Source organism: Besnoitia besnoiti, chromosome III, assembly GCF_002563875.1.
Source record: "Besnoitia besnoiti strain Bb-Ger1 chromosome III, whole genome shotgun sequence".
Taxonomy (NCBI): domain Eukaryota; phylum Apicomplexa; class Conoidasida; order Eucoccidiorida; family Sarcocystidae; genus Besnoitia; species Besnoitia besnoiti.
The window spans coordinates 3,015,977-3,137,872 of NC_042358.1; the positions used below are offsets into that span (position 1 = coordinate 3,015,977).

Consider the following 121,896-nt stretch of genomic DNA (forward strand, 5'->3'; position numbering starts at 1 on the left):
GGCCTCGCAGTGAGCAGCTCCGCCTCGTTTAGAAAAGGATGCGCAGGTGCCAACCCAAGAATCAGTCTGCATTCACTCGTATGTATAAACATTTGCCATACATAGTACATATACATACATACACGCATCCACACATATTTGCATGCATACAAACATACATACATATACTAGTAGATAGGTAGGTATGGAGCAATTCAGGCACGCTTGCGCTGGGTGACGCGATTCATATTCTGAGACTGTATGAGTGGCTCATGTATCGCTGGATTTTTTGCCGCATAAGGAGTTATAAAGGGCGGCGCAACGCCCCGTGCGCGTCTGGCTGCAGGCGTGTCTCTCTTCAAGTTTCTTTCGGGTCTGGCTCTCGTATCGCATTTCTTTTTCTTTTCTCTCTTTCCACTCAGGTACCGCATTCGCTTTCGTCGCCGCTCGCGCGCGCGCCGCGCCGCCAGTCTGCTTTGGTGAGTACGGAGATTACAAAAGAGGGGGGAATATATACATTTTCTTGCTTTTTCTGTTTTTTCTGCATGCGGTCGTTGGCAATTTCGCTCACGTTTGAAGGAAACAACGCTATGTGCTGCGCCGCGCCGCGGGCCACTGACAGATAGGTGAATCATTGGGCTTCTACGAATTAGGTGTTCGGCCCGAGCTGCCTGCGTGAGGAGACACTATATATATATATATATATATATTGCGAACACATCCACACAGAAGTCTAAGTGGTGACGGGGGTTGATTCTTCGTCGAGTGCCGCGGCGTCGTGTTGCGGAAACTAAGGAGACGCCTCTGCATGCGGGGTTTCCTTCCGGTTGTTGCGCGATCCGCCCGCCAGGTGCTCTCGGAGCTCCTCGGCGCCTCTGCAGGGGCTGCCCGTTTGGCGCTTCGTCGCTTCTTGATTGAGGCGTCTTCGCTGCCGCCTCTAGTCAGCGTCTCCGCGCGGCTTTCCGCGCGCGTCCGCAGACCGGGAGAGGGTCGCGAGGAGGGGGAGGAGGATGAACGAGCGGAGCAGGAAGCCCGCGCGCTGGGGGCCTTCTCACCGCTCGTGGTCGCGGTGCTTAGTGCCTCGCACCCCGAGAAGGCGCTTCTGGTCGCGCGTCTCTTAGATCTTCCGCTGTCACGTCCAGCCGACAGCCGCGAGCTGGGAAGCCGGTCCGCCGTGGAGGCTGCGCGCCGCAGAGGAGAAAAAGCAAACGAAGACGACGTGGCGCACGCACAGAACGCTGAAGATGACGCAGACGCAGCTGTCGCCCAGACCACGGGCGAGGAAAAACGCCCCTCGCAGGAGGGTGAGGCGAAAGAGATGCAGTGGTTTTTTCTCCGAATCGATTTTCCATAAAACTATGCCCAATTTATCCAAACACCTTTGCGGAACAGTCGGGACGTTTACGACCGTTTGCAGTATGAGGCCCTGTCGCGAGGCAGTGCTCTGGCCTCTATTTCTGTATCTACCGTCATGCAGACGCAGCTGCATGCGCTGTCAGGCGAGGCACAGATCCTCTGTGGCCCAGCCATATATCTATACACACACTGGTATACATATCCATACATATATATATGCATATATATATATATATATATATATATGCATATATATACATATTCATGCATAGGCAAGGCTGGGAGTTTTCTTCGCGGAGTCGCTGATGTCCCTGTGTGTGGTTACGTGACAATCTGCGCGTGTGCAGATACGTCTTTCTGTCCTGTGAGGGTTCTGATGCTCCTTTGCGGCCGCGTACCTGTGTGTGTAAAAAATATACAAATATATATATATATATATATATATATATATATATATATATGAAGAGATATGGATGTGCTTTTGGGCAGATAATTCTGGATCTAAGGGTGGCCGTGTGTACGTACGGTGGGCCTTTGAGCGTTTGGATGCCTTTCCGTGCCTTGCCTCGCAGGCGTCTTCGCGTCGCTGCAGCACCTGCCGGGCGCGACTCCTTCAGTTCTGTTTCACCTCGACTACGCCGCAACGCCTTTCTCGCTTCTTTCTGCGCAGTCGCTGCGAGACGCGCAGGAGGACGGCGGCGCCGTCGCAGAGGAGGAAAGCGACCGACCTGCAGCGGCGCTCGCGGAAGCCGCCCGCCGCGACCGGACGCCCGCGGAGGCCGCGAAGTGGGCGCGTATTCTCGGCGGCGTGAGTTCGCTCGTGCTGATTCCGCTGCAGGCGCGGCAGCTCCGCGTCGCCACGCCGCAGGGCCTCGCGGCGAGGGGGCGAGAGCCCGCGGCGGAGGACAAGAGAGACAGGAGAGACAGTTCGGGCGCGGAGACGCCGGAGCTGCAGGTCCGCCTGCCGGAGGAGGTAGCGGTCATGCTTCGCGGCTTCGCCCGGGGCGTGAGGGACCGCCAAAGGCAGCGCGGAGAGGGAGACGAAGGACAAAAGGCGCGAGAGGGCGATAAAAAAGAAGTCAAGCACGCGTCAAGAGAGGAGGAGGACATCCCTCCGGTTGTCGTACTTCTGATGGTAAGTAACGCAGAAAAAGGACAGAGAAACGGCGAGGAAAACGCCGACAGCGTCTCTGTTCTCTGCTTGATCTTCTTCCCCCCCTGTGTCGGGTTACAGGTCGTCTTCCTCCTTCAGCCCGAGGCCAGTGCGTGCGTCGTCTCTTCTCTAGGTGTGTCTGGCGTTCGTTCTTTCCCGTTTCCTCGCATACGTTTAGGGTTTAGGGCGCCTGTCTCGAATGCTTTTTCTGTGTTTGCCAGGCTGTCTGTTTTGCGCGTCTAGCCTCGGGTACGTTTCACTCGAGAGCATGCGCGCTCTTGATTTTTTTTACTTTTTCTCAGGACACGCCGGAGGACTGGGAGCCTGCGCTAACTCAGGCCGTTGCTGCTGCGGTCGATGACCTTCTCGCGACGGCGGGCGGAGACTCCCGTCCGGAACGCCAGACTGAAGGAATCGGAGCCGGCCGCGGTAAACTTCAATCTAAAGTCTAAGTTTCTCTTGTGTAGCGTCTGGGCTCGCGAGGACTTGGGGGGCGCTTTCAATACGCGTCCTCGTTCTCGTAGTCTCGCGTTATGTCCGGTTTTTCCCTTAAAACGGCTTCTCCCTCTCTGCTGTGATATACCTGAGCGAGACGATCTCTGGGTAGTTCAGCGCGGTGTTTCCGCGTCCTTCGCTGTCTTAGAAGTGCAGGTTCTGAGATATTTAAGGTTCTGCAGAGTTGGTTGAGTCGAAAAACGTCTCGGTTCGCTTGTTGCTCCCTTACCTCGCGATTTCACCCGCCGCTTGCCCGTCTCCACGGGACGCCCACACGCCGCCTCTCTCCATGTGTGCCGGTTTGCTGCAGAGTCCGCGTCTTCGGGTTCTTCTGTTTCGCGGCGCTCCGTCATTATCGCGCTGCCTGAGTCTGCGTGGGTGGGAGGCAAGGCGTCGCCCAGCTTCTCGACGGAGAAGAAGAAATTTCTCACTATGCTCGAAGAGGCGCGCTTCCGCCACGAGACCGCTCGCAGGCAACGCGAGGAGCTCCGCCGGGAGCGCGAGGCACAGAAGCAAGAAAGCAAAGGTGGCCTGGAGGGAGGAGGCGCGAAGCAAGCGGAGGCTCAAGAGAGGCAGGCGGAGCGGAGAGATGGAGACCGCGTGGGAGACAGACAAGCCGAGAAGACACGCAGCGCGAGCCCCCAAGACGACACACTGCCAGGTGCTGCTCAGCGCTAAAGAAACTGCGCAGACACGTCCGCGGAGGACGACTGTGGCATAACGTGTTTCTCTTTTTTTCGCCTTTTTCTCGAGTGAGACACTTTGCACGCTGCCGTCGCTCTGGGGCTTGACCCGCGCGCCTGTGGCTTTCTCTTGGCGGGTTTCTCGTGTATGTACGCTCCGGGCGGCTAAAGGACAGTTTTTTCGATTGTTGCTGATACTTTTCGTGGCGCGTGTCTTCTTAGACCTTCTCGTGAGCAAGCTCTTCGCGACATCCGCGCCTGGAGACGCGCGCGAGCGCCCACAGCCCCTGCTGCCGCATGAGGCTCAGTTCGCTGACCTCGTTGCACCCGACGTTCTCTCCTGGGCAGTGCAGCGAGACATCCTCGCCGCGGCGGCGGTAAGAAGACCGGAAGGCAGAGCGCGAGCAGAGGCTCCGCGGGGCACGAAGGCCATGGACGAAACGCGAGACGGGCGAGGCCGAGCCGCGACGCTGAGCGCAGAGGCCTTCGTCGCACGAAAAAAGCAGAGAAAGGCGAGCGTGGAAAGCGAGGACCGCTGAAGCGCCGGGAGGCTTTGAAGGGACTTTCTTGTCGGGAGAGAGAAAATACCAACGGAACAGGAAAAGAGCGGGAAACGCGCGGAAGCAACTCGAGCGAAGCGATTCGTAGAATGAGCTGAAACGAGTTTTTAGCGATGGGAGAGGCGCACATACGCAGGGAGTATCTAGTGTTGAGCATAGTTGAGAAGGCCTCCACAGCGTCGCGGCGTGCGCGTCAAAGGGTCGTCTCACAGATAACAGAGAGGAGGGAGAGCATACGAAGAAGGAAAAGCTTGATTGACGCAGGTAGCAAGCGGAACGCTTCACCTCTCCGCGTAGTTCTCGTATCTCTTTCCCTCTCAGCCGGTCCTTCAGGAGTGGAAAAGACACGTGGAGCTGGACGGACTCGTCATTCCTCGATTCGGACACCAAGCGTCTGAGCTTCTTCGCGCGCTCCTTCCGCTTTACGATGCAGCGACGCTCTCCGCCGCTGTGAGAGCTAATGGCAGTCTACAGGCTTGGGATGTGCAGGGGAGGAAGGAGGGGGGCGTGAAAACGAGGCACCACGAGGAGAAGACAGAGACAGAAGGCGCCTTCTCCATGAAAGTGACAGACACACACACTGAGCTCCTGTCTTCCCTTTCCATGCTTTCACGGTCCTGTCACCGTTCATACTCTGCATTACGGGTCGGTGCATCTCCATAATATCACTTTGTCTCATTTTTTCTCATTTTCGCCTTTTTTTTTCGATTTTTCTCAGCACACCCCTGCGCGCCAGCTGGCGCGTCACGAGCTTCAGACTTTCCTCGAGGACGAGCTGCGTCACCTTTACCTCCAGTAGGTTTGATGTTTGGCCATGAACTGACTCTGTCAGCTTCCCGCCGGGGGTTGAAATGCCCTCTCCGCTCCACGCCTACGAGGCAAAGAAGAGGTTTTGTCACTGCGGCCTTTGTACGCGTCGTTGGTTTCTTCTAGTCCTCATCTTTTTTTCGCCCTACGTGGGGCCGTCATCCCTTCGAGCGTCCGCGTCCTCCTCTTCTGCGTCGTGCGCCTCTGCCTTGCTTGCCGGCCCCCGGCGTTTTTGACTTTTCTGTGTCTCTCTGTCTCTCTTTGGCGCATCTCCCAGTTCTTTCTCTCGTGCGAGGCGCTTCTTCTGCGTTTCTGCTACAGTGGGGCCGTCTCCGTGTTCCCAGGTTTTTTTTCTGTTTCCACCACGAGATCGGCTCTCCTGCGAACGATTTCCGGCGCTCTCGCCTCCGCCCACGCTCCGCCTCGGCCTTCCTACCTCTCGTAAAACTGCTTTCTTGATTTTCTCCGCGCAGGCAGCTGATGCTTCTTGAGCGCCGGGCGCGGGTGCGGCTGCGCGCGGCGCTTCTCGCGGCGCTCAAGCGCCCGAGTCTACCCGGTCGGCTCTTCAGCTCTCTCGCGCGAGGCATCTCCAACAAAGAAGGCGCCCCAGTGGCAAGCGAAAAGATGCGAGACGCGGCAGAGAAGGTAAGCGAAGGGACGAAACCTGTTTCGAGCGTCATGGCGCCTGTCGCGCGCCGGGGAGACAACGAGAAAAAGGAGATGTGCGGTCAAAACTGACGTCTCCGAAGAGGGACGCATTGCGGAGATTGGATGAGCATTGAAACTGTTTTGGAAAGGCCCCGAGCGATTCTGCCTCTCTCATCAAGCGGACGTCACTGCCGTGGGGTGTCAAACCGCACGAGGGGTAGGGGGGGACTAATAGCGGGGGACTAAAACGGGCACTGCTCAGCGCACAAGAGAGTTGAGAGGATGGCGTAATATACTCTTCAAATGCAGTGTTTCTCATGATTTTTCCACTCAGAGAAGAGCGGGTTCTTTTCCTCTCGCCTTCGCTGTTGTGATCACAGCTATCGTGTTTCTTTTGCGTGGATTCTTCTCGCTTCATACGCTGCATTTCGCTGTCTCTGTCCATGCTGGCTTCGCAGGTCATCGCCGATCTGCAGCGCGAAGCCGCGGAGCTCGTGCTCAGTTCCGAGGCTTCGCCGGTGCCGGAGTCGCTCGCTGCCTCGCGGTTTTCTTCGGCTCTGCACGCGGAAGAGTTTCCCCTGCAGCAGGCGCTGCGGCATAGTGTGGAGCTGGCCGTGGAGATGCGCGAGAGAGCCGCGGTCGCCTCAAGCGAAGCCATTTCCTTCCTCCGCTCGCGAGTGCACGCAGGCGCTGCGAAGCTCGCTGACGTCGCGTGGTTTCCGCCGCGCCTGCGGGCAGCGCTGACGCGCGTGTCTGCTGAACTTCTCGACCCGGAAAAGCACGCCCCCCGCGCGGCGTCTGCTTCGCCTTCTTGCTCCTCTCTGGCGGCACCTTCGTTGTCTCTTCAGCCAGCGGCGGCTACGGCTCCTTCGCCTCCGCCGGGTGCAGCGCCAGAGAGGCGCCGGGCGCGTGACGCAGGGAGAGAAGACGCGGAGCAGGAGGGGGAGAATGCGTCCGCGAGAGAAGATTCTGTATCGCGTCGATGGGGCGGCTTCGCGGACGACGTGCAGAGAGCTGTAAAGAAGCGCGCGAGCGACATCTACGAAGAAAACATCCGGAAGCTCCATGGTGGGCTCGTTGGGAAACTGACTGGCGCCCTCCGCCAGCTCGCGAGCGACTTCATCGCCGGGCCTCTTGCCGCGAGACTCGAAGCGCAGCAGGTGAGATAAGCGAGGGAGAGATTCGAGGTCACCGTAGAGTTCTGAGAAATTCCAGGTCGAGGGCAGGCGAAGGCCGCGGCCAGACACAGGCGGGGAGACGGAAGTGCGGCGGAGGGAGGTCGCGCGCCGTAGATACACTTTGAAACGGCGTGGGAGCGGCCTCCATGTCACAACCCGAAAGCCCCCGGCCGGTCAAGAGAGTTCAGCACCGCATATATCTCATCACTGCCGAGAAAAGAGCTTCACACACGCTGGACGCTCTTCTTCGCCTCCTTTCGCTTCATCGGCACCAGGGCGGCAAGCCGTTCAGGCGCATTATCTGTGCTTTCACGTTGACTTTTCAACGCTGGAGAGCTCTGCAATAACGATCAAGCAGAAAAACGATATGCGCGTGCTTCCGATTCTTGAATCTGAAACGAGGACGAACTCTGGCTGTTCCCTTTCGCTGCGCTGGCTTTCGCTGACCAGCTCTTGCATCCCTCACTCCCCTCCCCCCCTGCAGTCCACTGCATGTGACACGTCCGCTCCTTCTTTTTCTCATGTTTTTTCTACGGTCTTGCCTAAGGTTTCGAACTCTCGTCTAGCTTCTGTCTCTGCGGCCTTCTCCTCTCGCCCCGTCTTTCGCTTTTTTTTGTCTCTCCCTTCAATTCTTGTCTCACTCCCGAGGCTTTTTCGGGTGTCTGCGATGTGCGCATCAGAGAGGCTTCTTAAGCGGCGTGTCGCTCCGCGATTTTCTGCGTTTTTCGGTTCGACCTAGTGTCTCTTTTACTGCGATGCTACGCCGCCGCGGCGAAGGAAATCTCCAGGGCTTCGCCTCCTACAACGCCGGGCCTCTCAACGTCATCGTGGGGTGAGAACGCGAGACTCTCGAGCTGCCGTCGCGTGCTGCAAAGCCTCTCGCTTCTCAGTGCAGCTCTAGAAGTAGTCATAAGATGTCATGTTTCTATTTTTAATCTTGCGCATCGGCTGCGTTCTCAATAATACGCCCCTCGCTGGGGTATGCGAGCGCTAACGTATCTTTCATGCGTCTATATATATATATATATATATATATATATATATATATATATATATATGTTTACTTATATTTATATGTATACCTGCGTAGTAGTAGGCAGGCACGGACGAGATCTACAGAGCTCAGAGCGACTCAGGACAGCCCAGGCTTTGCTTCCAAAGGCATCAAGCAACCGGGTCCACGGCGGGTGCTTCGGCTTGTAATCGGAGAGTGCCGCACGTGAGAGTGTTCCAACCGTCGACGCAGAGACAGATGATGTATGTGCTTCAGTGCTGCCTCTGCACAAGTATATATATATATATGTATATATATGTGGATCGTCGCACAATTTGCGGTCGGACCTTCATGCACTGTCGATTGTTCTACGGAAGTGTCTTGTGCCGTGAATGTCTTTTCTTTGTATTTTCAGCTTTGCTAACGACGCCCCCGTCGTGCAGCCCGATGGGAAGATGGCGCCCGCGTTCCGGGTGCAGCCGAAGCTTCACTTTGATGTGCAGCGCATCCGCGAGCCGCCGCAACGGAGCTGAAAATGGAAGAAAAACTCAAAAAATAGAAGAAAGCAGCTAAACTCGCGTCCGCTTCTAGACCCGCCTGAGGTTTAGTGCAGCAGCGCCGAAAAATATAAAACGAAGCAAAAAAGCATCTACTAGAAAACGCATGCGATAGGCGTATCTCGATCTGTCAAATATGGAAGTCTGAGGCATGAAAATTAGGAGACGACCGAAAAAAATAAGAAGGAATTCGCCTTTTTCTCATGACCGCACGCCTTCGCCATGCTGGATGTTTATGTCCTGGAAAGCAGTGGAATACGAGGAGAAAAAGGGGAAGCAGAATCGCAAGAGAGACAAAAGGCGGTTTCTAAATCTGTCGCGCAACTGTCTTTCCAATTTTTCTTGTCTACATCTGCTCTGCTTGCCGTCGCTGTCGCCGCAGCGTTACAGTCTAGAGAAACAACCGTTGCCATAGATTTCGAGGCGTCTCCTGTCTCTGCCTCGCTCTCTTTAGGGGACAGGTGTAGTTTCGTTTTTTATGAGTTCTGCACGGGTGTCTTGTCTGGTCGATGGCCTGTGTCAGCTTGCGAGGTGTGGGCTGATGCCGTGCAGCGTCCAGGCTAGTTTCTCCGATTCTTTCATATAATCCGGCGTGAGGACAGCCACGTGGCGGCAGTCTCGTTTCTGTTCTGCTTGCGCCAAACAGACTGCCTACGCCCTCCGGCGGAAGGTATTCATCCCGTCGCGGCGTAAACCGATCTTTTCTTTTTTCTCGTACCTTGTTTTAAGGACTCTGGTGACCGAGCTCTGAAAAAAACTCAACTCCCTTTTTCTGGATGCCTGAGGCAGGCTTAGAAGTTGCGTTTCTTCTGCTCTTCGTGACGCAAGCTCCTCTCTATCTGCCTGGAAGGCAGCCTCCTCGCCTCACTAGCTGTCTCCGTACAAAGTCTGACGACTTGAGCAAAGTCTATGATTGTTCGATGTATACGCGGAATTCCCGGCGTGTGAAACAACGAACTGGCGCTGCATACCGTCCACAGATGCTAACAAAGCACGTGTCTGGCGTATGCTGCGCATGCAAATGCGCTAGAACATTTGTCTAGCGAAGTATACCATTATTAAGCAAAAACCAACCATTTATTTTATTGTTGGAATTTCAATCGTGGTCACTCATTGTGTAGTAGTTATATGAATATGGTTCAGGAATATTATATTGATTCCCACCAATTGCGACTCGACTCTGGAGCAAGAGGACTTCCACGTGGTGAGAAGCATTTCTCGCTGCCTCGGTTGAGCCTCGCTGCAAGTCGAGTTGTTCGGTGTGTTTCGACTTTTTGTCAAAGTCTCCAGGTCGGGTTAGCAGAAAAAACAAAATCTAGTCTCGCTGCTGCAGGACATGTAGGCCATTTCGTGAGCGACTCGCTCTTAAAAAAAGAGAAATCGACAGAAACACATAGAAAAGAAAACAATAGTGCTGTGCCTCGCGCGCCCCGTTTCCTCCTCCATAGCGGACACAGACACAAGCGATGTACCTATAAACCTCAGAAAAACGAATAAATACAGAAACTGCAGCCGTCAGATTGGCTGTCGTATTGCGTCGCGCGTGCATATGCGAGAAAAAGAGACGTCCCAGCACTGCTTTCTCAGCTGGCGTGTAATACTAGACGTCGCGCGCGTATATCGATATGCACTTACTGGCGACTCCGTACGCATGCAGTCTGCGCATGCGGTCACATATATACATATACATTTGCAGATATACATATATATATGCATGTATGTGCATGCATAATTACAGCAAAAAAGGCAGGAAAACCTGTGAAAGACGAACCTCTTCTCCGCTCTACTGCGAAGCGACCGGGGGCGTGGCTGCCGCTGCCGCTTGAAGACCCGCGCGAGCTTCGAAGAAGGACGCGACGACGGCATGCATCTGAAGGCAGCGCCAACGAGTTAAGACACCCGCGGCGCAGCTGCATCACTTTTTCTCTTCATTTTGTGAGCCTACAGAGATTACGCATGCCTTGAATCTACTCACATCCTACAGAATCCACCTCATCGAAAGATTTAGGAACCTTTCACGTCGCGTTATACGGGAGCACCTTCGCGGCCTCGCAGAGACAGAATGGACAAAAGCAACTCTGAACGCACCTCGCGAACTGAAACGCGATTCGAGAGAAGAAAACCACGTTTCAACGCATCGCGTGTATCGAATTTCCGCGCCGCGTGCAGCCTCGAAAACACTCATCCGTGGACTGGCTCGTCACTCGGCGCTGCTCTGGTCGTGTGTCACACCGACGAAACACGCGCACACGAGCCGAACCCGAAAAAAAAAAGAACAGCGAGGCGGTCGCACGCAAGCCTGCAGAGAAAATAGAGGAACGACCTACCTGAACAGTCTCCGATGCTCCTGCTGCCAAGCGCTCTCTGCGAAGAAAGCGAAAGAAAAATTAATAAAATCGTGAAAAAAAGCCGGAGGGGGACGCGGTCTTAGCAACAGAGCAGGGATGTAGAAGAACAGAAAAGGCGCGACTTTTGAGCATCTTCCCTGCTGCAATGATATATCCAGGCGTAGACGCGGCTGCTCATTCAACGTGGCACTTAGCCGCGCAAAGTCGGTGGAACGCATGGAACAAGGGTGCGAGAGCCGACGCCAGAAAACCAAAAGGGAAAAAAAACGAAAAAGAGAAGAAAACGTACATCCTAGAGACAGGAGGGAGAAGAACAAGGAAAAGGGAGGAGCAGAAAGTCGACAAAAACGAAAAGAAGGAGGAGAAAAGGAAGAACTTACTCAAGGTCCGCCAGTCGCCCGATGAAGGTGATCAGAATGTTCACAGGCCAATCGATGCGGAGCACTTTTTCGTGGAAGGCTGAAAAAAGAAAAACAGCCGTCAGACTGACGCTGAAAAAGAAACAGCGCACGTGCATGCGCTAGGTCATGTTAAGTGTACATGCACCGCCTACATGAAATACACATTTATATATGCGAGCCCCGGAGTTCCCCTAAAAAAGTGCTGTCGTTCGGCGAACCAACGCACTCTGCAACTATCATTCTTGCAAGACCTCACCCAGAATCCAGTCGCGCATCGCGTAGCCTTTCGTGCCAACCAACTCGTCGAGGTCTGGAGAGAGACAGGCGAAAAAACAAGGCAGAAAAAGAAACTATATGTCTTTCGCATCGAGTGAAGAGCGAGAAAATACATGGAGTCGCAAACAGGAGCTACCGCTCAAACCTCAAAAATCACCACTTGAATGCAGACAAGAACTTCCAGAAACATACATACATACATACATATATATAATTATATCTACCCTAAACATTGCATTCTTTTGGGAAATACCGCGCCATATATGCATGAGTATCTCTCGCGAACTGGATTTCTTTGTGACTACAGAGGCGCGCGCGTTGTTTTCCTCCTTGCGCGCCCGCTCTTCGGCGTCTCGCCTCTCAAATCATCCACAAAATCTCACCTTTGCAGCAAGTGAAGAAGTCAGCGACGAGAAGCCGCTCAAACATCGCATCCACTTCCAAGGGCAGCGGCAGACCGAGTGTGCGATGCACAATGTCCGCCGAAATCGTCTCGCCGGGGTGCGCCAGGTGAGAAGCCTGAAGCAAACACGAGGAGGACCAAAACGCAAGTCGCGGCGAGAGCAAAACGCGCGGCCACCAGCCGCAGCAGAGCACCACGCAAATGGGAGAGAAACTCCAGACGAGATTCGCGAGAAAAAAAAAAGAGGACGACTCAAACGCGGCACCCAAGCGATCCCTACGCACCATTATCTGTCCATCGCGTCTAAGCTTCGCATTTCCAGCGCAGTGAGGAGAAAGCCTTAGCATTTAGAGTGAGAGATGACCACGAGAGGAACGAAGGCGAGTCTGTGCTGCGCAGCAAGCTGAGCGGCCCGTACCTGCATGCAGTTGAGGAGTCTGCGCATGTCTCCTTGGGCTGAGAAGAAAAACAGAAAACAGTCCAGTCACGCGTTTCGAAGCGACGACACACTTCACCGGCTTCTGTGCGATGCCGCGGCAGTCGCCGCAGGAGCGTCTCCACCTGCTGTGCTCTCTCTTCATGTGGACTCCGAGGAACATAGATAGGTATCTACATATATACGTTCCACAAACTACACCTATGTATATAGAGAGACCGACGAGTATGTCCGCCTGCACGCGGGAATCAAAGAGTGCACACACACGCATGAAGCGAAATGCTGCTACCGATCAGGTGTCTAGGAAAACAGCCGTACGACGGAGATCTCATGTACGGAAATACATTGACATAGATCTGGTGTTTTAAGCGGTTTTCTAAATGTCGCATGCCCTCAGAAGAAAGTCTCTCTTTCGGTGCTGAGCTCGATCCATTACCGATTCGCATGAGGGCGGAAAGGCCGTCGTCGCTGAGTTTCATCCTGCAGAGCCCGGCAGCGCATGCAGGAACCGAAAACAAATGCAGACACTGAGACGAGGGAAGAGGACAGCGAGGCAACGCGCGCAGCAACAGGGACGCGTGCGGATGGGGAAGATAAAGAGAACGGTCGGAAGAGAAAAAAGGGATGCGAGAAGAAAAAAAGGAAGACGGAACGCGAGGATAGGAGAGACGCGGCCCGCCCACAGCTCGCGAGAAAACTCAACAAGAATGGAAAGAACAAATCGGGAAAGCACAACAGCACGCAAGCATCTAAGCATACACCCACACACAGAAATATATAAATAGATATATAATTATATCTGTTTATATGAAAATGTATAAATATATAAGCAGAACGCCGCGGAGACAGACCTATGAAAAGCAAATGGTAAACGTGGAAGTCAGTGCGAAGAACCTTCACAGAGAAAGAGAAGAGAAATGAAACGAAAAGGAGGGCTTGAGACAAACGCGGAAAACGACGTGCCGACAGCGTCCAGGCGAGCTGCTTACCCCTCAGCCTCAGCAATATCTGCGGCTTTCTGTCGAAGCTGAAGAACAATCGCATGCAAGCGTCTTTTGAAGATAAGAGCGAGGCCAAAAGGAGGCGTCGAGGCCATACCGCCGTACGGTGCAGTCTCACGAAGAAACTCGATGTGCCAATACAGAAAAAAAGCCAGGAAGTTTTTGATAGGGAAGACAAGCCGCGGTGAGAGAGTGAAGACTCAGAGGCTGGAAGAGACAACGAATTTGAGGTTAAGAGAAAAGGGACGAAATACACAGCAACGAAAAGCCAGGCGCCCGCCGGAAAAGGAAAAAATGAAGCCGGAGACGAAGTGGGTTTCAAAAAAAACGAGCGCACAGAGAGTATCTATTCAAACGCGGAGCATAACGATTAAACAGGTGTCGTAAATGGGGCTGCAAAGTAAGACTAACTAACGCATCGAAAGAGGAAACAAAATATGAGAACAAACAAGGATGAAAACCGCTTCAAAAAGCAACAAAGTTGAAAAAGAAAAGAGAAGGGTGCGACGCACGAGCAACTCACTGCGGGAGAGGCGAGCGGCATGAAGCGGAACCTGAAAAAAACAGAAAAAACGAGTAACACGTCTTTCATGTGAATGAACCTCTCCTGTCCACGCCTCCTTGTGAAACGCAGTTGTCAGCGCCAGCGTTTGAAGAGCCTCGGAAATTGTTTGAGCCCGCAGATTTCACTTGACGCAAGCAGACACGTCTCATTAATTGTAGAAAAAAGTGGTGCCCCCCTGCGCTGCTCTACACCTCCAGATGGAATCTTCGCGCCTTGGTGTATGGGGAAGCATGCATTGTGCACGAGTATACATCTAGCGAAAAATTTAATATATATTGGTGTACCTGGTTGCTTATGCTGGAAACAAAAAGGCTCCTCTATCCTGCTTGTTCGCGTCGGGAAGGTGCTCAGAGGGTTAAGACAGTCACGCCTTTCACTCGATGACAAAACGGCGGATCTCTCCCCACGAAAGGCGCAGTTTTAACTTTTTTCTTGCCACGCATTCGAATCAGATTCGAATCTACATTTTACATACGAAGATGATCTTCCTCTGACTCCAGCACCCCTCAGCAACGCGGAGGCTTGCGAGCTTTCCTTCTCACCCTGTGCATCGGGACTGAATCGCGGGAGTAATTTTATTGATGAAGTTGCAAATCAGGCAGAAGCGAACGTTCCGGGCGTAGGCCTCCATGACTGCGAAGACGCATGCGCAGAGAGGCAAAGACGTTCAGCCCATGCATGCGACTCCTAACTCGCGCACAGAGGTCAAAGTGACTTTTCAAGGCAGCACGGAACGTGAAGTATACACAACGCATATATGGATAGATAGAGATGGAGACATATATAGGCAAATAGAAAGACAGGTACACAGATAAAAATATGTAGAGATACAGATATAGATATATATAGACAGTATAGATATAGACGTAGATAGAGACAACTATATACCAATATGCGTATGCGTATGTATATATGCATGTATATTGTATTCGTATAGAGGAATGAAGAGCGAAACGTATGCAGCGTGGCTAGAGAAAAGGTGTGTTTGTTTCGGCGACGGATTCTCACTTCTTCGCAGAGCGTTCTGCGCAGCGTTTGTCATTTGATCCGCTTCATCGAGGATGATCAACTTGAGCGTGGGGGTCGCGCCTGACCCGCCGGCGTCTTTCTTTTCTCTGTTCGGCGCGCCTCCCGCCGCCTCGTCCTTCTCCGCGGGTTTGCCAAACGCGAGGCGTCCTTGCCTGCAGCGAACCGCGCGGGGCAACGAGAATTTCAAGCGGAAGTGAGATCAAAAGAAGACACATCCTGCCGCAGAGAAGACGCAGTGCACGACTACCGTGAAAAAGCAACCGCAGACATACAGATAGACAGATATTGATAGCTAGAGAATGATAGATCAATATAAATAGATATAGACATATACGTTAGATAGACATAGACACAGATATATAAATCTAGATTCGAAAATATAGACAGGGATGGGTATAGGCTCGCGTCGTCTCGTGGGACGCTGGGATAGCGTAATGCGCGCGCCACAAAGCAAGTGAGGAGTGAAGCGAGAACGAGAGTTACTGTCCTGAAAGCTGACTTGAACGAAGTCGAGGACGTCTCTGCAAAGGTTTTGATCTGCTCGCGCACGGTGTTGATGCCGCGGTCGTCGGAAGCGTTGAGCTGCGAAAAAAAAGAAGTCTTCATCCTCGGGCAGTCGGGAGACAAACGTCAAGCGAGGGACGAGAAAAACAGAAAGCATACTCCACGCAGACGACGAGGCTGGAAGCAAGGAACGGGCCACCCGCCAGAGGCGAACGTAGAGGACACTGAGAGGCGCGAAAACGGAAGCAGACGAGGAAGCAGAAAATCTCTAGCAGACAAGACACGAGCAAATAAAAGCAGGAGAGTTCCGCCGCGTCGCTCGAAAGCGACGATAGAATCAGGAAGAGAAGCGAGGAAAAAGAACTCATGCCGAAGTGAGGAGCGGAAACAAGAGGAGGCGCGGTGTAGGATGCCTGTTCCGCGCACGTCTGCCGTTTTTTTCACTTGCGAAGCAAATTCATGGAGAGGACTGCCAGGCACACACAGGAAAGAAGCTGAGAAAAAGTCGAGCGCAAAACTCACGGAACTGGAGAGCTCTGGGACGTGGGAAAAGTCACGAATCAAAAGAATTCAGAAAAACCTCTGCGAAGCAAACCTCACCTCGAGAACGTGCGTCCGCACGGCGCTGCCGTAGAACTCTTTCGCCACGGCCAAAATCGTTGAAGTCTTGCCGGTTCCTGAGCAGAACAGTTTTAAAATTGGAAAGCAGGAGTTCGCTTCCACAGTACAGCGCAAGCACGAATATTTGCCTCATCATGAGTATGGGGCAAGCGTCTCTTCGTTGTAGCAGATGGCGCAAGTCGCGTTAACACGAAGTCTCGTGCGTTCGTAGAGCCTCATTGGTCTTCCTAACTCCACTCACACAGTATGTTCGCACATATACGCATGCCTATACGTGCGCGTATACTATAATATATATGGAGGATGCCTGTTCAGACACACAGGTGTGATATAGTAGTAGCACGCTCAGGCGAAGAAGCAAGAGATTTCTTCTGATTCTGCAAAGGAGAAGGACTTCTGGTTCGCCTACCGGGAGGACCGTGGAAGAGAAGGTGAGGGAGCTGGCCGCGCTCCACGTAGTGCCGGACTGTAGGTACACCCGTCGCACGCGCACACACCAGGTGGACAGTCAGAAACCGGCGCAGAAAGACATGTTTTTGTTTAAGAAGACTGAAAATAATTGCCAGTGTGTAGCCCCAGCGCAAGCAGTCCAGCGGTCTCAGCGAATCAGAGAAGGGCATCGCCACCAAAACTACAGTCTTATCCCGAGATCACGAACTACTACATCCGAGTATCGACTCAAGTTTCGTTCTACATGTCCGCACGCCGACAAAAATCAGCTCCTGTCACGAACTACATTCTAGAAAGATTTTTCGCGGGAGGAAAAAAGCAGAGACATGCCGGTGAGAGATATGTGGTCTGAAGATCGCCAGTCAGCCGAGAACGAAGAGACAGAGAAGAGAGTGCCGTGAAGAGCAAGAAACCCGCTGACAAGCTGTTGTGGCGAAGAGTCTCGTGAGGGCACTCAGCCTTATATATGTGTGTAAAGAAGCGCATGCTTGCACGCATGGAGAAAGGAAAAGCAATCGAGGCAGCGAAAAAAAGGTCGCAGAGAAAGAGGGCAAAGAGGAAACAAAAAACAGTGCCCCGCGACAAAAGAGTGGAAGGCCGCCGCCAAGGAGACTAACGGGACGAAAGAGAAGGCGGGAGAGATTGGCGAGCAGAAGGGCGAGAGAAAAGAAAAGCAAAGGCGGGACCGCAAGAGCGACGAGGATAAACACGGTGCGAATCAGCCAAAAGAATGGAGTGCAATAAGAGCAGAAAAAGACAGTCGAAGAAGCAAGAGAACAGTGAAGAAGAGGGACGATCAAGAAGGAAGAGAAGGAAGGTGAAGTCTCCTACTTGTCCGGATGATGTCGTCGTGGGAAAGCACCTCGTCCAGACGCTCGGGGCGAAACTTTTCCACCTGTCACAAAAAAAAAAACCGCAACATCGCCGTCGACCGCTACGCAGAACTCCCATTTCCCGCATGTTGTTTCTCGAGGACGACGTCGTGAGCTCCTCGTTCCCACGTTCAACATCATATATACATATATATACTTATGTATAATCACCATATAGATGTATGTACTTGCACATATGTATAGCACGCCGTAATCTAAATACACATACGTTTATATACGCGTATATACAATGAACGCACTGTGTCCGGCTGCGTTTCAGGAGGCTGAGAATGCAGGGTAGAGCGCGGACGCTTGAGCCCCGCAGCTTCGCGCCCGAGCCTCAAAGGAGCTTTCCGGTAACACAGACGAAACGGGAGCAACAGCTGTCGATGTGTCGCATGAATTAAGCGGGGAATGAAGGCCTCAAGATAGTGGCGTGCGCTGCCAATGAACGGATCGACAGCCCCAATTTTCTTGCTCCCTCCTCCCTCTGTCGGCAGGCTACTGCGGAGATGGACGAGACCGGGCGGTTGATACCGGGGAGAGAGAGAGGGAGAAGACGACGAAAGCGCGAGGGAGTGAGTGAAGGAAAAGCACGCAATACACTCGCGAAGCATAGTACCGCAACAGTTGAAGCACAAGAATAGAGAAGAGGAGATGTTGTGGGAGCTGCAGTAGAAACCCTAGAGAAGCGACTCGAGAAAAAAACGAAGAGGCAGACGCGGTCGCACGCAGCAGCGAGAGCGAGAAAGGAAGGAGAGAAAAGCGAGAAAACGGCGCGACAATCGGCTGCTTGGCTTACCCACGGCAGAGCACGGTCAGCAGGTTCCGCAGAGCGTGCGGCGGCGCTGCTGGCAGCTTCATCCGACGGTGTCTCCGCCACACACGGAGCAAGACCTCCCTCCTTCATTACGACACAAAAATACGTAAAAACGGGCGAAGACAAACAATGGAACAAAAGAAGCACGTGTAGCAACTGGAAGGAGGAGGCAGACAAAGAAATTGACAAAAGGGAAAACAACGAGTGAGACAGGAGGAGCCAACGCGCAGGACTGCGTAAGCGGCCGAGAAGTGTTACGGACGGCGAAAGCGACACGGTTACGGTGTGAACAGAGAGAGGAAACGTGAAGCACAAAGAAGCCGACGGGCACGAGAGCACATGAGGAACACACGAGAGGAGAGAATAACAAAGGAAAAAATCGGCCACAGCACACCGCCGGTGTGCTCGATTTTGCCAAGCCCCGAAAAGAAGACGCAAGAAAAGTGGAGGGCGCTAATGTGCTAGATCCCACGATGCTGCCAGGTGTACATACATCTCCGTCGCGAAGGTTTTACCTCGCGAGTACGCCAGAGGGAGAAACCGAAACAAAAACAGAATTCGTGGTCAGAAGCGCGCTCACCAGCTGAGGAATTGCTGCTGCTTTTCAGGTTGTGCCCCCCAGAGGCCTCAGCCGCGAAAGCAATTCCTTAGATTCGCTGCTCTTCTAGGCAAAGAAGGCCTGATTCTGCGATGCGGACAAGTGACCTGAGGTGCCACAGAAGCATCACTTTACTGTCGTTGCCGATCTCGAAATAGCGATGCAAAGCGGCGACTATCTGGTTCGTTGAACAGCTGCTTTGAAGAGGTAGTCTTTGCCGGAGCCCCGGTTTTCTCTTCGTGTCTTAGATTGTGACTGCGCTCATGCTGTCTCTTGCGCGTGTCATCGGTCAACTGAAAGATCGGGTGTGCGTCGACTAGCTCCTTTCGATAAGTGTAGCTCGTGGATTGGCGGCGGATAGTAAGGTTTCGTGGAATGAACTTGCGAGCTTCTATACCAGTCCAGCTTCCCAAAGGATCGCTTTCATCTGTCAGGGTCGGCGCCTGCCGGCACAGCGTGTTGGCGACGACTCCAGGCACTAGGTTTTCGGGTTCATATCAGTCGCTATCTAGGCCGTTGCTTGGTATTTATCCTGGCTTTGTCACATAAATAATCTGTAATCGCCTAGTAGTCTGCACAACTTCGAGGCATTTTCATTTTGTGCGGGTAGTCCCGAGAAGAGTTCTTAAAGCATCCAGCTGCGGGCGGAACACGTAATTGATCACCGCGGCGACCGTCGCCGCCGACCGGCTCGAAACCTCTGCACTATCACGGCCTGTGCATGCACTCATGGACTTTATATATAGTTACCGGAGCACTCTGGGGATGAAGAACTTTTACCCTCGCTAAACCAGTGAGGTCCAGATTGTGGCGCCGCCGTCACGGCGACCGCGGCCTGCCGGGAGAACGGAGTCCGTGAAGGTGACCTTCACGGATTCCGTTGGTTTGTTTTTTCACCACCTGTCATATCACGTATTTCAAAGTGAAGGCTTAACCACGGAGGATGTTCCTCTGCTGGTCCACACGCTGCATTATCACGCGGTCACGGCGTCGCGCTTCCGCACGTTGCCGTGTTCAAGGAGTGACACGTTTCTCTCCGCAGCTAGTGAACACGGAATAAATGTTGAAACTCACATGCGATGCGCAAGCAAACTCCCCACACTACCAGCTCCCACAAGGCAGACACTGGCCATACCGATCGGTCTCGTCGGTGGTGAAGCACTCGTCCAGTCAGCACTTACGATCGTAACTTCCACGGTACAAACGCTCGGTTCCTGCGGGCTGGCCGTGGACTTCACCAGCACCGGGCCTTTGCTGTTCTTTAGCCGACAGCCAACCAAAATCCTTGCTTCCTTCTCCGGGAAGTCGCCATCTGGGACCTCAAGTGACACGCTGTTGCCATCTCCTGTCTTCCACCACCCCTCTTCGTAGGAAGGGAGAATAGAAGGGTATTTGCCGTCACATTTCTCTTGTGCTTCATTTGTTGTGTTGACAACGGGGCAGTATGTCTTGGCATACTCTAGAGGGAGGGCTTCTCCGTCAGCCCCGCAAACGAGAGTGAAGAGGCGCTGCTCGGGAGTCAACATTATGTTTTGGGTTGTTTTGTTGCTGTCGAACCCGTACGCGCACGTCACCGTCTGCCCTTTTGTTTCGGTCGCCTTCGCCTTCAGCGTCACTGTCATTTTGCACTGACTGTCGGTAGTTTCGGCGCAGCCTACCATGAACTTTTTCTTGGCGTGGGGGAAAACGTCTTTCGGAATGTGCAGGACCATCTTTTGTGTTTCCGGTTCCTGTTCCCACGCTACCTTGCTAACGTCCCCAGAAAGCAGTGCAGCCAGTTCGAAGCAGGCCTTTCCATCACTGTCTCGAGTCGTTGCGACTTTGCTAAGGTCCGGTGTGTCAGCCGGACACACCAATGCCGTCTTCGACGGCTCTGGCTTAAACTTAACACGGCCCTTGCAAGTTACCTGTAGCTCTGGCACCTCTCCGGAGAGAGTCGCTTCCAGCTCTTTTTCAATTTTCTCCGAGTCACAAACGCACGACATGACAGTACCATTTTCCTCACAGAAGGATTTCTTCTCCTCAACAGCCAACGTCCCCAAGAATGAAGGCGGCTGCGAGTAAGCGAACGCAGACGTGGCTGCGAGCAACATGCCTACCACCAGCCCAAGTGAGCCCGCCGCCAAGCACGAAATGCGTCGCGCTCGCCTCCCGCCAATCAAGCCGAAGTCGGGGGCGATCAGGCAGGGTGAATTGGAGAGTGGCGTCATAGTGCGATAATGCGATTCCCGGCGCGCCCGAGTTTCAGAGCACGTTTCAAGCTTCCCCAGACGTAAGCCGAAGCTACAGCGGCATTGTCGCGGGGTTCAATGTCGAAATCACAAATGTTGACGCGGTGCAACCCGTACGTCCTGCGGAATGGGAAAAACGTGACAGTCGTGCCGGCGTCGGTTAAGTCGAGACCGGCGACACACACCTGAACAGCTGAACCGATGACAGGTTACCCGCGGCGTCGCCAGCGTGTGACCGCGTCGATGGGCACTGAGTCCATTTCTAAGCTATGGCAAATGTTTAGTCTTGCGTTGTCAAAATCCACACAGTGAAGTGACTGCGCAGCGCCAGTCCCCGGGACAAGTCATGGATCTGAAACGGCGATGCCCGTTTGTCGTGACTGAGGGCGGGTTCGGTTGTTAACGCGCCGTCTGTCCGGCTGTTCGTCTCATCGCGGAAGGCGATTGAGCATCTACAGCCGCGCCGCCGACATGACTTCGCGGCAACCCCCTCCGAGTGTCCACGACGGCGGCGTCCCAGCGATGAACCGCCAGCCGCAGGAACCCCCGGCGATTGTTGCCATTCGACTTGCAGCAAAGCCTAGAGAGAGCAAGCCCCAGAATCTGTCGAGACGTCGCGCCGCTGGCTGCCTTGCACACAGCGCCAGTGAAATCCGGGTTGAGTATCGAGAGGTGTTTCGGCGCGCGGCGCTCTCATTCAATCGCCTGCAGACGAAATCCGAGCTGACAGCCGCGACCAAGGCGGTTCGTGAAACGCATCCGTTCCTCAGGCGGGCGAAAAGAGGAATAGTCGATTAGCCTAAGCGAGTTAGTCGCTTTTCTGCGACGCGTGGCGTAGATATCGCTGCGTACTAACTCGTGAAGAAAACTAGGTGCTTCGTGGCTCGCGTCAACCGGTCACGCTGCTCTCCTAGAGTGAGACGTGTCCGATTGGCCTGCACCCCTCTTCGTCCTGTGGATGTTGTGCGGCAGGACAGCACAGAAATCCACATGCGGCTGTGTTTCGCAGCAAAGTTAGTCCTGACGGGTCACGAATGACATCCCGCTGAGTTTTGAGACGGGCCAGCGGGGGGTTACTTAGTGAGGTCCGCTGCCCCATTCTACAAGTCAGCCTTCGATCGTGGTCAGCCATTGTTGCTCTCGCAGGGGTATTTCGAACGATACACGTCGGGTTTGTTAGCGTGGGCGCAAGCGTATGCGAAAGTCGTAAGACACAGAGACATGAGCGTGGCGAGCAGCCGCGGACAGAGTGCGTTTCTCTAGAGGGTGGAGGGGTCACGCCTCACTCGTGTGTTCGTTTTATAACAAGTGTTCGCGACCAATAGTTGCGCGTGGCTTCTCAGATACGCTGCTCCACTGACGTATGCAAATCGAGATATGTGGCTGAGACCCTAGTCCGTACCCGCGAAGGCGCTTATATTCCCGGACACAGGACGCGCGGAACTCGGTAGTAGTATAGATTTAATATCCAACATCGACGGGGGACGGCTGCGCACCGTATGGAATCTTACGTTCCGCGAAACCTTTCTGCACCATCCGCCGGAAAAAGAGCGACCTCGAGTGTGAGTGTGTGAGCGCCCTTCGCCTTGCACCCGCTCATAGAAGCGGTTTATTGGTTGACTCCCGGTGCTACAGAAGGCTAAAGGTGAGAACTGTCGGTGCCGCCACTTTGTGGACAATGGCCATCTTTGGCTTGGAATACCGTATTCTGGGTCTCGTCCTGCGCGTTCCGGTTTTCTAGTGCTTGTGAACTGACGTGCTAGGCGACACCTGCGTTCGATTAACTAATCTAGCTGTATGTGAGCGGCGGACAGCGATATCCTTTTGCATGCGTCTCTCGCCCCCTTACGCCAGTTCCCGAGTCACGCTTCGGTACTCGATTCCAGCTTTGAATGATATACACCGAGGCACTGCTAACGGTAGAATAAAAACCCGGAAGTGGAGCTCCCTCAGTCCTCGCCCAGCTTCCAATAGACAAAAACGACCCATTCGCAGCAAACAAGCGTTCCAGTTCCATTTATCGCGGTGCGTGTACGGATGAGACCGGTGAGGTTCGCGCGTACCGCCACCTCCACCACACGGTAACTCGACACTGCCAGAAAGAGAAGAGAATCTAGGTGGACAACGCTATATAACCCTTGGATGTGGGCAGGCGTTGAACGGAGACAAAACATGGAAACAAAGAACCAAGTTTCGCAAAAAAGCCGTGATGAAGGAAACCCCCCCGCGACTGGCTCCTCTGCCACCGAAAAGCAAGAATCCCTTCGGCACCGGCCTACAAAACTGTTCCAGACGTGCCAGCTCTTCTCTTTTTTGAATGAAACCACCACCGATATTTGCCACTCAAAAAAGGCGGCGCATGTCGATGTGTATGTGCAAACACTTGAGTGAACACCTGCATACGGACGTAACGGTATGTGCGGCAAATCCCCGATTCGTGTGAATGTGGAGTAAACGCCTTCTATCCCTCAACGCGAGCAACTACCCATGAGCAAACGCAATCATGAAGTCTAACCCAACCCCAAGGCGCTTGGTATGGCAAAAATGAAAGAAAGACAAGCCACCCTAACACACAACCCTGCTTTATACATATACGTATTGTAGAGAAGGACGACTACTCGAAGACGTAAGACAACTATACAAAAGTGCGTAAGTTTATGGATTGAAGGCTTTTTCCCGTTGCAATGGCATGGCAGCTGTTCGGTCACCGGCTCTCCCTCGCGATCTGCTTCCCTCTTGGCAAATTGTGTAACGCAAGGCAACTGTGTAGGAACAACACTATTCGAGCATTCAAGAGACTGTTGTAGCATTTCAGATCGGCAGACCGCCTCCGCCACGTCCGCGAGGAATCCCGATGCCACGGAAATTTGAAAAACTCAACGGCGATACCGTTGATGAGAAGGTCGGTTACGCAGCATGTGGCGACCCAGCGTGCGAAGCGGAGCTGGAGCGTGCTCCGCAGTGAATTTCCCGTCTTGTAGAGACATCTCGCGGTCCGCCAAGAATGCCTGGAAACAAGGCATGCGAAATGGAGCCACAAAAGCCTTGAAAAACACGAAAACTGTTGTGATACAAAGGGACAAACAGATGGATGTCGCGGGCGGCCAGAGAACCACCGAAGCGTGTGGAGTGCATGTGAAACAGCACCGAAATGAACACGATGAAGTAGCTTTCTCCTAGGAGGAGCAGATTCACAACAGAGGACGAATAGACAGGTCACGCAAAGACGGAGTTCTGAGTTCTGTGGTGCATCCAGCCTCACAGGGAGAGGAAGATGGGGTTACCGTACAACAGACAACGAAAAAACAAATGGGTTTCAACGGGCATCCGTTCTGCTTCACCGTGGCGAGATTACCTGAAGCAAGGTGTCAACCGCCAGACCGAAGATCTGCATGCTCACGCTGGCCACGTAGAGCGAGAGGACAAATGCGCACAGAACCGGCGGCGCGAGAGAGGAAAGTTGACTGAAGATGCTCGGAATCATCTGACAAGGAAAACAGACGCGCGGACGAGAGAGGAGGCAATACGACCGAAGACAGCCCGCTCAACCGAATGTGGTAGTGAACGATGAATATTGGATTAAAAAGAGGGAAGAGCGAGCAAACCGAGGTGCCGTTCATGCGAGAATGACCGATGGCGCCTCCTGAAGCACCCCCGAAGAACGGTTGTGCGACGGCAGTGCAAACTGGAGACGAGTACAGAGGACGAGACACGTGCTCAACCGCAGAACAAGCGCTCGTGCAAGAAAAGAGAGAAAAAGAAGGGGCACTCACTGCAAAGAGTACTGTGGAGAGATCTTTCTTACCGGTAGCAAGGTGTACGTACACCAGGCGACAATAATGGAAATCGACAGCTGACAAATCATTTGCAGCAGCCATCCGACTTGCCACACGAACGCGGTCGTTACGGGATTCCTGTCAGAAATGAACACGCCCGGAACTCATACCCCTTTTGAATCGTATGAGGAATATCTAATTCGCTGCGGGAGTGCCGAAGACCTCTCCTCGGCCTGCGTCATCTGTCTGAGACCCAAACTACCTCCCCGTCTCCCCTCTATCGTCCATGTTCCGCCCTCGCGTGATCTGTCGCTACTCGATTCTCCGTAAAAACATTCTGCCTCGGCGGAGCTGCTCATGAAGTCTGGAAGGTGGCCCTGGGCAATCTGCGGACCTTTCTCTCTGTGCGCTCTGTTCGGCGTACTCTCTACTCACTACGCTTTCTCTTGCTGCGCGTTCGCTGTGTCTCCTCCCGCGCCCAGCTCTTTCTTTCTCGCGCGAGCTCGCTTCACCTGACTAGCAGCGCTGGGCTGCTACCACCGCCGGATTGGGGTTCGACTTTCATTCTTGCCTCTTGTCTGCTTTCTCTCTTCTCTCTGTTTCCTTTCGCAGTCAAAACTCACATACCGCGTTAGTGTCGCCACGGCAGTCCACGACGCTTGCAGCAGCGGCTGCCCCAGCAAGGCAACGAAGACAAACGCCGTGGGCGTCACGCACTTCACGGGGGCGTACAGAGAGGCGAAGCAGTTGGATAGACGGTAGAAGCACCTGTCCGCACGACAAAAACTAGACATATAGCCATGATTTATGTGCTGTGAATGTCTGCGCGTTGTACGGGCATGCGACCGTCCCTGCGAAGGGCCCCTCGCCCCCCATGCCTTCCCGGCAAAGCTTTGGCTCAGGATGTCTCTAGTTACAATGCGCACGTTACTCTCAAGACAACCTCCTATATCGCCCTGTTGCTATAGGTATAGCCGCCAACATCGGCATGCATTTAGATATTAACATATATCCACACATACGCACATATGTATATATTTGAATATGTTGTTGGCCGTCACGCATGCCTGCGTAGGCATGCACGACGAACTACCTCCAAGTAGATATATATATATATATGTTATGTAGGGATATATGTATCTATCTGGTAGCTACGCACCGATACGCTTCCGCTGCGGCTGCATTTCGTCATTCTGCGTCGCGTCTCCCTCTACACGAAGGCCATATTCTCTACATGCAGGTGGCACAAGAAAAATCTGGTCGCGTGCGCATCCAAACACGTAGAGAGCGGGTGGCGCATCTGACGCCTGACTGCAAACACGCACATATCTACTAGTGTATGTGTAAACGTACATCGAACATTGCCTGCAGCACGTCTTTCACTTCCCATGCGTATAGACACACACGCAGCTAAGCTCTTCAAATTGTTTAAATGCATTGACGTGTGGCACGTCATTTCCACTGCGGTAACACCGGCTGTTGACTTTGCGGGTTTCTCACCTCCTCCAAGCGGACTGGCTGCGCCGCACGGGGCGGTGGCGCGCCCAACTGAGTGTGAGCTTCATGATCTGAACCGCTGCGCGTCACCAGACACAAGAGACGACGCAAACGCCTCCTCTAGACGACGGCGCGCCAAAACTGAAGAGGCGCAAGAGGGATAGAGAGCAGCTTAGACTCAGGCGTTGCCGGGGAGACGGAACACCTGTTTTTTTCAAGAGTGAGACCTACTCGAGAGGACCAGTCCGCCGAGAGCCGCAGAGCCGAGGTGATACCAGCAAATCACTTTTGCTGCCTCCGCCGCCTTGACCTTCAGAAGCTCTCGTCTATCTGCGGAAAAGTGGGAAAAACCAATGCACACACATGCGCTCGAAAATGAACTTCTAGAGCCACGTAAAGATCCTCTTCGCCTCGTCGTCCTTCCGGCCTGGCGAGGCGCTGCGCGCCAGGCCCCAGCGCCCCGGGGAGCGCCGCGAGCAAGTGGATTGCACATGGAAAATTAAAAAAATAACATGTAAAGAAAGCGCATATACATATCTCTATCACGCCGGAAAGAACCCACATGAGGATCCGTGATAATTCACTTTTTCGCTTGCGGCGTCTTCCCTCACCCGACATTTGGCGGGGCATGAAGTACCAGGCGGAGGCGTAGTAGGCGACAATCATCCGGCAGGTCGCGGTGAGGAAGGCAGCCGTCCACAGCGCCACAAACAGGAGCGCGAGAAGCAGCGCAGTTGAAGACCAAGAAAGCAGCGGCAGCCGCAACCAGGGGCTAAGCGAAGGAATGCACGTGGCGACCGGCAGAGTAGGAACCGGACCTGGAACATCGCAAAAATCAAGCACCTGACACGTCAGGCTTGCGCCTTCAGCTCCGTCGACAGCTCGGCTGGCGATACGCTGTCTCCGTTCTGTGTCTCCCTCGCTGGTAGGCGTCTCGCACCCCTAGTCGTCTGCCACCGCACAACGGACGGCAGCGAAGCACGCGCTCACTACATATCCTCCGCCGCACGCAGCGCCTCGCGCTTCGGCTGGCTGCTGACACGCTGTCAGGTGTCCACGTGAGCGTGCAGGGGTCGCAGTCTCCCCTTCTGGTGTTTTGCAGCTCGCTCTCGTCCGCCTTTCGCCTCGCGAGAGACTCCGCTGAACGAAGCTATTGGCGCCGCAAGCTCAGCGGCGATGCTGCGTTCTCGCTTGCCGCCTTGTGCCACAGAGTTGGGTTCGCGTATCAACATGTAAGGCAAAGCAGGATGACGCTCACGCTCTTCACTGCTCTCTCGGGTTGAGCCCGAATACCCAGCGATCTAACTCGACACCTATATGCATATCCATATACACATATATGTGGGTGAACATATATATATATATATATAGCTGTTTGTGTGTGTACCGCGGTACAAATCACAAGCGTGTAGGGGCGGAAGCTGCGGCCTCTGTCTCCGCCGCGTCCCCTCCTGGCTGTTGCGATTCTCACCTAGAGCAAGCAAGTGCGATACCGCCCCGACCGCGAGGGCGCCGTGCGAGACGAGGGCAGCGCCCGCGACGAGAGGGAGAAGAAGAAGGAACTTGGGCGGCGCCTGCTGGAGCAGCATCGCCGCGGCCGTGAGAACCGAAGTCGAGAGTTGAATTTCGTGCCGAAAGAAGACCGCGCAGAACGCCACGAGGAGCGCCGCAGCCCCGCAGGCGACAGCACCCAAGAGATGCGCGACACCGGAGGCGGAGGAAAGCGAGCAGGCGACCAGCGCAGAGCCAGACGAAAGCGGAGGGGAAGACCACGACGCAGGCTGCGCTGCCAGGAGGGAGCCAGAAAGGCGCGCAGTCTCCAGGAGAACCGACGGATCTGATGGGTGTATGTACACCGGAGGCACAGTCGTCGAAGGAGAGAAAAGGGAGTTGGAAGACGTCGCATACGCGCGGTAAAATGCGTACGAAGAGCCGATGAGCAGAAGCTCTAAAGCCATCACCAGAACGGCTACCACGAGATGTGCTGCATTCTGCAGCAGCCACATGAAGAGGTAGCCGAGCACAAGCGCCGCGGTCGGCGCAGCAATCAGCTGAGCGTAGAAGCAAACGCACACCGCAAACGCACATACAAATATATATACATATATATAGGGAAATACTACGTTAAACGCAGCCTCAGTCGCCAACAAACAATAAAAATCACATATGTGGAAAGTGAGGACACGTGAGCGCGTCGAGACGAGCGGCTTGGGGACGCAGGAGGCACCGGCGCGCGCCTCGGTAGGCGTTCTTCCACACGCGCGTCTACACACACGTATAAATAGCACTGTACTTGGGCAAGCCCTATATATTCTGGGACGCATTAAAGCCCGCGTGAGTGTACGAGCTCAAGAGGGTAGAGCAAAAGGCAGGATGCCTCGCGACGCCACGCACGTAGACGAACGTAGCGATCCGCAGGCGCGTGTAGAATGGACGGGCGCGCGCAGCAACGTGCCAGTGAGGGACCCGAAAACGGATGAAGCAGCTTTCGCACTGCAAAGCGACTGCTTGCGCGGGAAATTCGGGTGAAAGAACATGCCTTGCAGGGTGGCATCGCTCACCACAGGCCAGGCGATATCGAGGTCGGCGACCCATCGAATCCAAGACGACAAGAGGCCGTGGTCCTTCGCCCTTCCGTCGGGCCCTACAAAGAGACAGTAGCGCCGCAGGAGCAGGGCGGCCGGCGCCGCGCCGTACCACGTGCAGAGCCCCGCGGCCTCCGCGTCTGGCGGACAGTCGCCCTTCTCGCGCGCCGGCGCAAAGTACGCAGGGCACTTCTTCGTGCAGACCTGAAACCGCGACAGAGAAAGCGGAAGCGGCAAGGCCATGAACAAAGAGAAGAGGAGGACATAGCACCCACGAGAAAACCGTCTGGCGGGGACACATGTCGAGTTGACGCCTCCCCTCAGAGGGTCTGGCGCAGTCCGAGGCTCCACTGGTACCGGCGACCATACACAGCTCATCGGCATAAGCTGCACTCCTCTTGCTGCCGTGACACACACACGCGCGTTTAAACCGCAGAGAAACCGCCCGTCAGGTCTCCATGCCGTCGCGTATGTTTCACGTAGTCTCAACAGCACCGCGTACACGCATATGTGCGCGCAAACGAGCCCAATGCGAGCCAAATACGCGCCACCTCTGCAGCTGCGCAGGCCTACGAGCGAAATGCAAATAAAAATATATATATGAGTGCAAACGCGCGGAGAGATGGGTAGGCGCTGGTGAAGAGACTGCCTGTCGGTGCACATCGATAGAGAGGGCGTGTCTTCCGGCACGCTCCTATCGGTGCTAATTCCTCGATCACACACAGATGTCAATACACGTAGACCTTATTCGAGAGCTGTAGATTCACAATCGGCATCTACGTCGGCATCTACGAAGATGCTGGCAGGTGGAGGCGGAAGAAAGAAGACGAGGTACATGCACGCAGGCGACGCCCAGCAGACGCGGATCGCCTCCCTCAGCTGTGGTAGCGATTTACCGGGATGACGCTGCAGGCCGAGAGCTCGGCGTCGTCGGGCGCGCTGGGCTGTTTCTTCGCAGGCCAGTAGACGAGCGGGAAGTCCTCCACACCCTCGTCGTAGCCGCAGACGCGGCCGCGCCAGTCGATCCCCGAGGAGAGCCGCGGCAGCGGCGAGGGACTGGGCGCGAGGCGCAGTATGAGCGCGCCTGCGACTGCCAGCCACACCAGCACAAAGAGGCCCAAGAAGAAGACGTCTGTGCACCTGCGCGTCGGCAGCGGCCCGCCGCTGACGTCGAGGGGCGAGCGCTTGAGAAACGGATGCTCCCAACTAACGTACCAGTCGGAGAAGTCCTCCGACGACACGTAGCAAAGAGCCGACTCTGCGGGGGTCGACGGCGGAGACAGCGAGGAGGCCGAAGGATGGCGACCCGACGCCGCGCCGCCGCGAGAGCGTGCGGGAGAGAAGGCTTCTCTCGTGTCTGTGTGCGCCGAGCCGCGCTGCGCGGAAAGCAGAAAAGGAGAAAACGACGAAGCGTCCGCCGCCGCCGAAGAAAACGCCGAAGGCCTCGCCCTGCCGGTGAACGAGGCGTTGTCTGGGTGCGGGGGATCGCGCCCCAAGCCCCCCCAGGGCGCGGAGGACGAAGAGGGGAGTGCGAACGAGGAGAACAGAGAAGACTGCGCCATCTCTGAGGAAGACGGAGAAGGCGAGAACCTGTCATGCGAGGCTGGCCCGTCGGCGCTTCCTCGCATGTCGGCAGAAGAAGTAGAGGGCGGGATATCAGACGCAAGTCGCGGCGGCTGGTAGGTGTCTGAGGCACCGAAACGCGAGAGGAAGCACAAAGGCTCACGGCACACTCAAAGACTTCGAGGCGCACCACGGCTGGCAGCCGCCACTGCAACACTTCATACATCTATACGCCGACACACATAAATACATATATAAATGTACATATACGTAGATATAAAAAGACGTGTGAGCCCCTGAAGGTGCACTGAATGCTATGGCACGCAGAGCTATACGCGTTAGAAGCAACCGTTGGCGTGGAGGCATGGGGAGGAGCCTTACGGGGTTCTGCATCAGAGGGGGATTTTGGCGTTCCGGGAACGTCGTCGCCGGCAGCGAAGTAGACGTCTCCGTCGTCCGCCAGCTGCCCCAGGCCGAGTGCTGTGCTTCGCCCTATAGTTTCGGGCCCGGCTCCGCGGGCGCTCCGACCGCGTCCGCCTCCCCATCGAGACATTCCGGTCCTCCTGGCGTCTGCCGAGGCCCCCCAGAGCGGCGCGTGGCCAGTCGCCCCGTCTCCGCCTCCCTGGCCGCCGGTCTGGAAGGCCGAAATCGTCGAGGTGTGGGTGGGTGGCGCCCCCGAGTAGAGGCCCACATTCGGATAAAACAGCGCACTGCTTGCTCCGTCGTAGCTCGTGCTCGCCAGACTGCGGACGCTGCTCGCTCCGAGGACGTGGACGCCGTGCGGCAGGCGCGGCGCGGGCCCGAGCCCCGCCGCGGGTTCCGCCCAGTCTCCGTCGGAGACAGTCGCGCCCGGCGAGCCGAGGGAGGCCGAGAACGGGTTCGGCGCTCGGTCTAGCTCCGCAGCGGGGCACACCACCGATGAGACAAGCGACGGAGGCGGAAGCAGGCTTCTGCCCCTCGTGCTGGGCGCCGTCGCGCCCGCCGACGGCCCCGTGGGGTGGCTCCGGAGCCAGGGCGCGTCTCCGGCGCCGCGGCGAGCGCGGTCGGCCGGAAAGGAAGGAGACGGCGAGGAGGAAGCGAAAGGAGGAAAGTCTGCGGACGAGGCCTCGGGGTAGGAACTGCCACCCGCCCCCGAGGAGGACGCAGCGGAGATCCGACGGGCGCGGGACGCCGAGGGAGACAGGGAGGCAGAGGGCGCACCTGGGGAATCCTGGAGGCCGGAAGGGTCGTCGCCCCGATCGCGGTCCCGCGCCGAGCTCAAGGTGTAGGGATAGAATGACATTGCGCCTCAGCGAAGAGCACGGGACTGGAGCACCAAGGAGAGGAGCCGAAAAGGAAGGAAGGCAGCGGAGGAGGCGTCGCGCTGGAAACGGCGAGGGCGTCTCTCCTCAACCTCGGGGAAGGAGTTTGGCGGAGGCACCAGCCGGGAGGTACGGGAAAGCCGAAGACGGCAGATGGCGGAGAGCGGAGACTGAAAACCTCAGGAGGCCTCCTTAGGCAACGGAAATCGCGCGCGGAAAGAGAATGGAACTGGCAGGATCGGCGCAGGAGCGAAGGAAACACGCGCGGCGCGTCCTACTCACGTGGAACGCGCGAACGATGTGGTCGCGGAACGAGCGCATAGGAAGTTCAGACGGAAGCAAAGTCAATAAACACGTTTGCTCGACGACAAGAATTGATGTTCCGCCTTTAACTACGGGGCGGATCTCACAAAATGACCGAGGTAGCGGCACACCGAGACGCTCTCCTCGACGACAGGGCCGCCGGAATACTCAAGATTTGGTTGAAGCAGAAGGTTCAATCGGAGTAAAAGATGAGATGAAACTTCAGCTGGGAGAAAACATTTCCAGCGCTACGTTGTCTTTGGCGGGTTCTGGCAACTCCGAAAGACTGCGGACGTTACACAGAGACGAGACCTCGCGCGCGGCGAGACAAACGCTGCGCGTGGTCAGGTCTTCCAGAGGGAACGCAGACCTCCGGAGAAAACGTCTGAGATGAAACTCCGGTCCTCGCCAAAAAAAGGTCACGAGGAAAAGCCAACAAGAAGACGCCGCTATCACCCAACCTTCTCCCTGAGGCACCGTTATGCAAACCGCTGCTTGTCAGAGGTATCTTCTGCGGCGGGCCAAGATACCCGGCAACGCACGCGCCTCCTTTCACAAAGAAACGGCTGGGAGAGGGCAGCCAACCCAAAGATGAAGAAAAATTTGCGAAGACAGAGGAAACAGCGACTCTCTGTGCACGAAAGAAGCGTTAGATTGCGGATAAAAAGGGAGTTCGTCCCGCGTGCGTGCCTCAGTGTCTCAGACACTGGATAGCTACGAAAAGGAGAGCGGCTGGCGCCATGTTTTTCGAAACGCTTTCGGTAGAGACCTCCTCAGATGTAAGCTGACACCGACGGTCTCTCGTTATTCTGCCCGTCCAAAAAGAACGGCAAACACCGCGTGTGCGAGGACTGCAACGCGACGAGGTCATTTCCCGTGGCTTCACCAACTCCGTTCAACCCCCGGCGAACTCGTCACTGCCTCAGACAGAATCGCTAAGCTTACAAACTGTACGAAGGAGGGCTAAACGTTGGTAAAATTAACTAACGACCCAGGTCAAAAGAAGGGTTGGCGGTTCTGGACAGCCTTGTGCGGGCGTGGGAATTACGCACTGTTGAGCGCGACGCTTCAGGACATGATCTACGCGTATCAGTTTCACGTGAGCTAGTGACAAGAAGCCTTGTGATCTAGGAAATGGCAGTCTTTTACGAAGCGTTCAGTAAGACTCTTCTTGGCGACGCCCATGTAGTTTGGGGGTTTGACGGGGTTTCTTTTATATGGTAGCGAAGCGTGAAACTGTTGTGCGCGACAGGTCATACCGTTCAACTTGCCAGTGGGGGGGGGGGGGGGGGGGGCGGGGGGGAGGGAAACTGCCTGTTCACGCGATGCGTCGCGCACGTGTATATGTACTACTTCAGTTCCCTCCACATCTATAGAAAGTCATCTTATCGGATGTGTACCTGAGGAAGCCCCGCAGCAGCTACTTACGCAGGCAAGTAGTAACCCTACGTACAATTATGAGACATGCGGGTTTCAAGCACGCCCTCCTCGTATTAAAAGTGTTGGATTTCCATATCCTACTACATTAAGATTATTCCACATCGGTTATGTTCTAGGCGTAATACATGGATTCCTGTTCTCACTCATCTTAACAGCGAGAGAAAACTACTACTCAGTAATCAGTAGCATCGTATGTGGAGCCAGATATATAGAATATAGTTCTTAGCACCAGCATTGGAACCCATGAAGACGCAAGTACCAAGGAAGTTAATATACTACTAATTCCTAGTACTGCAAGACCTCCGATAATCCAATCAGTTGCCTCTGGATTTAACACCATCAAGCTAGTTGAAATTCATCGAAAGCAGCCCTCCTGATGTCCCGATCCGTCCGCGGAGCTTAGAATGAGCCACGATCGATATATGGTGAACCGCGGCGACTCCTTCAGCATCAAACCTGCTGCGCAGCCAGAAGGCTTTGCACCTCCCTTTGCAGTCAGGCGTTTCGGCCCGCCATCTCGAGATCAGAGCGGGGATTCATCATAACACAGGTTGAATCCTAACTTCCACCTACAAGAAATCTTTTGCACCAGAACGCCCGCCGCGGCGGATAGTCAAGCTTCTGTTGCGGGGCCACGACAATCCGCAAAAGTCTGAGGCAACGAAGCCAAACAAATCTGTAGCGAGCCTCGCAGCCTTGTGAGCGCTAGTTTGTGTTCTGTTGACAGATACGACGTGCATGCTTCACGTAACGAACGGGTATGTACGCCCACGGCCACCTGCTGGAAATTCCATGTGGCGGACGCGGCTCTGTTAAGGTTCCACGAGTGGGCACTGCGTGAAGAGAGCAGTTGCCACTAGGAAGAAGAATCGAAGACATATCTGGGCCTCATGCAGACAGATCCGGTGGTGCTGTCTGCAAGGAAGAGGGATACCCCTGACGGAGACACCGGCATTCGAGCTGTGCCCCATCGTGTAGTTTACCGGGGGTCATTATGGATGAGCTCTGTGTTCTGGATGCTGCGAATACTCGCTACACCGGGCCCCTGCTTGCAATCTATTTGAAAGAAGAGGCTTGACAGTACAACCTAAGTACACTGTATGCTTACCCTAGCCCCGGTCAAGCTAGGGAAGAGTTAAGTATTGTCCATGCGTACCAGGCGTAACCCGTTTTGCTCGTCCGGAAAGCTTTTCTTCAGTATGCCTGCAGTTGAAGAAGGAACAGCCTGACATGGATGATTAGCCTCTCTAACGTGATTGCCGCCTAACCCGGAAATGGAACGGGATGTTCGTTGTCGGCACTACTTACGCGCTCGTCTGCGTATCAGTTCCTTCTGGCTGATCCCACTTGACGCTGCACGCTCTGCCATTTCAACCAGGAAAGGGAGGTAGCTGTAAATACTTTGCACTCGCTGATGCTGCCTCTGCAAGTGACGAATGCCGTCGATAGCACCGTTACAGAGCCACCAAGTACGCGTTGACAACCATGTAGCTCGGGGTGCCTCCCGTCCGTTTCAACGTCTCCCTCTCTGCTGAAAAAATCGACAGCCTCCAGAGACATTGAAGAACCCTCAGAGGGGGGGAGGGGAGAATGGTTGACTTTGCTGCACCTCATACCACCTGAAATCTCAATCAAACGAACGTGGTCTCCCCTTGCGGAGCCACGGAGGCCGCCCGTGCCCGTGCAAGAAGCTGCAGCGTCTACCTGAGAGTGCAGCGTCAGCGCAGCGGGCGTGCCTGACTGTAAAGCACGGCCTGGGCTCGCATCATTTCAAGTGCAGCTGGGGTTTCCGGTATTTTCTATTCGATGTTCCGCCGCCGCGCTTCGTTTGGGGGGAAGCACGCAGACTCAGACACGCTGTAACTGTCTGCACCGGATCTGCTGAGTGCCGAACCTCGCAGAGGCGGCTGCTGTATTTGATTATTGGAGGTTCGTCCTCCCTGAGACCAGAGAAAAAAAAACCTTGCTTCATAAAGTAGGTGGTGGCGGAAGCGGCTGGCCGCGCGACGTAAGAATCGCATCTTGCCTGCTGCAGTCTTTGGTGAAAATAAATTGTGCGGGTTCTGTCTTTTGAACCGAACGCCGCGCAAGTCATGCACTCTTCAGTTAGCCGCGCACGCGTGGCGAGTGATTGCTAGACTCTCTGCCAGACAGCATCGCGGCCTCGTGCTGATGATGTTGCGCGCGCAAGCGTCCCGCGTTGGCTGCGTGCTAGCCCCGGCAGAGTTTGGGGCAGACGTGTAGCTAGACATAGGAGTCTGAATTGTCCTGTCATTATTTTACCTTTGTTGGTTTCTTTTCGATTCCTGCACGTTGCACATGTGGTGATCGCGCGCGCCACCTGTGTCCCCCTAGGAAACCTTGCATTTTATTCCTCCCAGACAGCAACGGTGTGAAGACCTGGAATCTTCTCGGCCCTCGTTTCCTTCCCCCTGAACGTCAGTCTGTCACCGCTTTCCAGAGCAGAAAGACAGCTTCCCGTTTCAGAATCATTACTGACGATTATCAGAGAAGGCAGTTTGGTTAGCCACATCCAAGTGCACCGGACACCAGCCTCGTTCTCCTCAGCAATCGCTCGCCTCAGGTCACGGGCCGCGAACCCGCGTGCTACGGCGTGAACGCTTTCGATGAGCGAACACAACCAGACTTTACGCAGGACGGACGTCTTCCGTGAGTGCTTGAAAGATTGAAGCATTGCACAAGCGACGGATTTCTTAACAGAAATACGGTTTTTTCATCACAGAGGAACACGATTTCTTCTCCGGCTGAAGGACACATCGACGACTCTGCCGCCAATACGCGCCGCCACGCTTGAACCGCTTACCACCCACCTGGCTTGCAGCAGAGAGCGCTTGAAGAGGCCAGTCTGGTCTACGGAACGCCTGGTTCTCCTTCGAGTGCTGGTCACTTTTCCCCGATTTTGAGCAGAGTGTGACTTCTCTATCCAAGTCTCCGGATTTCCTTCCCTCAGTTTCTTCATCTGCCGCCAAAACCACCAACGAAGAATTAGCGGCGCGGACGTCTCTGTCGCGCTGACAGTACGATGTATGTCTAGAAGGCGGTCCGAGGAAGGCCCAAATTTCCAACATCATCCGCAGAAGCGACAACATCTTTCTTCTGGTGTCTAACCGGAACTTTCTGCACAGGAGCAGAAAAAATTTGCGTGAATTACTGCAGCGATCTGCCGTTTGAGTGCAAGTGGGGTGTCGTACGCGGCGAGACCTCTGACGCGCCCTCCGTGAGCTTCACACAGCGCAGTACCTAGACTTGCTAGCACGGCTGGGTCTGTGCTGTTGTAGCTTCTGTGTCTGATCTCTTTCTGAGTAGGAATCGCTTTTGCGTGATTCCCTTGTGGCTGTCGGTCGTAGAAGGCGGGAGCTGGAATCATCGGCGGAGCTTTCCACGGCCACTGCAGGCCAGCTATTTTCGCAAGTGTGTACGACAAAGCCGAAGCGCTGTTTCGAGGGGTGCACAGACACGGCGCTCCAAATCGCGGTTGGCAGGCGAGCTTCGGAATCTTCTTTCCAGCAAATATCGCTCTCTGTTTTTTCTTTCTGACATCGAAATATTTCTTCCCTGTTATCTCCAACGAATCATTTTTTCTACTCGGGGAGGGGTCTTGCTGGGTTATTACGGGGGGCCCTCCATTGTACTACCTACACGCGCTCCCAGGTCTGCGCTAGGGGTCTACCGGCACGTGAACACTAGTCCTTGCTTACTCCCCGATAAAATCGTTGTTCTCTCTCTATAGAGACTTAGACGATTGACAAGGAAGTCAGCACTCACTTCGAATACGTTTTTCCGGCTTGACAGTTGTGCCCTGTTTCTCGGTGGACGAGGTCACAACCCGGTCCACCATCGAGACATGCGAATTGCTTGTTCGCCGGACGCGCGAAGGATTCTGCATCGAACGGAAGAAAATCACATTTCGAACAAGTCACCGAGCTTTCCTTCTCATCGACCCCAGGATGATTTCCGGCAGCAAAATGGAGGAGCCTTCTCGCGTGTGTGCCCCACGGATCCCTTCCAGGGCCGAGGGAAACGTCAATGGCGAGGCCAGAAAAGACAGGATTTTTGCGGACCAAGGCGAACAGTTGCCCGCGGATTTCTTTGGTGGAGACAGTGGACTAGATCAGCAGGCCGTCGCCGGGGCCCGACTTGCGTCGGCGCCGTCGTCAGCACCATGCTACTTGAAAATGCTCATCAGCAACCAACTTGCCGGCATGATCATTGGCAACACCGGACAAGAAATCAAGCACCTGAAGCAGGTCACCGGCGCGAAAATCGTAAGTCTCCAGGGCCTGTAGCTTGCGTGTCTACGAGGATCGGTCGATATCAATGTGCTACGCCCCCTGTATGCCGTATCGATGCGGGTGGGACGGAATCGCGAGTCTGTTTCTCGGAGTCTACGTATTCCAAGGTGATGAGGAGGACGGAGCTTTTCTTGCTGTGGATCTGCACGGACTCATTGCTTGTTTGTCCCATTTCTTTGTGTCGCTTTTCACTGCAGGTTCTGTCCCCGCACGGTATGTACTTCCCCGGTACAACCGAGCGGCTTGTCGCGGCGGAGGGCACGGAACGCGCTGTCTTCCAAGTGGTCGACTGGATTATCGATCGTCTCCACGACATTTCCCTGACCCCAACTTCCCAGTCCTCCACCTGCGCCGAGCTCTTGCGTCCGAACGCGTCCCGCGCGGGGGGGCCGGCAGCGCTGCAACCGCGAACCCTGGCATGCAAGATATGTGTGCCGCGCGCGGTGATTGGAAGCCTCATTGGAAAGAACGGAGGCTACATTCAGTCTGTTCGTTTGGCCACGGAGGCCAACATCAACATTTCCCCCCTCTTCGTGACCGCCGATGAGGCTTGTGCCGAGCGGATCGTCACAGTTGAGTCGCATCGAAAACAGAGTTTGAGGACAGCCGTATTCACGCTCGCTCGGAAAATCAATACACACCCTGAGAAAGCAACGTGCAAGCATGTCTGCTACTATCGCAAACTGAACTTTGAGTCCCCACATCTGCCCGCTGCGAATGAGAGAGAGAACCGCCAGGCGGGATCTCGGGGCAGGAACCAGCAGAACCTCTTCCCCTCGAGGAATGCCTACCTGGATCAGTCCTCCGCGAACTCTGCTGCCAACAGCAACGACGAGACAGACTTCTTTGGGTCGTCCTTCGGCGCCAATCCACATGGGCCGCGCAGCTCCCTCTCGAAGATCGGAGGCATGGCGCCTCGGCACGACGACTTCAGTGCCTTCGAGGCGTTTTCGTTGGCACATGCCCGCCATACCTCGGGTCAGCAGCAGCAGTCTTCCCCGTCGCTTGCCTCCCTCGTCTCGCGAGTGGCAAGTGTGGCGGGTGGCGAATCATTTGCGCATTCCCAATCGCAGCCTTCGGTCGACTCGTCAACGGCTGTCGACAGCGGTAGCGACGGAGTCATGTCGCCCGCACGCAGCGACCACATGGGGCAGATGGCGCCTGGTCTCTTTGATCCGCGAGCAGAGTTTTTTGCTCAACAAGCTGGCGTCATGCAGAACTCCCAGAACACGACCACCACCACAGTCGTCGTGCGCCGAAGCGCGATGAATGCCAGTCTGCGGGGCATGGCGGCGGCAGATGCCGTAACAGGCCAGAGGCTCCTGAAGCAAGTCGCGGGTGAAAAGGGCGGCAGCGGTGGATCTCCAGATGCAGGCGAAGACACAGGTGGACTAGATCTCGCTCACGACGCGCCGTCAACAGTCTGCAGCACAGCGGCCGGCAGTATGGCGCGTCTCGCCAGCATGCTCCAGAGTATCCAGGAGGAGTGTGAGCAACAGGAGTGGAAGAACATGAGTTCGAGTGTGTCGGATGGACAGCGCAAGGTGTCAGGCTATTCGCGGTCAGGCTCCGGCTCCGACGTCGTGAGAGGCTCGACTCTGGACGCGAGCGCTCCAGAGTTCTTCCCGCTGGCGTCACGGACTGAGGAGCTACTCGGCGACGGGAGAAGGTTTATCGCCAACGCCGCAGTGCCCACACTTGCAGCCTGCAGCACGGCACCAGCTTCTGTCGTGGTCTCCGGATCGAGTCAGAAGAGCCATGCGACTGAGGTGGCGACCGCCGATCGTCCGCAGCTCATCGTTGCACATACAACCAGTGCGTCAAAGGAAGAGAAGAGCGCGGCAGTCAGCGGAGTAGTCTCGGCACCGACTGCCGGTGCTTTGGCGGGAGCGGTGGCGCGTACTCGCTTTTCCGGCCTCGCCGAGTGCCTCGATGATAGCTTTATGGCATTTATGAAGATCTGGACTCTTGCGCTTATTTTCGGCGCCCTTATCGCAATCGCGGCGAAATGTTTTTTTGTGGAGTGGTGAGGGAAGTCTGCGGTCGTCTCAGACCTCCCCTGGATGCTTGACACGAGGGAGGATGAGAGGAACCACCTTCCAAGGAGAGGCAAGAGCCTCTTCTTCATTTCCTTGAATGAAGATCACGTACGCCATTCCTCAGATTCCTGTGTGCACACTTGCCTGCGGGGATGCAGTCTCGTGAAACACCTATGCAAGTACCAACGACTTTTGTGTAAATGTTCGTGCTTGAATTTTTTTTCGAGCGTGAAAGCGTTCGGAGGACCAGAAGTGTGTTGTTCTTCTGTGGAAGGTCCTCCGCGGAAAACTTGGTCGGATTTTACACGGCTGAGGAACCGCGTCGGGAGAGGCATTTAAAATGATTGTCTTGCAGCTCGAGGGAGTGCACGTGAAAAGGCGTTTCCGCTACGCGTGCCCCGTGTGTTGTTTTTGCGTGCGCGTTAATTTATTTTATATTGGAAATCTAGTTTACAGCTTCGATGTGCTCGATGCGTGTGTTACGTCGTGTACAGATACCTGGTCCATCCGGAGCAATAGCAGCTGTTCATGTGTGACTACACGCCTCGCGTTTTTTTTTCTGAACCGAAATCTGCAGCCTTGTCCAAAACGCATGGACAGCAAGACACGCCGGAGGACGCTGCTGCGCCACGGTTGCCAAACACGTCCCCCGAGCCGCTGCGGTGCAGCGTGCCGCGACTGCTGTCGGGGTGCAGCTGGCGTTTGAGTGGACGGTATCGTGGGAACGGTAGATAGCACAGTGAGACATCTTTCCGGCCGGAATCCATACGAGACGCAGGGCGACATATTCATAGGATCTAAGGTCTTCAGGCAGAACTGTACCCGAGCTTAATGGGCGTGAATGCTGTAGCGGTGCGAAGCCTCGCGCGAGAGGCCTCAGGACAAATGAACTTGCATGGCGTAGCACGGGCGATAGAGCGTATAATTTGTTTGGGGATCTGCTTGCGAAGGGAACATGATGTAGCCTCTCCGAACACTTTGTTTCGAAAAGTACGCTTGCGTGAAGCTACAGGAGAACCCGGACGAAGAGCGCCTTACTTACACATGACAACAATAGAGACATGTGCATACTATCTTTCTGTTTCATTACGAAAATCTAGCGGGTATTGTGCATCAGCTGGGAGTCGACTCCGGGTCACCTGCTTGGAAAGCAGGTATCATCACCGTTGGACTACTGACGCTGGGGGGGGGCTCCGCCAGATTCTTCCTCCGATCCACGAGTCATTCTGCTGGCTTTTTCCCTCATGTTGGGTAAAAAAAAGGCAATTTTGCGGCCTTCTTGTAGGACTGCTGGTTTTTATTCATGCATGGCATCGGATACGTACGTAGTACCCGCGTCAACGCCGGTGTGTACTGTTGCGCGGCGAGTCTGGCACGCTAACGCTCGGTTCCCATAATGTATGGACATTTGGTTTTGAGAACCTGTCTTTCTTGGATGCATGTATCTATGTGAATACACAGCCAACTCAAGAGTTGTCCCCCGGAAGAAACGCCTAAGGCAGGCATTGCCGTATTGATGCTACACTGGCGAGTATTCTTTCAATGTTCAGTATTATGTCCGTGCGGGTAATCTGACTTGTTCCTCCCACGTAAGAGAGCCCTCCCTTTTAGCAGTGGGCTTAACTGTGCAGTTCCATCCCCCGCCAGCGTTGTTCTGTGATGGGAAATTTGCGTGAGCTACCACCTAACTGTTTTGACTCCTTATCTGAGAGGGTGGTCTACACGCGCCAAACAGCGGGTCCTTCCCTGGTTCCTTGCGTGGCTTTCGTGGATGCGTCTGCGTGGTTTTGTAGGCTTGTTCAGTGATTAGACCCTCGTAGCACTGTTCCTTCATTGCACTCCTCAATCTTCCGCCGGAGCAGCTTGGTCCTCTCTATTCACTGACATATCGGTATGTGAAATAGTTTGTTCTTCCCGTGGTGTCGTCCTCTTGCGATTTTCCATTTTCCCCGTTTCTTACCACTTACATACGAGAAGAGTTATGCATGATGTTTAGCTGCATGATACACGTCAGCGCGCGTTTCTCTGGCAGGATACACAATGCTAAAGCAGCGTGGCCACGCAAGAATTCACTCGGAGAGCAATGCATCTGCAGATTGGCGCAGAAGAGACACTAAATTTTTCAGTTTGTGAGCTCTTGCATGTCTAGAGTATAGAAACCTCCCTCGAACAATAACAGTGGAAACAGACGGAAACTTGTTGTGTTTGTCTTGTCGAAAGTAGTTGGTCCCATCGTCGAACTGCCGCGTCGTTTCTTCCCAAAGACAGGCCGGCTTTCCATTGCTTTCCTGCTCAACCGCACTTTGTCTATTTTCAGTTTGTGTGTTGTTTTTTCTTGCTGCTGCTGCAAGGTTATACCTGCATCTTCTTTACAGTGTTCGTTCGCGGTGAGTGTTTTTCTCTGTCAAGATCGCCAGAAATCGGTTGCTCTATTTTGCCCAGTCACAACTTAGGCACTCGGCAGTCCTTGGTTTCTTTGAGAGCGCACCCCTCCTTGATGCAGCGAGCAAAAACACAGAAGGTACAACTCTTGTAGAACACAATTTGTTTTTCACAAGCTTTTCAAGGATGGATGACCTTTTCGCAAGCTCCAGTCCCGAGGCTCCGTCGGCTCTGGACTGGTTAGTGAGCGTTCGGCGACGAAGGCAGGCGCTGCAGCGGACTTCACTGGCCTTTCCTGAAATGTATTCACCCCGGAAATCTACTGCGATCCGCTCTAAAACAACTTCGCCTTCTCGGCGCAAGCCTCCAGACGACAGGAGTAAGAAACCCGGAGGTGACAGGTTTCTCATAGATAACACACCGCGTGCCAACGCGCGCCCATGTCTCCTACGTCATCCGCGAGGCCCGTGTAGACTAGGCGGGACTAACAGGGAAAGAAGAGCAGACGGCAGCGGAGAAGCGGACAGACGGGAGGACGAAGAGAGAGAGAAGCTTAGGTGGTTGAGCTATGGCGACCTGCAAGCTCACCATGCGCTGTGCGTGCCGCCACGTTCCCGTCAGACAGATCACGAGCGTAACGTCCACAGCAACCGCCACTCTTCTTCCCCATCAGCAGCACGAACAGGTGGCAAGGCGGGTTACCCTTTCAGAGTGAAAGGCATGGAATTCAGCGCCAGAAAGGAGATTCTACCACGACGCAAAGACCGGGGATATAAATGCCAGCGCGATACCTCCCAAGAAGTGAGGAGTCACGGCTTCCAGGGGGTGCCTGATCCTTCAGTCGATCTCAGCACCAGGTGTATGTACACTCTAAGCGAGCAGGAGCGGGGGAGCAGCAGAGATAGTGAAATCAGAGTTGGCCAGGAACCGTCCGTAATAACGTTGTGGCGAATTCCTCATCGAGGCGACAGGCAAGCGGAACCGAAGAATTTCCCGAGCTTGCCAGGCAGAGGGTTGTATCGTCTTATGGCTGGGCGGAAGGTAGTTGAGTGTCGCACCTCACTGCACAGCATTGCATTTTGCTCCCTTTGCGCGAAAGGGGCGCTCACATTGCCGCCGCTGTGGTGTGCGCTTCTCAAAGAATCGTCGAGGAGCCTCACGAGCTCTGACGACGCAAACTCGTTGATACTCTCTCCGAACTGTCCATTCCATAGTCTGCGTCCGCGAACCAGAAAGAGCGCTGATGAAGGAACTTTTCCTTCGCGAGCAGGAGACACGGGCGATCCTTCGAAAATGCAGATACATAGTTGGATCAGAGTGAAGATACCCCATGAAGTGCGAAATTGCCTCGCGCGCAGCGACGTCCTGGCTTCTCACTCTTCTGCGTCTTCGTGTTATGCTCCATCCTCGTCTGTCGAGAGGAATCTCTTGCGTAGAACCGTGAGTTGTCCACCTTCACGGCCGCCGCCCACGCCGCATCTACCCCCGGCATCTGCGCCAACTTGGCATACCACAGAAGCGAGCGCTCGCTCCCTGCTTTCCGCCTCCGCTGCTTTTTTGCGTAGCAATGCAGCCGGAGACGGAGGTCAGGACCAAAATAGTCGAAGGAACCTGGCCCCTTCCCGAGTGCATATGTTGCCATCGGTGCCGCAGAACTGGAAAAACGCAACCAAAGAAGGTGCACACCGGCAGTCAGGACCAGAGAGCCAAAAAGCTGGAGAGTTTTGTCTTTGCGAGGTCGCGCTAAGCACCGCGACAACAGCAGGCACTTCTACGTCCACACAGGCTTCTTCCTCTGTGACGCTGGAGGACCTGCTCCTCCAGCCTTCCCTGGCTTCAATCGTCAAATTCGCGGGCAGAACGACGCGGATTCACGGGAAGCAAAAGCTGTACAAAAGCACATCGACAGTGTTGGGGCAAGGCTTCTCAGGTGCGAATGAGCCCGCCGCAGACGACAGAACAACGAACGAACCGACAGTGTGTGAGCGCGGAGGAGAGAGAAACCCCTAGCTTTGACGTTTGCGCTTCTTCTTTAAACTGGCTCATTCACGTCGCGTTCCGATCCCCGAATCAAAGAAAAAGCCACATGTCTGCGTAGAGTGTGACGGGCAACCGGAGTGCCTGTGCGGCGAGGTTCCGTGCTGGAATCTTTGGACAGGACCTCATACATATATGAGAATATGTGCATGTGTGTGTAGTGCGCTGAGGTAAGCCTGTTCCATGTCGAAGAGATACATATTCACGTGGCACGTGTGTACTTACAAGCGCAGGTTCACAAGATGTAGGCACACCCAGTAGGGGCGACTAGGACGCTAGTAGAGCTGCGAATTCCGGGTTGTCAGCCAAGTGTCTGTTTTCTGTCTCTTGTTCCCGTGCCTCTGCGCGCGCGGACTCTCAGGAGAAGTGAAAGTCTTCAGACACCGCCACACGTGTGAGCTGTTTGCTCTGAAAACTGTTCTGAACGGGCACGAACGCACGAAGCATGCTTGGTGCCTCTGGCGCTGGCGCGGCCACCAAAGAGCCTCCCGCGCTGCGCCCTCGCCGGAAACGCCACGTGGGCGCAGGAAGGAGAACGAGGAGAGAGAGGCCCCTCGTCTACAAGGTTCGTCCAGCAGCGAAGAAAGCAGCTTCTTCTCGCAGGACGCCCCCACCGCGACAGGTGCGTCGCGGAGGCGAACAGAAACCGACGGCAGGATCGCGAGGGAGGAAGCGCGCGGTCGGCCGCGGGGCAGACTCCACGGCACAGCGGATGGCGCAGCCTCTGAAGAGCGGGCGACAAGAGGGAAGACGAGGACGAAAGAGAGCGGAGACAAGGACGGCGACATGAAGAGGGACCTCCACGCGATCATGGGGGAGGGCGTGTTTGCGTTCCTCGCGGCAGACCACCCTGCGATAATCAAGCTCGTAGAAGTCGTGGAGGACGAAGACGGCGTCCACCTGATCATGCCCGTCTGTCTGGGCGGGCCACTGGGGCGTGAGAGCGTCGGGAAACTCCAGCAGCTCGCAATCCCGGATAGCACAGACGTCGCGAGGCTCGCCGTCGCAGAGCGCAGCAGCGAGACGCGCAGAACGGAAGGGAGGCGTGGCGCACACGTTCTGCTGGGAAACACGAACGCACACGAGGCCGGAGCCTCGGTCAACTGCGAACGGGTCACGAAAAAATTCGCGTGGCAGATTCTCAAGGTAGAGTCCCCCGAACCGGCGGGCTTTCCAGAGGTTGGGGGCGGTCGCCCTGCAGACAGAGTCGACCTCTAGAAACCGCGCGCGAGTTTTGTGGAACGACTGGGGTGAAATTCAAAATCCACGGAGTCCATCACTGCCAATAAGACAGCGAACGCCCAACGCGTGGTTCGAAACACTTCCATGTGCACAACTCAGCTTTCGGAGAACAACGCGAGGAGGAGGGCAACCACTTCGCAGATGCAAAGTGACTACCGCCAGGCCCGCACTGGCTAATAATGCACAGATACAAGGATCTTTGAGTTGATCCTTCTCGAACACTGCTTACGCTGGTCTGCGTGAGAGGACGACTTGCTCTGCGGGCAATTTCTCGCCAAAAATTTGCGCACTGAAAATAACAGAAGATACGCTTCCCTGTCTTGTTCCGCCGCAGGCCCTCCGCCACCTCCACACGCAGGGCATCGTTCATCGCGACGTGAAAGCGCAGAACTTCATGCTCGTCGAGCCTTCCGGATCCAAGCTACTCGTGAGAAGATGAGTCCACTTTAGATGTGGCTGCTCAGCGCTTCGTGTCTACAGATTTAGATATCTGCTTACCGGCCCGTGTTTCCACATTCTCACGTGTGAATACAGGCGTATCATTCCTGCGACAACGACATTCCCGAATAGGCTTCAGTACACAGAGGGAGAGAACGACACATGTACACATGCGTTGGCTGTTCGCAGCGGCATCTCCGAATCTTCGCCCATCCAGCGGCGACGCTGTGCCTCGCGATGAGCCGCCTTTTTGTTTAGGTTTTTCCACGCTCCCCGGCGTTTTAGCTCCAGAACGCGGCTGGACTGCGCGTGTTTCTGGTTGCCGGTGCGCTGTTTGCAACTCAGTTGATTGACTTTGGCTTTTCTCTCTTCGCGTCAACCAACGCGGAGCAGACGCCAGATCCTCACCTGAGTTTTTTCGACTTGAAGGCGGAGGACAACGCCCCGAGCAGGGAGGGCGATCAACACGCCATGAAAAGCAATCCCTGCCCCGTCTTACCGTCGCGCAGTCTCCAACCCGAGGAGACACCTGTTCGCGGGCGGCCGCTGCGATGCACGCGGGTCCCAGACAGAAGCAGCTTTCCTCACTCGCCCGACTGGGCACGAGATGCGCCGCCAGAGACCGGGCGACAGGGCGAGCGATGTCGCGCCGCGCCCGAACCGCAGGGCTCCTTCGCGGACGCCCGCCGCGCCGCCGGCCCCGCGAAGGGGCGCGGCTGTCTCGGCAGAGACAGCAAACGTGAAGAAGGCCGATCGCCTGCGGCGCAGGTCGCCGCGCTCGCCGACACTTTCCTGCTCTCCTGCATGCAGCACGACAGCTGGAAGGGCCCCGGCCCGGTGATCGGCAAAAGGGTCGTTGGGACTCCTGGCCTGCATCCGCCGGAAGTCGTGGCAGAGACATCCTACACGACAGGTGTGTCGCGATAAACGAGGGCGCCAGGAGCATCTCGTTCTATTTCACCTTGACTTCCACGTGTGAGACAAAGGAGGGCGTCCGATGCACGCTCGCCCCGTTCGCCGTAGACACCTTTTCCGGCGTCTCGCGGGCGCAGGCACCCGCCATGCAGACGCTGGGGGGCTTTAAAAGGCGTAGAGCTTCCTTTTTTCTCACTGCAATGCAGCAGCAGACATGTGGGGACTCGGCCTCGTCATCCACGCGTTGGTCACCGGCGCCTTCGTGCCCGCACTCGCGAGCTCTGGTCACGTCGTAGATCCAACATCTCGCAGGTCAGGCCTGCGCAGCGCCCGCCATACGGAAACGCCTAGTGTGAAAGGCTTTTCACGCGAAGCAGCTCAGGCGAAGCCGTAACGCACACGCACACGAAAAACAGAGTGTCTGGGCTGAAAAGCAACGCTCGCTTTCCAGGCATATGTATATACATATATCCGTACGAAGGATGGAATATACGCATATGTGCACGTTCCCTGCGCACTGCAGTATCGACTACAGGTGCATTTATTTATATCTGATGCTCATGCATGCCCATGTAAATATATACGTTTACGTGCATGCGGTTGTGGAGTGTGTCAATATATGCAATTCAGTCCCTGTTTCCCTCCCCTTGAAAGTTCCTCTCGAATTGCATGTGGCGCGGCGGACCACACGCAGCCTCGCGACGGCCTTCAAGCATTTCTGTGAACTTAAGCAGAATCACTAACGCCGATGCATCCACATGCGTACATATATATGTTATATATGTGCCTATATATATCTATATCTCGTGTGCTCTAGATACCATGGAAACCAACCCTGTGGTGCGATCCGCATACACATAAGTGTATACATATATAGAGATATTTCGGATGCGCGCGTTGGTGGGCACTCCGCCGTCCCTCGTGTGCAAAGGCGCATTCTGCTCGCTGCTGGCCCGCGCCTGTTTGCAGGGCGTTCAGCCCTTCGTTCTGGGATTTCCTCGAGAGGTGTCTGCGGAGGAAGCAGAAGTCAAGGATGACGGCGGCGGAGGCCCTGAGGCATCCGTGGCTCGAAGAGGAGAGGCTGGAGGAAGAAGCGAAAGTTCGTCAGCTCGCTGAGCGCGTGAAGAACAATGACGCCACAATCACGACAATGATTGATAATCTGCGCAGGTAAAGAAACGCGATCCGCTAAATTTCAATAATCATTCGCCCGCGTACAGCTCCAGCGCCGCCGCCGACTGGCGACACTCTCGGCAGAAGCAGGAACTCTGGAAACCCTAACCTGTCTGCCTCTGTTTCATTCTTTGCTTTCCGCAGCTTTCCTCTTCTCTCCCTCTTCCATCGCCTCTTTTACTTGCTTCTCGCGTACGCCTTCCCAGCCTCAGAGATCCCCGAGGAAATCGAAGTCCTCTTCTACGCCTTTGACCGGTCCAGTAAGCACAGAGAATTCCAGCTCCAGTCTGCACGAAGAATCTCTCGACTCTCTTTTATACACGAAGGCACACACATGCATGCATCTGCGTGTATAGATATGTATATGTATTCAGAGTTCGTGTATGTGGGCGAGGCGCGTGCGCCTACGGCCGTAGGGGAGCCTGCGGAGAACTTTTGCGAAAGGTGGAAAGAGGCATCAACGTTAGCTAGCCTCACCCGTGGAATGGAGGAATAGCTTGAAGCATGACCGGCATCGCTGACATGCATACCCTCGGCCGAAAATGCACTGAACTGCGGCAAAGGCTGCTTCCGCCGCAAACTCACCGACACACACACATCCAAGCGATCCTGTTTGATGCGCGGGCTTCCTGCTTCGCCACGTGCGGCGTGTTCAGAGCGCGGCGTGGTGGTCTATGATGACTTTCTGGCGACGCTGAGGAGCTTTGTTCTCTCGATTCGGGAACCCGAGGCCCTCGAGATCTTCACCTCCATGTACACCTCGACGCGGACCGTCTACAGCTCGACCGGCTGCTTTCTGCATCAATCGGTTCACGCGCTCGAGTTCACGCCCTTCCTCGCTGGCGCTATGGACAAGCAGACGCTGCTGCATGCGGTCAGTAAGACGCGAAAGCCGGCAAACTCCTGCGCACGAAGGTTCACTCCCGCGCGCAGCCGGGGTGGGCTCGCGAGACTCAGGGCACAAACTCGCCGCCGCCATATGCATGTTCCTGCATACGCGTCCAGCGTCCTACATCTGCATGCACCTACATGGAATACACAGGTAGAGACACATATATACGCCTGCCAGCGATGGCTGAGGGAGCAGGGGAGTGGAGAGAGGGAGACAGAGGCTGAATTGAACTCATTCTGGCGAGGAGACAGTCCAGCTGCCACCGTGAGGCTTCCAGAGGGGCATTAGGGATGGATTTGGCTATCCTCTTCTGACTTCCAGAACTCGCTGAGGCGCATCTTCTGTCGACTAGATCCCGGCGGCACGGGCTTGGTCGCGGTTAGCCAGCTTGTCTCGCTCCTCGGCGTCGGTGGCAGAGTAAGCGAAGACTGTGTGAACGCTGCCTGCTCACAGCGCTTGAGGTGATTCAACCTCCCCCTGCAGAGGGCGCCGCGATGTGGGCGGGTGTTCCCAGCGAAGTCCGCGCAATTTCTAGTCATAAAGTCGACTTACCTGTGCGACATGGATTCTCAAACGCAAGGCCTTCGATGGCGGGCAAACCTCTGTACTACGCTTCTCTGCACGTGTACATATATATAGATATATATATGCATGCATATATATGTGTATATGTATATCATGCTGTGCATATATAGGTAAAGTAACGGATACGCAAGCGAATGTAGGCGCGTAAAGACATGTGTATTTGCTTTAGTGCGGTTTCTAGCGCGCGCCGTGGATGTTTGATTTCCCGGGTGGTGCTCGCGAGCTAGGCAGAAGAGAGCTTTCGTGCGTTTTCGTCAAGTCGCCCATGAGCGGCTGCGCGCCAGGAAGCCTAAGCAGGAGAGGAGGAGGACGGCCGGCGCAGACGTTTTGCGCGGTGACTCCGCGGGTGAGCAGCGCGGCGGTTTCGTTTTATCAGAGGAGGGGGGCGTTCAGAGAGTAGGACTTGTCTCACGCCTTCTTTCTCTGGCACCGTGAGTGTAACTTTCTCTGAACCCAGAAAGGAAGACTGCGTCAAACCAGCATCTACCTGTGTGTCTTCTTCACGGTGCTGTTGCCCCTGTATATGTCCACACGTCGCTTCGGCTGGGTGGTTGGGGCGTGGCTGTTTTTTTCCAAGAAACTGCGAGAAGAGATGCAATGCTACTTGACCGAGATGGACGTGGACCTGGCCGGGTCGTTCACGTTCGGTGAATTCGCTGTCGCCATCGCCGTGAGTTTTCAGCTGAGGAACGAAAACTCTTCTTTGCAGACAAGGAAGGCGACAAACGCTCTTTCATTTCACGACGCAGGTCCAACAATTCTCTTCCACTCAGCTTACACATTGCAACGTATCTATCTATAAATATCCGTCTGCCTACTTGTCCATATATATATATATGTATATATATATATATATATATATGCATATTCATTCACGTGTCTGTGCGCCCGCACATTTACATAGGTTTTTTCGCCTCGACCACTTGTCGTCACGAGTTTCTTCTTCTTGATACATGGAAAAACGCCTAAAGTCCGCGCTCCCAAAGCCTCCACGTGTGGGCTATTATGTGCGGGTATATCTCCTCATGCCGCTGCACAAGCGCGCATGAACACGTGAATTCTATTACGGGTAGATCGGTAGGAGCGTCCGGCTGGTTGTGGAGATAGCGGATCTTTTCGTGTGCGACATCGAACTCGTTCTGCTTTTTCCAGAAGAAAGATGGACTAAAGGTCATCGGGAGGCGCGCCAGCGGCTTGGTTCGTCAGCACGCGCTGCTTGCGTCTCCTGGAGCGTCTGCGCATCGCCCACCAGGCGAGAAGGTAAAATTTTGTTTTTCGCGTTGGAATTTGAAAAAGAGAGCCTACCCAGCTCCCCGGTGACGTGGCTTTCTCGTCCAGTGCTGGCTTTGTTTTTACGATTGTCAGCACTTTTTATGCATTTTTTCCATTTTTCACGATTTTTCAGGGCGCCTTCTTCTGCACGAAGTGCGTTAGGCGCGTGCTGTGGAAGCCGCTGGCGCGCCTGACGAAGGCCCTTTTGCCTCGACATGGCCAGACAGAGAAGGCTCGGGGCAAGTCCGGCTGGTCGCTCTGCCCCAAGAAAATTCCAAAAAAAGCGAGTCGGAGCTTTCTTCCCTCGGGACTTTTTTCCTCAAGCGCGCGACATCAAGGCACTCAGAGCGTCGGTCAGCTCTATCTGAATGATGAGTGAAAGCGCCTTCCAGCCGTCTCTGTTTAAGGAGGCCTGCGCGCTCTTCTTCCCGCGAGCGAAAGGCACAATTAGAAGCCAAGGAGACTGCGCTCTCGCATGAGTTCCACAGTCATTTACTTAATCGCCATAATGTGTAAACACACCTTCGCATAATACATATATATATATATATATATGTATATATAGATGAATACGGATATGATATGCGTATATATATATATATATATATGCACGTGGTGCCACTGCGACAGGGCTGAGGCCAACGCGGATGCGAGGCTAGGCAGAGCGAGTGTCGTTTTCTTTCGAGCTCTTAGCCAATCTCGTCGCGCTATTTTCTGGAGTTTCCGCCGGCCGCCGCCCTCGCACATCTAGGGAATTGAGATTCCATTTATGCGCGCAAGCGTATACCTGTGTGCGGCATGCATTTGTAAAGTGACTTCGCATGTATCACCTGCACGTCCGGATGTCCATACACGCGCGCGTCATAGCGCGATACATATTTGTGATCGAATGCGAGTCTGCGCGCCGCACGCAGATTCTCGCGTGCCAGCTGCATCGAACTCTGTGCCGGCGCGAGGGTCTGCTTGTCTGCTGCCATCGAATTGCTTCTTTGCACACTTCGCATTCAAAGCCACATTTTTGTTCGCACAGGTTCCATCAGCTCGCCAACCATTTCGTCTATGGCGTTACACAAGATCATGTGTCTGCCTGTATATATGCATATATATATCTGCATCATATGCATGCACATGTGCATATTTTTATTTATACGCCTCTCATCGCAAGACCTTAACTTTTTTTGGCTTCGCACAATGTCAGTGTCATCGCCTGCTTTTCCGCTGCTCACACGAGGAATTCAGCCAACGAGCGGGTAAAAAATGTGTTTGAGCGCTAATACTGTATGCAATGTCTTCCTTGCGCGCAGCTCGGCAGCGCTTCTCGCGCTGCTGCGCCTGTGGACAGCTCCGTGTGCCTCTGAGTGCCTGGCGCCTTTCTCTACAAAAAGCAAATCCGTCCTTGCGTTCGCTTCTTCTCTGCACGCGAGCCGCGCCTGGGAACCTGCTACAGAGTCCTCGTTCATATATACTTATATGCATATATATATATTATATGCATATATATATATAAGCCAGTAGATGCATATGCCACATGCAGAAGGTAGTTGCCGTGCTTCGAACCGAGCCGCTGAGGCAGCCCTCGAATCGGCAATTGACCCGGCCGTTACGCATGCACTGTCGATTCGCGAAACTTCTAAGAACGTCGGAGTTCCTCGAAAAACACAGGTGTCATTGAGTGAAAAGAAGTCCTCCAGTGGCTGTGGATTGCGAACGAGGAGCAGTCGAACTCCGCGGGGAACAAGCAACCCTGAATCCTCCAAACGTCAAACAGAGACGCCAGGCGATTCCGTGTGCAGACACACACATTCTCGCAAATGTGCGCGAGCGCGACAGACCACAGACGAGAAACGCCGACGTCGGCATTACGCGGACATAAATATATATATATATATATACATGCATGTAAATATATGTATATGGCGTGTACGTACACGCGGAGAAGCGCCGGCCAGGCCGAAAAGAAGACATATGCAAATATATATATATATATATATATATATATATATATGTGCATACACATGTATGCCTGTAGAAACGAACGCGCGTCTATCTGCGTGTGCAGCGCAAGGACATCCACCTATGAGGAGGCAGACGCCCGACGTCACGCCTCGCAGCGCAGCGTTTGCCCCTGAAGACATCTTTCGGCTTCCAAATCCCGCTTCTTCGCCCGCCAAGTTCTTCTTCGATCAGTGCCTCACCCCTCGCGTTGCCCTGCGCCTCCCTGGCGCGTCTGCGTCAATTGCATCTGCGATATCGATTTGATCGGGTCTCAAAATTCGTTTTAATCGTATCTGCGGTCTCGTTCTTCTTTGGAGGAGCCTCTGGCGCCGCGGCGCTCGGATCGCGTGTGGTAGTCCCTGTCTCTGTCTCGTCTGTCCTTTTCTTCTTCGCGTCGCCACTCGCGGTCGTGCGTGTGTCGCCTGGCGGCGGAGTAGTCTTTGTAGCTGCGTTCGCTTCGGCGGCCGGTGCTTTCGGAGTGGCCTGAAGCGCCCGCCAGGTGGCTGTCCTCTGCGCTGCCGCGCCTTCCAGATGAAGAGAAAGAGGAGAACTGGCCCCCCGAAGAAGAAGACCCCGGCGCGTCGCGGCCTTCACGGCCCCCCTCCGTCTTGGCGCCGCTCGCGCTGCTGCCGTCGAATTCGCGCGCGCCGCTGCGCCCGCCTCGCTCCCCCTCGCGGTCTCGCCTTATAGCCGAAGACTCCCGCTCCACGCTCGCGTCATCCTTGCTGTCGCCCCGACTTCCTTCCCCGTGATCGCGCTCGCTGTGGCCGCGGCGCCGGTCGCGGCGCGAGCTGCTTCGCGCTTCGGAGAAGGAGGAACTCGTCGCCCAGGCGGCTTCCCGCGAGCCTCTCCACGCCTCGCGCCGCGGCGCTGTGCGGCCGCTCGCCTCATAGCTGTCGGGGTACCTGAAACGAAAAATGGCGAGATGTTCACTACATATATCTCTAGCATTTATCTATACATATATAAAAATATATATTTAACTCTATATCTATATCTACATCTATATATGCAATACATGTATAGCTGAATAGGTTGATAGATAGATGAGCTGTGAAGTTCTTTCGAGCTGTGCAGGCATCCGTAGAGTCCCTCGCGTCTGCATTCGGGCGCGCGAATTTCGTGCGTAGAAACCGTTGACGCACCTTTCACTGGCGGGAGAGCCGTAATAATTCTGAGGCAGGTTTGCCGCGCTCGCCACCCGCAAGGCCTCAAGCTGCTCGCGCAGCGAAGTGACTTCTTGCTGCAGCTGATTCCGCTCTGCCGTCACTCCCTGAAAAAAAAAATTCAAGAGAAAATGTAGCATCCGGCACGTGGACGTCATGCGAGTCCCGCGCATTTAAGCATGCACACACAATATCCACATTGATTTGCTATACATGTATACATATATACATACGCATATGTATATGTATGCATGTATGTATGTATGTAATGCATATGTTCAAGAATATATATGTATGCGTATATGCTTATGTGGTTCATGCATCGAGCCACATGAATTCCAGTGTGTGAATCTCTCAGGGGCAGCCTTCGCTGATAGAACTCAACTTTTGCTCGCGTGTCTCCGTCTGCAAGTATACAACCATACACCGATACGCAAAATTGCACTTCATCGAGAGCGTGCGCGAGCGACAGGCGCGTGACTATAAATGTTTGTCCGCAATTCGCCAGGAAATCTGAAGCAGACGTTCGTTCCTCACCGCAACGGCGGTTGAGAGCTCCTGCAACTGGAGCGCCATCGTCTCGTTGTCACGATCCATGTCGCTGTTCAATTCTCGCAGCTGCCTGCGCACGCGCACGCCATCACCCAGCGACTCTTTCGCATCAGGGTCAACGCATACGAAAAAGCAGGAAATTTTCGAAAGAAATATATATATATTCGTGTACGCAGCGATACCACGTTGTTCGAGTGGATAGTCGAGATTCCTGCGCGGCCCTTCCTATGCAAACAGCGACGAAAAACGTGGCGAAGGCAGACACAACCGTGCGCAACGATACGCTGCCATATTCACACGTAAGCAGATGTCTCCAGTCAACCTCTCACTGAATGATGATCGCATGCACCACTCATGTGGACAACATATAAGCATGCATACATACATCGATATAAAAAAAAGATTTGAAGCAACATATATCTGGGTAGAGAGGCGCGTGAAGCACCGTCGCGGCATCGCGGAGAGTGGTTTGCGTGTGCTTATCGACGCATCTGAATGCCGAGTTTTCTGGTACTGGTGCCAAAATCATATATACTGCAGTAATACAGAAAGCTTTATTAGCTTGAGCAGAGGCTTCACCTGAGTTCGCCACGCAAGAACGCGACGTGCTTCTTCAGGCCGGCGACTTCGATGGTGAGCGGCTGCAGATGTGTCTCCGCGAGCGAGCGCCCCAACTCGTTATTTTCCTCCTGAAGCGTTTTGCACTTATTGATAAGCCGCTGACCGACCACGCTGAAAGACACAGAAAAAACAAAACAACCGACTACGTTCAGAGACACGCAGAGACCGCCTCCACACGCCACCGCACTCGAAGACACCACGCGCACTCTCCGCATGTATAAAAATACACATGTGTGTAAAGACATATATACGTAGTATCGATAGAAATATATACTGCTAAAGACCAAGGAAGGCATGTCGACACATACAAGGCCGTGTGCAGGACTGTGCGCCTCCTGCTGCGATGGACTCTCGCAGATGAAGCAAAGGGAAGCACAGATATTTTGCATTTGTCTGAATACAGCTTGCGCAAACGAAGACCTGTATGCGCCTGCCTGCATGGATTCATATCTATAGCTCCATGCTGCAACCGCATGCCACGAGCGACAGCGGAATTATCTCCCGGCGAGGGCAAAAATTGCCACACAGACGAGACAGAAGCGAACCTGCCGCCGCAAGGCTCCGCGGATGCGCAGAGACGAAAAGAAAGGCAAGCCCAACCGCACACACACAAGCGTATGCAGCCCCTCGAAACGAATAAAAAATACGTACATACATATGCATGTACGTACAAACATAAATATATAATTACATCTGAACATAATGATATATCTGGGAGGAGCGACTGGCGCGAGAAAAACCACCCAGCTCCCCACCTTTGGCCAGAGAAGTTCTGTGCGGCGAGCTGCTCCTTGGCGCGCCGCAGGAGGGTTTCTGTGTCGAATAGTTTCTGTCTGAGTGTTTTGATTTCGAGGCTGACGGCGGGATCGAGAACTGCAGTGCGGAGGCGATTGTTAACGACCTCGTGGCAGGCGCGATAGTCTGTCACGGCCGTCCGCGTCTCTGCGAGCTCAGCCTCCAGGGAAGCGATAAGCGAGAGCTGAAGGCACTCCCGTTTCTGCACAGACGCAAAAGCAAGCGAGCAGAGAGAAAAGATATCACAGCTAGGCGACGCATCGTTATCATCGCATTAGAACTGGCTACCGCCTCTGAGATACCGGATTCAGGAGCGGCAGCCTCGACAGCTGCTGCCGCACCTCTTCGCGACCCGAGAGTGAAGCAGAAGAGGAAGAAGGGGATGAAAAACCATCCCACAAACATCGGAAGAAGCGAGGGGAGAAGAGCGGCAAAGCAGCAAAAGCAGAAAAAGAGAACAGCCAGAGCACCGCGGGACGACGAAGAAGAGAAATGAGACAGGAGAGGGAGACCGAGGAGACGTGAAGGGGAGGGCAAGAAGCCTCAGATGCAGGCGCCAGGTACAGCGAGAAAGACACTGGCGAGGTGGGATGAGGGCGTGGCGTACAAAGCGCGCCAGGAGACTGAAGTCGAGACACCCTCTGTCGGCAGCGCGTCCACGCCACAGGCGATATAAACTCCCGCACAAACGAACAAAACCTTCCAATCCGATTCGTCAGCTTAGATAGGATGCATGACACGTTGCTACTCACCTTGTGCTCGGCAATCACCTGCAGCAGCTGTCCTACGGAAGGGAGAGCTGCCGGGTCTTCCGACGCCTCCACGACCGCGGAAGGCCCCTTGGAGGCCTCTACGGCTCCAATCGCAGAAGGCGCGGTCTGCACCATGCTTGCTTCTAAAGGAAAAAGAGAGTAAACTTCCCCGTTTCCCGAAGCAGGAGGAACAAAATCAGAGGACAACCAAGCGAAGGCTCTTGTCTTTCCTCGCTCCGTGTGCAGCAAGCCACAACCACGCACAGGCCTGTGCGTGTGGACGCCAGGAGATTGAAAACACTCCGAGGAAGAAAAACGGCTTCCAGAAGCGCCAGAAAAGCTCCCTTTCTGTCAAGCGAGTTGCCAAGACGAAGCAAGGGCTAGAGCCTTGTGACGTGTTGTCGTCCTCAGCGACGCATACTAGACTGAGACTTTCGAAATCTGTGCCACAGAAGCAGACGCGGCGCAGTTACTACGTGTGAAGCAGAGGCAGGCAACGCAGGGCGAGAGGACCCAGTGGGGTGGTGGTGTACTGCACTCATAAAGAAGGGGTGACGGCAGGTAGAAGACGAGGCAGGAGACGGTGGAGAAAAAACAAATCGACTGTCAGGCAGGGGGGGCGAACGCGGTCCTCGCTCACCAGAACGCGGCTGCAGTGACACCGGCCCTTAAGCATGCGTTTACAACGAAGGCTTTGGAATCTTTGAGTGCTCAAAAGTTACAAACAGCTTGGAAGAAGTTGGCGAGGCTAGCGGACTTTGCGAAGAAGGAAACGCGAAACGGAGAGCATCAGAGTTCTCCGGAGACACGGCGGCAGCATGCGACGTGCAAGACAGGCGCGAATGATGTAGACTGAACCCCAATCCCCAGTCGAGTGCATCTAGGGCCTAGGCGCGTCCACAGGAAGCGAGATGCTGAATAAGTCGAGTTCTCCCGCTGTGCAGAGGAAAGAGAAAAACGACGGAGAGAAGGCCGGCGAAGCGCGCGCGAGGTCCGACCGAGGACACAACATGCGGAGTTTCCGAGGAGAGTCCGCAGCAGAAAGCGGCAAATGAAAGAAGATGGCGTTGAGAAACAAGACCACACATTACCATATCCGGAACAGATGAAGAGTCGGACTTGCTTTGCGTTTTCGGGCGAACTCGGAAGGCGAACTGCGCACATGCACTTTCAGTACCCCATAGATTTCCGGCTCTCTCGCACGTGAAATGGGAGAAGCGCGGCCGCGCCTTTGCGCAGAGCCGGGAGTCTGTTTTCCTTTCCTCTTACCTCTTACCATTGCATCTTCCCTTTCTTTCTTCCTTACTCTTTCCTAGAGGCGAGCCGCTCTCACTGGAAACTCCGGAAACTACTTTTATTGTCTTCGCAGAGCGTCAACGCCGTAGCCCAAGGGGCTCCCAGCGCTTGTGCGGGCAGTGCACGAGGTCACAACGCCGTCTGGAGGAAAGAGAAGAAAACTCGAATTGTCACCTTTTTTATGCGAGCCAAATTTCCATTTCGAGGGGACGAAAATCACTTTAGGGAGCAGAGCGTATGGCCATTAAGCGCCCCTCGAGGCAAAACCGCGGAGGCACAGGCGCGGGAGGCAGCCCAAGACACACAAAAGGCGAAATCCCTTTAGAACAGGACGCCATATACGAGGCTAGGGGTCTGGACTGCCCTGGTCAATGCAGCGGACCTCTTTGTGTCGCACTACCGCTTTGAAAACGAAGAGCCTCTTGCAGCAATCTCGTATATGCCCTTCCGTGTGAATGAAAGCAGCGGCTCGCCGGATTCTGGCTGTCAAGCGACGGAAAATGCATCCCGAACCGTCGCGCAGAGACTGCAGCGAGCACCGATGCACATGCATTTCAAGGGTTCCGGGGTCATTAGGTTAAAGTTTGGCATGGAAATTGCTCTCTGCGCGGGATAGCGCGCCCGTGACCACACTCTCAGCCAAGACTTTGCAGTGTAAGTCGCAGTCTCATGCAGATGACATTTGTCTGTCACATGCGGTTGCCCGGAGAGCCTCGTCTTTGCTCCTCGAGGCTCCTTTCTCTTGCCGCCGGTCTGTCGATGAGGGAAACAAATGCGCTCGTCAATTTCCTGCAGCATTCTGAGCTGCAGTAGTCGATCGCATGTATGCAGCTGTAGCGGCATCGAAGACAATCAACAGGCAGCTGAGAAATCACGCTTCTCCGACTGCGCCGGTTTGAAGCCAGCTCCATTTCAGACGTACTCAGGTCCCGACGCGTCCATTGCGAATATGACGACGTCTCGAAACTGCAGTGTAAAGCGACCATCATGCACATCGAAGAAAGGAGTACAATGTGGGCAGTGTATCACGGAAAAGTTCAACACACACCAGAGCAGAGCAACAGCCGAGAGCCAGAAAAATATGCGATAGAGCTCCTGAGAGGAGGGCGAGGTGAAAACGAGAAAGGCGGGCGTGGCGCGCGACGTATGCGCCTGAGGGAGAGCGCACTTCTCTTTGCGGTATAAAGAAGAACGTGTCAGATTCTCGTGGGCAGAGTTCCTCCGCCCGAGGAACTCTTTTTCGCGTAGTAGGCGTCTTAGAATGCGTCTCTCAGCAGGGACGCGGCTCAAAAGGCGCATGAGATGTCGCGGAGACTGACCTGTAGCGTTGACCATCAAGAAACGGGAAAAGCAATACAAAACTCATCGCCACCCTGAGTGGTATACGCAGCACAGCTAAGCAACGGTGTAGCCTGTGCGACACTCTAAAAGGGGAAATCGTTTGAACGCAAGGCGCAAAGGCGCCAAGTGCAACCTCATCAACTAATAAGTACTCTGAGCGCTGTCTTAAAAGGTCGCATCCCCAGAAAGAGTTGTTTCCAAAGGCTGCTGCTCATTCTTCCCTCCAGTTGCGAGCCCATTGAATGGACGTTCTTCTCCAAACATGCTTCACGTTCAATCCAGTGCCTCGTGCCTCTCCATGCGACCACGAATATGCCGCTCTCAATCACTTCTGCCTTCTGTGAGCTCACAGTGCGACGGTCATCTTCCGCACTGTTGGAGAGATATAAGAAGGAAACACACGTTTTCACAAGGCGTGCACAGAAAGGTGTGGATATCTCGTTGTTTCCTTCTTTTTTCTTTTTTTTTAAGCTTCTCTTCACGGGCCGGGGCGCGCGACATCTGGCGCTCGTCTTGGAGCCCGCGGCAGATGGTGCCACGCGGTTGCGCGCGTGGTTTTCTAAAAATCTTAGAATACGTTCTGTTTGTTCTGAAAAAGGATCAACTTCGAACAAACATGCGCGAAGAAATGTCATCGACAAGCCAAGAAAATCCCTCCAGGAGCCCAGAGCCTTCTCTCGCACTACAGGGAAAAATCTTCCAGTGCCGACTTTCCTTCATCGATTCCAAATCGAGGACCTGCGACACCCGCCAGACACAAGGCAAAAATCAGAGATTTCTGGACTCTCTTCGAGCTCCTGAAACGCACGACACGCGCCTCGCCTCCAATGCGGACCCGGGCGCTATCCAAAGAATCCTTTCGTCTTCCGCTCCACTGCACCTTCGCAGCTTCATACTGCGCTGCCAGATGCAAACACACCGGTACATGAATAGCTAAAATAATACAAAGGCGCTCTTGCTCTATGAGGGAGAGTAGTCTGAGACACTACACCGGAAGCGGGTAGACTTACAATGTAGGCCTCTGGATGTACGAAAAACCAGAATAGCTGTTGATGAAGTGTGGAGTACAGGGCGGCGCACGCGCAGAGACGCCAAAAACTCACGGCAGGCTTTTTCAGATATGCGGTGGGGTCTCCCCGCAGTGTCGAGCCCCACACTTCTGCGCAGGAACAAAAGACGAGGAGACCCTCGTGAGACATTCCCGCGCCCTCTCGCTCACCTCGGAGATTTCTGCGGCAGTCATCGCAGAAGGAACGTCCTGCTTGTTCGCGAAAACGAGAAGCGTTGCGCCCGCGAGTCGCTGCAGGCGCCAAAAACACCGAGTTCCAAGCCCGGAGCGAAACTCAAATGCATCGTGCGACTTCGAAGCCCTGCAGCTGCCTTCAGAGATTAGGACTGGGAAACACACTCTCTCCTGCGTATCTGCCGCGCTCTGCTGCGCTTGCTCTCTGTCATCCGGGCGCTGCTGCTGTGTCGGTTAATCCCACGGTCTCTCTTCTTTCTTCTATTTCGCAGACTGGTCATTTGCGGCATCCAGTATCCGCCGCTCTTTACGCTCGCGAGACCCTACCTCCTCCTTCATCAGCTTGTGCAGCTCCTCGCGGCAGACCTCCATGCGCGGGCGATCTGCGGAGTCCACTACCCAGACGACGCCGTCCGTTTCTTCGAAGTAGTTCCTCCAAAAGGAACGAATCGTCCGCTGGCCGCCCACGTCCCAGACGTTCAGTTTGTAGCTGCGAGGCACAAAAGAGACGCGCGGCTCGCGGCCTTTCAGTCACGCAGAGAACGGGCTACAGATCCACCAAACTGGGCACGCGCGCGAAGAGCAGCAGCGCAGAGAGGAGACCTATGCAAAGACGCACGGTGAACGCCACGCGACAACGCCGCCGCGCAAACGAAGTCTCTGCGGCCCTCCAGCAGAGCACGCGGCATACGTGCACGCAGTTCAGACGCCTGCGGAGGAAGGAAGCACGAGATGGCGGAGTTGCCTCGTATTCTACGCGCTTGCTGTGACGACAAATATGCAGAGATAGAGCGAAGCATGCCTGCGTTGGAGCAGACGAAGACTGGCATGCAGCGAAGCCAGACAGCCACACACGTGGCTAAGACATGGGCGTACGCAAAATACCTATAGATATACATATAAATACGCAAGTATATACAGATGTATTTACTTTTATTTATTCAGCAGCAATACGGCAGGGGTCGAACGGGCCTCTCGTTACTCTCTTGTCCCGCAGTGCCAGACAAGCCCGTCCATCAGTGTGCACACGTTATGTGTTTGGAGAGACTGTTTCGCGGGTTTCATGCCAGATTTTCAATTCGCAAAACTTTAGGAAACCTCCAGACTTCCACGTGAAGAGCCGCCCGAGACCCCTACCCGTTGAAGGCGAAGGTGCAGATTGAGAATCCGAGTGTCGGTGAGATCGTATTCCAATCCTCCCCGTTGATTCGCTTCACAATCGTCGTCTTGCCTGCGTTGTCCAAGCCGCTGCACAACAGAGACGAGGAAGCAGTTGCCACCGGCAGAAACGCGCGTTTGCGGAACTCAGATTTAAGTGAATTCGCCAGTCACAGAACAGCAATGCAGAAGAGTAGCAGCTCGAATCAGGGCCGGAAGGAGACAGCACACGGAAAGAGAAAATGAATCAGGAGCGCGAAAAGCGAAGAGAACGAGAGAGAGAGCGGACGAAGCACAGCTGCCGGTTGTGTGGTCCAGTGCGTTTCTCTTGAAGGGGAACGAATCGGATGCTCCTTTGCGAAGGGCTGGTGAATTCGAGTGTGATGTCTCTGAGAAAGAACATTCCGATTTTCCACGCCGAAAAAGCTGCCGGGGTTCTATCTCGCTCAGCCAGTCGTTACGAAATGGACGCGACCCCTGGATCAACGCAGTGACCGCGAACAAGCGCAGCGCGAGAGGTTTCCATATTTGTTCTTTAGAACTCACAGCATCAGGAGACGAAGCTCCTTCTCCTTCTGCTTGGTCTTCCTCAAAACCTTGAGCAGCACCATGGCGACGGATTCCTCATACACCTGCCTTGGCAGACCCCTAAGATGATGCGTTATACATAGACAGACAGGTCTCGCTCTATAGACCTTCCTAGGTATACATATATATATCCAAGGGAATATATAGCGAGTCCACGTTTGAGTTGAAAGAGAAGAGGGCGGCGGCCGAGAGTGAGGGTGATCCGCGCAGAGGGCTCCTGTGGGAAAGAAGACAACCTGATCGTCTCTCCGGACAGTCCCTCGACTAGGTAGGACTCTCCTTTCAGCCCGTTGAGTCGACAAGGTATAAGCAGTGCAGGTGGCGCCTGCAGGCTTCAGCAGCTTCCTGACGGAGGCAGTCACAGGGGAAGACAACTGGTTCACGAATGTCAACAGGTACACCTGATCCTGGCGCAGACAGGCAGCCTGATTTGTCCAGGCATTGGAATCTCCTTTCATATACGGTAAGACCTGAACTGGACTGGAATACGCTCCCACGCTGCTGAAGCGAGGGCGCTGCTGCTCGTGAGGCCTCACAGCGTACAAGGACCGCGTAGGTCAGCTGACACGAAAGCCGACAGTAGAATTCAGGCCGAACGAAGGTCAGCCATCAGGCGACGCCAAGAATGAATCAAGAGACAATACGCTTTGAGCCTGAGACGAGGATCTTCACGGAACGCGTTCAACCACGTGGAGAGGAGAGACTCTCCTCGAGCCGCAAGACAGCGGCCAGCGACGGCGACGCGCCGAGCTGTGAGCAGGTCGACGAGAAGAGTTTTGCCTTTTCTGGCTTTGATATGACGTTTCCAGGAGGAACTCGCCTCCCCGTTGGATTCGTCGATTGGCAGACTGGCCATTCACCGCGTATTCTCTCTGCACGGCTAGGCGCGAAGGCGGGAGGTCACTTCTCCTGTGGAGGCGGAACACACCGAAAAGGCAGATATGGAAGACGAAAGACACCGATTTGCTCGGGATGTCCCCGGTTCCGTCTCAGCATGCGCTGGAAACCCGCGAAACCCGCCGAGTCCTCTGTTTTACCTCAAGGATGTTCGCTCGACACGCTTACCTCGCGTGTGTCTGCAGGAAAGGCGTACATGCAGTGTACGTACACCACCCCTGCAATTTCGCGCATGCGTGCGCAACGTCACCAAAAGCTGCGTTGTTGAAAAGGGAAATCGTGCAGCAAATCTCTTTTTCGAGAGCAATTTCACCCCGTATTCGTCCGCCTCCATGCGGGCAGCCTCTCCCGCTCGATCTTCTGCAGGTGTGCCAGCCAGCAAGCGCTTCTCAGCAGGAGGGACCCTCGCGACTGTTCCCGCGCCTTCTTCGCCCTCCAGTACGGCCCTCCTTAGATGGCCGCTAATGGATCTCCTGCCCCAGGAGAAAAATCTTTGCGTCATTTCCTTCCGCTCACGGTTTCTGGGTCTTCTTCGAATCATCTTTCTCTTCGAATCTTCGGTGGGGTCGATACACGTTAGCAGCAGGCGCGCAGAGTCGGACTCTCCTCGATGTGTGTTGCAGACCCGCAGTTTGAGACAGACTGACGGCAAGACACGCCGGCAGCATGTGTCCCGTATTTTCTTGTCTGCTGTCGCGAAAATAGAATATCGGCTGCGTTTCAATTTTTGTTTCGGTCCCGACCGCGTCTCCTCAGTCTTTAACTCCTACGCCCTGCTTCGTCCGCATGTCGTCTTCTCACGTGTCCTGGGTTTGCGGCTGCATGCCGCGGGTCGAGCGCGTAATTTTGCGGTCAGAGTGAGTTAGACTCTGGTTCGTACTGCGCACATGACGGCTTTTTCTTCCCCTTTCCTCCTGTCTGAGCGTCGCGGAACGCGCGTGGCTGCTTCTGCTGTTATCCCGCGTTCCACTGTGTGGCGACGCGCACGCAGGCCGGGTTGGACCGCCCCGCTTCGCCCCCCGCCCACTGGAGCCGCTGTCTCTTGGTTCGATTTCCCTGCGGCGCTTCTCACGCGTTCCCCATGGAGAGCCAGCGGCGCCCAGTTAAGGGCTCAACGCAGTCGCTGGTTTCCTCGCGGTTCGCGCACCCCTCGGCGCCTGCGAGTTCCGGCCCGTCGGCGGGCGCCGGGGGGACGCCTGCCGACCGTAAGGCCGCGGAGAGCGGAGAGAGGGAGGAGGCGCACTCGGGCGCAGAGAGCGTGGACGGGGATGACGAGGCAGGCGCGGGGGGTCTGTTTGCTTCTCCGCTTTCTCTCGGGTCGCAGCGCCTCAGCCGCTCCATCTGCCACCAGGCGCCCCCTTTCCCAGGCTCCGCCGTTGTGTTTCAGACGCCGAGTTTCGCTCCGCCCAGCCGCGGCAAGCGAGACCGCGAATGCCTCTCGCAAGGCACGCCGCCGCGGCTCGCGCGCCACTCCCTGGGCGTGCCCCCCGCCGCCGACACCGCGTTCTCCCCGCCCTCACAGGACCAGCGGACGCCCCCCCGCCCGTCCTCTGGCGCGGCGTCTGGTTTTTCGTCTTTTTCTGGGTTTTCCTCCTCGGTGTTCCCCCACGACGGCGTGGGCACGCCTGTGGGCTCGCCGGCCCTCGGGGTAGGGCGTGCGGGGCCTTGCTTTGGCGCGGAGGACTCCACTCCGGTGCTGCGGCAGCGCGCGGAGCCGGCGGCTCGCACGGAGGGCGAGCGGGGGGGCGAGGGGGCGGCGGAGACGGGCTCGCTCGCGGAGTTCCTCTCTCGAGTCGAGGACCTCTTGCGCACCGCCGCATCGCCCTGGTGGTGGGACGTGGACGTCGCGCAGCTGCTCACGTTTTTTCTCTCGCTTTCCGAGAGCGGCACGATTCAGCTGGGCGACGCGGCGCAGGACGTTCGCGAGCGGCCGCCCGAGCCGCCAGAAGCCTGCCTCCTCGAGGGGGACTGCGATGCCGCGCAGTCCCCAATCGTCACGCCGCGGCGTTTCGTGGCCGCGGCGGTCGCGGCCGTCGGCGGCTCGGGCGGCGCGGCGGCAACGCGGGCGGGCAGCCAAGAGCTCCTCGGCGCCTACCGCATGGAGTTTACGCAGGCCGCGCTGTTTCTCGAGCGCCTGGCGAAGGTGTGGGGGAGGAAGATTGAGCACTTGCATGCGCTCTTCCTGCACATGCTTCAGTCGATGAACGTCGCGGGAACAGGGGGGAAGGCCGGCGACGCACTCAGGGGCGCCGCAGCCATCAAAGCGGCGGCGCACGGCACGCACAGCTTACGGTTCATCAAGCAGGCGATCCTGCAGGAAGTCCTGGAGAGCGTCGCGCTGTGCCTGCCGGCCTTCCCGCAGGAAGCGAGCGCGAAACGAGGCGAGGGCGCCAAAGACGAGGAAGAAGAGAGAAACAAAAACGCGCGGCCCCCCGACGTGGTTCGCCTCCCGCCTGTCCTTCGAAAGAAGACCGGCCGACCTGGCAGAGGAGGCGCCAGAGAGACAGGGAAGGCCGCAGAAGAGCCCCAGAGAGGAGGAGAGCCGAGCCGCGCGAGCGCCGCACGACAGGAGAGCGGAGGCAGCGCGGCAGGTTCAGCGGCACGCGGCGACGCGGAGCAGGCAGCTGGCCGCACAGACGCCGGAGGAAGCGAGGAAGAAGAAAGCGCCATGGCCACCAGATACAGAGAATTCAGAAGCTTCAGGGTAAGGAGAGCCCGGAGAGCCGCTCGGTAGTCCCGTGGGCGTACGCGTCGTTCGCGCAGGACCTGTAGTCGTAGTTGTAGGTATCTACATGTATGTTTCTAGGTCGTGCATGCGTTTGCAGTTTAAGATGTGATGTGTGTTTCTGCCTCGTCTGTCTCCAGATAAGTGCACTTTTGTGCTCGCGGCTTCGTGCCCCGTTGACCTCAGCGCGCGAGTGAGAAAGCAGCGGTTTTGAGACGACATATTTTCCGCAAGGGGTGATGCCTAAAGGCGCTAAGCGGCGGCGTGGTTCCTTTATTTCTAGTTTTTTTCAATCTTTTTGGTTTTCAGCTGACTTCCTTCCTGCTCCACGAGGCCTCGGGCGGTTTGATGGTTGACTCGCGCGACACGTCTCTGTACGACGCGCTTCTCCTCCGCCCCGAGAAGAAGCGGCGCAGACTTCTCCCTTGCTCTCTCGCGGCGTCCCCCTCTGGCACCAGTCTCCACGGGCCTGTTCCCGCGCCCGCACCTGGTTTGCCACCTGCAGTGCCCGCGCCTTCTGCGTCAGCTTCCTCCGCAGATTCCGCGCTGCAGCTGGCCGCAGCTGCGACAGCGCTCCCTGGGGACCTGACCCGCCTCCCGAGCGAGGGTTTGGGCGAGTGCCTCGACTTTGGCGGCGAGGACTTCGCTGTCGACTGTTTCGAAGACCCGGCACCGGCCTCCGCGTCGGCGGCGGAGGCAGCGGGGCGGCTCGCCGGGGACGTCGGGGCTGCGACCGAGGGCGTGGGGAGCTCGGCGGACGCGGAGGCGCTCTCGCGCGAGTTATCTGGCGCGTTTTTCTTCGAAGAAGAGCGCGGCAAAGCCCAGCACAGACAGGACCTCGGCATCGATATGAGCGTCCCTCCCGACGATGCGGATGGCGCAGACGCCGCTGCCGCGCCGCCTGGCGCCTTTGCCTCCCGCGAGGCGCCGCTGTTGTCCGTCGTTGACCTCATCCAGCGCGCCTGGCTGCAGCAGCAGCGAGAGCAGGGCGCCGACCGCGTGACGGCACTGCGGCGGCTGTTGCATGCCTCGCGCGCCGGCGACTGGAGTGTCTGTACTGCGCCACCGCGGGAGACTGGCGACGCCAAGCGGACGCGCCCTGCCGGGAATCTCTGCGGAGGAGACAGTCAGAAGGGCCTGACCACGGCGTCTGCCGCGTCGCACGGGGCTGCGAAGGACGTCTGCGCGAGCGAGGCGCACGCGGTGAAGCAGGGACAGGGAGAGGCATCGTGTCCCTTCTGCCTCGATTGCGAGGGCGCGCGCGCACACGGCGTGGGCGCGCGGGAGGAAGCCGGCTCGGGCAGGGAAGAAAGCAAAGAAAAACAGAATAAGAGGCAGAAAATAAAACCTCGCGCCCGCTATAAACTCATGTCACTGCGCGAAGAAGAGGAGGCGGACGACAAGGCTGAGAGACGCCCTCTGAAACTCGGCTCCTGCACCAGGTACATTTGAGACCTTTTATGAACTTAACTGCGAGTGTGTGCGCTTTGCACATTCCTCGGTTCGATGCTAATAATTCGCAAGCAGACGAGTCTCGTCCTGTTATCTTGCGTCGTGTAGCGCCTGCTGCCTTCTGTGCATCTCACTCGCAGCCGTTTTCGCTCTCCTCGTACCATGTCAAGCGTTAGCTTTCCCGTCTCCGTCGCCTGCCTCGCGCTCTCTTCTCTGCCTCCCTTTTTTTCTCCCTCTCCGCGGTCGATGTCTGCATCTCGCTTTGGGCTCCAGTCTTTCTGCGCCCTTGCGCGGCCGCGGCTGTTCTCAGCGTTCTCTCCTGCCTCTCTGTCTGTCTGTTGCTGGGATCCGCTCTCTTCCTCGGTGTGCTGCCGTTTTTTTTTGCCCTGGTCGCTTCTCATCTGCATCTAGGTTAGCGCGCCTTGTTTTCTTCTCTGTGCGTTCGCTTCGCAGAATCCCGCCTCCCTTCTACGCCGCGCTGCCGTCTTCGGCCTTCGCGTCGGCGCCTGCGACAGCCGCGCTCGCCTTCCACCGTGTTCATACGCCACAGGGCTTGCGCACGCTGCTGCAGGGTCTGTGGAGCCCGGGGGAGCTCGCGGCGGCCGAAAACGTGATCTGCGGCGGCGATGCAGCCTCTGTGAAGGAGGAGAAGAACTCAGAGAAGGCCTCGAGTTCTCGCGCCTGGCGTGAGGCTCTTGCGAAAGCCAAGGCGCGCACGCGAAAAGCGAACGTCTCAGGTGCGGTAGCACGCCCGAGGGGAGGTGAGGGGGCACACGCTTGGAGAGAGAGAAAGCCGCGCAGCAAGAATACCAGGAGCGAGAGAGATGTCCAGTGTGAGGCGGGGGGGTAGGGGGGGGTGGCGCTGAGAGAGAGCAGAGGCCACGACCGAACTAGCTGCGTGGAAAAACTCCACACGTGCCTGCGTGTGTCGGTCTCTCTGTCTCTTGCGCAGCCGCGCACCTTCCATTTTATCCAGACATTCAGCTTCCGAATCCGCTGTTGGCGCCGGCAGTCGCGGTGAAGCTTCCAGCGAGCGCGCCGGATGTCGCGACAGCCGTGAAGCGCCCAGAGAGCGACGCGGAAGGCGAGGAGGCGAGTCGCGATGACTTGGAAGTCCGCGGCGGCGATCTCAGACGGCGCTTCGACGCGAAGAAGAGAGGGCGGAAAGAAAAAGCGCCTTTCGGCATCGCAGCCGCAGGCTCGGCGATTGGGTGCATGCTCGAGACCTCCCGATGGAAGTGGATGGAAGACGTCGTCTACGCGCGCCTGCGGGAACGCGCGATGCTCAGGCAGAGACTCAAGCGGAAAATCAAGCGAGAAACAGTGAGATCTACAGACCAGAAAAACAGAACTAAGTCCATACGTATGAAGAGAGACGCGAACCCTACACCCAACACCTGACAAGTACTCCATGCGGCAAAAAGGAGAGAGAACGGAGGCTCTTTGCGCGCGTCGGTGTGGGCGGGCCTCGCTGGAGTTTTTTCGTGCGTTTTGTACAGTTCTCCTGGGTATCTGGTCCTCGCCTCTTCTGTTGGGGGGGGGGCTGCTGAGCATCTGCCGCATGCGCGTGCGCGCTAGCCGCGAGCCCGTCCCTCCTCTCGTCTGCGTCATTTTGAAAAGCGCCAAATTTAGTCCGCCTCTGCAGAAATGATGCCTCTCAGTCTGAGGCTGTCGGCGCGCCTCTCGGGTGCGCTGGCGATGCGTGCTCCATTTGTTTTCTTTTTCCGCTTGTTGCGAGCAGGAGCGAGGGCGGAAGGGAGCAGATCAGGGCTCTCTCGCGGCCTCTCTGAGGTCCCCTGAGGCCCTTCCTGTGGCTCGCGAAGCAGCTGAGGAGGCTGAGGCGCTGGTGGAGGCCGTCGAGGAGAGAATCCTGAGGCCTGTAGAAGCCTGGCGAGAGCTGGAGGAGAGCGCGGTCGACGCCGAGGTAAGTTGGCTCAGGCTTCTCTTCTTCTCTGCTCCGATCTCAACCTGCGGCGCCTCCTTGCCCCTCGCCTTGCGGGGCTTTACCGCCTCACCGTGCCTTTCGCTGTCACGCCCTTCCCTAGGCTCTGAATCTTCTCAACTTGCGCAGGCAGGCTGAGGCGAATGAAAGAGCTCGTCACGCGTCACAGCCCTTGTAAACCTTAAGTCCGTTAACGTTGCCACGCAGCTATGCTTTCAGCCATCTCCTCCCTGCCGAGAAGGGCATTTTCTTCTTCCTTCCTCGCTTCCCGCGTCGCGTCCGCTGCGTGCGGCCGCTTTCTGGCGGCATGGCTTCGCTCTCTGAGCTGAGGTGAGGTGTTCCCTGTCGAGTTCTTGGCTTTTGCTTTCTTTTTCAGGATATTTTCGACGTCAGCGACGCGAAAGGAGACGCGGACGGAAAGGTGGGCGAAAACGGCGAGAGGAAGAGCGCGCTGAGCGAGCGCAGCGGCGACGGGCTGATGCTGGCGTTGCTCAGCGGACCTGAGAAGGAAAAACTCGAACAGCAGCTGCGCGCGGCCGTCAGTCTGCCGCTTGCGGTCACGGTAGGTCCTTTCTTTCTCCTTTCCGCTTTCGTCTCCCTGCGTGTGTCTTCGTCTGTCACAGCCGGTTTCTGTCTCTGGCGCACAGGCCCTCTTGTCTGCCTTCTGCTGCTCTGGCCACAGCTCTTTCCTCTCTCTCCTGAGCCCTCTTCTATCGTTATTCGCTTTGCATGCTGCTCGATTCTGCTCCCTCTCGCGGTGCTCTGCTAATGCACTTAACATGGTGGTCATGAAAGCAAGGCTGTTCTGCTCTTCATTCTACCTGAAATTCGAGTTTTGAATCCGCGAGTGGTGATACGGCACCGTTTTGTAACTCGGAATGTAACCAATGGATGGGTCCTTGTGCGGGTATACAGTGGGTTCTTCTTGATCATTATTATTGGTCTTCCCGCATTCTCTGCTCGCCGTCTCCTCTTCTCTGGAGGCGGGTCTCCGCTTCGCGTCTGCCGCTCTAGCGTTGGCGCCCATGACCACGCAAGAACCCAGGAAGTTAATAGCTAAAAGTGCTGCAAATTCCAAGTACTGAAAGCCCCCTACAAATCAGGTGCCTCCGGATTCAAAACCATCCTTAAGCTTTTACTTAGGGGAAGAGACTGGAGCCGCAGACCGTGTTTTCGTTGTTGTGCGTTTCGTGTTTCCTCGCTCAGGAGGATGGCGCCGATGATCATCTGGAAGGCTTTTCTGCGGAGACTAGCCAGAAGAAGATAGCGGACCGCGAGTTGCTGCAGCGGTACGCGACGTTTGATCTGTGGAGGACGGGAGATCGAGGAGAAAAGAACTAGAAAATCCGTACATATTTGCCCTAAGTAGTTTCTAAAATATTCCTCTACATTATATTTATAAAATATAAAGATAGCTTCTACGCCAGTGCCCTCCCTCCCTTTCTCAACGTCGACGAGTGTCGCGTGCTTCGGCCCCGCGGACTGACTCCGAAATGGACTTTTGGCGTCTGTCCGCGTGCTGCCTTTGTGGCATGCGCTCAGCACCCGATCGTTTGTCGAGGCTGTTTTTCTGCGCAGCGTTGCCACTTGGTCGGTTTTCCTGGATGCGCAACTGCGGCAGAGCGCGGCCCTGCCGCCCTTCGACATCCGCGCCTACGAACGCACGCTGCTCCAGCGCGTCGCCGAGCTCGCTCAGGTGAGAAAGCGGCTCCGAGAGACCGGGCGACGATGGAGGGCTCGTAGTGCACATACTCCACTGCTAAGCTACATGCCCAAAGATTGTGTTAAATCCAACATCTATTCTCCGTATAATACCACAAAGTCAATAGCTCGGCTGGAAGAGTGCGCTAACAAGCGCGCACGATGGAAGCGAGAGGGGCTGCCCTTGCGCCGAGGGAAGGGCCTCGGCTCGGCGGGATGATATCGACGCGCGCGGCGTCAGAGCGGCAGATCGGGAAGGAAGAAGACTCGCGCGCTGGAGGCAGCGAGGCCGATAGGCGGCGCGCCGCTTCGACAGAGCGCCGCTCGACGGAAGGAGTCAGCAGGGAGATGCTCACAGCATGAGTGGGTGCAGCGGGAGGGCGACAGGGGGCACGAATCCGAACATTGGAACAGAGCAGAGATCTCCCCTTGCACGAGCAGGCTCGGGTTGTCTGGCGACCAGAACGGCGCAGATCTGTAACGGCGTCAGGCCTGCGCCGAAGCGGGAAGAGGCAATGGCTCTCTGAGAGTCAAAGGCGGGCGACTGCGCTCTTCACGCGGTCTCGCCTCTCGCGAGTTCAGACGCAAGAGGCCCTTGCGCGTGCCGCTGCGAACTAGAGATGGAGCTCGACAAATGCGAAACGAGCGTAGCGGTCCCCGCTCTGCTCTCTTATCTCTCCGTCATCTGTCTCTCCTCTTTCTCGTTCACAGACCTGTTGCCCGTCGTCGCCCAGAGCGCTGCCGCCGCCCGCGCCTCTCCTCGCTCTCGAGGACGGGTCTCCTTCCTCTCCAGAGACGCTTGCGCTGACGCTCCAAGACAAATCCTTTCGCGACGGCGGCGAATCCCTGCAGCTCGCCTCGCAGGCCGAGAGTCGCCTCGCACTGAGAGAGAACGGTGCGCCGCGATTTCCGAACTTCAGCGAGGTCGCCGACGGCCAGAAGAGCTACGAAGTCTGCAGGCTCTTCCTCTGCACACTCCTGGTGAGACAGCGGGGCTGGGCGCAGGGCCCTTGCCTCTGCGCGGCAGAACGAGCCGAAAAAACCCCTTTGTCGCCTGAGGCGATGGCGGGGCAGTGCCTTGACGAGCCAGTGAGGGGGAGTCAGCTGCTGTCTCCTGCGAAAGACGAGGAGTTTTATTTTTGCTGGGCACTGCACAGAGGGACGAGGCGATCTTCAGGGCGCGGCTTCCCCTGCACGGAAAGAGAGGCGAGGCTCAGCAGAGGCAGAAAGCGTTTTGTGACAAAGCGAGGCGCCTGCAGTTTGCAGCGGGGCATGCCGCCGGTGTAGAATGGGCGCGGCGTGAGGAGGCTCCACTTGTTTTTTGCTGCGCAGCCTCCTGTATCCGGCGTCTCTGTCTGCGAAGTGCGATCAAGGGGAGCGTGCGTCTCTTGCGTGCGCCTGCAGCTGACAAACAAAGGAAAGCTCGACATCATCCGCGCGGAAGATGGACAGAGCGAGGCCGAAGAGGAAGAAGCGTCATGGCAGCGGTTCTTGGAAGGCAAGATCGACAGCAGCGGGCGAGGTAGGCGTTTCTTCGGCGAAAGGTCTATCGATTCACGACGAGTGCAGCTAGTCTGCGGTTTCCACGCCTTCACGCGCACAAGTCTGCTGGAGGCGCGCCTTCATCGGTCTCTTGTTTTTCTTCTTCTTCGCGAATGGAATGCGGAAGACGTCGAATGAGCGTGGTTCCTTTTTGAGACTTCGACCTCGAGTCGTATTCGCTATAGCTCGCAAAACTCCTCAACTTCTCTTCGCCTTCTCACGTCTTCCTTCATTGTGGGCACTCCCCTCTGTCGAGGTGAATGATGTCTCGGCTGATTCGCCGGGAGTTATCTTGTTCGCGGCGCTCGCCGCGCGCGTAAAGCCCTTTGTGTGTGCGAAAGCCTGAGGCTCCGCATTGGCCTTCCAGTACACAAGCGTTTAGTTGTGAGGAGACTGCGCGGGTCTTCCGTTGTGTGGTTTGTGGGTAAGATAAAGTTTATTTTTCATTCCAGATTGTCGCACATGCCGTGCTCTCTGCCCGCAGACCGCTCGAGTGCAACGCGAGACTTTGCGATCACCGTCTTGGCGCCCGACGCCGAAATCTGGTGCGTCTGCAGCGCAGTAGAAGCAGACTCGAGGCGCACATGCGTTTGAGAGAGATCCAGCGTGCCGGCGCGGCCCTGTTTGGCTCTATAGGACCCGTCCGTATTCCTGTCGCCAGAGGGCGTCTGCGTGTATGTCTGGAAGGCAATAGTTATTCTTTGTAAAGCCTTAAAAATTCCAAACCGGGGAGCGAATGCAGACGTGGATACCAGCAGACCGGCAGTCTGCTGGTCGCGGGCCGCGCAAGAGTGTGCTCACGATGTTCATGTTAACTTTGTGGCCCAAGCGGATGTACGCTGGCGACACAGGCTTTTTCTCAACGTTTGCTGTTTGCAGGTCAGCACACAATGGTTTTGGAGAGGAAAATTAGCTGCATTCGCCCTCTGGAGGTGTGCGAAGCACCTCATCACACTTTGAACGAAAGCGGTACGTTGTTTCTGCTCGGCTCTGCAGAGTCCTGTCGCTCACTTGTCAAACACTCTCTACCTTTTGAAACTTCTCAACGAGGTCGGATTCTCTTTTGGCGCGTCGCTCTGTTCGGCATTGTCGCGGAGCAGAACGCGAGAGCGCATGCGCATGCGCACGGGTTCAACCCCCGGTCCGACGCTAATGTGTTGGGCGTCAGTTATATTTTTCTTCAAAGGTGCTGCCGCTTGACTGAGAAAGGCAATCGCTCATAAAAAGATGAGCAAACACGTCCTCCTGCCAGCTTAGCCGCGTCGCTGAGGTGCGCGCGTGGCGAGCGTTGCAACGGACGTTCCGTTTTTGGCAGGACACGTGCGCGGCTCACGCGGGCCGTAGCATCTCAGGAAGCGCTGGGTTCCTCTGTAAAGTTGAGGCCGGTGCGCAGCCAGCGGCAGCCCGGCATGAGGTGCCTGAGAGCCTCCTCGTGTCTTGCGGCGCACTGCGCCGGTGCAGAGCCGGCTGCTATGTATCGAAACAGGGGCAGTAGGCGTTCGATGTATCATCTGCACAGCTTACGATTTTACTACACCTGCGGTAGCTCTCAGAGAATGCAGAAGGGCGTACCCCGTGTCACGATGCGATGTCAGCGTGTGTTAGAGTGGTTTAACAGGCAAGCATCTGTGTTGGAATCATCGCTTTAGACAACTCCCGATAGCGAGAGCGCCTGCAGAGAAGGGCATGCAGTTTAAACTGAGAGGAAGCACGGCGCCCTCGCAGCACGGATGCCCAGCTGCTCTTTGGTGTTTTTGATCCTCAACGCAAGAGCGTGCAGTAATTGTAAATATATGTATTTCTATGCGTGGTGGCCGCCAGAGGCGGAACCACTTCGCTTTTTCTGGTGGTCGTGGCTCGTATGGAGCTGATAGTGGAAAGGGGTGAGGTGGGACTTTTGCTGGCGTTTGGCTCCAGTTCACACGAAACAAGAGGCCGACGCTGTAGCTGCGAGCCTCTCGCGACCAGAGACCTGCGTGGCAGTCGTTGTCGATGCAGAGCTGCAGCGGGTATCCGCGGAGGTTGACTGCATGGCGCCTTCAGAAGAGAAGCTCTCTCCCGTCGAGCGAACAAACGACAGCGGCACAAGAGTTAGTTTTCGAGCGGCAGGAGGCGTCTATTGCGCACGTGTAATCGCTGCCGCGGAGGCCGATTCGTCACTGGAGATACCAAGGGAGACAGATCGTAGTTCACGATCCTAAGGCACACACAGGCCCAAGCTATAGTGAGTGACACACGCCAAATTGCCCTGCTGTGGAACAGGTCAGAACCAAGGAAAACCTTTTGCTCCCCCGAGAGATGTGACCGATAGGTGATAACGCTTCAGTTGCAGAAAGAGTATTACTCCTGGAAGGGATAGAAATTCCGGATATAGAAGGTTCCACGAGAGCCTCAATCCATCCGCACAGTTTCATTGACACTGCTCGAGGGAATTGTACATTTGAAGGATTTTGAGCGAACACTGGAAAACATCTCTCTCTTGAGTGTCTGCTAGGACCAACACTACTGCCGAGCCAACAAAGAGCCGCTGCAAAGAACTTTGGTTCTGCGCGGGGTTCCCAGCTGCGCTCAGATACAGTGGGGTCCGGCGCAGATCAGCTGGTGCGTCAGGCGCAAGCTGCAGAGGAAGCAAAAAGCAGAAACTGCATCTGCACTAGATAAACTTGTGTATTCACATAACTACATAAGGTTGTACCCTGTCAGCATATGTGGGGCTACACGTGTAAACTGGTATGCACCGCGAGCAGACACAGATCCTGTGTGCGTGTGGTGAAGAGCTACGGAGGCGAAATGCAAATTGCCGCATGTATCACTCGACCCCCACTTCCCAGTAAATACGGCTCTGCGTCGCCGCTCAGCTGCTGCTGCTTCCGATTCAGGGGAATAACTTTCGGCCATTCGCTTACTTGCAGGACAGCAGCCCGCTGCGGACGGCGGACAAATTTCCGGACACGATCGTAGCAAGAGGCGTGCTGCACGCGCCAGGAAACCGAGTGACACAAGTGCATGGAAATAGCCAGGTATGAAACTGTGAGCACCTCAAGCCTGCGAGGCGTTACGGAAAGACATCCGGTGCGATTCGTAAGGGTTTACGCTGCGAGATGGAACCTCAGCAGTAGAGTCGTAGTCGAGCTCGGCCTTACCTACTCGATTACAAGTTAAGCTTGTGTCTGAGTGAGAAAATCTCGCTGGAATTCGATTCTTGCTCTCCACCTCCCTTTGGCTTCTCACCAGCCGACGACAGTGTGAATGTTAGCCTTACCACAGCGGGATCGAGCTCTTCCGGAATGGCAATGTCTTGCAGCTGCACGGGAGACGAAATCCGTAGCAAGGCTACCCATGTTCCACACTGGCTCATTGCCCACCTATTTCAGTCGGTTGTGTGTGCTATCCAGTGGATGCGTATTAACTCCTGCCAAGTGCACACCAAAAGACAGGAAGGCCTCTGAACTTACGTATGCGATGGGAATGAAGAAGAACATAATGAAGCGGTTGTCCTTGGTGCACAGCTTGAAGTGAATATTCTGTTGTAAGCACAAAAGGGAAACCGATCTTCATTCTGACACGTGTGCACACTCACATCATGCGAAGATGGACAAGTCTTCACAGTCCGCAGTGCGGCACTCCGGCAAACATTTGACGGGGCGGCTCTACCAAGACTGATCCCTATCACCTGAGCTTCACCCCCCTCCCGCACCTTACACATTGCCGGTATACGTGTTAGACGAGAGCGACATGGACTCTTGTGACCCTTACTTGGAGACGGAAATCGAGGTGATACTCCACTTTGAGAGACATGCCATTGCCAAGATGAATTAATGTTGCAGGTAATCCTGCGCGATTATCCTGCAGGGCAAGCCTCATCGCAACGTGAGAGAGTTCGGTACTACAGAAGTATCTAACGGATTACACACCGCTTGCATGTAGTAGCCAGGCTGCGTGTTGCTCACGAGTCCGCCCTATCAGAAAACACGATACCAAATTCGTATTGAACTCAATGAGAAAGCAGCGTTGACGCGTCTAGGAGTTCACAGCAAAAAACAGAAAAGGTCAGGATGGCACCAAAGAAAGAAACCCCGGATGTGCAAAAGGCCAATGACTAAGTTCCTGCCTCGTTACCTCGAAGCACTTCTTAGAGCCAGTATGGTTTGCTGCATCTCTTGGGTAAGCCTTTATCTCAGAGTGCTTTTGCATATGGTTCCCGCGAGACATCTGAGTTATCTATGAAAATCAAAGTGCAACTATGACTATGGAGCGAGGTAAATACGTTAGCTACAAGTGAGATGGGTCAATGGCAACGCAAACTGACTGGCCGAGAGGACACGTGAGCCGATGTTTTTATCAATCTGTCTTCACAGTCGCCTCCTTGGGACACCCACACTCGAGAATTGCCCGGGCTTGCAGTGCTTGCCGAAGGAGGCCCCGTTTCTGTGATCGTAGCTTCGGCAGCGGCATTTGCTTTTTCAGCTTACGGAATCGTCAAACCGAACAGCCCGGAGAGAGAAGTCTGCAACAATCTGCTCTAAAAGCTCCTGATCGGAGAGGGGATGAGGCTGAACAGGAAAGCCCCAACAGAGGAATACAGCCTACGCGCGACGTCTCCTTGTTGACGTAGGAAAGAAATACGTGATTTTAGAAAGAACAAACTCTTTCCGTATTCATTAGTTCTGGTTAGGCTAGGAGGAATCGAGACCACCGACGCAGAAACGATCAAGTGACTCGTGTAATGGAGTCGCCAGATCCTTTTTTGCCAGCCGAATGTAGCATACAGGCTCCGAAAACGGATAGTCTTCTGGTTCGCGCCCAAGCAAGTGAAGGGACGCCTGACGTGCTTGAAGTGGAGTAGGCGTGCCGGATCCAAACATTGAAGGTGTCCTAAAAACACTCATTCCTATCTGGCGTTCATGGAGGTTTCCTCCATTTTCTGCGTCATATGTTCGCGACCTTGACGAAGCAAATACGGACAGAAATCCCATGTTTTCGATTGGCAGCCGTCTGCTTTCCATCTACAGCAGTGGTATCGAATAGTGATGACTCTGCTCTCTCTCGGTGGCTATGCCGGTTCTCGTGTGTTTGTGGTGGTAAGAAATTAGCAGACGGAAGGTGCATCGCACTGTTATTCGTTATGTGCCACATTTCGCGTCTCTCAAGAGGTGACAGAGGCATGTGACCGGAAGTCGTTGTTCTACCTCCTCCCTGTGTTCCATTCGGAATATTTAGCGAGCACGGACGCCGGCATAGTTGCACGTCAGACGCCATGGAGCGGGAAGAGGTCTCTAATTAGTGCGTCTTCCGCATCGATTCGACGCCTTCAGATTTGTGTGTGTGCGTCGTCAAGCCTACTCTTCTTCCGCCACGACCGTCGGTAGTTTGCGGGTCTGTGGAATTCAGTGGTTTGGCAGCATCTTCGCGCAGACAGCCAGTTCTAGTGTTTGCAGCCGTGGTTCTTGATTCTGTGTCTTTGCTGGCCGATTTTCCGTTCTCGGTGGCAAAAAACCGTTCTGCCTCTGGTCTAAGCATCTCGACGGCCGCAAGAGACGCAGACTCTTCTAGTCGCTGTTTTTTACAAGAGTGACCAGCAGCCAGGTAACCCCCCTGGCCTTCAGGGGGCAGCATTCCCCAAGGTCGGTTGGCGTTGGTTGACGGCAGAGGGGCCCCAATCGCAGAAACCCTGCATCCTCGGGCGTATTCAGCAGGGGTGATAAAGTCGCCGTCTCCGTCTTTCGCTCCACACGCGACGGCTGTCAAGCAGCCCAGGCACGCGACGACAGGGAAGAGGTAAGGCTCTATAACGTCCCGCATGCCAGTTTTGGCCGCGCGTTTCACTATGTTTGTATTCGTAGCGCCTCCATGGACGCTGTAGAGGTACTGCATTCTGCGTGTAAATGCATTAATGTCATCTCTTTTCAGGCACGGAGGACGAAATTGAAAATGGATGGTGGTACCGGTATGTGTGCCCACTTTGATGCCATCCAATCAGCATGAGACACACGAGACTGTGCAGCCCGACACTGCAGTGAGTTTTGTCAGCCAGAAGGGCTTTCTCCAGAGAAGGCACAGCCACGCTCGAATGTATTCAACACCGCCTTACCAGAAAAGTTTCGAAGCGGCGATGCCTGTCCAGGGGAACCAGGGCCATGGCACAGAGTTAAAAATGAATCTCGATAGAGTGCCGGCACACTGGGGCTGGGTATGCATGCGCAGATGGTCTCGCTTATTGTGCATCTTTTCTTCTATATGCATCTAGCGAGCATCACGCTGTTTCGATTCATTCCAGCGACGCGATTCCACGGCAGCTGATGCTGCGCACAAAACAGCAAGGCTTTTTTTTAAGCAGCAGGAGCACTGGGCTCTATGGTTTGAGGATTTGTTGTCGGAGCAGCCTGAATCGTAAATTTTGCCGTCAAAGTGGCCGTCTGCCTGCCGTAGGGTGTGTGTGCGGTTTGTATTTGAATGGTTCGACCCAGAAGCCTACGTCTTTTTCTGTGTTATTCCACAGGCCAGGGCATAATTGCTCATTTTTGACCGGGTTTCTCCAAAAACAACTTTCATCCTCAAAACTTTACGCGGTGTTTTTGCTAACGCCGTTGAAGACATGCCCGGATACTCATGGCTCTCGTAGGCCGTCTCTCAACGTTTGGGTGGCGTAGGACGGTGAGGAAGACTCCCCGTCTTGGTTTACCCACTCACGCCTATGTTTTTCGCAAACCCTTTTCTGTGCATCCTGATAGTGGGGCCTCCAAACCAATGTCTCTTCGGCGAAGCTACCCGGCTGCAAGCTTCACCGACCAGCTGTCCATTCTGACGAGTTTCCGCGGACTTCAGGCAAGGAGAAACCACACTGACACGCGCTCCTCGTCTCAAGTCTCTGGGGCTTCGCCAACTAGCGACACTACACTCCGCGAACCACAGGGCCCGGATGGGCATGCCACTGTTCGTATTGAGCTCACGCCCAATCCACAGGCTCGCAAGTTCGTGATTGAAAACGGTCCTTTACTTGGCGACGCCGCCCCCGGTACATCGCGAAGCTACACGCAGCAACAGCTACGACCACGTACGTCAAGTCAGCCAGACTTCAATTTTCGTTTCACTGTGCCCCTGTCCGAGATGTGGCCTACTTGAGGGAATTCACAGAAACGCTCGGGTCAGGTGTGGCGAAGAACTACATGACAGCCGTAACAAGTCTAGCTGTCTGATTACCTTTACCTTTGCGCAGATGGAGAGTCACCACTAGCTGACCGCCTTTTCAAGGTGAGATGGAATGAATGGAAACACTCCGTCTCATCGGCAGTTTTCGGCACGTGTGATGCAGCGCTTTCCATAAACGGACAAGCGCCGGACTAGAGAGAGGAGGCTTCACCAGGACCAAGCTCCTTCTACGCAGCACAGAAATGAATGCCGTCGTCTCAATACAGCTTACGTGGAAGGCATAAAGATGAGCTGTCTTCACACGCCACTGCGAGCTGAGACGCTTTTCAAAATGTGTGCCTATCCACGGCATTATGTTGCATGTGATTTTGAGAGGATGACGTCGTGAGCATGGTACCGGTCACCTGCTAGCATTAGCTGTCACCTGAGGCGAATCCATGGAACACAAAGGTGGCGCGGCCGCGAACCCACGCCCGCTCGAACGTGCCTACTGCGTCTATGCTGTTCACAGGTTGATGGACTGAGTTCTGTGTTAATCGCGCGAGACTATATCACGGTCGTGAAGTCAAGGGACGTGGAGTGGCAGGACGTGGAGGAGCTTGTTACGCAGTGCATCTTGGAGTAAGACATCCTTAACACATGTGTAACACTGGCTTTCCAGCTAATAACTGCAGTCCGCATGCGAGCGCCTTCGAAAATGGTGCCACAATTGCTTGCAGCTTGCGGAGCCGCTTAGGAAACAGCCAGGTCTTCGGTATTGTGAAGAGAGGAGACAACTACCGAGCTTCGAAGGATTCTACTCTCGAGCGTTCCCGTCCGTCGGCACTTGAATTTTCCAATGCGCTAGCTGCGAATGTGCTTCTCGCCTGCGTTTGACTGCAGCCAGTTGAGATCGGGGGTTCCCGCGTTCCGACCAACTTTACCGTCCGAGGAATTCACCGGCACAAATGGTGTTTCACAGGAATCCGGGAAGGAGTCTAAAGCGGAAGAGCAGGAAGACTTGTCTGAAGCAATCAGAGAGCTGTTGCACATGCGAGCGCGACCAATGCTTCAGGCTGATGGAGGAGATCTTGAGATGATGCGCTTTGATGAAGATACTGGAATCGTTTGGGTGCATCTTAAGGGAAGTTGCGAGGGATGTCCAAGTTCGCTGATCACTGTCAAACGAGGAATGAAGCAAATGCTACAGTACTATATTCCAGAGGTGAGGATATGAGAGAGACATACCGCCGCACATACTGAAAGCTTCGTAAGAATGCGCGCGGCTATTCCACGAGAACTCAACATTCAGACGCGGAGAAGAGCTTAACACTCCGGCGCGGAGAAAGATTTCTCGCTCGTCAATCCGGTGTGTCGCTGCGTTCAGGTGGAGGACGTGCGCCAGTGCGATGAAAACGGTGATCCACTCGAGGATGAGGAGGAAGAGGAGTGAAACAATTCGTTTTCTGGAGATACTTTGTCATCGACCATAAATTTCTGGTTTGACAAACATGTATGTCAAATATGTGCAACAAGACTCCGGGTGAAACCCACCTGGATTCATTCAGTGGTCGCCCGCGACTATCATACAGCGTCCTGTTCGAAGACACGTCACTGGGCGCCAACCGCAACATTGCACACACGACAAAGACTTGGGGCAGCCACCTCCTGGCTACCTGCCTGGCACTTTTTCTCTCGTTGACCAAGTTACTTCTCAGTCGAACAGTGCAGCCGCACGCCAAACAAACACTGAATCGCCGGCCCGCCCCCAGTGTCAGAACACATAATCCCGAGATGGCGGGTGCGCGCGATGAGACTGTGTAGGCAATGATACAGAAGTAAACAATGCAGCAACTCAAAGCCTCAGGCCACCCTCAGGCTTTCCCTTTGCGCCACTGGGTCCGCAGAACAATGAGCAGGGTCAGCCGTCCAGGCCAATGCTTGGAATATCACTAGCTGCTTCTGCTGCAATTGTTTCCTTTGTCCGAGTGTTCGCAGCTTTTTCCTCCCAGAGTTCGTAGTAGCTCTCGAGACGGGGCACCTGAAAGGATAACATCAAGAAGCAGGGTTCCATGCGTTCATGAGGAACAAATCTTCGGGGGTATACGTCTTTGATCTGCACGTATGACGAGCTTACCAGCTTCTCGAATTCCAAGAACTCTTCCTCGTTAAACCACATCAGGAGGTTGTTTTGACTGCATTGCCACACAGCACAGACAGGATAACCAGTCTGTGGATACCGGGGCGAATAAGAGCCTCGCCAGGAGGTCTAAAGTCTGCTACACGGAGACAGTGTTGCCCATTAATGAGCTGTCACCAGAGAAAGCCTGCTGCATCAAAATCGGCTGTCGAGTCCCACGGCGCGTGAGAGTTTGTAGCATGAATTCAGCAACTTACCTATCCACGAAGCATACGACCGGCTCGAGATCTCCATCTTGGTCTCTCTTCGCATTGAACACGAAGCATTTTTTGCCCGAAGGGAGCTGCATCAGCAACGACCACCGAACGTATGACCACCGTTGTGTTTCACTGAAAGATTTTTACTTCCGCGGAATAGGCTTGGAGGCTAGGAGCACGACAGACTCGTGCTTCTTCGACGTGGAGTCCGGCCCTGAACGCCTTCGTTACATGAAAATAAGGTGGATAGCGACGAATGACGTGGAAGGATACGTGTTAGAAACAATCAAATGCCTACAGGTCATGCACAGCATGATGGGATGCGTCACAGTAATCTATCTGAGGCCAAACGGCAGCATGGCATGATGTGCTGCCTGGCTGTCGGTGGAATATGACACGGGAGGAAGCGCCGTACAACCGATAGCGTACATATCACCACACACAACGGACAAGAAAACCCTAGCGTCACTTGCTCAATGAGCTTCTCTGGTTTCCTCATACCGTTAATCGTTTCGACCGGTCGCTGCGCGGAGGCGGCCAGTACAAACTGCGCTTCTGGATGGCAGTCATTGGCGTACGCTCCCACAGCACGGATCCTGCGGTAGCTTCTCCAATGGGCCCCCCACGAAGTCCCGCGACAGACCCGGTTAGGTGCAAACCAACATTCGATGGAAGATGATATGCCTTCGAAGGAGTCCCTCGGCAAGACAATATGGTACGACCGCCGGAAGGTTTCTTCGGCCGTGCCCCCGTTGGGTTAGCTCCGCGCAGCCCTGGCGAAAACAAGCCCATCACAAGGAAAGACATTGCTGCACCACATCACGTTACATGAAAACCCCGTTACACGCGGGCACGGCAAACTTCCGGGGGTGATTTGTCACAAAAAGTGCCCTAGCTGCGCAAAGGTACAACGATCGACTATGGTGTCCAGCTCATGCAGTAGCTGTTTTGCATAAAACTCGCGCCACTTGCTTCAACTGTTATTGGCCATGTGCGACAGCAAGAAAGAATTGAAAAGGAAGAAATGAGTGAAAAAATGAGACTTGTACGCCATCCTTCGGCAGTGTTTTTTCTTTGTTGCATGCTGCCGCCGCGTCGATGCCGATGTGCGTGCGCATGCAGCCTCTGCTCAGCCGTTTGTGCTCAGACACGACGGGGGGGATGACCACGGCGACCACCGCCTTGTCAGTCTTGTAAACTATGCTACCGAGCAACCGCTCGGTTGGTTGTCTCTTCCTGCTCTTATAGGAGGGAGCCGGCCTCTCATATGGCGCGTGCCACGGTAGGCGGTCCTCGACATACTAGTTTCTGGGGGTTGCCGGTGTTTGTACACCGCTGCTCTCGGCAGCGGAAGACCACATGATATCCTGGAGCAACAAAGCCGGCAGCGGTGTCAGCATCCGCACCACCGTCACCGCTCTAAACTGATCAGACAAACCGACAGTCAATACCCTGTTCGACTGTGCGGTCGCTCCATACGAGTCGAGAAGGCCAGCAGCAAGGCTTCACAAATGGCATCTCCTCGCGGATCCGATCTCGAGGCTCAAAGCCTCCTTGGTAGGAGCGGCATGACCTGCAGATTCTGGAAAGAGACAGGCGAGTAATGCGTAATTGTCATCCGATAAATCACTGTAAATGGATGCACTGGCTACAGCTTTTCCTGGGTTTTCCTTCGATAGGCAAGCCTGCTGTTGCACAAGTCACGCATTTCACCATAACCCTGTGGTTGTAGGTCCATCGTACGGATTACGGTCGCCCAGTTGGCGATGTACGTCGTGTCTTGCGGGCTTTCGCGGGGCTTTCAGGTGAGGCCAGCGCAATGGAGACCTCAGACGGCCGTGGGAAATGGTGCCCCGGGTTTAGCCGAGCGAACAGACCCTCATCCTCCTCGGTGCCGCGTATGCTCCAGCATTTAGGTTAGCCTGCCGTGGCACCTCTGCCGATGCTCTGGTGGCTGTGAAACGCGGTGATCAGCAACTGGCAGCTCTGGCGAGCCGTCACGCCGCTGTTTCTTCACGCATCGGCGTTGCACTTGGTGTTCAACCTGTTATTTATTCTGGTAGGTGCACCACATGAATATGACAAGAGCCACCAGTGCCGCACTAACCTCCCCCTTAGCATATTGGTCTACGCATGGAAGAACGCTATGGAATGAAGAAGTTCTTGGCACTGTACTTCTTCTCCTGTGAGTGTCGGGAGCAAGCGAACGCAAAATAGAAAAAAACGCATCAAACACCTACCCCAGCTGTGGTTGGAAACCTGTTCTCCATGATGATGCAGCCAAGGGCATTGGTAAGCCCCGCACGCTAAGCCTCGGAAACTCTTGAAACCACAGCCGCCTCGTATCAGTCGGTCGGAGCCAGCACGGCAGGGTTTGGTAATGTTACTCCTCAATTATGTAGGGCGCTGGCTTGCCTATGCAACATGACCAGGTATCATTGGCGGAATGGCGGCGGAAGTCTGCGTGATCTGGCGCAAGCTCTCCGAAGACGTGAAACAAATATACTCCGTCGATATCGTTATCTTCGCTATCCTGATATTCTTCGTATCTTTCGGTCACACGGGTGAGTGGTAGAATACGCTCTCACCATACACATTCTTTGCAATGAGCGATTCGCACCAGTCGACATGTATGGACATCTCGGAGGCTTCCTGGCTGGCCTGGCTTTGGTCTGTCACTACCACAGAGAAGCAGAGGACCTGCCTAAGTGGGCTCGTTAAGCGTCGCATCTCGCAGCGTATCGTTCTACGGTCCTACTCAGATGGTTCCCGGTTCTCTACTATGGCTCTGCTGCAGCGTGCGCAGCAATTCTACTTGTATCACCCCTCTTCTTACTCATGCAGTCCCCTTATCGCGTGGTAAGCCCAGTCTAGTGGCTACGTTCTCCCCTCTTTCAAGTTCCCAGGTTGCAGGCTTCTGCGCATGCGTGATTCCTCGTATAACTCGTAATCATGGAGGCATCCTGTGGGATGACTTCAAAGAGAAGAGGGCATTCTGTAGACCCCGGCAGCGCTATTGAGACTGTAACAGCGTATTGCTTGGTACGGCGAGTAGCAACCGGGAGCAATGTCCCGGGTGTGTTGGGCTCTGCACAATACTCGATATTGCAGAGAATAATGAGTTTGATTCTGTCGTCGTGGTGGAGGGGCGCAGTCGCTATCCGGCTGCAGTGCTGATGCCATGCAACCTGTTCAAAACATCCCCCGCAACGCGGTGACAATATCCACACAGGGCGAGTATTTTTGCTGTTAGTTTCGATGTTCCCGCAGGCGCGTTCACAGACTATTCGTCAATATAACAGACCCTGGTCTTGCTTCGACGTGGTTCCTCACGCGACCCTCACCGAATGAAACAATGCGGTGACTTGCGCCTTCGCCTTAAAGATTGATAGCGTACCTGTGTTTTCTGGTGGTAGTGCGATATTGGCAAGCTGCAGAAGCTGCCCGTTTTTCCTTGCCCGGGTCACAAGCATGCATCGGCTGGCTTCCATCCACCAGCACCCGCTCTTTGTGTTCGGCAACAAATGCAATCGTGGATCGACCTGGGATCATGAACGCATTCGGTCTCATGACCCAGCAACTGTGACAGGCCTGCTGTCCATTTACTCGTTTGTTACCGGCGGCCGCCAACTTCGGGGGCCTAGCACTTCGGCGTTGCCGTCGCTCCCTACTGGCGGCAGCGGCTCACAAGCAAAAAATAACCTGCGGAGCCAAAGAGAACACCGAAGGGACAGCCTTCCAGACTGGGTGTCTCGGCTGCTGAATGGCGTAGCACAGGCAGACACCGGTGCACCATTGGCTTGAGGGGAGAAGGTTACTACCTTCTGTCACTTACACCGCCGCATATCCACATTTCGCAGTCCGGGCAGCACTACTCTCGAGACTGTGCAGCCAGCCTGCAGTAGCCTTTTGAATGGCTTGCGTTGCCGGCCAGTGCGTCGTCCGTCAACTCGCACCCGAATCCAGCGACAGCGAACAACTGACTCGCCGCTCACGGGGCCTGAAGCCAGCTGGCCACCACCCACTCCAGCCACAGCTCGACGCGGACCTCTATCCTGTGGCCGCTTGATCGACTGCATGTACAAAATTACACTCAGTATCGCAGCGATGTCTGCCATGGTGGTCAGCGCTGCCTTTTTTTCCGCAGATTACGGTGTATCACGATGAGGGTAGATGGTGCTTCACAGTCCGCATATTAGGGTGGCTGCGATGTCCCGAGACGCAAGGACTTCTCTCTTTGGAAGCCTCGCCGATGCGTGACACGACTGGGCTCTCCACACGCTCATTCGAATCTCCCCGGTGGTTACGGTCACCTCTCCCTAGCGAGTTGCATGGCTTGGTTTCTGATCGCAAGGGTGCTGCTCGTCTCCTGTAGCACTTCGGAGAAGGGACGCCATCGGCTGCCAGAGGAGAACCGCAAATGACTTGCGTTTTCCTCAGGAGATGTGGCAGTTCCGCGGATGGCGGTGGACGTAGTCTCGAGTGGGTGATGCTGCTTCCACGTTTTTCGTAAGCACACGCATGTGCTTCTGACATTCGCGGATGCGTCCTACGAGTTTTTTTATGTCGTATTTCAAAGTGCGGCTGTGCATTCAACCCGCGACTCTAATTCGTCGCGCCAGTTCCTCGGCCTTCCGAGTAATAACGGCGCAGGAACGCACAGACTCTGAAAAGGAAGCTGAAGCCGGTGTGAAAGTGTTGTAGGTTGCGTAAGAGGAGGGAGGCCTTGCGAATCCTCGTGCATACACCTCAATCGACCAAGAACATTCGGACAGCACACCTCGGGAATGGCTGTCGCTCACTCCGCCTCGAAGCCGTTCGTTGTGTTTACATGTCGGGTTCGTCAACGCTCCGTGGCAGACCTGTACGGGCTCTGTTTACTGCCCAAGAAATCATCCATTTGGGTGACGGGAAAAACCACACACGAACACGTATGCAACCAGGAGTGAAGAAAAGCGAGGCTGATAGGCATTTTTCATCATTCGTCAGGGAGGCATGCCCCCCGTTGCTGCTGTTTGACTGGGTGTTGTCCTGGGATCGGAAAGGATCTCTTTTGCTGGCTGCGCCCCTGCCCACCGGGGTCTCGTTTGATGCCGGCATGAGGCCAGGCGATCGAGACGTGGGACTCGCTTGCCGAGGGACTGTCCTGAGGAGGACTAACTCTGGCGACCAGGGACGGAAGCATATCTCTTGTGATCGACAGTTACGGTTTATATCCTGCGGGCATACGAGCAAATCGTCCTTTCGTGATGGATCAACCCGTTTCCCATCGCTGAATGCGTCAGCTTATGCTCTTCATGAGGCGACTTTCAACGACGGCGGAGCATATGACCAACGATTCGCGCACTGTGGTGAAATTCCTCATATAACTGCTCTTTTAGCGCCGGAGAGGAGAGCATCCACCTTTCTATATAGTTGGTCTGGACCTGCCGTGCCGGCTGTTCCAGCGCTGCCCCCCCGAATGGTTCAAGCGGCCACATTCGTGAGCTCTGTTGGCGAGAAGCCGTCGACGTTTGTACATTTGTCCGCCAATTTCCATTAACGCCACCTCGCATAGGGTCTGGTGCCCAACAGTTCAACACCGAGTGGGACGGTAACTACCGAAGACCCCCGAGTGGCTTACCCCGAAGAGACCGGTTGCACCAACCTTGGTACGGGGATCGTGCGCATACACGTCGGTCCCCCTCGTCTGTATCAGCTGCGGGCTCCTTTTCCCCTTACTCTCTCTCGCCCTTCAGCGTCCGGATGGCGGCTTCCACGGTAGGAGGTGTCTCGGACCCCGGCACCAATGTGCCGTTACACGTTATGGCTTCTGTAGTAGCTGTTCCTGCAGTCGTGAGTGGCCCTCACACAGGCGCAACCACAGACGTCCAACCAGGGTGCGGGCTTTCGCCGCAGCATGCGGCAGCATCTCAGACCGACTACGTTTGGTCCTGGGATCATCGGCCGCCTCCACCAGAACCTGTGGAGGAGTCGACTCTTAGTGGTGCGCTCCCCCCGGCCGCCGCAGCGATTCTTGCACTCACCAACCCGTCTGCAGCGGTGGCAGGTGCCGCAGCAGCGACAGGCGCAAGAGTTCCCTCCATACCGGTTGGGAGTTTTGCTGGCTCTGAGGAAGGGACCCGGCTATCGAACGTCCGAGCCATGTGCCAGACTATCGAGCTGGCTCGAGCGCTTGTCAGTGTTTACTACCATCCCGAGCAGAAGCCACTCGTGAAAACTGCATTTCACAGACGAGCTGACGTTGTCCGTGTTTTAGAAGATATTCGACAAATGCGGGCGATTTTGGTAGATCCAGTTGAGAAGCTGCAGGTGCAAGAGCTAGAAGAAGCCTTACAGGTGGCGTGCATGCGGAGCATGGAAGAAGAGGCACACGCGGGAGGGGAAGCCGAGGCGGCGGAACGTGCACTGCGGAAGCAGCTAACTGATGAGGAAGCAAGCGAAGGGAGCTCTTCAGCTCTGGCAGGCGCTGGCGCATTCGTAGCAGATGCTGCTGCAAAGCTAGGTGGCTGCATACGGCAGGCGACATCGGAGCTCCTAGGCGCCGACAAGAAGTCGAAAGGCGTTAAGAGACGCCTGAGCGGTGGCCTTTTGAAGTTGGCTTGGAAGGGGATTCGCAGAGGTCGTTCGGGTCACCGCGCTCCTGTCAAATCCAACGCAGCTCCGCCCGTGGCAACCGAATCGTCGTCACAAGGAAGCACCTCGGTGGCACGAAGCACGCCTCCAAGGTCTGCTGGCTGCTGCCGCAGCGCCAATGCTATCGCCGGCGTCAAGGAGAACGCTCAAGTTCTGGAGGCAATAGATGAGTTGAGCGAGGACACAGGGGTGGGTGAGATGAGCTGTCGCGCGCGCAGTGACAGGCGCGCCTGTAGGGGCAGATCACTGTCACTCAGAACGGAACGTGCTGGCAGGCGCGGATGGGGAGGGCGGCGTTCCCGTACGCCCGCAGGGCTGTTCGAGCGGCAGGGAGGCTCGAAGAAAATTTGCAAGGATGATGTCGTAGGAACGGAGCGCACAGCGAAATTCAGGACGCTATCTTCGAACGGCGTCGCAGACAGCCCAGTTTTTGGGAGCCTTCAGCATGATCGACCTCAGGCGAGAACTGGTTCACAATCTGTAGTAAGCCACAGACAACATTCTGCCCCGCCGTTGCTCCCGCCGCACGCCGAGGTCCACGAGGCTGCTCACTCGCTGAGTCAAAAACCTCGGCGGTGGCGGGGCTGGACCAGGAGATGGTCCCACTCGGATCTGCAAATGAGTGATTTGATGGAGGCGGCAGACTCTGTCTGTGATAGTCGGTTGTTGATAACCGCAGGGCGGCCACGCACCGAGCTGGCGTTGGGTACAGCAGCTGCTTCTTCGACAGGGACTCACACCGCCCTGTGCGCGGAGTGCGGGAAGCATGGTAGATCCAGTTCCTCTGGCGGACGTCGTCCGAGTCCTTCAGGGGAGTCTTGACACAAAAACGATCGGCAGACGATGGTCACACAATGCCTGTTTTGGGAAACCGGACCGGTGGGTCCACCGCAGAGGAGAAGGGTAATCAACCGCCACTGTTGGCCGTGCCGGCGTCTGGCGCCAGTGAACCGGCTTCCATTGCTCGAAGGGAAGGAGCAGATGTTGATTCTCATGAAGGAGACGAAACAGCTTGCATGGAGGCCCAGCTGACACCGGCCTCACGCTTAGAGAGCCGCTCGTCAAGTATTTCTGCACGGGACTGTTCAGTGCGAAAGGCGCCTCGCCGACTCTCTCGGTTCCGGAAGCTTAGGGCACGCGATGAGCCCGGCGTCAACAAATCGATACTGTCCCAAAAGATCCGCAATTTCGAACCGTCACTACCATCAAATGAAGTTTGTACCAGCGCACTGGATACACGCAGGAAATCGAGTGTAACTAGCATGTACAGCAGAGTCGGTAGTGCTGACAGGCCGCGCCGATCGACTTGGAATCCTTTCAGGGTTCACAAAAGAAGAAGCTCCGGAGCTCTGGGAGGCCAAGCTTCTTCTGGGCGCGAGGGAACGCAGAAAGAACAGGAAGGCCAAGACGCCCACCCGACCCACGTCGTTAGTGAATTGGAGAAGAGAGTGACAAAGGGTGCAGCAGCGGTGCCGCGCACTAGCACGGTCAAGGGCTGGTTAAGGCGCGCACTTTCTGGGTCATCGAAAAGCAAAGGTTGGAGGCCTTACGAGCACGAAGCAGAACAAGGCGGGGAGACTTCCGCACAGTTGCGACGCTCCTTTCCAACGGCGTCAGACGGAGGAGGTTCTTCGGTCCGAACTGATAGCCTTCCAAGTCAGGTAAGCATGACCAGCCAGAGTATGACCGCTGATGAGGCAGGCGGCGGGCTTCAGGGCGGTGCTGCTACCATGAACAAGCCAGGAACTATCATTGATGCGGACGTTTCCTCATCGGGAGCTGAGCCTGCTATTGAGCTTTGGCTTCCGCGGCACGTATCAAGATCTAGCTCGAGAGGACTTGAAGAATACCATAGTTCTCACAAGAGCGAGAGGCTGTCCCTTGCATGCGACACTCTGGATGACGTCCGGAGATCTGCATGGCACCCTGGAAGGAATGGAGGATTAGAAAGTGAAGCCCTCCGCTCGGAGACACGCTGCCGAATCAGGAGAGGCTTGCCTTCGAGGTCCCCATCGGAGAGCGAAGAAGTCGACACCAGTTTTAGTGAGACTATTGGCGCGGGGAGCGATCCCGACGGCCAGCAGTTGCCGCACTAATCGACAAAAACCGCGTGAAAGAACCGGAGGACAACGGAGTATCATCGAAGAACAGGCGGTCAGCCGGCGGTAGAGTGAAACACGCGGGGAGGTTTTGCTAAGAGCACATGAATGAAACCGCCAGCCGGTAGGCCCCTACAGCGAGTTGTTACATGGTTGCAGTGCTTTCAGAGCAGTCGGTGGAGCAGAGGACTTAGTTTCTCGCTGATGCGTGAGCGTAGGTAGAAGGCTGCATCGAGAGGCGTGACGCACAAGCGGCTGACCAGCATGGGAGTTGGCGTATTTCCCTGCAGCGCCGGAGCTGTACAGATGGAAGGCGGCTTGCAGCGTTAGGCTAGTGAGTGGTAAACGCGTGTGCTGTGGTGTTTCTTTTGCCGATCGGTACTTATTACGGGTGGATAAGAAGACGGATAAACGGAGAGGGGACAAGAAACCAGTGGCTCTCTGCTTTACATAAAGGGTTTAGGCTCTATTTTGTGTTCCAGCGCAGATGCAGACTGATGATTTACGGCAGCTTGCAGCCGATTAAGCCTGCTCTACTGAGTCATACCGCTGGGGGGACGAGGGGGGGGGGGGATGAGGTTAAAGGGAAGGTCTCGTTAGACAAGACGTCGTTCATGATTGTCCGTGCATCGGAGTGTATCCCGCCATGAGTTTTGGCGTGTCAGTTCGGTTTTTCCGGGGGAGTAGTTATGCGTAGCTGCCATATATGGGAGTTGTTATACAGATGAGGAAACAGTCGCCCACGTGGGACCACGCACCCATTGGCGGTGCATGCTCTTCGTCGCTGCAGCAGGGTTTCTGAGGGAGCCGTGGCCTGTAGCCGATGTTCACTTATGAGAGGGCCAAAGGTCGACTCTTTTTTTCCATTATTGTCGCTTTTTGGGGCATACCAGGGAGAACGAGTTAGTGAAGAAGGGATGATCGGCCGGCGGATGCATAGTCTGGGAGGAAATCTGCGAAGCAGTAAACTGATATGCCACCGAGGCAGCCTTGTGATGAAGCATACGCGTCGCCGAAGATAGTCCGTCAACAACCCCTTACCAGTGTTTTGTTGGCATGGGACCGTCAAACCCATCGTGAAATATTCAGAATTCTGGGAAAACAAGCCGTGGTTGTGCATTCCGACCAGGGCTAAGGTGACAGCGGCATCAGTCTATAATATACAAAAGAAGTCTCTAATATTCAGCTTCTCGTAGACAGTAAGGCACTTCCCGAAGACGCGGAATTATTGGAAGCGGCGCCACGGGGAACGTCGGCACGTGATGAGGCTAGCCTTCCGCTCGGCACACGTCAGCAGGTGGTATACTCTCCCGTCACGTGTCGCATTCTGAGATGCTGCAGGGCGGCTGCTGTCGCTAGTCTGCTGCTATCACAGAGGAGCACCTCAGCACAGAACACCTAGCCACGTTACTCTGCTGTGCTATGAAGAACGAAGGTGTATCCCGGACGTTCTGAAAGGGTACCAGGTCATGTGGTTGCTCCACGCGATGTACCTCTTCTGCATTTGGCTGACGCCGGACCTTTGAAGCCGGCTCGGCGCTCGAAACCAAAAAGTATCGGGAGGGCACGGGCAATTGGGTGTGACGACTTAGCTCAGAGACTTGTGGCTTCCCTACAAGGCGTGAGTCACTGGATGCCGCCACATGGTGCTGTGGAGCCTGCAGTTTAGCAGGCCCGGTTGCCGGAAGTATTGGCGTAGGGGCAGCGCGTGATCTCAGCGCGTGGATCTGGAACCTGAGAGACTTTTGAGGAAGCAGCCGACACAATGCAGCTCATACAGTTGCCACGGAATTTTGAATGAGGCTTCGAGGTGAACCGATGGCTTAGATGTAACGGCTCGCCACCCCAACCTAGCCACAGGAGGGCCGTCGCGGCCCTTGGCGGCCTGCTGTGGCAGCGGCGGCAAAACTCGCTGCCTCACCTCTACTGCCACCTTTGCTGGTTAGCGAACGCTGTCTTGCAGGCGGCACTCAAGTCTGCGCAGTCAGTTTCGTCTCTCTGGAAAAATGTTCGACGCCTAGTGTCCACTGATGTGGCAGACAACCCCCCTCGATGTCCTGCACAGCAGAGAATCCGCCCGCTCTCCCCCCGTTCTCTAGCACGAACGCGCAGACGTGAGCTCCCAGCACAGCGTATGACCAGTGTGCGGAACCGTATCTGCTTGAGCATCTGCGTCTGTGCGTGCGAGACACACTTTGTGGTCGTTGGTCCTGTGCTTGAACGCCTTCTCGCGTTGAGTCAGCTATTTCAGCATCTCCAAAGCGAAAGAAAGGCAGCCAACGAAGCAAGCGGACTCTTGTTGCCCTCCTAGCAGGACTGCTACTTGCTCGATGACAATCGGCCCGCCACGCGACCCACGACTACCACCTTTTCCACCCTCTCCCTCCAGTAGCCTTTGCTTTCCCGTGCTCGGTTCTGCGCGCAAACGCTGTTTTCGCGTTATGAACTCGCTTTGCTACATACGCTGCTGTGTGCTGTGTCTTTTCACCTGTCCGTTTTCCGAGGCTCTTGCTGCTGGAATGCAAGTTTGCTCTAAGAAATGTTGTCTGTCTTTCACACCCGTCCACTTCGTTGTTCCCCAGGGAGGAGGGGGCCAGACCCTCCACCGAACCAAAGCGAATAGCGTCTTTTCTTCCGCGTTACACTCTTGTTCGTTTGTTTTCTCGTATCGCAGAGCCTCCACCTTATTAAAGTCTACTGCCGCAGTACCCAACGCACGTCAAGGCGTCTCCAACTTGCTTGTTAGTCTCCTGAAAAAAAATCGTCTTCTTATCCGCGCTCCTCCGTATCGTTGGGCCCATTTCCGCGGATGTATGAGAGCTTTGGGGTTTCTCCTGCCGTCGTCAGCAATTCGTTCCCTGCATTTACATATATACCACTTCTCTGCGGCCTTGTCAAATATGCATCCAGTCGACGCAAGATAGTAACTTTCTTCGGGCGTGTGCAGCCGTCTGCCGGTCGTCGACTGTGACGCTGGCGGCTTTGTAGGGTTACAGGGGAGGGGGAGGCGGCAAGGCCTTCGCTGTCACCCCGAGTAGGCTACGCCCCCGCGGAGGCACGGCTTCTTCCAGGGGTTATTTTTTTGCAACGTCCCCAGAGCTGCGCGGTCCCGAGTTTTTGCACTGTGGGCGCACCGCCCATGCAGAGGCTGTGACGACCACACCCGCAGTCGAGCTTCAGTCTTTTCGTCATCCGCGTAGATTGAGCCATTGCTGCCGGGTGCTCTCCTCCCAGGGGCCTCCAGACAATGGAGTCCCCCCTTCAACACCTGCGGACGCCAGTTTGGGCCACAGTCACGGCGGTGCCTTCGCCCGCGGTCTGCACCGCGAGGGATGAAACTGCGCCGCCTAGCGGTCCCACTGTTCCCGCTGCTGTCGCGTCCATGACCTCCGTGGCCTCGCCGCTGCCGCGGGGGCCCCCCAGGGGGGAGAGACAAGCGACTGCGGCCGAGGGCTTCAGAGTCCACTTTGGGCGCCGAGACGCTGCAGGGCGTCGCGGCCAGCACACGCCAGGCGCCGCTCATGAAGAAGCCGCCACCTATCCCCGGGGGGAGTACGGACGGGCGCGCCAGCCCTCCTCACGGTCTCGTCCCGCCTCCGCATTCGGCGACGCAGGGGCGAGCGCCAGTCTCCGCACCACTGCCGGTCTCCGCTCAAATTGTAAGCGGCGTGTAGCGTCAGGGACGGGCGGGAGGGGGGGGGGCGGTGAGAGTTTGCCACTGCGGGCATGCGTCGACGCGCGCTTGTGGCAGTTGGCATTACGCGCTGCGCGTGCACGTTCGCGAGAGTGTGTGTTTCCTGCGGGGGTGGAGGGCCTCTGCGTCGTGCCTTGCCTCTTCGCCCGCCCCGTCTCCTCCGCGCGCCACGCGCTCGGGCTCGGCCTCCACAGCAGCCTTCCTCAGCCTTGCGTGCGCGAAGAGAGGAAGCTTCGGTATCGCAGCTGGCGCTGCAGCGGCTGTCGCACACGGGCGCCGCCGTACAGAGGCCTCGGGAGAGGACCGGGTCGCCAGTTCAGTTCTGTGGCCTGCATGCTCGCCCGCCCTGCGCGCGGGACTCCGCCTGTCAACGAATGGCGGAAGGAGCATTCATATGTTATGCAGTGTCTTAGGAGAGATACTCTAGATTTAGCATTCATCTACAGCTACGGTAACTGTTGTCTTTAAATAGCGGTTAACCTTTCCTTTGGAAGCTGGAAGACGGAATCGTTATTACGCGCCAGGTAGTCCTGGACACTGAATCCATGAGCGTGAACATTGGGTGTCACCATGGTTATAGTTACGGTACATATATAGCTTCCACTGCGCTCGCTCTGTTGTGCGTCGTCTGTGTGTCGCAGCCTGCACGTCGCGGACGCCGCCGTCCGCGACGCTTCCTCAGGGCTTCAGCTTTGCTCAGAGCCCGGCGCCCCCGGCAGGGGGGAACTCGCGGCGCTGCGAGGCTTGTTTATCTCCAAGCCCATCACCCGTGCGATCCCAGTCTCTGCACCGAGGAGGCGGCGCAGTGCCGGTAGACCTCGCCGGGAACCGCCTCCCCTCCGCGTCCCGCGGGCCTCTCTCTGTCCCGCAGCCCACCGTTCTTCCCTCGCAGTCTCAGGCTTCGCCGGCCGCCGCGTTCGGCTCTCAGGTTGTTCCGCTCCACAACGACTTCACCTGCGGCGTGGAGCGCACCATGCTGCCTCACTTGGCCATTCCGGGCCTCGACGCATGCTGCACGCCAGCGTTCGTCCGCCGCGAGAAGGCGAAAGCCAGCCGCCGAGAGACCTCTCCGGCGAAAGGCACCCGCGCCGCCCACGCCGGCCGCCCTGTCCACGCCCCCGCGCTTGCCGTTTGCAGCCGTGGGACGGAGCCGCGGATGAGCGCGTACGCGTCGCCTCAGAAGTGGGACGCTGCTCAGGAGGAGCTCGCGCAGGGGCGGGGCGGAGGACAGGCGTCGGCGAGGCATGCAAGCGTCCCGCGCAGCGTGACCACGGCGGGCCGCGGGACGAGTCTGTCGTCAAGTGCGACGGAGCCGCAGACGCAGGCGCAGCTGATTCTGCAGACCCCGTCGTCCCCCGCGACGCCAGCCGCGAGTGGGCACACACCCGAAGAGGACGCACTCCGCGCCCTGCAGCTGCAGCAGCAGCGCGATCTCTCTCAGGCTCTGATGGAGGGGCCGAATGCGCGGCGCGCCGCGGCGTCTCCCGACCTGGCGTGGGTCGACGGCCGACTTCCGCAGCAGCAGGCGCCCAGGGAGGAAGCGTTTGCCCTGCCGCCGCCAGCTGCCTTTTCGCCTGCGTTCGCGTCGCGGCCGCCAGCGAGCCCGCGGGCCGCTGAGTCGGGTCTGCACGATCACCGCGCCACTGAAAAGAAAGAAGCTGCGACGTCTCCCGTCCAGTCCCCCGAGACGTCGCCGCTCGTCCGCCAGCAGATTTTATTTTTCCAGCGCCAAGCTGAGATGTTCAGACTAAAATACGAAGACGCAGAGAGGCGGTGTGCAGAGGCCGCCGCGGAGGTAGCCGCCAGAGACCACAGGATCCACCTTCTTCAAGTAGGCGAAGCCAGGGGCGTCACTCTCCATTCTGCCTCGCGAATCAGGATTTGTTGGTGGTAACCGACTTGTTCTGTCAAGCTCTGTGTCGCGTCACATTCTGCAAGCGGCAGCGGCATAAGGAGCTGCGTCCTGGCAGCTGTGTGAAGGGAGTGAATCCCCTAGAGTTCGACGGCCCCTGCGTCCCAAGGTACCTGTCTGTGCGGCGCATCTGTTGCTCGACTTGGGCGAGCGCGCTCGTGTCTTCTCGCGGGTCGGCGCGGCTGCGGGATCTGTCCCTCTTTTTTATCGCCTTGCTCTTTGTGTCTCGTCTCCGCGCCTTCGCAGGCGCCGGTCGCCTCTCTCGCCGACCAGCTCGCCACCGCGCAGCAGCGGGCCGCGAGCTCGCTCGAGCGCGACGGCCAGGCGCGCGACGCCGATGACGAGCGCACCCCCGAAGCGGAAGAGAGCACCGTTCTCGTCTCCAAGGTAAGTTCTGAAGAGGGTGACTGGCCTCGGCCTCTCGCTGTCGAGCCCCGGCGGCGCGAGACGCTGCCGTCCGCGGCGTTGTGCGCGCCGGCGTGAAAACTCGCGTTGCCCCCTTGGAGATTGATGAGGCGCTCGAGCATATCTGTGCGTGGTTCGTCCGCGGATTGGCTTCGGTTACTCTGCGCACTTCCTCACTGTCGCGGATGGGGTGCTGCGGCGTGTGTCGTCTGCAGGCCTTCCACGAGGCTCAGTTGGCGCTGGCGCGCCAGGAGACGAAAAAGTAAGCCCTGCAGCCAAGAGGAGGGGGGAGGGGTCGCCTTCGGAGGGCGTGCCTTCTCTGTTTTCGCCGGGCGCAACGCGTCTGTCGAGGAGGGCGCGACGCTTTACCTCCCAGCCCTGCCTCCACCTAGGTCGTCGTCCGCCGCGCGTTTGTGTGCAGGCTCCACGAGAAGATCGCCGCTCTGCAGAAGGACCTCCAGCATGTGGCGGCCGCGCCGCTGGAAGCGCCTTCTTCGGTGTCTCCTCTGCAGGCCCCGCCGACCGAGCAGTGCGACGATCGCGCAGCTGGCGTGCAGGTTGACCAGGCGGTGCGCGCGAGTCTGTTGCAGCTCGAGAACAACGAGAGAAAGAAGGAGAATGCGGAGTTGGCTGCACGGAACCGCGAGCTGGAGGAGAGGCTGCAGACTGCGAACGTCGCCAACGCGGCTCTCACGGAGTAAGGAGGACGCGAGAGGCTGTGCGTGGCTTCACCGATCCACAGAGAACGCTCGCCGGAGCGCAGGCAGTTGTCGCGCGCGCGTGGTCGCGCTGAACCGTGTGCGAAGAATGGCAAGGGGGGGGGGCCTGAAGCTGGCGCGGCGGTCTCGGCGCCCTGGAGAGACTTGCATGCGCTGTTCGTGTGTTTCGTGCCTCTGGCGTCTCGCAGAGAGCTCCTTCAAACGCGTCTTCGGGTTCCGCAACTCCACAGTGCCTCCACGCCTTCCTTGTCTTCCAGTGTCGCCACACCGCCGACGACGCGCGGTGAGGCGGAAGCAACGCTTACGCGGCGTCGGCAGCGGGCGTCAACTGTGTGTCTCCCAGCGGACGAGCGCGCGGCTGGGGACTTTGCGTCCTCGCTTCACTCCTCCGCTTCCTCCTCGCGGCGCGCGACGTCGCTCACTGCGCGGGCGGCGGCGGAAAGCCGGCGCCTCCACGGTGGCGAGAGTTGCGGAGGCGGCCAAGAGTCCCTCTTCCTATCCAGCGCAGATCTCGCTGGCGACGAGGAGGACGGAGGCCGGCGGGCGCTGGCGCTCCGGCGCGAACTCGCCCTCCGCAAGCGGCTGAATGCGCAGAGAAAGCGGCGCTGCGCAGAACTAGAGCAACAAGTCAACCTTCTGGCGTAAGTGAATCTCGCAACCATGCTAGCATCTATAACTTTGTTTTGAAAAAAAGGCATCAAAATGAGCGCATGCAAATTAGTCCTGCGTCGAGCCCAGTTCAAAGTTACGCGCGGCTCGCCTACGGGTGTCTATGGAATGCTGAAGCACTGCAACTGCAATATAGCGAAACTAAAGTCAGCAGGACAGGTGGAAGGGTTGAATTTCAGCATTACAGTGTAATCCAGGCTCGCGGAGTTCTGCGGCAGCCAGTTCCTCTGCGTGGAGAGCCGCCACGGCGAATTTCGGCGTTTATGGTCACTCTTGCCTCGCCACCGGCTGGTGTCACGTCTGTTGCCACGAGCTGTCTCTACAATCCTTCTTTTGTCTTTTAATGCACGGCGTTCAGTTGGCTCTATCTATATCCGCAGTACTTGGCGTCTTAACTGTGCGTGTGGCTAATGCACCTCACGCGGCGGCCATGAAAGGCACAAGAAATCTGGATCTGCGTCGTTCCTTCTCGCAGGTCGTCGCTGGACGCGGCGCTGGAGCAGGCGAGGAGGGCGGAGGACGCGGGGGAGAGCTTGAGCAAGCAGCTGAAGGCCCGCGAGCAGGAGTCGCAGGCGTCTCTCTCGCGCGGCGCCGAGGCGGAGAAGATGCTTCTGGCGGCGGAGGCGCGACTCGAGGCCAGCGAGAGGCTTGTGGCGACGCTCCGCGAGCAGCGGAGAGACTACAAAACGCTGCATGCGCATCACACAGCGTGCCTCGAAGAGAATCGCCTTCTGCGTGCGGAAATTGAGCGCCTCGAGAACGAGCGCATCCAGCTGCTTGCCGAGAGCGAGAAGAAGCGCACCGCCTTCCTCTCGCTCCTCGCTGACAAAGAGCGGAGCGACAGACAGGCTCAAGAGGCCCTCGACCGACTGTCGCGCATGCAGCAGCAACAGGAGAAGGGCATGCGCGAACTGGAGACGCACGCACTCGACGTAGAGAAGCGCCTCGAGGAGAAGGACGAAGAGGTAAGTGCCGCGGAGGCATGGAGGGAACAAGCGACAAACGTGTTCTTTGAGCGAGTTTGTGTTAAGGAACTGCCTAGCGAAGGACTTTTCACGACTTCTTATCATGCAGTTCTTGAACCGCGTCATCTAGTCGACATTAGTCAATTTCACCGTCGGACTAAAGTCAGACTGTGAAGTCTCTAAAGCTTCGCAGAACGCGACCCGCGTGCCTCAGCAGGACAACGCAGAGTCGTATCCGGGTTTAGCGTCACGATAGACTCTGTCAGGGATGTGGCGAGAGAGGACGCGCGTGTGAGCACGGCATCGCGGCAGCATGCAGCGACGGGAGGCCTGAGAGAGTCTGTCTTTCTTTTGGAGGTGCCTCGATCTCCTGCTCAGGTTCGGTCTCTGCACGCCAAGCTGGAGGCCGCAGTCGTGCGCGCGCAGGCGGCTGAGCGGGAGTGCGTGCACCTGCGAAATTCATTTTCTCAGCCGCGCGGCGAGGCGGGCACGTGGCGTCGGCGCGACGACGCCGGCTCCACGGTCGCTGGAACGGAGGAGCAGAGCCAGGCGGCGTCTGCAGAGCAGCGCCTCGAGCTCGTCCTTCTGCTGGCGGAGGCCGCTCAGGAGGCCCTCCGCGCGTCGCGGGAGCGCGAATCCCGCCTCGACGCGGAGGTGACGGCCGTTGGTCGGCAGGTCGATCGCGCACTGGAGCGCATGGAGAAGGCCGCGGAGGCCTCGGAGACCTCCCTCGCGCAGCACGAGGCGGCCGGCGCGCTGTATGTGCAGCCCGCGTACCAGGCGGGAGAGATGCTTTTCCGCACCAGCCACCAGCTCCTCGACTTGATGCAGAACCGCGCGAACTGGGCGGACCTTGCCAGAAACCTGGAGCTGAGGGAACTCGAACTCGAAGCCAGACTCCTCGCCGCGCACCAACAAAACGACGGCCTACACGACCAGGTGAGAGCGCCGCACAGGGCAGCAGCTTGCTGCAGCCAGCTGACGAGGCCGTATGGTTTAGGGTAGCTTGTTAGTCTAGAGAAGCTCTGCGGCTCGGGCGGCGGAGGGGGCTGGGAGGGGGTTCGCTTTTTTTCTTCGACCCGACACTTGTCTTTCGGGGTCTCGGCGCTGCAGCGGAGGAGTTGATTCGGTTTGAGAGGCCTTGCGGCGACTGGGTGATCTTTTCTTCTGAGAAGGACTTTTCTGCTTTCTTTTCTTCGCTCGCTTTGCGCTCAGGCGATTCAACTCGAGGCGCGCCTGCAGAAGAGCGAGCGACGCGCACTGCGCTTTGCTGCGCAGTTCGTGGCTCTGTTGGAGCGACAAGATGAGGAAGTGCCGCGGGGAGCGGCTGAGAAGGGAGAAGCGGCAGACAAGCCGAGCGACGTCGCCGAGCAGGTAGGCTTGCCAGACGTGAAGGGCACGCAGGGTCCGCTGGACCCAAACGCGTCTTTGCATGTCCCTCCACGTGAACCCAGTCGTGCCTCTGCCTTCCTGCTTTTTTCCGTACCAGTTTGCTCGCTGTGCCTCTTGCGCGCGTCTTTTTCTGCGCGCTCCTCGGTACACGGCTCACCCGGACTCAGTTTCGGTATACACGCAGCGCACAGATGCTGTTTCCTCTGTAGCCTAGCTTCCCCTCGCATCTGGGTGCAGCTTCGTCTGTAATCGTTCACCTGTGTGTACGCCTGCGCGTGCCCACTCCTGTCTGTATGCCCTGTAGTCTCTGCCGATGATTGCATCTGCGACGCGCTTCGTTGGAGGAGCAGTTGCGTGCTTGCACCGCTACGCTTGCCCCTTGTGCAGAGTGAGGGCGAACAAGCCTCTTGGCGACTGCGGAGCGCCGCGTTGGAGAGGCGGCTCGAGGAGGAGCGGGTGGCGTTTGCGCAGCGGCTGGCGCAGGAGACCGCGCGCGCCACGGCGCAGCGCAACGAGGCCTCTCGTCTGGAACAGCGAATTCAAGATCTTTTGCAGGCCGGTGACTCCCTCGCGGCTGAGCACGCGCGGACTGAGCAAGCGAACGCGGCGCTTGCCGAGGAGGTGGCGATGCTCCGGGGAGCCCTGGAGGACGTGGCGCCGCGCCAGCGCGCGGCGGAGCAGGAAACCGCGCGTCTGCGCGGAGAGCTCGAGCGGGCGAGCTGCCCCTCAGGCGCAGCGGCGGTCGCCGCGGCTTCGGCGCATCAGCCAGCGCCGTCGCCGACCCCAACTCCTCCTGGGGTCGGCGCTCCGCGGAGGACAGAAGACGCCAGCGAGCACGTTCTCGCCCAGCTGGGCGAAGTGACGAAGGAGCGCGACAGTCTGCGAGGCCTCTGCATCCAGCTGGCGCAGCATCTGCGCCGGATGACGGAGGGCATCGCGCGCGAGCGCCAGGAGTGGCTCGCGAGGCGCGAGGCCGAGGAGGCGGGCAAGGCGCTGCTGCGCGGTGACTCCGCGGCGGGGGCGCAGCAGAGAGGCGGAGGTGAAGAAGACGCGCGCGCGCGCGAAGAGCTCAAGAAGGAGATCGCGGACTTCGAGGCGCGGTGGCGCAAGGCCGTCGCAGGCTGCGAGGCGCTCACGCAACAGAAAGCCGAGCTGGAGACGCGCCTCCAAGACCTTGCCGAAAACTGCGCAGCTGCCGAGGCCACTTGTCGCGACTGGGAGAAGAGGTGGCGCCAGGCGGAGCGGGCACGGCGGGCGCTCGCTGCAGAAGCCGCGACGCCGGCGGAGACGCGCCGGTCGCCGCAGGGCGCGACGACATCGCCTCGGCAGGCTGCGGAGAGCGAGGATGACTGGTCGCCTTTCTTGAAGCACGCGGAGGCCTCGCTGTCCTCTCTCGCGTCGTCCTTCTCACAGCTCGGTGGTGTGGAGGAGAAGAGGCGCAGCCGCGCTCGCCGGCGCAGAGGCTCGGTGCGGGAGACGGCAGAGGAGCGCCACGAAGGCCTGCAGCGCGAGCTGGAGACTGCCATGCGGCAGAAGGGCGACGCGGAGAATATGTGCAGAGAACTGGGCGGCCAGATTCGCGTGCTGACGAACTTCCTCCAGGTCGCGGCGACGGAGAAGCGCGAGCTGCGCGGCGCGCTCGAGGCGACCCAGGCAGAGCTCGCCCGTGCCAGCGAAGCCGCGGACGCCGCGGCGAGTGCGCGGCGAGGCGCCGAGGAGAAGTTGAAGGACGCGGAGGCGCAACTCAGGGCCCTGGAGGGCGAGCACCAGCACGCGGAAGAGAGAGCGAAAGCAACCGAGGCGAGCCTCGCGGAGGCCGCCCGCGCGCTGCGCTTCGAAAAGGAGCAAACGGCGCTGCTTGAGCAGAGACTCGCCAGCGACGCGCGAGACCGCGCCGACAGGCAGACGCGTCTCCGAGAGGAGGCGCGGACGCGCGGCGAGAGTGCTGGGGAGGAGACGAGGCGCGACGCGGAGGCGCGGGCGCGGATCTCCGCGAACTTCGTCCGCACGCAGGACGAGCTGCAGGCTGCGCGCCAGAAGCTCCACCATCTGGAGGCCGCCGTTGCCGCCCTCGAGGCGGAGAAGCGACAGGCGTCCGCGCGTGTCGCGGCGGCTGCGAGAGCTCGCAAGGAGGAGCAAGGCGCCGAGAGCCGCGCGCAGCGTGAGAAGGAGGAGTCGCTGTGCATGGCGGAGGAGGAACTCGAGGGGCTCCGGCTGGAGCTGACCAATGCGCAGACGCGCGTCCGCGCTCTCACCACGGAGGCGGAGGCCGCGATGGCGAGGGAGGAAGAGCTGCGTCAAGAGCAGACGCAGCTGCGGAGGCGCGTCCGCGACCTCGAAGGTGCGGTTGATTATCACCAGCGAGAGCGCGAGCGCCTCTGCGAGGAGATCAGCGACTGGGAGGAACGAGGCCAAGAGCACGCGATGGCGATGAAGGAGTTCGAGGGCAGCTACACCGCCGTGAACGTGAATCTCGGCCGCGTGCAGCAGCAGCTGAGCGACCTGCGGTATCAGATCCAGGCGGAGAAGGCGCGGCGCGTGAGTGTCCTCAGGGAGAGAAGACGCGCGAGACTGGAGGCTGAGGAGAGCAAGAAGGCGGCGAGTGCTCGACGCGAGGGCACGGCCGCGCGCGAGCTGCAGCGAGAGAATGGAGACGTCCCGGCGACATTACGAGGAGACGAGGCAACGAGCGAAGGCCGCGACGGTGGAGCCGATTCTTCGCAGCCAGACCGCGCCCTGACCACCGTCGCGCGCGCCGCCGCCGAGACGGAGGCCGAGGCTGAGGCTGAGGCGGCAGGCGGCGACGGCTTTGCCGAGGGAGAGTATCTGCCTGAGGAGGACAACGAGATCCTCGTCGCGCGCGTGGAGGAGTTGGAAGAGTTGCAGGCGGCCTTGGTGAAGGAGCGCGAGTTGCTCAAGTCGCATCTGCAGGCCACGACGGAGAAACTGGAGGAGCAGTGTAGATACACTTCGGAGTTGCGGCTCAGGTGCGGAGAACTCGCGGACGCGCTGGAGCAAGCGCGCGACGGCAAGCCGCTGCCGCCGGAGACCGACACGCGCCGCGCGCGGTCTTTCCCCTCCGCCTCCTCAGATGTCGTACGTCCGAACATCAACGAGGGCTGGGAAGAGTGCACCGAAGTGCTGCAAAGCCGGCTAGAAGACCTCCACGGTCTGCCGCTGCGGGAGCGCGCGCAGCGCGCGAGTCTCGGCGAGGAGGAGAGTCGAGCTCTGAGGGCGCAGCTGGCGGAGCTGCAGGCGGCGCTGGAAGCTGAGCGAGCCGAGCGTGCGACGCTGGTCGCCGCGCAGGAAGCCGCACGGAAGACGGAGACCGACGCGTTCGCTGAGAAGCTGGCGCAGGCGCGCAAGGAGATCGAGGCGAAGGCTGAAGTGCACATCTCTGAGATCCAGGATTTCTACGAGAAGCTTCAAATGAGCATGGAGACGTCACACTGCAAAGCGGAGAACAACTTGATTGCGCAGAACGAAGCGTTGCGAAACGAACTCCGCGCGCTGCAGGCCGCGGACGCGCAGGCGCCCACTGCGCTAGCCGCGGCGCAGAGCCGCGTGGAGGATCTCACGAGGCAGCTCGAGATTGCACAGGTCGACCTGGAGCGCGCACGCGAAGCGATCGCGCAGCTGGCTGGCGAGCGCGAAGCGGCGGCGAAGCAGGAAGCGACGCACTCGGAGGAGCTCGCCAAGGCCCGCCAGGAGATCGAGGCGACCGCGGACGCGCACATTGCAGAGATCCAGGACTACTACGACAAGCTGCAGCGGCACATGACAGATGCGCATGCCAAGGCGGAGCGCGACTGGACTGCGAAGACCGCGGCGCTCGCGAAGCAGAAGACTGCCCTCGAGGCGCAACTCTCCGCGCTTCGCGACCAGCTGGCCGCGACGCAGGGCGCAGGAGACGTCGCGGGCGACGAGGAGACGCGCGCGGAGGAGACGGCAGCGGAAGAGAGGGAGAGGGAGAGAGAAGCGGCGGAGTTCCACGAGGCGCAGCAGGCGTCGGCGCGTGTCGAGTCTCCGTCACCGGCTTCTCCGCGCTTCTCGATGTCTTCCTCCTTCTCATCTGTGCAGGAGTTCGCCTCAGAGGGCTGCCCGCTCGAGGCGATTGCAGAGGAACCAGCGAGTGTGGCTTTGCGCGCGGAGCTGACGGAGCTCGGGGCGCAGTGCGATGCGCTGCGCGCGCGCGTGGCCGACCTCGAGGCCGCGCTCAGCGAGCAGAGAGAACGACTCAGCCAGCGCGACGCGGAAAACGGAGACTTGGCGGAGCAGCTCAAACAAACCGTCGCGCACGTCAAAGATCAAGCCGACAGACTAGCGAGAACCGCCCAGCAGTGCAGCCTCAAGGACAATGAAATCGCCGAGATGCACCGCAGAGAAACCGAGTTCCGACGCCAGCTGGACGAACTCCACGCGAAACAGGACGACTTGAACTCGCGACTCGTGCAGCAGGTAACTCGAAACAAAGGTGCCATTTCGGCGATGGCGTTCTTTCTGCCATTCTTGTATTCTTCAAAGTTTTTCTAGTGACTTACTTGCCTGAACTTACGCGAACGGCAAGCCCCGCTCGAAGCCGCGCGCAACCCGCAGCCGAAACTCTGCCGGCGAAAGGAGCGACGACGTGTCTAGAACACGGGGCGGCGCCCACAGAGGGACAAGGATGCGGCGTCTGGGGGCAGCTCATGCGCGGAGAAAGTGTATTTTTAGAGGAGGAGCTTCAGGCTCGAGGCAGCATCCGCGTTAGCGTCCTCGGGGTTTTTCGGTGTCCCTGGAGGCTTTCTCTCTCTCTCGCTCTCTCTCTCTGCCTGGGACAGGAGCTGGGCACGCGCGGCGCCGTGTGAGACTCAAGGATAGCCGATACGGTTGCCGTGAGAGAGTGTCTACGCATTTTTGCAAACATCTGCATCTGTTTCGTATGCACTTGGGCGGCTGTCCACGCCCGCGCGAGTCTCTTGCGACATGCGAGGAGGTGCGTCTTGCTCCGAGCGTCGCAGAGGCCCGTTGGCTGGCGATTGAGCGGTGCATCAGGCGCTGCTGGCCTTCAGGGGCTCCGGGTCCGCTACGCTTCGTGTTTTCTCTGTACTTAGCCCCTGTAGGGCAGAGCTCCCGCACAGCGGCTGCGGCGGCGAGCTGCGGAGTGGAAGGAATGACCCTGTCGTCTCCCTCTGCAGCCCTGAAGCTTCTTCTGTAGTCGCCCGCGCCGAGGCGAGCAGCCCTCCTCTGTTTCCTCCCTCTCGCCTCACTGTGTCTGCTTCCGCCGTGAGTGACTCTCCTGTCTGTATTCCGGTTGTGTCTGCGCTCCCTGCCCCCCCCTGTCAGACTCCGCGCTCGCTGTCGAGCGCTTCAAGCGTCGCCATTCCGCAGGCGCGCCCAGGCAAGTCTTTTTTTCGTTCTCGCGGCGCTTCATGCGGCTCAAGCGAGATTGCGTGCGTGCTTTCTGCTTGCAGAATCAGGAGGCGCATGAGGCGCTTCTCGCGAAGAACGCAGCCGAGCAGCGGCTCCTGCTCCACGCGGACAGCCTTGCCAGCGAGGAGCGACGCCGCAAGTCGGCCGAGGCGCACGGGGAGGAGCTCCTGGAGCGCCTGCAGGCTGCGCAGAAGAAGCTGCTCGAGTGCGAGAAGGAGAAGGCGCACATCTCCCTTTCCGAAGGTCGCCGCTGCGAGGAACTGGAGCGCCTCTGCGCGGAGCGCGAGCGAGAGAGCGCGCGAGAGCGGGAGGAGGCGCAGGCGCGCGAGGCGCTGCAGCGGAAGAGGCTGGAGGCGCTCGAGAGCGAGAGGCGAGAAGAGGCGAGCCGAGCGGCGGAGCTCCGCCAGCGCCTCGAGGAGAAGGCGACGCAGGCGCGGCACCACGAGGAGCAGCGCGCGGCGCTCGCGCGCGAGCTCGAGGAGCACCGCGAAAGGCTCGCTGCGCAGGCGCGCGCGCTGGAAGCGCAGCGGGAAGCCCGGGAGAGGGCGCAGAAGGAGTTTGAGGCGACCCTCGAGGCGCAGGAAGCGCGCCATCGGCAGTTTGTTCAGGAGCGCCTGGAGGAAGAGCGCGCGCGCGCGGCGGAGGACGTGCAGCTGCTGCAGAGGCTTCTCGACGAGAAGCGCGTGGAGCAGAGGCAAGCCGAGGCGCACTTCCGGCGGCAACTCGAGACGCAGATGCAAGCGGCCAAGCAGCTCGACGCCTCGCTGCAAGAGTGCGAAGACGAGGAGGAAGAGAGAGAGGAGCGGCACCGCGCCACTGCGCGGCAGCTGCAGGCGCTGCATGAGCAGTACAGCGCGACGCTGGCGGAGCTAACGGCGGCGGTCAGCGAGCGCGAGCACCTGCGCGAGAAGATCGAGGGACTGGAAAACGAAGTTGCGGAGATTCGCCGTGGCGCCAGGGAGATCCAGGCCGCCCACTGGGAACAGGCAGACCGCGAAAGGCGCGAGCTGGAGGACGCAGAAACACGCCGCGCGGCTCTCGAGGAGGAGCTCGAGCGCGTGACCGCCGAGCGCGAGCGCGAGGCGCGCGCTGCCGAGGAGTGGCGCACGCGACTCGAGGCTGAGAGCGAGAAGACGCGCGAAGACCTCCTCGCCAGCCTGCAGCGGCAGATCGACGCCGTGAGGGCGCAGGAGGAGGAAGCGCGCGCGCGAGAGAGAAAGGAGTGGGAGGCGAGCTGGCGTGAGCAGCAGACGCAAGCTGAGGAGAGAGAGCGCCAGGTCAGAACCTGCGAGAAGCGCATCGAGGAGCTCGACGCGGAGATGAAGCTCCGCGAGGAGGCCGCCGAGAAGAAGGCGGAGGAGCGCGAGAAGGAGAGAGAGAGACGGTGCCGCGAGTACGAAAGCGAGATCCACGATCTGCACCTCCGCCTCCACCAGAGGCGCATCGAGGAAGAAGAGAAGCTCCAAGAGATACGCGAGAAGCAGCGAGACCTGGAGAGCCAACTCTTCTCGATGGAGCAGACGCTGCAAGTTGAGCAGCGCCGCCTCGCCGAAGCGAAAACCGCGACGGAGGCGGCGGACGCAGCGCGGCTCCAGAGCGAGAGGCTGCTGGAGGAGGCGCGCGAGACGGCGAAGGCCGCGGAGGCCAAGCAGAAGGAGCTGGCTGAGCAGGTGAAGAAGTTGGAGAGGGAGAGCGAAGAGAAGACGCAGCGTTTGCAAGAACAGCAGATCGAGTTCTCGCGGGAGATGGCGCTCGCCGCGGAGCAGAAGGCGAGCGAGAAGGCGCGCGAAGACACGGCGCACCTGCTGCGCGACGAGCTGGAGCGAACGCGAGAAGAGCTGCTGGAGGAGAAGCTCGAAGTGAGCAAACTCCGGAAGGAACTCGTGGAGACGACAGCCGCCCGCGCGGACGCAGCAGAGCGCCAGGGCCTCGCGGAAAAGGCGCGGGACGAGATCAGCCTGCAGGTCGCTCGCCTGTGCGCGGAAGTCGAGGAGCTGCAGCACACTCTGCAGGATCTCCAGACGCAGCTGGCGGACGCACAGAGCCGCCTTAGCAGCGAGCAGACGCGCGCGGACGCAGCGGAGGCGAAGCAGCTGGAGCTGGAGGCCTGTCTCCGCGACGCGGAGGCGAAGGCGCGCGACGCGCAGGCGGCCGAGGCGGAGGAGAGGCGCAAAGAAAGAGAAAAGGTCGAAGCGGCGCGCGCAGAGATGCTCGAGGAGCTGCGCCGGCGCGAACAAGAGCGAGACAGCATGTTGGACGAAATCAACGAGCGGGAGGAAGACCGGCGCCAGATGGCTGAGGAGCTGCAGCAGAGGGCGGAGGAGATTGCGAGGCTCCACGAGGCCTGCCGGCGGCAGGAGGAAGCGACCCGGAGTGAGATGGAGGCGACCCTGTCGGAGCAGGACACGCTTCGCGGCGAGCTGCGCACGCTGGCAAAGCACCTCGACGAGGCCGAGGCGCAGAAGCGGCATCTGAACCTCGAGGCGGATGAGCTGCATTGCGTCGCGGAGACGCTGCGCCAGGAGAAGGCGCGCGCAGAGGCCGACTTCGCGCAGCTGCAGGCGCAGTGCCGCGCTGAGGAGTCTTCTCACGCCTCGCAGCGCGAGTTCTGGGAGAAGCTGGTAGAAGACTCGCAGCGGAGGCAACGCGAGCTCCAGGAGCTCCTCTTGGCGCGCGATGCCGCGCGGCAGAGCGCAGAGAGCGAGTGGCGCAGCAAGCTGGACAGCGCGCAGGTTGCGTTTGCGTCGCTCGAGGAGAAACTGCGGAGTCGGGAGGCAGTCATCGCCAGCCTGCAGACGCAGCTCGCGGAGACGCGAGAGTCGATGAGTCGCAGCTGCAGCATGGCGACGGCCGAGTTCCAAGCGAAGGAGAGTCGCTACGAGGCGAAGATCGCGCAGCTGCAGGAGGAGAGTCAAAGCATCAAGCGCGCGGTAGAGTCCGCGCTCGCCGACTGCCGCCGACAGGCGGAAGAGCATGAGCAAATGCTGCGGGAGACGCTCGGTGAGACACAAAATCACGCGCAGAGTCTCCAGAGGCAGCTCGAGCTCTCGCGCGCGGAGCTGACCGGCCGTGAGCGCGCCTGGGCGACAGCGGAGCAGCAAAGTCGCGAGGAGGCGAGTCGGCTGCGGAGTCGGTGCAGCGCGCTGGAGATGGAGCTGCGCATGCAGGAAACGCGCCTCAAGGGCCTCGAGCAGGACAACAAGGCGCTGCAGAGCCGCGAGGAGACCACGCGGCAAAGCCTCCAGGAAGCGCTGCAGCGCGAAACGGAGATGCAGCGGCGCTTCCAGCAGACGTGGAACGAAGCACACCTGTCGACCGAAGAGCTGCTTCTGCAGCTTCAGCGCGATGAGCAGAAGAATCGCCTCGAACTCCGCCTAGCCGAGCAGCGCCTCCAGGAACTGCAGCAGATGCGCGAGCGCGAGGTCACTGACTGGGCGCGCGAACGCACGCGGCTGCAGGCCGAGAGCGAGAAGCGCCAGCGTGACGCGACCGACTTGGCGAAGCAGCTCGCCGAGGCGCAGCTCGCAGAGGCGCTCGCTAAGGAGGAAGTCTGCCGCGCGCAGGACGAAATCGCCGTCCTCAGAGTGAAGGAGGAAACGCTGCAGCGGCAGTTCCTCATGGCGGCGTCCAGCAGCAACGCGGCGGCGAGCGGCGCTGTCCTGCTCGGGGTCTCCGCGGCGCACGCGCGCGCCGCCGCCCCCCGCGACGCCGGTGCAAGCGACGAGCCTCACGCGGAGGGCGCGGAGGCCTTCGCGTCCGTTCGCGCCCTTGCAGAGCGCCGCTGTCGCGCCCTCGAGGCTGCGCTGAAAACGGCGTCGGACTCGCGCGACAGGAACGCGCAGCACTGCGCCAGTCTGCGACGAGAGCTCGCAGAGACTTCGCGCGAGCTGCAGCGAGAGCGCGAGGAGAGCGAACGCAAGGCGAGCGAGCTGGAGCGAGCCAAGGCGCGCATCGAGAAGCTCCTCGCGATGCAAGAGGAGACGCGGGCGCAGGCCTCCGAGCTGCACCGCCGCTGTCGGGAGTACCGAGAGAAAGTCGAGGAAATGATGACGGAGAAGCAACGCGAAGAGGAGGACGAGGGCGACGACGCCCAGAGACACATGGGAGGAAGCAGAGGCCGCGGCGGCGTGGTCCTTAGACTCGATGGGGACGACGACGCTGCAGCAGCAGGCCGCGAGTGCGGCGCAACTTCTCGACGTGAAAACGAGAGAGCGCGCGCTCGCGCGGAGAATGCGGGAGACGCGACTCTGAGCGACTCGCGAGGCTCGGCGCTGGCGCGACAAGCTCTCGCCTTCCAGCGGCAGACCGAGATGCTTCAGACCGTCATTGAAGAGCTCGGACAGAAGCTCGCGACTCAGCAGGAGCAGGGGCGGCTCCTCCTCCTCACGCACGGCCATCGCGAGCAAGACAGAGAGAAGGAGGAAGTGGAGCGCCAGCGGCAAAGTTTAATGCAGCTCCTGGAGCAGAAGTGCGAAGAAGGCGAAATCGAGCGCGCGGCCCTGAAGGCGGAGCTTCAGCGCGCGGAATTTGCGTACCTCGACGTTCAGGCGCAGAAGGACGAGGCAGAGAAAGAGGCGCGCCGCCTGGAAATCGTCTCGCAGAATCTGCAGCTGCGCCTCGAAAGACTCGAGGCAGACCGCGAAGGGCTGCAAGCCTCAGATCGGCAACGCGAAGGCGAGGCAGAGCAGCGCGAGCAGCAGCTCCTCGAGGCGCTTCAGGAACGCGAGATCCAACAACGAGTGCAAGAAAGCTACCTGGAGCGCATCCGCAGCGTCGTAGAGGAGTTGAAGGCTGCGCTGAAGCAGACGCGCAGGGAGAAGGACGCCAGCGAGCACCGCGTGACGCTGCTGCGCCAGCAGATTGAGGAGTCGAGGGTCGCTCAGCGCGACCGGGAGAGCGCGCTTTCGCTCCTCGAGAGGGAGGCCGAGGAAACGCGCGAGCGCCTTGAGAAGCTCGACGTCGAGCTGCAGACCGAGCGGAGGAAGCGGCAGAAAGTCGAGCTGCAGAAAGACGACATGGAGAAGACCTTCGGCCTCGATCGCGCCGCTCTCGAGGAGGAGTGTCACGCGCTCCAGGGCTCCCTGGAAAGTCTGCGCGAGCGGCTGCAGGCGCATGAAGAGACCAAGCGCCTCTTGGAGACCGAGGCGCGCAAGTGGGCGAGGCAGTGTCAGGAGCTGCAGGCGGCGCTCGGCGCCGGGCGCGAGACGGCCGAGGCGCGCGAGAGAGAGCGCGGAGCGGAGAGGCGCAAATGGCGCGCCGAGATCGAGGACGAACGGCGCGCCGCCTTGCGCCTGGAACAGCGCGTCGCGGAGCTCGAGAAGGAGCGCCAGAGGGAGCAGGAGGAACGAGAGAGAGAGCGGAGTCGAACCCGCGAGGAAGACGAGCGGCTGAAGGCGCGCATGGCGGAGAGCCGGTCTGCGTGGGAGGAGCGGTGCGCGGAGCTCAGCGGCGACCTCACTGAAGTTCGCAAGCAGTGGCGAGACACGCAAGTCCGCCTCGAGAAAGCCCTGCGAGCCGAGGAAGACGAATCGCGGAAGCGACAACAGGCCGAGCGGGAACGCGACGAAGAAATGCGGAGAGCAGAAGTAGCGCTGGCTGCTCTCGAGGCGCTTCAGAGCGCACGCGAAGAGGCCGACGCAGCGCGACCGGCGGAAGGCGCTTCGCGAAAGGCAGAGAGACAGAGCGGCGAGCCGGGCGAGGAGAGCGCCAACGTCGTTATTCCGCCTCGTCGAGGAGATCGCAGAGCTCACGAGCCCGACGGAGAGGACGAGCGAGCAGCGGCGCGGCTGGCGGCCTCGCTGTCGGCGAGTCGAGGCGTGGCAGCCCTGGAGGAGGAGATCGCTGCTCTGCGGAAGTCTCTTGAAGCCGCCGCAGACACGCGCGACCTTCTCGACGACGAGTGCGCCCGCCTCCGCCGCGAGGCCGCCGTGGCGAACGGCGAGCTGGACGCGGCGCGGACGCGCGGCCTGCGCGTCGAGGAGGAGATGCGTGCACTCAGCGAAGACCTGAAGGACTGCCGCCGCGCGCTTCGCGACGCGGAGAACGAGCGAGCGATCCACGCCGAGGCGGTCGCTCAGCTGGAGCGCGGCCTCGAACGAGCTCAGCGCGAGCGCGAAGAGCGCCTAGACCGCCTCGTCGCTCTCGAGAACGAAGTGCGCCGCCTCCACAGGGAGAAGGAGGAGAGCGCGCACAGGCTGCGCACCGCCGAGCAGGCGCGCGAGAGTCTGTCGAGGTCTCTGCAAGTCCTCCGCAGTCGAGAGCGCAGCGCCTCGGAGCGGGCGGAGGACGACGAGGTCGAGAAAGAGCGACGCGCGCGGGAGGCGTGGCGAGAAGAGAAGGCGCAGACGCTTGCGTACCTCCAGACACTCGACGCGCAGCTGCGCGAGACCGAGCTAGCCGTCGCAGACATTCGAGAAGACAGAGACAGGGTCCAGCGCGCGCTTCTCGAGGCGCAGACGAAGCTCGCGGATGCCTTGAAAGCGCAGAGGGACGCGCGAGAAGCGAGCGAGGCCCAAGCAGAAGAGACGCGGCAGCTGCAGGCCGCAGGCGTGGCTCTCTCGCGGCGCGAGGCGGCGGCGGCACGCCGCCTCGCGCCGTCGGTGCTGGTCTCTGTGGACGCGGAGCTCCGCGAGGCGCAGTGGATCGCTGGGCAAGCGAGAGAGCGAGTGGATGCGCTCGAGCGAGAGCTGACGGCCTCCTACAAGCAGCGTGACGCCGACAGTGCGCGCGTCGCGCTGCTGCGGACTCAGCTTGCGACGCAGCGTAAGGCTATCGAGGACGCAGACGTGGAGCGCGAGCGGCTGGCGACGCGTCTGGAAGAGTGCGGGCGCGCGGAGGAGTTCGCCGCGGTGGCGCTCGAGGCCGAGAGGAAGCTGAATGTGCAGCTGAAGGAGCAGCGCGTCCAGATGGAGGCGGAGCTCGCTGAGACGGCCAGGCGCCGCATGCAGTCCGAGAGCGACGCCCGCGAAGTCCACTCGCGCCTCAGAGAGACTGAGCATCTGCTGCATCAGGCGCGCAGCCAGCTGCAAGAGAGAGTCGAGCGCGAAGACGCGCTGCGCGAGGAGATGGAGCGGAAGGAGCAAGAAGTCGCGGAGCTGAAGGCGGCGCAGGACGAGCCGCTCCAGCGCGTGGAGCGCCTCGAGCGCGAGCTGCAAGCGGCGGAGGCGCGGCTCTTGGAAGACAAGGAGGCCAGCAGGCGGACTGCGAAGGAACTGCGGAAGCGAGATGCGCTCATCAGGCAGCTCGAGGCCGAGAAGGAGGACATCGGTCAGCGAGAAAGAGATGCGATTGCGCGCGAGGCAGAGAGCGCGAGAGAGCGAGCTCAGCGCGAGTTCCTCCAGGCGCTTGCAGAGCGCGAGCGGCGCATCCACCGACTCGAAGACGAGCTGCGGACAGCGCTGCGGCAACTTGAGGAGAGCCACGCGCAAGCCGAGCGAGCGCGAGTCGCAGACGAAAGCGAGGAGAAGCAGAGACAAGAGGCCAGGCGGCTTCAGCGGGAGCTCGAGAAGCAGAAGGAACTCGCCCAGGCGCTGGAGAACGAGCGCCAGGGGCTCACACAGGAGAAGAAGGAGAACGCAGAACGCATCGCCGTTTTCCAGGACGAAGTCAACCGCCTCAAGGAAGTCCTCAACGCCGAGCGCGGGCGGGCGCGTGCGCAACTGGAAAAAGAAAGGCAACGCGCGGCGGGTCGCGAGCGTCAAGAAGACGAGGCGCTGAGGAGGCACAGAGAAGAGGCTGAAGCCCTAAAGAGAGAAAATCAAGCGCTGAAAAGCTCGCTCGAGACGCAGAGCGCACGGCTGCAAGAAGTCGAGAGGCGGACGCGCGACCGCGACGCCGAGAGCGAAGGCCTCGCGCGAGAACTCCGCGCACTCCAGGCCGAGGTGGCGCGGCTCAAGGCAGTCCACGACGAGGAGCTGGGCGCGTTGAACGCCGACCTCGAGAGTGTCCGCACGCGGCTAAGAGAGAGCGACGCCGCGCGAGAAGGCGCCGAGGCGTTGTCGACCGATCTCCAAGCTCAGCTCGCCGCTGTTGAGGCTCGCTTCCGCGCGGCAGAGGCGAACCTGGAGAGGTACGAGCGCGGCGTGCAGAAGCTCAAACTTCGCGAAAAAGACGCGCGAGATCGCGTGGCGCAGGCCCGCGCAGCGCTTGAGGGCTTGCTCGCCCTGCCTTCCGTGCTCGGCGCCTCGTCAGCCGCGCTGTCGCTCTCCCCACGCGCGAAAGACCGGCAGAACGAGGCGCTCGCGCGAGGCGACCTCGCTGCGCTGGCGGAGGAGCTGCGCGCGCAGCGGCGCGAAGAGGCCACGGCCCTGCGGGAACGCGAAGAGGAACGTCGCCGCGCGCATCGCGACTTGACCAACCAACTGGAAGAGGAGCGCACGCAGGTTGAGCAGCTCCAGGAGCTTCTCAGGCACGTCAACGCCGCCCGCAAGGAGGCACTGGAGCAGGAGAAGGCCCAGACAAGAGAGCTGGAGAGGCTGCGGAGTGCGCTCGCGAAAGCGGATGCCTCTGGAGAGGAGCGCCGCCGAGCGCAGCTTCGCTTGGAAGATGGCCTCGAGCGAGAAAAGCGCAGACGACGCGAGCTCGCTGCCGAGCTCCGCCGCCAGCAGAGCGCCGCGGCGATCCAACTGCAGGACCAAGATGCCGCACGAAGGCGCGCTGACGAGCAAGAGGCCACGGAGCGGGCGCTGAAGGAGAGAGACGACGAGTGCGCGGCGCTCCAGGAGGCCCTCTTGCGCCTCCGCGGCGAGGCTGCAGAGTTGCGCGAGGAGAAGAACGCGCTGGAGCGGCGCAGCGGAGCTTTGAGCGCGAAGCTCGGCGACCTCGAAGACGAAAAAGCGAAGCTCGTGCGAGAGCTGTCGAGTGGAGCCAAAGAGAGACGCGAACTGGACAGAAAGACTTTGGCGACGGAGGCCCGCGTCTCAGATCTCCAGGCCGAGCGTTTCCGCCTCCAGAGGCAGCTCGAAGAAGTCGTCGAGCAGCATGCCCTGGCGCGCAGCCTCACGGGAAATGCGGACGAAGAGAAGCGGAGACTGGAGGAGACTCTCAAGGAAACAGTGGAGCGAGCCGAGACTGCCGAGGGCGCCGCCCGCGACCTCGAACGCGCCCTGCGCGAGCTCCGCCGAGAGACGAAGCGGTTGGAAGATGAAATTGCTCTCAAGCAAATGGCGGAGAGCCAACTGAAGCAGACTGTCGCGGCGCTGCAGGCGGAGGCTGTTGCGCGCGAGAGAGAGGTGGAGGCGACGGTTTTGACCGGCGTCGAGGAGCGGAGAGAGGCCAACGCCGCCGCGCGGGCGGCTGAAGAGCTCGCAGGCCTCCGCAGCCAGCTCGAGGATCGAGAGCGCGAACTCTCGCGTCTCCGCGCGCGACTGCGAGAGCCGAGTGCGCGCAGTCATCCCGAGAGCGACCGCGAAGACTGGGCGGCGATGGAGGCGCAGCTGGTGCGCACGCAAGAGGAGAAGGCAAAGCTCGAGGAGGCGCGGCGGCTGCTGGAGCAAGAGGCACGCGCGAGAGACGAGCGCAGCGCCCACGAGAGAGAGCAGTTAATTAAGGAGAACCTCGAGTTGAATGAGCGGGTCGCCTACCTCCAGAATCGCTCGCGAATCCTAGAAGACGACCTCGCCGCGCTGCAGCGCGCCTCTGCGGCCCTGGAAGCATCCCTTGAGGCGGCGCGCGAAGACGCCCAGCGCCGAGCGAGTGAGGAGGCCGCAGCGCGCCCAGCCGCCGCAGAGCTCGCTAAGGAACTGGAGCTGGCGGAGCGCGCGAGAGAGCGGCTGGAGCGCGAGGAGGCGCGGCTGGCGGCTGAGCTCAAAGAGACGCGTCAGGCACTCTTCGCTCAGGAGAAGCGTCAAGAAGACCAGGACCAGGAGCTCGAGGCTCTCCGCGAGCAGGTGGGCGAGGTGCGCCAAGTGCTGCAGAAGAAGGAAGAAGAACTCGCGCTCGCACTCGCGCGTCTGACAGGCAAAGAAAGCGAACTCGCGTGTGCGGAGAAGGACGTGAAGGAGCTGCAAGAAGCCGCGCGGAGTGCCCAGGAGCACCTTGCGCGCCTCGAGAAGACAAAGGAGGAACTCCGCGCGAAGAACGCAATGCTTCAAACGCAGGTGGAGCGACGCGTTCGCGAGATGGAGGGGATGAAGCGGGAACTCGAGGCCGTTCGGCAGGGACAGGCCGCGCAGGGCGATGATGATTCAGACAACACGCGCGGGCGAGAGAAGGAAGACGCGCTCGCGGCGGAACTCAGGCACGTGGAGGCGCTGTGCGAAGAGCTGCAGAATGCCAAGCAGGAGGCAGAAGTCCTGCTGGCTCACAAGACTCGCGAAATCGAGGACTTCCGGCGCGAGGCGGGCAACGAGGCTCGAGCCTTGAGGCAGGACGCCGCCCGCCTGAGGGCGATGCATGCCGAGCTCGTGGCGCAGTGCGAAGAGACGCAACAAGCAGTGCGCGTGATGAAGACCAGGATTCGAGAGCTCGAAAGAGAGAATCGCCTTCTCCAGCGCGCCCTCTTCAGAGCTGAAGAGGAGTGCAACGCCCTGAAGAGCCGCGAAGAACGTCTCAGCGGGGAGGCGCAGGTCCCAGGCAGGAGACGAGCGAGAGACGGCGAGGCGAGCGACCTCGGCGACGACAACCCTGCAGGAGCGGATGTGCAGGCGGAGGGCGAGAGGCACAGGCAGCTCGTTGCCTCGCTGCGGCAGCGCGTCGCGGATCTCGAGCTTCAGATGCAGAAAGCGGAAAACGAGGAGAGAGAACTAAAGGCGGAGCTCCAGGGTGCGACGCGCCGGGCGAATGAGCTTCAGCATGCACTCGAGCAAGGCGTCGAGAAATACGACGACTTGGTTGTGAGCAAAGAGGACCTGAAGAGGCGGCTCGCAGAGGAGCGACAGACGTGGGAAGAGCAGCGGAGGCGCGAAGCCGAGAACCAACAGAAGGAGGTGGCGCTCCTGAGGTAAGGCGCGTGCAGACAGCGCACAAGGCGAAGGCGCTGACTCGTGACGCGTGGAGTGAATAAATCAAAGGACAGAAAGAAAAGAGGGAGAGGCAAGCTTTGAGAGAAACTGTGCGCGCGCGAGACGTGCAGAAGACGCCTGTGGGGGGCGTGATAGACCGTCAGTCTAGCCTGCGTCCTCTGGCGCGTCTCGACGCGGAGAGAAGACCTCAGTAATTTGACAGCCAGTTGCAGCGAGCTACGGTCGCTGCTGTCGGAGAAAAATGTGGAGAAAACACACTGGCGCTGAGAAAGGAAGAGATGCGAAAAATTTTGGAAGCGTTTGCTGTTTGACATAGAGACCTGCGTGGCGTCGTGCCTTTCAAACTGCGTTAGCCGAACAGCTGCAGTAGGGTTTTGGGATTGCGTTGCTGTGGTGTCTTTAGGGAGGAGAGCATGGCACTCGAGAAAGAAAACCGAGTTTTTCAACAGGAGCTCGATCGCCAGGCCGGCGACCTCAAGGCGCTCCATGAGAAGACGCTGCGCCTCTCAGACAGGAATGCTCGCCTTCAGGTACAGTCTTTCGTATTTGTCATCTTCAGCTGCCTCGGATGAGCGACTGGCGCACCAACAGAGGCGCGAAAAATGCACATTCTTGACATTTCTTGCTTCTGTAGATATGTGTACGTGAAATACGATTTACGTAACGAGGACGATGTACGCGTATGGGGCTCGGCAGGTGTGGAGGAGGGCCTTTCGATCGAGGCTGGTGGAGTTTTTCGTCGCACACAAGAGACGGCATTCTAACGTCTTTTTCCGTAGGTTGCGTGCACCAAGAGGCGTATTGGGGTCAAACGCATGAATCTGCGCTCCTGTCGTCTCGCTGCCTCCCTCTCTTACGCTGGAGCGTGCCTTTTTCTGTTCCCGCCATCGTCCATTTTCTGCTCGTGTGGCTGCTTCGTCCGGCGGTCCTGTGGCGCAGGCGGAGCTAGCGAAGGAGAAGGACGCAGCGAGCGCCGTAGCGCCCTTGGAAAAGGAAATCAGTGAGCTTCAGGAGGAGCTGAAAATGCAGGAAGACGCGTCGAGAGACACGGAGGCTGACTTGGAGGTCTATCGGCTGAAGACGCGCGAACTCGAGGCGGAGGTGGCGACGCTGTGGCAACAAATCGAAGATGAACGCGGAGAGCGCGAGCGCCTCCACTCCGACAACCTGGTGCTCGCCAGCCACCAGAACCCGGAGCAAAAGCTCAAGTACACCGAAATTCTCAAGAAGCAGGTGCGTCCGAGCACATGCAAAGGTTTTAAAGCACAAATATGTTTTTCTGTAACAAGCCCAGAGACGCAGAGGAGCGCACAGCATACATCCTCATGGCTATTTTGATGCGGCGTCGCGTGTATCTGTGTCTCTCCCTGTGGCGCGCTTCGTGTTTCGCTCTATTCTCGCAGCGGAAAGTATCCTCCTCTATCTTTATCTCTCTCTCTCTGTGCGGGAGCACGCTCATGTCTCCTACGTCGTGTGTCTCGTTTCTTGCTGAGTCTAAATAGCTCTTTCCGATCTCGGCGGCCGAAGCTCAGTTTTCGAGTCTCATCGGACTTGTGCGGGGAGTCTCTCTCAGCGCCGACGCCTCGCTCCTCCTCCGGACTTGGGGTGTGCCGTGGGGACAGTCGGTCTTCCTCTCGCGGCGGAATGAAGGACCCCGCAGCCAACTGCGAGCGAGGCGCTACTTCGCCTCGGTCTGGGTGAGCAGGGCAAGAGACCTGCGATGGGTTCGTCTGTTTGCCTTTTTTCTTTTCTTTCCGCAGCTCCTTGCTGAGCGAGCGGCGAGGCTTCGCGTTCAGCGCGACGTCAACCGCTTGCGCGTGGAGGCCTTCTCCCTTCGTCCTCTGCTGCGCCTCTTGGCAGGCGAGCCTCTGGACGCGCGCGCAGGCGATTCTCTGAAGGGCGCCGAAGAGAAAGACAGGAATGCGCTCCAGGCCTCCATCCGCGCGCTGAGCGGCAACGTGCTCGCCTCCTCTCTTGCTCTCGGCGCAAGTCAAGCGTCGACGGCGCTCCTGGGCTCGAGGCGAATCACCAGACTTAGCCGACCGGGTAGGGCCTCGAAGCTGCAGCCAGAAGTGTGACTGGGGGGGCGAGCGGCGGGGTGCCGACCGGCTCAGCTCGCTGCGTAGACCGGTTCTTGGTCCTTGAGGGAGGTCTCTCTCCGGCGCAGGGACTGGCTGTCTGGGCCTGTAGCTTGCACAGGACAGTCGCTTCGTCTGTGAAGGGGCGCTGAGGTGTCTTTACTCGGGGCGAGGTGTCTGTTGAGTTGGTTGTTCGAAAAAAGCGCGTCTTCCGCTCGAGTCCGGCGGACGCCGCGTGTGAGACTGAGGCCGAGGAGCTCCGGATAGCGATTAGCAGCAGCTCTTCGTCTCCCGGTCGCAGGAGTTCATTGGAATCTTTAATTCGCATCGTAGGCGTACCGCTGGCTGGGCTCTTTGGTTTTTGCTGCAGGTCTGCGCCACGCGCGCTCGGTCTCTGCGAGTCGACGCGTCCACCCGCCGACCGCTGCGCGCTCGCTGAGCCTCAGCTGCCGGTCGGAGAAGAAGTCTTCGTTGGAGGTTTCCGCGCGCGGGCGCCTCGGCGGAGACGCGTTCCCCGTATACAGGCAGCTGCGCATCCTCCATCGCAGTCTGAATTTCGTGATGAAGGAGTTCATGTTGCTGCTGGCGCTGCTCCAAGACGCGCTCAAGGACCAGCATCTCCTCGAGCGCCTCTTCGGAATCCTGCCTGGTGAGTCCAGGGCAAAAGCGAGAAAGACGAGAGGCCGAGGGCTGACGCGGCGCACGTTCTCTCCTGCCGGGACGTCACGGACTTCCCCGTGTGCGCTCGCTTTCTGCTGGCGACAAAATGTTTGCTTTTTCGCGTTCTGGTCGGCTCGTCTCTCGAGACTTTCGAAGCCGCGTGTCTTGTGGGGACTTGCGCCCCCTGCGGTTCACAAGCTTCCGTGTGGTTCCCATGTGCTCCTGCAGTCTCCTCCACGTTCCTCGTGTCGGATCTGCCTCTGTCCTCCGCTTCTGCGAAAGCTCAAGACACGCTCTCGCGTCCCGACGACCCGCCCGGCCTCTCGCTGTCCCAGCTCGACGGTGAGTGGTGCAAAATCACGGCGTCAAAAAAGTCCCGTCCCTGCGTCAATATTTCATCGCCCGTGTGTTTGGGCCCTGTTCGATTGGGATGGCGGCGAGGGGAAGGAGGAAAGGAAACTCCAGTTTGGGGGCCTGAAAGCCCTGTCACGTCGTTCAGAATCCACCTCGTGTGCGTCTGTCGCTCACCGTTTCGCTGAGAGAACTGTTCGTCAGGCATGTCATGTTCGTCTCTCTGCGTGTCTCCAGTGGGGCGTCTTTTCTCCTGAGGCCGCAGCCTGGAGTCGGCTGTCGCCTCACGTGTAGGCGGATAGATAAAAAGCTCTGCCTCGTGCCGCGGTGGCGCTAGGTCGATGCGCCGATATATAAAAGCTGTGTCGTGTTTCGGCGGCCAAAGGGTCTCTTTGGCCTCTCACCCCAACAGGCGTGCCCCCAGCCTCGCGGTATTTTCTGACTTCCTCTGTGTCTGCGCTCCGCAGAGGATCAGCCCCCAGAGAGTCTGGAGGCCCGCCGGCGGGACTTCTTCGCCGTAGTCTGCGACTTAAAGCTGCGTCTCCGCGCCAAGCTCCTCTCGGAGTCTCCGGCGCCGCTCCCGGCCGCCCTCCCCCCTCCTCCGCCGTCCTCCTCCGCCCACGGCCCCTCCGCGCCTCGGGCGCCGTCAGCCGCGGCGCCGCACGAGGTGAGGCCAGCTGGGGCTGTCCCTTCTGGGCTGGCTCCGCAGCCGATGGCCTCGCCTCCCTCGTCCTCTGCTGTGCGTCAAAGCCCCCCAAGGCGGCGCGAGCTGAGGCCAGCGTCTCTCGAGAGCGAAGGGCTGCGGCAGCCGCCGCCGCTTCTCTCCAGCTTGTCGGTTCCTGGCTCGCTGTCGCTCAGTCCCTCGAGCGACGCGTCGCCCACGCTCGCGTCTCGCCGCGAGCTGCGATCTCTCCACACCCCACACTCCGCGGAGCCCTGGGGACAGGTGTCCCCATCCCCACCGCCTGCCTCCACGCCGCCCCCAGCCCCCACGGGGCGCGGGGGCGACGACGCGGGCGACGCCCGAGGGGACGAGGGCGCGCGGGTCCTATCTGGGAGAGACGCCTCGGCCTCTCAGCGCGGAGACCGGAAGGCGCTTCGGATGTGGTGTCCGCAGCCGTCGTTCTCTCTCTCGCCGTCTCTAACGCCTGAGGGCTTGCAGAGCGACCGCGAGAGTTCCTCCCGCGCGGAAGGCATGGAGCCGCAGGATTCGCAGCGGTGCAGCGGCGCTGAGCAACGCGCGAGCCAGACTCTGGCGGTTGATGCAGCCGGCGCCCCTTCGGCAGATATGGAGAGAGAGAAGGAAGGGGAAGGGCGCGCGAACGGGAGGGCGGCGAAGAAAAGCGTGAGCTCGTCTTTCTTCTCCTCCTTCGCGTCGATTTCGTCCTTCTTCGAGTCGAGAATAGAATAAACGAAAAGCTTCAAAGCTCAGGAAGCGTGAGGCCCAGCGTGCGTGGCGAGGAGGGCTCGGTGGTGTGGGCGGGAAGCGTTTTTCCGATGAAAGGTTTTTACCAGGTCGTGGGATAAAGCACGTGAAAAAATCTTGTATGGTTTCATGTGGGAGTTTTCTAAAGTCTCGTGGCGATCTGGAGAGGGAAGAGACTTTAAATTCCTTTTTCATCTCACTTTTGCCGCCAGCGAGCGATGGACAGGAAAACTGTCCCGGAGTCTTGCTGGCACCTTTAGAAAGAATTTCTCTGTGGTGTGACTAGGCGCTCGACCGGAGGAGAACGAGCTGCGTCGCGCGAGTATCCGAATTTGGTCCTTTAAGTCCTCTCCCGCGAGACAGGTTCTTTTTCCTGGCGGTATATGATTATGAATGTGGGGAAACCCAGCTCATTTTACGCATTTCAACATCATTATTTAGCCGTACCGAGTTCCTTCTTTGGACTAGCGGTAGTACTGGCGCGGAAGGCCTTGGAGCCGAATATCGT

The 121,896-nt window shown here is 57.6% G+C and overlaps 14 protein-coding genes across 14 annotated transcripts in view; 8 read left to right on the forward strand and 6 right to left on the reverse strand.

Moving 5' to 3' along the window:
- BESB_047140 (uncharacterized protein) overlaps nt 1-8,386 on the forward strand; it is a gene marked incomplete at both ends in the record, with an annotated part of 8,455 nt that extends 69 nt beyond the window's left edge. Inside the window, 13 exons of the mRNA XM_029363165.1 lie at nt 1-9; nt 402-458; nt 830-1,283; nt 1,908-2,470; nt 2,791-2,917; nt 3,294-3,644; nt 3,889-4,043; nt 4,548-4,676; nt 4,945-5,021; nt 5,507-5,678; nt 6,140-6,841; nt 7,540-7,691; nt 8,269-8,386. The exon at nt 1-9 is cut by the window's left edge and continues 69 nt beyond it. Coding sequence (XP_029220531.1) covers nt 1-9; nt 402-458; nt 830-1,283; nt 1,908-2,470; nt 2,791-2,917; nt 3,294-3,644; nt 3,889-4,043; nt 4,548-4,676; nt 4,945-5,021; nt 5,507-5,678; nt 6,140-6,841; nt 7,540-7,691; nt 8,269-8,386 — 3,066 coding nt within the window. The remainder of the gene's footprint in view (nt 10-401; nt 459-829; nt 1,284-1,907; nt 2,471-2,790; nt 2,918-3,293; nt 3,645-3,888; nt 4,044-4,547; nt 4,677-4,944; nt 5,022-5,506; nt 5,679-6,139; nt 6,842-7,539; nt 7,692-8,268) is intronic.
- Nucleotides 8,387-10,193: 1,807 nt separating this feature from the next.
- BESB_047150 (uncharacterized protein) lies at nt 10,194-20,944 on the reverse strand (the record flags this gene model as incomplete). Its single annotated transcript, XM_029363166.1, has 17 exons — nt 10,194-10,280; nt 10,738-10,774; nt 11,139-11,217; nt 11,416-11,469; nt 11,819-11,954; nt 12,257-12,294; nt 12,711-12,754; nt 13,264-13,301; nt 13,799-13,829; nt 14,383-14,473; nt 14,849-15,021; nt 15,369-15,451; nt 15,974-16,050; nt 16,404-16,460; nt 17,276-17,339; nt 18,119-18,220; nt 19,916-20,944. 17 exons carry the CDS (start codon nt 20,942-20,944, stop codon nt 10,194-10,196), a joined length of 2,220 nt encoding a protein of 739 aa, XP_029220532.1.
- Nucleotides 20,945-23,841: 2,897 nt separating this feature from the next.
- BESB_047160 (uncharacterized protein) lies at nt 23,842-31,668 on the reverse strand (the record flags this gene model as incomplete). The annotated part of the gene is made up of 11 exons (XM_029363167.1): nt 23,842-23,973; nt 24,321-24,449; nt 24,771-24,879; nt 25,369-25,509; nt 26,242-26,317; nt 26,470-26,568; nt 26,850-27,056; nt 27,710-28,289; nt 28,800-29,027; nt 29,720-30,510; nt 30,768-31,668. 11 exons carry the CDS (start codon nt 31,666-31,668, stop codon nt 23,842-23,844), a joined length of 3,393 nt encoding a protein of 1,130 aa, XP_029220533.1.
- Nucleotides 31,669-37,416: 5,748 nt separating this feature from the next.
- Nucleotides 37,417-39,773, forward strand: BESB_047170 (uncharacterized protein; the record flags this gene model as incomplete). Its single annotated transcript, XM_029363168.1, has 2 exons — nt 37,417-37,716; nt 37,941-39,773. The coding sequence occupies 2 exons, from the start codon at nt 37,417-37,419 to the stop codon at nt 39,771-39,773; spliced, it is 2,133 nt and encodes a 710-aa protein (XP_029220534.1).
- Nucleotides 39,774-42,350: 2,577 nt separating this feature from the next.
- Nucleotides 42,351-51,097, forward strand: BESB_047180 (protein kinase (incomplete catalytic triad); the record flags this gene model as incomplete). Its single annotated transcript, XM_029363169.1, has 12 exons — nt 42,351-44,094; nt 44,563-45,347; nt 45,778-45,870; nt 46,227-46,794; nt 47,003-47,108; nt 47,766-47,966; nt 48,114-48,229; nt 48,626-48,843; nt 49,183-49,278; nt 49,904-50,116; nt 50,599-50,706; nt 50,852-51,097. The coding sequence occupies 12 exons, from the start codon at nt 42,351-42,353 to the stop codon at nt 51,095-51,097; spliced, it is 4,494 nt and encodes a 1,497-aa protein (XP_029220535.1).
- A 1,899-nt stretch (nt 51,098-52,996) lies between these two features.
- BESB_047190 (uncharacterized protein) lies at nt 52,997-56,734 on the reverse strand (the record flags this gene model as incomplete). The annotated part of the gene is made up of 6 exons (XM_029363170.1): nt 52,997-53,618; nt 53,859-53,986; nt 54,417-54,501; nt 55,011-55,163; nt 55,808-56,049; nt 56,600-56,734. The coding sequence occupies 6 exons, from the start codon at nt 56,732-56,734 to the stop codon at nt 52,997-52,999; spliced, it is 1,365 nt and encodes a 454-aa protein (XP_029220536.1).
- A 3,102-nt stretch (nt 56,735-59,836) lies between these two features.
- On the reverse strand, nt 59,837-62,248 carry BESB_047200 (putative ADP-ribosylation factor family protein 2; the record flags this gene model as incomplete). Its single annotated transcript, XM_029363171.1, has 5 exons — nt 59,837-59,974; nt 60,456-60,536; nt 60,807-60,969; nt 61,617-61,727; nt 62,184-62,248. The coding sequence occupies 5 exons, from the start codon at nt 62,246-62,248 to the stop codon at nt 59,837-59,839; spliced, it is 558 nt and encodes a 185-aa protein (XP_029220537.1).
- A 1,955-nt stretch (nt 62,249-64,203) lies between these two features.
- BESB_047210 (uncharacterized protein) lies at nt 64,204-73,397 on the forward strand (the record flags this gene model as incomplete). The annotated part of the gene is made up of 12 exons (XM_029363172.1): nt 64,204-65,826; nt 66,157-67,289; nt 67,753-68,060; nt 68,252-68,622; nt 69,041-69,223; nt 69,618-69,803; nt 70,448-70,530; nt 70,820-70,937; nt 71,654-71,923; nt 72,347-72,464; nt 72,969-73,029; nt 73,364-73,397. 12 exons carry the CDS (start codon nt 64,204-64,206, stop codon nt 73,395-73,397), a joined length of 4,488 nt encoding a protein of 1,495 aa, XP_029220538.1.
- A 1,864-nt stretch (nt 73,398-75,261) lies between these two features.
- Nucleotides 75,262-76,348, reverse strand: BESB_047220 (uncharacterized protein; the record flags this gene model as incomplete). Its single annotated transcript, XM_029363173.1, has 4 exons — nt 75,262-75,456; nt 75,747-75,788; nt 75,940-76,008; nt 76,241-76,348. 4 exons carry the CDS (start codon nt 76,346-76,348, stop codon nt 75,262-75,264), a joined length of 414 nt encoding a protein of 137 aa, XP_029220539.1.
- Nucleotides 76,349-79,231: 2,883 nt separating this feature from the next.
- BESB_047230 (NifU family domain-containing protein) lies at nt 79,232-81,065 on the forward strand (the record flags this gene model as incomplete). Its single annotated transcript, XM_029363174.1, has 5 exons — nt 79,232-79,538; nt 79,701-79,735; nt 80,145-80,254; nt 80,516-80,837; nt 81,000-81,065. 5 exons carry the CDS (start codon nt 79,232-79,234, stop codon nt 81,063-81,065), a joined length of 840 nt encoding a protein of 279 aa, XP_029220540.1.
- Nucleotides 81,066-81,533: 468 nt separating this feature from the next.
- Nucleotides 81,534-82,816, reverse strand: BESB_047240 (uncharacterized protein; the record flags this gene model as incomplete). The annotated part of the gene is made up of 4 exons (XM_029363175.1): nt 81,534-81,653; nt 81,750-81,807; nt 82,010-82,095; nt 82,511-82,816. 4 exons carry the CDS (start codon nt 82,814-82,816, stop codon nt 81,534-81,536), a joined length of 570 nt encoding a protein of 189 aa, XP_029220541.1.
- A 704-nt stretch (nt 82,817-83,520) lies between these two features.
- On the forward strand, nt 83,521-84,883 carry BESB_047250 (rhomboid protease ROM3; the record flags this gene model as incomplete). Its single annotated transcript, XM_029363176.1, has 8 exons — nt 83,521-83,566; nt 83,689-83,737; nt 83,984-84,068; nt 84,128-84,194; nt 84,255-84,301; nt 84,359-84,386; nt 84,442-84,573; nt 84,747-84,883. 8 exons carry the CDS (start codon nt 83,521-83,523, stop codon nt 84,881-84,883), a joined length of 591 nt encoding a protein of 196 aa, XP_029220542.1.
- Nucleotides 84,884-87,754: 2,871 nt separating this feature from the next.
- On the forward strand, nt 87,755-90,741 carry BESB_047260 (uncharacterized protein; the record flags this gene model as incomplete). Its single annotated transcript, XM_029363177.1, has 2 exons — nt 87,755-89,414; nt 89,735-90,741. The coding sequence occupies 2 exons, from the start codon at nt 87,755-87,757 to the stop codon at nt 90,739-90,741; spliced, it is 2,667 nt and encodes an 888-aa protein (XP_029220543.1).
- Nucleotides 90,742-93,991: 3,250 nt separating this feature from the next.
- BESB_047270 (surface antigen repeat-containing protein) lies at nt 93,992-121,373 on the forward strand (the record flags this gene model as incomplete). Its single annotated transcript, XM_029363178.1, has 17 exons — nt 93,992-94,403; nt 95,080-96,269; nt 96,597-96,737; nt 96,971-97,017; nt 97,177-97,452; nt 97,663-98,115; nt 98,619-99,108; nt 99,487-100,047; nt 100,324-100,482; nt 100,888-104,958; nt 105,954-116,851; nt 117,277-117,403; nt 117,813-118,106; nt 118,634-118,919; nt 119,322-119,600; nt 119,840-119,953; nt 120,430-121,373. The coding sequence occupies 17 exons, from the start codon at nt 93,992-93,994 to the stop codon at nt 121,371-121,373; spliced, it is 20,742 nt and encodes a 6,913-aa protein (XP_029220544.1).
- Nucleotides 121,374-121,896: the final 523 nt, after the last annotated feature.